The sequence below is a fragment of the Blennius ocellaris genome, assembly GCF_963422515.1.
Source record: "Blennius ocellaris genome assembly, chromosome: 17".
NCBI classification, from domain to species: Eukaryota; Metazoa; Chordata; class Actinopteri; order Blenniiformes; family Blenniidae; genus Blennius; species Blennius ocellaris.
The window spans coordinates 6495828-6617723 of record NC_137666.1 but is presented as its reverse complement, the minus strand read 5'-3'; the positions used below and the strand labels follow the sequence as shown (position 1 = coordinate 6617723).

The following is a 121896-nucleotide window of genomic DNA, read 5'->3' as shown; positions in this document are numbered from 1 at the left end:
AAAAAAAAACATAATGTAGGTCATCTGTCAGAGGAGGTTAAATGAAACGGTGAGTGTTTGGAAATGAAAGAGACCAATGAGACCTGTTTCAAAAGAAAGATGAAAGACACAGCAGCCATCGAGAAAAATAAAAGGATGTCTCTTAAAATTGAGAGGAAAAGTGAATACTGAACAAAAAAAACTGTGGAAAGTCCAACAAAATATCCTCGTATTCAAGAGATGAAATAGAAAGATACCAAAGGGAGTCTGTTTATTAGTAAACACTTCTGAAAACCTTTGTCCTTGAACATCGTTGGAAATTATCGTCCGTGGAGACGATCGCAAATCATTTTGTCGGAAATTTTTGAGCTTTTGTGAAAGCCTTCGTCTGCAGAAAATCCACCCCCCCTAAAAAAAATAAATTGTACATAAGCTCATGGTCTCTGATCAGAGGTAAAAAAAAAAAAAAAAAAAAAAAAAAAAACTTGTCATGCAGAGGGAAAAAACTCCACAACAGATATAAACAAGATGAAGACATGCTGCTGTGTTGTTGTTTTTTCCCCTCTTCTTTGTGGGTCCCACTCCTTTTAGTTTGAATAAATCAAAGAGTGAGATTCTGTTGTGGATAACAGTTCTTCTGGCCTGAGGAGGAGAGAAGCCACATGGTTTTATAAGTACATCTTTCAAAAGACAGCGTGAGTGACTGATGAGGCTCGATTCATATTGAGCGGGATAAAAAAGTACATTTGAACATGTTTTCTCATTTTGATTCCTTCATTTCACATATCTACTTCCAGAAATGAAGCTTCAGCAGCAAGAGGAAGAAACTTCACATCTCCCAACTTTATTTTTGTTAAACCCAGCCAACATGTGGTTGGGTTTAACCCCACCCCCATATTTGTCATTTGACAAATGTCAGCAAACATTTACTCCAACAATCTATGAGCCGAGGTCTGATGAAGCGGGATGGATGGATGGATTTGATCAAACGTTGTTAATGTCAAGCACATTTTAGTTCAGAGGCCACACGCAGCTCAATTTCATCTCGAGTGACCGATAAAATAGTGCCATAATAACCTTTAAATTTAAAGTTTTTCTTTGTTATGGCACAGAGTATTGGTGATGAGAATGTCTGTATTTTTGCAAAAACCAAACAATAATTCCATAAAATTACTTCAAATTCAACCAAAAGGCCATTTTAATTCCCATAATTTTCAGACAATAAGCCGCTACTTTTTCAACAAGCTTCTTGCCCGGTGCTGCATTCAGGTGCATCATGTCACTCTGTACTTTCTTTTTTTTCCTCTTTAAATTTGGTGGGTGTGACTTATATTCAGGCGCAATCAATCGTCCAGAAATTACACCTTCTGGTGCAAAATACATTGAAATATAAAAATAATAATAATAATAATAATAAAAACTTCTCCTATAGCTGTTGCATTATGGGTGTTTATACAAAATCACCCTTCTTTGAGGCGAGTTTGATCTTTCATGGCAGCGTCACCAGCATGACGCCTTATTTTTTGCACTTTTTTGTGTAACGATGATTGTGAATCAAGTGTCGATATTAAAGTTTTATTCAATTATTTTCCCTCCAAAGAGATTTTAAGTGTCATTCAGCAACTGACCTTTAAATCCGCAACACTATAATGAGGTAAAGATCAAAACTAAAGGTCAAGAATGTATAATTTTTTTAGCAACGTTTCGCAAGATAGGGTTGTCTTTTGGTGGAAATGGTTTTGTACGGACAGTTTGTACTTGCGGTACTTTTCATTCTGCATTGAGAGACCAGACGTCGGACGGAGACATCGACCAGGAGCCAAGACATTCCAGGAGTCAAGAGACGACGTTGGTCTCGGACAAATGTCTTTATAAAGCAGGGATTGGAGGCTGCCCTGCATAGAGCCAGCTACCCACCTTAGCAGTTAAGTAAGGCCATTAAAATTTCATGATCAAATGTTCAAGTGCTGCAGTAAGTCTAAAAGAATTAAGACTGAGCAATCTTCCAACTGTGAGCTCTGGGGGTCATCAAAAAAAAAAAAATAAGAGAACTTGCTACAAACGGATTCTCAGTAAAGGTCCTGTCGACCTGCAGTGTGTGCTTAATTCCATTTTCAGACGACACACTGTGTTCCTCAATATTCCACAATGACTCCTGGAGGCAGCAGACGGAGCGGCTCATCTCAAAAGACACAACCAAGGTGCCCACGCCGCTAAAAGGTCAAACCGGAGCTTCCTGGGCCTGAATCACCGGTGTTGATTGTACGTTCATCTCCGTTTCAGGAGGAAGCTGGTCACCCCGGAGGGTTTCCAATGCAAATGTTTCTCCCAGGATGAAATATTTCTCGTCCTTGTTTACATAAATCTGAATACGGCAGGTCACTGAACAAACTGACATATAGCGCGTATATCTGAAGGTCACATCGCGCCCGGAGACACGTCGGAGCGTGGAGGAGTCGAACGAAAAGGAAAGCAAAAGAGGCTGAAAGGAGGTTCAAAGCCCCCCCGACGACGGCTTACGAAGCTGCTTTAGAGTTATGTGAGAGTCGCTGACGTTAGACAACAGAGCCAACCACAGTGCGTCCGTGTGTGCTCCTGCAGGCATGAAGTCAATGCTGGCCAAAACTCGTGTGGCCTGAATCCACAGACTTTATCTCTCGCGGCCAGAGATGAGTCTGACAAGTGCCACAGGAGAGTCTGGTCAGCGGCGCTGACATGGCCGGCCGGCCAGCCTTCAAGGCGATTAAGTTTGATGGGAGAATCCACTGTCTTCAAATTGGTTTCTGAACAATGCTCACCGTGTTTCAGTCCGATGGGGACGGGAATACTTCTACCACGTCTTTTAAATGTCATTAAATGTGATCTGCATGAGTTACAAATATACACACACAGATTATTAATATTTTACGGACTCACCGAACGCAAACATTGAAGATCACACTGGATAAGCCCACAAAATTGATGTCTTGAAACAATATATTTGTATAAAACACATATTTAGGGTGTAATTATACACTGAAAGATGAACTGAAGGGTAAAAAGCAATATAAATCATGTGGAAAAAGCTTCTCGAGTATTGCTCTTCGTCTTTAAAATGCAGCAAAAACCAACGAAAGACAGACTGAAAGAGGCACAAAGGACCAAAGATGCGAGGAGGAAAGCAAGTGTGGAGGTTTCTCCACGTCCGATGGCGGCGAGATTCAGCCGGGCCGGCCAACACAGACGCCACTCCCAAGCGAGGCAAGACTGGTCTATTCTGTGTGGCGGCACTTCACCAGCTTCCCCCCTGAGAATCCCTGACCGAGGCCTCCGCCGGCGGCCACTACTCCACCCGTCGTGCAAAAAAAAGAAAAAAAAGAAACAGCTCTTGCTTTTCAAACCCTCGCAGGCCGCACGGTTACAGTGAATTATTAAATCGAAGTAAAGCCAATGAAGTGGAACACGCAATTAGAAACTCAATCAAAAAAGCAGCTCGAATCTCAATCTGCTCATTTGTATTAAGAGAGTTTAGTTGCCGCACATCATAACGGGGCTCCGAGGCATTCGATTTAATGCACTTCAGTCTTTATTGGCTAAGACGGGCATATCTGTTCTGAAGGGCAGGTTTAGAAGAGGTCTGGAGCATCCCTCCAGCTACCAGGTCTTACCCGTCGTATCCGTCATTAGGCTGATGAGCGCTCTCATCACGGGGCGATGATGTGGGGGGAGAAAAAAAAATTGAAGTGAAAAATATTCCTCCTCCTGAAAAGAAATTCTCCAGATTTGTGGTATAAACGGGGGAACCAGCGGGCAAAACAGGTGAGCAGAGGTACGGGGGGCAAAAAGAGCAATAACGCAAATGGAAATGTAATTAGAACACAATTCTAAAACAGGTGAGAGATGGTTTATGAGCACTGATTGCAACTCATGTCCTTTCTCTGACGACATTTTTACCCTGTTTTTTTAAATAAATAAAAATTTAGGGCAAACACGTGAAACGTGAGCGAGTTTTGTGAGTTTCACCTTTATTGTGTTTAAATGTGACACCTCTACTTTGCTTTTAAATGCATTTATCAGACGCGTTTTGGAAAATTAGAGAGGGTGGGGCATATCTTCATATATAGTATATATATATTAAGTCTATATATCACACACAGCAATTTTTGAAGACACGCATGTGTTTCCTGGACAGTGCATTAATCATCATCAGACCAACTTGAGGTAAAGTATTATGATCATTATTTTACCAGGCTTGAGATCAAGTGATCTCTTTTACAGGCTGGGCCCGTCCAAAATGGCAGCGTTAAAGAAAGAATGATGCCAGAGACTCAAAGGCAGAGAATCTCCCAGAGTCCGGTGACGGTACAGCCGGACGGACATAAAATGTTGGAACAAGACAAAATTCACTTGAGAGTTTCAGAAGCACGAAAATGAGCAAACGTGAGGATTTCAGCGATCCAAGCAAAAAAACAAAACAAAAAACAAACAACAAAAACTTGTTAGGAACCAGCAATATTTAGCAGGAAGTGGTACCGTAACCAAGCAGAAGCAGCGTCGCAAGCATGAAGTACAGTTTGTAATCACCTTCTGCTGTGAACAACAACGCACCACGCTGCTTCGGCTTATTGGATTTTGTTTTTGTTTTTGTCTTCTTGGACGGTGGATCCAGAGGCGTGGTTTCATCCGGCAAGGCCAAAGCAGGACACGGGCCGGACGCTTTAAGCTGCTCGACATCTCAGACCACTGCATGACTTTTTAATATTTCCTAGTCTGTTTCCCTTCCATAATTCAGCAGCAAGGCGCAGTACTATAGGGAAGGTGGTGTGTCATTAAGGAGGAGCTCATCCAGAAGGACCACTGGCTTTTGACTCCATCTACTGGCCATTCACACACACACACACGCACACACGCACACACGCACACACGCACACACACACACACACACACACACACTCGCACACTAGCTCCAGGAAGTGAAGAGAAATAAAAGAAATACACTGGAGCGATATGTAAATTAGAAATCACTTCAAAGGGCAGCGTGTGCAGCGGGCAGAATGAAAATCAAAAATAATGTCCGGCCCAGGCGAGCGAGAAGCAAAGACTTGAGTGTGCGCTCATGCTGAGCCGTCTGGGTTTCCTCAGGTGACTCTGCTGTAATCTCACAGCAAACATCACAGAGGAAAAGCCAGCAGCTCCTCTTCCCCTCTGCTGTGCCACCGTACCCCGCTTCCCCCGCCAACGCGCCATCAAAAATGCAAAAACCATGGCACGGAATCAAAAGTGGAACATGGCTCATGGTGGCGGTGGTGGTGGGGGTCTTACAGTCGGGGAGTGCTGTATTAACAAAGCCCCGCGGTGAGCAAAGGAGGGAAGATTTTCTGACAAACATCAGCAGGGACTAGCAGGAGATGTTCTGAATTACTGAGCAAATCTTGTGAACCTACATATGCACTCATGGACTGACCTAAAAAAAAAAAAAAAGACACGTAGCTCCTGCTGTGAGAAATGAAATGTACAATTGCAGATACAAGGGTTCAGTCAAATAATTAAAGAAAAAAAAACCTGAAGATGCTCCTTGCAAGAAAGAGACGAGGGCAGATGTTTAGGATTGAAGATTAATGTTGCAGTGTAAAAGAGGAATAATCCATCTGGTTCAAACTGGGTTTAATAAAGGTTTTACATTTTTTTCTATTCTCCAAAGTATTTTAAAAGTTTGCGTTGTTTGTAATTATATTGCATTGAATGTCACTGGTAGCAGTGCAATACATATACATATAAATATATGCTGGGTTATTCTAATCTCAAAAACAAAGTTTGAACAACGTCACAAAAAACAAACAGATGTTTTGCAGATGTTTGTCCCTGCAAGCTATTAACAAATTACTGGTACTTTTTTGGGGGGCAAATGAATGAAAAATTTAAAGGGGTCATACCGTGAAAAATTCACTTTCTAATAGTTTTCCAACCGTAATAATGTCTCCCATACCTGGAATGACGCTCCAGAAGGGAATCAAATCTGTCCTCTCTCTCTGGCTTGTTTCAATTTTTAAAAAGTGTGTTGCTCCAACAAGTTAATCAGAAATCAAACTCTATATAGTATCATCAGGGGTTTAGCGAATCCCAAATCAAGGTAGACCCTCCCTTTTACTCCACCCACAATTTGGCAGCTCTGCTCTGGCATATGGCACCACAAGAGGAAGTTCTTCCTCCTCTTCCCAAGATGGGCATGTGTGGGTAGAGCCAGTACCAGCTCACAACAAACACAGCAGATTCTGAATGTAGCTCCTATGATCCAATATTGAAATAGATGAAAATCAAAAGAAAAGCTGGATTTGGGGCAATAAAGTTTGAATTACAATACTTTTGGGCCAAGGAGACCCATGTGGAATTGTTGAAAAGCTGGCTAATATGGCCCCTTTAAATGTAAAAATGATGAAAATAATTTCACGGGGTTCAGAAACTGAAGGTACGAGTTGCATCATTCGTGTCTGTGGTAAAAGAAGCTTGCACATCCGGAAACAAAAAACACCAGTGCTCAAGAGTGTTGAGAATTCGGAACATCCACTCTCCCCTCCAGATCTTTTTCAGGTGTTCGCATCTCAGCAAGACAAACTATAAAGCACGACAACAAGACCTTCACTGTCAAGAGTCTGAACTGACCAACCAACGCTTAACCTGCCGAATTCGGAATTAGCCGGTATGTTTCAGTAAATGATCAACTTTGTTCACATTTTCCAACCCATTTGGGTTTCAGCTTGTGTTTTCTGCTCAAGTTACTCTAAAATTCTTCAGATCTTCTCTTTCCATCTCCCAACACGGTTTCACTGTCGGATGATGTTCAGTAGGCGCTGGAAATGTAACCCAGCGGTTTTCACGGAGCTGCATTCGCGCTAATCTCGGGGGATTTCTGCTCCCACTGCTGGGTTATTCTAATGTCAATGATTATGTAAGTTTTGGAGAAATTTTTTTATATATTTTTTTGGGTTGAAAACCCTTAAATAACCCACATTCCTCATCTGAGCACAATCACTGAATGATCTCTCTGCCTGCACTGCAGTCACGTTGTTTCATAGGCCGCTGATGACTTCACCAGTTGGAGAGTTGTTCGGGGACAAGAAGAGATTTTTTCTTTTCTTTTTCAGTCAAGCAAATTCATGATTCAGTCACACACCATATGGACCAAAAAAACACAACAAAAAAAAAAAAACAGAACATGCCTACACGTCTCGATTTAAAACTGAATGGCAATAGTTTTATTAAGTTAAGAAATCAACACATTTAAGAAATTTACCTATATACACTGGTTCTACTGTGGATTAAAAAAGACAAAAAGAAGCTTGACACACCAAGCTAGTACATTTGATAGACTTTGCATTTCACGTAATCATAAATAATGATGTTGATCAAATTCTAATCGTTTGGGACATCCTGGTGACTGAGTGGATAATGTGCCGTTACCTCCCAGTATCCATTTGTTCACGTCAAAAAAAAAAAACAACAAAAAAAAATTAAAAAAATAAAATAAAAATCAAGAACACTGTCACTGAACTGTTCTTAAACATTGTAAAGCTACAGCTATAAATGACATAAAGCATACCTACCATGTGTTCCATGGGAAACAAAGAAAAGGCAATGGTTTAAGAAATCATTTCTCCTGATTAAGCCATAAAATCACTTTCAAGCGGTTTCAGTAAGGTCATTTACAACAGGTAAAAGAGGCAGGTTTTTTTTTTTTTTTTTTTTTACCTTTTAAAGCAGTCAAACAATACTAGCATGTGCTACTTTTGTTCAAAATATACAGAAAAAAAAAAAGAAGACAAAATTGGTGCAAAACGCTTTAACCACAGCTGCTAGTGGCGAGCAGCACAGGAAAACGACTGATGCCGAGCTTCACAGGGTTTAGCAGGTAGAATGTTTGACAATCGCACTCGAGTGCTTCTTGTGTTTCGTTTTTTGTTCAGTGTTCGTGACCTCCAGTGCTACGAGAGTTTGGGCTTTTCCTCAGTGCTCCTCTTTGTCACGGCCCTTCTTCTCCTTCTCGTCCTGCAGCGCTGTGCCCAGCTTCTTGATGAGCACCGACAGCACCTTGTCCAGCGGGTCCATCACGCCACGCTGCAGCCACTTGGGGATGGTGGTCCTGGCGTGGTGGAAGCCCAGCTTCTGCAGGATGTAGTCCACGCCCACGGGGTCGATCTTCCGCCCCGTCCAGGAGATGAGCCTGGAGGTTGGGTGAAAAGGTCAGGGTGTTTTTTGTTTTTTTTTATTTTTTGAAGGGATCGAGGCGTTTTAACACCTTCAATCTTGCGTTATCTTGCTGCAGCGTAAAAAGGGCTTATTTACATTGTGAGGCTCCGAAAATAACCAGCTTTTTTCTTATTCCCCCCCCCCCCCCCCCAACCAGTCACTGTTTGAAACAATATCTGATCTGATGAGTTTCATGATTTATAAGGTAAAAATGATACGGAAGGATAAATAGAATGCATCAAATATTTTGGTTCATCTGTAATAAATATAGCGTTCCTTCAGATATTTCACAGTTTGAATTAAATTATTTGAACTTTTTCATTACATTCCTGTTTTTCTTCAAGACTTTAAGACTCACAATCACATGCAGAGACGGAGGTTGTCACACAGATTCCTGTTAGTTTATCATCTGTGTTACGAGGCTTGATGAATAATGTGGTTTTTCTTCTCTCTGTGTGGCAGTAAACACCCTCTTCTCTTTTCATTTTTTTTTTGTGATGACAACAGAATATCAGTGGCCTTGATTGTTACCATTTTCATTTTTCAGCCACATTTCTTGATTTTTGCATTTTATAAGCAACCGCCACGCTCTCGGCACACAATTATACACCGATTACAGCCGGCTGTTTCACATCTTGTAGTTGTGTAGGAAAAAAAAACGATGAAACTTTTCAGTCACGGCTGTTTGCGGAAAGGCATTAGTGTAACTTCACGATAAAACTGTTGTCTTTGGCTACACATATGAAGAGGTTCCAGTATTTCAATTCGGATAGGGCGAGGCAATCTCACACTGCGGGATGGAAATGTTGTCGTTAAGCACGTTTGAGTTACTTGGTACCCGTCTTCTCATCCCTACTCTCGTTTGGCACCATCTCACAAAAGCTGCTCTCCTTTCTCCTCTATTGTAAATACTCCACGTACAAATCCATGGCTGTAGGGTAATGTTATGCATGAGTCCACTAACAGCTGCTGTATTATAAAACGATAACGCTAATAACCGAGTCATCAAACGTAAAAAAAATAATGAGCCATGCCTGCATATCTTACTGCGCTCTACTTGCGTTCATTCATGACCGATTCCTACTCTTTTGGTGTGTGGCTTAGTGGTTGTTGCCTCTGCACATGAATGATGAGTGCAAACCAATAAAAAACAAAACAAAAACAACAACAACAACAAAAAAACACTTAACTCAACAATATGCTTTCAGGTTTGAGGTTTCACTGTTGTCTGGGCTGGAAATGTGAGGGCAGGTCTCATCGGCAAGTGCACCGGCGCCAGGAAGTGTAACAATACAGGACGGCAACCGATGCTTCGACGTGGAAAACTCTAAATTTATCTGGAATGCAGCTGCAAATAACAACCTGTGACAGTTTTGTATACGTGGATGTGCTGCTTTTCTATTTTTCTGTTTCATCCTTTGTCTGAAATGTGCATAATGCATGAACACGACTCAGTGCGAGTCCTTCCTGTTTGCTGCTCGCAAACAACAACATTTCCGAAAAAAACAAAAAAACGCACACACGACAACGAGTAAAAGATAAGTGCGTGGCGCCGTGGGGCAGCGCTGACCTGAGGGTGGGCTCCAGGTGCCAGGTGTTGCACATGAACTCCCTCCAGTCCACTGTGGTGTAGTTGATGCCGTCGTCCTTGTCCTTGTCCTTGTCCTTGTCGCCGTTGTTGTCGTCGTGCAGAGCCGTGGGGCTTTTCTGGCCCGGCCGCGCCGCGAACATCCGGGGGGCGAAGAGGGCTGGAGACAAGCGTTGGAAGGAGTGAGCGGGTGGAAAGGGAGGCAATCAGGTCGTGGCAATCAGGTCGTGGCTTGTCTTTTCTTTTTTCAAATGGCCAGAAGCAGAGCGCAGAACAGAACAGAACAGAATAGAACGGTAAAACCTCCCCCGACATCGCCGCGCACACAGCTTTGTGCAGTACATCAATTCACATTCAAATACCCATCTGCCCCGCTTCAATTAAACGGGATTAATCGAACGCTGATGAAAACGTCCGCAGCTCAGCTGCTCCAACCAGCAGAAACGGGGTCGTGGCGCCGTTTTATTGGTATTGAAGAATGCGAGGCTGGTGGCATAAAGAGTGCCAATTTGTTTCTTTGTGAGTATGTGAGAGCCGTTGAAAATGCCGCGCGCGCCGGGCTCCGACCTCCCCGCTCACCTGCCTCCGCTCTTTCTCAAACGCGTTTGACGGCTCACCGACAAAACTTCCAGGTTACAGACGCACTCGCGCGCTCCGCTACGTCTGTCCGGTATGGGGCCTCACCTTTCTCCTTCTCCTTCAGGTACGCCGAGACCATGTCATGCAGGAACATGATGAGCTCGGCGTCCATGGTAACGCAGATGTGGTCGGTGAACTCCGTCACCACGCTGCACTCGACCTTCGGTTTGCTGTTGGTGTCTGGAACAAAATGAAAACGGGATGAATTAAAGATGCGAGGCAGACAACGGCCCGGAGCCACTTGAGACGGAAACGAGAGTGTGTGATTTCAATGACGGAGATGAACGAATGATGGGCCGAACGGGTGCAGGAATAAATACATGCATGGATGAGAAATGGATGCATAACTGGGGGAGAATGCGAGAGAATACAGATGGATGGATGAATGAATGGAGGGACGCATGAATAAATTAAATGATGGCCTCAAACAAGAATAGGTAGCCCTATTGATGAACGCAAGAAATGAATAAAAGATTGGATGGATGACTTGAGGGATGGGTGATTTGGGGGTTTGAAAAGGAATAGCTGGATGCAAGAATACACAAAGTTTGCAAGTTCTACTCCGTGTGTGTGTGTGTGTGCGCGCGCACACGCAGGTCAAAATGATACACGTGAGGTAAATCAAATTCTGTAAATTGCCCGTGGGTGAGAATCTCTGTTTGTCCTCTGATCTGTCCAGGGTGTTCATCTCCAACTATGGGCGACCCTGACCAGGATGAACCATTATAGACGATGGATGGATGGATGACTGGATAGATAGGGGAATGGAGATATTGCTCAGTGCGGGAATGAATGAATGAATAGATAGATAGATGAATGACCGATAGATGCAGTATTACAACATGGAAGAATGGAACGCCAAGGGTGGAAGTTTTTCTTTGAAATAGTTGTTGGCTTGAGAAACTCAGAGACATCGCTTCAGTTAAATCTTTACATTTCACATTTCTCCACTGATACTTTTTTTTTTTTTTTAATCACATATGCAGCAGGTCAGGGTTCTTCTGGACTGTGAGTCCGCTTATCTGTTTAAAAGAAAATCCATTAAGACATGTTGAGACAAGGGCAAACTTCTCTTGAAGGAGAGCTGCAGAAGTACAAAACTGTTAATCGGACACACACACACACACGCATACACGCACACGCACACACACACACACACACACACACACACACACACACACACACACACACACACACACACACACACACACACACACACACACACACACACACACACACACACACACACACACACACGCATACAGGTTGCCTCGGGTGTTTGACCGTTAATTCCTTCCCCTGTTGTTCCGCAGGCTGTTGATTAGGTTGCTGTCTGATGTCCTTTGTTCATTATTCTATACTTTCTTCTCCGACTCTCCCCTGACCCGGCAGACAGCAGCCGCCTCATGTGGGATTCTTTAGTTCTATGCATCTTTATTTTAAAAGGTCCCATATTATATAGTTAACAATTTCATATAGTTGTAAGAGGTCCAACAAAATTGTTTTCCCCAAATACAGCCGTCTTAGCTCCCATCTAAGGCTACGTTTACACTGCAGGTCTTGATGCTCAATTCAGATTTTTTTTTGCACAATCGTTTCAAACGCTGTGTGAACGTGATCGGATCAGATGTTTTTGGGCCCCAGAACGCAGAAGATGACATGAAGTCACGCCGGAGCACGCCATTTATGCATGGCACGTCGGTCAGCACCAGGGTTGCCAGATGTGACTCACTGTTTTCAGCCCAAACAAGGTAAAAACCCACACACCTCAATAAAAACCAGCCCAAATCTCAGCCTGTGTAGGAATCATGTTAAAACGGTTAAAGCAAATTATGTGTGCTTGGCTGCCCAATTGGGGAATACCGCCATATGTGGCAACACTGGTCAACTTAGCGGAGATGCAATTTCAAGTGGTTGTTAAATACGAGCCGAGAAAATCTAGACAACATGAGGGAAAGAAGGAGGAGAATGAGGTCAAACAAGAAGGAAATCTGAATTTGGTCGCTTTTCCCTGCAGTGTGAACGAGGCCTGAAAGTCCCTCGAGTGAACAGGCCGTTTCTGTGCCTGTACCTTTAAATGCTAATGAGCTGTGGAGCAAACAAGTGAGGGAGATTACAGACTTCCTTCACTTGGGGCCTCATTCACAGGCTATACTGACATATATTACCATTAGAAAATCATTCGCAAGTGAACGCTGCATAATATGGGACCTTTAATGTACTGCGAGATGACTATTGATGCTACACAAACACAAAGGACAATCCCACACCTGTCAGCGAAGGCTCATCTGGATCTTGTACGTGAATGGACTTGAAGTCCAGCTGCATTCTGGGAAGAGCAAAGATGGTCTCCGTTTCGTGGTTGTAGCTGGAGGAGCTTCGGAAGCTGCTCAGCAGACTGGAGCTTTTGGCGGCGACTCCGCTCTCTTGGTTGTTGGCTTCCACGTTCCTGAGCAGGTTGAGCTCTGAAACAAGAGATTAGAAACACGTGGAGACTGTGTGGAGTTTGAGGTCACGCTCACACTTTCCCCACTCGTTGGCTCTGTTAAATGCTATCTGCGCCTACTTTACATTTCAGATAAGAGGCAGCGGGTGCACGGAGAGAGAAAAGACGATCTTCGTGGGGGGGAAAAAAAGCCGTCTGTCTGAGCTGTCTCCAGTCAAGAAAAGTTTTTTTTTTTTTCTCTTCACTTTAACTGTGACTTTTCGATTCACTGAGTTAGTGAAGGGAATCATTAAATATTGTGATTTATTTGAAGTTGCATGTATGTATTGTTTGCAAATTTTATTTCCAATATTTGTCGTTACTGTTGAATAAATCTATTATAAACTATCAGCAGCAGTACAAAACAAATTACCACAACTTACTGTGTGCACACTTTGACCTCACACCTCCTGACTTAGCATAGTGCTCCATTTTTGTCTGATATTTGTTAAAATCACAAGATTGTACAATGACTTTCACTGACTCATTGTCAGAAAACCCACAGAGAAGTCTCAGGAGTTCACATACTTAAAAGTTTTCAATTTTCCATGAGTGACAAACACATTTATGAGCAAACTGTGCAAAAATCAAAAATGCAGGTGTTATATCGCCTCTGTAAGTGAAGATATGATGGAACCGCGAGAGACAGAACCGAGACTGCAAGCCATCTTCTTATACGCTGGTTTAAAAAGTAAAAGTGACATTCATCTATATCATTTACATGTCAAAGCCGTGGAGACGAGTGTCACGGACGATCAGCGATAGAAAAGTCTGAGCCGGGTTGAAAGGGGGGAGTCTACAGGAGGACGACACCGACTCATACAGATCTCACACATGAATGCAGCCCCTTTATGCCACTTGAGTACATTTCACATTAACATTTAATACATTGTTAATTTGACATGGTTCACTTTTAAATTGCTCAATATTCCATTATTTAATGAGTCATGCTATGTAACCTAATCCCAACTAATATGTAATGGCTATTTAAAGCTGAAAATTATGTGTTTATGGTTGATTAATGAATAATACCAGGCTTATGAGGCATCTACTGTCCCACTGGTCACATTTATTCTTTTTTTGTTTCATTTTGCAATATATTTGCTATATATAGTGCATTGAGGGTTAATTTGACCCAATAAAAACTGCTAATAGAAGGCATAAAAGACCTATACGGATATACGAAGGAAAAGTTTACCTTCATTCCTCATGGCAGTGACATAACTGAACCACTCTTTGACCGTGGCTACTCCGTGTGGTGGGTTTTCGTGCCGCCGCCGCGTGATTTTGGTTATGGTGGCCATGGGGCTCTCCAGGGCGCCACACGGTTTGGTCACCATTGTGTTGTGACCGAGGTGGAAATCCAGAGTCTGCACGATGTACGTGGAGTCATCTTTGGAGCCTGAATGCAATGGGGACACATGGCCAAACTTTACAGTGTGTGAATGCATCCATTTTTTTCCCCCCAACTTGTAGAAGAAGAAAAAAAAAAAAAAACTTTCAGATTTGAAGAAGTTCTGAAAGCCTGCATCACATGGTGTCCCCCCAAAAAGAACCAAAATCAAAAACATGATGACCAATCATGGCTGGAAAAGTTAAAATAGTTTAATTTTTACATTTCAGCAGTCCCAATGTCCTTTATATGGTGTGCAACTTTCAATCATTCACACCAACAAAGACAGCTGTGACGCACGGAGCTTGCACAGCGTTTAGGAGCAACTTGCACTTCAGTGTTTTACACAGAGCTCACAACCCACTCTACCAAAACTATTTTATTAGAGATAAATACCATGTTTTTGTAAAAATCCCAGTGTGTGTATCGTGCATTCTACAGTGGAAGAAACGAACATCCCGTCTCACCGTCCTCCAGAATCTTTTGTGCCTCCGTCCAGAAAGCGATGTTGGGCTCTTCCAGGTGGAACAGGGCCCACGACTTGGAGCGGAAGTTGGGCCCGTGGAAGCAGGCCAGAGTCATGTGGTTGCCGTGGAGGCTCATAGAGCCGCCCAGCTGCACAGTGTCCTCGGGCAGAGGCATCTGGAAGAGGGAGATGTGGCAGCCGGCGATTACCTTCAGCACCCCGGGCCAGTGGCGGTGATGGGCCGCGTCCATGTCTGTGTGACAAAGATGGTTAGCGGACACGGGATGAGAAGCGGCGTGGACGCAGCAAGATAAATGAACTCTCTCTGGTATATGAGGCATGCTGCTGGCGTTAACACGATCCCATTTTGGGCATCATGTTGCGCTGATCCTTTTTATGCAGCTTTCCATCTTTGAAATTTATGCGGCTTGGTGCTTTTTGTTTCTCGTGAGCATGTCTGATTACGTTCGGCTGCTGAACAACCTTGTCAACAGTTTGAAAAACTGCTCGACAAATTAAGCTCATTAGAATTACAAATCATTTCATTTCCTATAAGCAGCCCCACTGCCTCAATCTCATGCTGTGCGTGCCTTATTATGCCAGAGTGTGTGTTAAATATTTCGCCCAGCAGTATAGAACGAGGCCTGCTTACAAAGCTCTGCCGCTCCTTTTTCCATGTTGATGACGGGGGTTTTGGGGGGCACGTAGGGGCCGGGCCCCCAGGTGGAGAGAGCCCGCTTGCTGGTGTCGAACTGCTGAGTGAAAAACTCCTGTAGCTTCATGCCGATCTTGATGAGGTCTGGCGTGGTGGAGCGTGAAATGATCACCTGGAAAATGTCCCACTGCAGGTCTCCGTGGACAAAGATCTCACTGGAAAAGGATAGGACGGGGGGGGGGAGACCAGGAGAAACATGATTGAAAAAGGTAGCTGCAGGAAACGAGTTCAGCTTGAAATGTCTTGGAGATGAACGAAAAGCGCATATACACTTAACCTAATGGGCTCTAATTCCACTATTGTGCTGTTCGGCGCGGATATAAACACACTTTTTGTTAAGCCTGCTCGCCTAGCATGCCGAAATGTCTGCAATAAATGTCAACACTGTTTTCCCTCATAAGCCCCGACGCCTTGAAATGGTTTTTAATAGGTAGTATGCTTTGTGTTTCCACACTTTAAGTAATTGAATACAGTGCAGGCCTCCAGCAAAGAAACTGCACCTGCATATTAAAGTGTTTTCCATGCAGACGTTTGAAGCCATCTGGTTTTTGATGGCAGCTGCTCTAATGAGCCAAGAGAAGCAGACGAAACAAGAAAAAAACAAGTGAATGCAATCTGAACACCACTTGTGTGAAGAGCCACCACTGTGCAGACATCACCTTTTCTCCGACAGGCTGGTGTCCACGGTACATAGGTTGACCTTCCACTCGTCCTGCAGCTGCAGGTCAGCATTACTGAACACGCCCATGAGGATGCTGGAGCCCATGTAGTCCACCCGGGCCTCCGTGGAGCCCATGGTGATCTGGATTTTGTGGCTGGGCTGCTTGTTCGGGTGCTCGGAAATGTGGGCTTGGACAAAATGAAAGGAAAGTGGTTTAAAATCAAATTGTCATCCAATGAGACAATTTGAGAAAGCCATGTTCAAATGAAGTTACAGGATTGCATCCAGAACATTTTGTAGCTTTTTCATTAAATTCTTCATTTCTTATGAGTTTGGGCTGCACATAAACTGTATAAACAGCAATTTATGATAAAGTAACAGGAAGGAGTTCTGAAATAAATATCCAAGTTAGTATTATTACACTTCTGGTTTCCTGATATTGAAGTTTGTGATCAACTGGCTCAATCTAAAATACATTATGCAACGACTGTCCCATGTATTTTTGGAAACCTTGCGTTTTAAATCTCACAGTGCGATCCTGGAGCAGCTGAAAGGATTTGACATATGTACTACTCCCAGAGTGCAAACAACACTGTTTATATTCATCATGACAGTGGCACCATGACCACTGAATCATTAACAAGTTTCACAATGTGTCACATATTTCAGCACAACATAACAGAGAAATATTTACCACTTGTCAGACACTTTCTAAGAAAGTTGAAGCTATCTTAAAAAAAAATAGAGATATAGAGGAAAAAGTCACTCATGGCACATTTTATTTCCATAATCAGTCATAATCTTATTTTATGGACTCAAACTACTATCCTAAGAGGATTAAATAGCTTAATCGCTAACAAGAGACTTGAAAAGACTGCAGAAGTTATCAGGAGAATTACATCAACACACTGAACATGAAACTGCTTGTATATTATTAATTTTTTTTATATTCTGATAGAGGGCAGACCTTTATGTATGTCAAAGCTGGAAACGTTTTACTTCTTCAAATTTCGGTGATTATAATCAGACTTTCAAAGTCCAAAAAAGGCAGAACAAACTGTATCTTAGTTTCTGCAGTAATCCACAAGTCAGTGGGAGAAATCGAAAAGGCTGTTTCTCAATGAAATAAGAGTAATGTTGAACTCCAGATCGGTCAAGTTAAAATATGTCATCCCTGCTGCTGTTTACAAGCAGAACCATCATGGAACGGTGTGATTACAACGGGGAAATCAACTAATCACCATCCACTTGTACCAAAGTGAAGATGTACTTTCGGTTCTTTACACGCCAAAAAGTAAAAGCAAAATTTAGAGAGTAAGTCGTGAGAGCGGACTGCAAAGGGGTCTGTGTGTTGGTTTTTTTGAGTTTCAGTGATGTGCTAAGACTCCTCACTTGAACTCTAGTTTGGCTCCACTTTGAAACTTCTACAGTCTGTTAGAACCAATAATGAAAAGAGAAGAAAAAAAAAAAAAACATCTTTGTTTACTCACAGACCATCTCCAGGGTGTTCACGTCTATGTTGCCACCCACCACCCCGCCCTTGGAGTCCAGCTTGGAGCGGCCGAGGCCGACGGACATGCTGATCTCACGGTCCCGGTTGCTGCCGACAGACAGGCGGCCCTGACTCTTCAGCCCGCTGGTTGTCCACCTGCAGGTAGAAGTTGAAGAAGAAGGGGGAAAAAAAAAAAAAAAAAAAGGAATCATGATGGCGAGCGCTCCTTGAAAATGCCGCTGCATAATGCATGAGGATGCACTAAATGACTCATGGCAGGGAGAAACACAGGTAACAGAAAGGGAAAAAGCTCAGAAATAACCCAGCAGGTGTGTCATTTGCACAAAGTTTTTTTTTTTTTTTCTTCAAATTTTGTTTCCTGAAAAAGTACAATATGCCGACAACAGCCGTGAGGACACATCTGTCCTCCAACGTCCTCTTAATTCTCAGTTCTGATTTTGCTCAATCTTAGTGCTTCAATAGGACATCCTGCTACATAGATTGGACCATTGGGTGGGAATCTCTGGCTGAGCACTAAACTGGTTTCAATCCTATTTAAAGGACAACAATTTCTATGTGGTAACAGGTAATTTCAAGTGAGAATTGAATTGAAAAGGTTACGTTATGTTAAAAAGTTATATTAAAACAAAAACAAAGACAGCTTGTTGTTATTTGAAGAATATATTGAGGGTTAAAAGGACTGATGTCTCAAAAAGACTTAGAGACATTAATCCATGCATTTGTCTTGAGTTGACAGTTGATTCAGAATGCTGCTGCCCGAGTCCTCACAAACACCAAGGTCAAATCACATCTGTTCAGTTCTCAGTTGTTTGCACTGACTGCCTGACATACAGAGAATACATTTCAGAATCTCACTGCTCCTCTACAAATCTCTGAATGGTTTGGAGTTGGTATACATCTCAGAACTGTTACGCTGCAAGTCATCCAGACCTCTCAGGATCAAACCTGCTTTCTGTTCCTCGAGTCAGAACCAAACTTGCAAAATCTGCTTTTAGGTTTTCGGAACAAATCCGAAAACTGTAGGATGCTTGAAGCAATGAAGCATTTTCTGTTTGCTGCTGCATTTCAGTAAAGACAGGAAATATTTATATCTCTAACTCTTTTCCTTTTATTTGTGTTGCAATTTCTGATTTCATTGCCATTTTATTTTTCATCTTTTCTTGTTTTTATCCAACTTTGTGATTGACAACTGTCCATGTTTGGAATGTAAAGCAACTTTGAATATCATCGTTGCCTTGCCTCGACCTCCCTTATCTGATTGGATTGTGGCTTGTGAAGTCCGCTGCTGCACTCGTACATGCTGATGAAGGAGCAGCTGACGCGAGTGTTGTTTAGGGAGGCCACACATTTCCAGGGAGAAGGCCGTTTTTAAACTTTTTGATGATACGGAGCTCATAAATAGTCCTGTGCGCTGTGTTTATCTCCGACTCAGCAGGATCTGAAGCTGTGACCGTACAGATGAGCAGTTGAAGTGACTGTGCGCTGGTGGTGACTGGTGAAATATAACCCAGCACCTGAGATGAACCACAGTTTGTGTAGATGGGGGACGAGGCGCCATTAGGGCCGCAACATCACTTCCTCCTGTTAAAGTGACGTGTAGCAGGAGAGAAGTATCTACTGACTGCAAGAAAGAGAAAGTTGACAATGTGCAGAAAGTGCAGCGGAAAAGCTGTCTGTGCACTTTTCTTTCTGTTTTTTTTCCCCCCATCCACTGTTGAGAAGTCATACCTGGATTACATTTTTACAAATTCAAATGTTATAAAACGGCACAGAGAGCGGGCACACTGGGAAACTACTAAAGAGCCATCACCCACCTCTGGCTGGCTGAAGTTAAGGTTACCATGGTAACGATTGGCTCAGTGTACCACTTCAACACCTGCTACTTTGGTTCAAATTTTAATTTGGAACTGGTGAAGCATGTGGACACACAAGCAAGTCATGTGAAAGGATTTTGTATTAGTGAGAAACATCGCTAAGGATTCTGAGCTTCATTATTCCCAAAATGTTAGTCTCATGACTCAGAGGCTAATGTGAACGACAGAGCGAACGAGCGAGCGAGAGAAAGAAAAAGAAAGACTTTTTAACCATACTCTGGAGAAAACAATATTCCCACAGATAATGTTCAGTCTCTACTCTGTTCCGGATCACCTCTCTAATTCTGAATCTTTGCTTCCTCATGTCTCTTCGTTGTTGTATTTCTCCATCTCGCTGGACTTATTTTGAGCCTTCCTATCATTGTACTTGCAGATCTGCTGGAGAACACCTTAATTAAATCTGATTTACACTAATCAACTTCATCTCAACCTGTTATTGGCAGTTTCTGCTCACTCAGAGATACCAGTTTGTAAGTGAGCCATCAATAGGATTGAAGTGGTGCAACCCCCCCAAAAATCTAGTCTGAAAACAATGTGATCCTTTTTCATCATTTCATTAGAGTTCTTCGCTAGTCAATAATGATAAATTCCCACTGCGCATTCATTCTTAATTATAGTTTGTTTGCCTAAACTTGTTTACATCGACTTTTTATTTGACTGCCTTTTTTTCTGTGTGTTTCTTCTTTATTTGTAAACTGGGACTTTCAGCAGCCGTCAGGTTTAATTTCTGTTTGTCTTAGTTTGACAAATGCTTCCCAGTATCTATGTTACAGTTGTAACAGCCTTTTAGCTGAATGTTCTTGTATTATTTCAGTGTGTGCCATGGTTCCATAACCTCATTTTGAAAATATTTAATTTTAGTTTCGTGTCAATGAAAGGACGTTCATGCAACCAGGAGGTAGGAAACTTACTAGCCAACTTACAAAAGTAATAGTAGAATTTAAGAAACATGCAATCAACCACATTTGCCAGAAAATGAACAAAACATATTTCTCAGGTTAATATTATCATTGCTCCTTTAAAACTGCTGATATATTAAAATCCCAGGTTCTGCATAGTGCTGCTGCACTGCTGATGTGACCTTGGGTAATTGAGTTAGCAATGGTAGTCAGAGTAAATTAGTAGTGCGACTCCTTACGTGTTGTTTCCCATGACGTTACTCATGTTCATTTGGACGGTGAGCTGTTTCAAGTTGATGGCGAATACCACAAGCGTCTCCCACGGGGCCCCCTGCTGACCGGCTGCTTTTCCGTTTTTACCGAAGGATGGGGTGGATGTTTTTGTCACAGAATCTGCAGAATTTTTTTTTTAAAGGAATTAGGGGGGGGGGGAATGTTTTCCTGACATTGTATGAGTGCTAAACATTGTGTGCAGTTACCTCTTCTCGGGGCGGAGGAATCCGACACACTCCTGGTGCGACCCGGTGCGGGGGATTTAAGGTGACCCACGCTGCTGGGGGACATGTTGCTCCCTGTGGAGTGCTCTGAGAAGACATTGGGCGACTGAGGCATGTGCGTCCCGGTGCTACCGTCCCAGGTTCTCCAGTAGGCTTTGCGGCTGGACTCGGGGGAGAGATGCTGGGTGATGTTCTCGGCCGAGTCGGGGGTGGCTGGCCCAGAGGCTGGAGGGAGTCAAAGAGATGAAAGCAAAGGGCATATTCATAAATGTCGGAATGAAAGCAGCGAGCAATGGGAGGGCGTATTGACTGAATGAGGGTCAGCTTGCTGGGATCTCAAAAATGAACATGGCCTCAGATGAAAGGAGATGGCATGCAAGTTTGAATATTTCTGTGAATTACTTGTTTATTTCTGTATAAAATTAAAGACTTGCTGCAGGATATTTCTGCTGGAGTTGGTGTCAGGTATTACACAAAAGATGAATATTTGCCACAAATGTAAAGTGAGGACACCTATGCATACATTACAATAACTGTGTATGGAGACTCGGAGTATTGGCTGTGCAAACATTTAAAAACCTGCGAAGTGGAATTAAAGTTCTGATGGTATGTATATATTTAATCAAGGTTCGTGAGACATTCACAAAAAGCTAATGTCTCTAAACTGCATAAAAGCTGGTCCACAAGCTTTCTCTCTGCCTTATCTTCTACTTCTTGCAACATGGTGTCTTTTACTTGCAAAAAAATGTCTTGGGTTTTAGTTACTTTGTTGCACGGTTTTGCTTTCTGGCTCACATATTCAGCCAGATTGTCACATTCACAGGCTATAAAAGAGAGTTGTTGATCATTTCAAGGGTATGATCACACAAAGAGGAGGCCACTCAATAATTGCTATTATTTTGACAAAGGTCATTCCTTTATCACAGACTACAGCCACCGGGACGTCACCTGGGAGGTTGATGGTCTGGTCTCCCAGGAAGAGGCGTCTGGCGATGCTTCGGCGGTACCAGGCCCTCGGGAAGGCGAGAATCTCGCTCAGTCGCCTCATGTCGTACTTGAAAGAAGCCGAGCCAATGTCACACACAGCTGTGGAGAGGAAATCACATCGGTTCAAGTGTGAGGAACTTCTTTTAAGGTTTTCATAGCATACACATACACACACAAGCTCTTGTCGAATTAATGTGCTCATCCACTCACTGTCAGCTGCATTTCCAATGCTGCTGTGATTTTGGTGTGTGGGTTTCCACAATGGTTAAATTCCATGTGCAATACTGACTTTTACATCCCCCCCAAAGGTTCAGCTTTGAAATGCTTCAGTAATACTGGAGAAAAAACTATCCTGGCTGTGAATTAAATCACAATAAAAAAATAAACAAGTTCTGCTTGACTCTGGGAGTCATGTAAGAAATGTAACCCAAAATGGTAGTTTCAAACTTTAAGATTGGAACAACCTGACAAGAAGAAAGCGCCCACTCTCCGGGAAACACCACGAAAAATAAATCTCTGGACTTTTAACTCCTTAAAGAAGCACCAGCAGCTTCCTTAAGCTGCTTCTCAAGTTGTTTACTAAATGTCAGCACCAAAGAACAATTTTGATGCTCTACCCTATGAGCACTTAAAGTATCACCAGCTGAGCTGATGCAACTGAGCAATCAGCTGGAACACTTCTCTACACTTTATTAGCTTTAGACCTCTCACTGTTGTTAATTATGGTTTTTAAGAAAAACCCGAAGCCACAAAAGTTCAACTATCTCAGGCAAACCTGAATAGAGAAAAGATATTTGAGTCATCACATGTTCTGAAGCACTCATTTGTTGCTTAATACTTTTAAACATCTGAGAATCTTGACTTCCCGAATGCTTCTGTGTAATAGCGATAAGTCTTTCTTTGTGGATGACGTACCTGAGATGTTGATGAGCGTGGTGTCCATTTTTCCACCTTTGGCAGGAATGAAGCTTTCGATGAAGGTTGGGCCTCCGGTGCGCCTTATCCTGGATAAGCTGACCTTGACAAACTCCAGGTTGATACTCAGAGAGTCTTTTCTTCCCGTCACCGAGGACGGTTCCTCATCTACTGTACCTGCAGGACCAAGTGCAGCAATCAAATAAGATGAATTGCTGTAGTGACACTCGACACATTTATAAGTCAAAACCTCCAGTCCCGTATAATTAAAACTTCAGACTATTACAGGAAACGTTGCATACCTAATGGTCCCGGGCCTGGAGGCAGGCCTGTGACTGCTGATTTCTGCTTCCCAGCGCCATAGGGGTGGAAGACGTAGAGAGAGAAGTCAGACATGCAGGCGGTGAAGCTGAGGCCTGAGGAGTTACTGGGGGGGCCGGTGAGGTCGGACTGGCTGCTGCTGTGGCGGGTCCTGCCGAGGGGGCTCCCCAGCAATGGAGACGCTGGAAGGGGGCACAGAAAAGTGGAAAAAAAACATGGAGGAGAAGCCATTCGTTAATTAACATATTTATTCATTTCTGTGATGAAATTCAGACTCCTAATGTAGAATTGGATATTTGAATCATACAATCATAGGATCTAATGAAATGAATACGTTTTCAGTCTCTCTTTCTTCTTTTTTTTTATTGAGCTGCAAAAACAAAACAAAAAAAATGAATTATTACTGAAGTATTTCCTACAATAAGTTCTAATGACATCCTCGTTAATCATCCGGCATAATAATTGAAATATTTGTGTTGATTTATTCGCTCTCCAACCAGCATTGTGATGCAAAATGTATGTATCCACATCGTATATTTCTACTTCCGTCTTTAGTCACAAAAGTATTTCAATGAGGGCCCTATTAAGGCTTCATAACCATTTCTTTCTAATGTGGCAGACCATAGTAAAAATTACACACATTATAAGACAAAAAAATTAAGTGTGGCACAACTTGCATCATCTGGTATGAAGAGACTGAAGAGCAAAATCATAAACAGGCCACAAGGGGACAACCTGTGCGGCACATTAAATCAGACAGAGCCCAGATACACCCTGTAGTGTCGGATAATACTGCCCGTCTGCTCATGCTGTGCGACACACTGTGGATAAAAGTGTTTTCATCATCAGGCCAAAACAAAACCCCCGGTGGTGAATCTCCTCACCTTTGCTTGGTGGAGGTTTGGGGATGTGCTGGCCGGGTGGAGTGGAGGAGGGCGGATGTGATCCGTCAGCTGGGTGGGTGCCCGTCGGAGTCTCGAGTTCCCCTCGATTCGAGGAGAAGACCAAGTCTAAAGAGGGCAACTTCAGCATACACTCTACTCTGGACATGGGCAGGCAGCTGAAGCGGATCTGAGAAGGCTGCAAACACAAGTGACTGATGTAAACTTGCAAATACACACATAGTTTAAAAAAAATAGCAACAAAGCCAAAAACAGACCACTTTATAGTAATCAAGCAGAGGACTCACAAGTAATTTTAAGTGTTCATAAGTGGGATTTTTTTTGTATTCAAGCAGTTTAGAAACATTTGCCAAGATATGATATGAACAAGCTAACTAACTTGTTCCAGTCAAGCCTGTTGAGACTTGTAATACCAGTTCAATCCATAAGATGGTGGAGTGAGTCACTAGCACCAGCACCAGTCAATCTGACAACCGAACGACAAGCAGTACTTGCTACACTGAATGGTGACAGGTGAAGCTTATAATAACTATTAAAAACATGCTGTCGAACCACAAAGAACCCAAGTGAAGGCAAGCAAGATGCTTTAGTGACTCACTAGCACCCCCAATGCAGAGAAAAGGCATTAATCAACACTTACACGAAGTGGAAATGGGGATAATAACCAATTATATAAGTCTTAAAGAAGACTGGATTCAGGACATTGTGAATGATAGAAGACAATATAACAAATTGATCCAGAAATCTACAAACAGTGAGCTTTAGGAACCACAGTCACATCATCAGTACCTGGACTCTGACGTAAACAACCACGTCCACAGGGAAAGAGGAGTAAGCCGATGTGGAAGAGGAAACCAGGGAAGTGGTGGATTCCTCCAGTGGTTCCACCGCATCAAACTGACCCATGTCCTCCTCCTGCGACGCCACAGCTGATATCAAAAATATAAAAGATCAAAAAGTTTTTCACCAGGTTCTGAGCTGGGTGCTGTTACACGACCCAGACACTCAAGTCTGGGTCCAATTCTGCACACAAAACAGACCTGTGTAGTTCCTGTCCACAGGAGTGATGGGAATGGTCTCCAGTGCTTTTTCCAGAAAGTCCAGCAGACAGGGGCTGATGACCATCTCCTCTGGAAGGGTTTGCAGGGCCACCCAGGCATACAGCTTTGCAGTTTTTACTCCTCCACTGCTCTTACCTTTGGCTGCAAAGACACAAATCAAAGCCATGTCTGGGATGAATGCTACAACGAGAGAACCTTCACACTTTAAATCTACAGAAATTGTATTGACAGATGTCTTTGGTGTAATTCTCTCTGTCAATATGAATGAGCCCTCTAGATCCATGCCTTTAAATAAGGGATGACATCACATGCATTTTACTTCAGTGGGTCCACGTGTGGACATAAATCATCAGATCCAAGAGGCGTGGTGCTCTAGTGTCTGATTAGATGGTGCTCGAGCATGCAATTCAAAATTAGGGAATGCTCAGTACCTGATGGAATAGGTGGGGGCGGGATAGGTAGGAGCGAGTTAGTCTTGCTTTGGACAGCATTGGGAGGGTTGGGAGGGCCGTTATCTTTCATACCATACAGCTTCGACTCTTTGGAGAGAGTGCGGGGGAGGGAGGATCCGCGGGAGGCGTTGGGTGACTCCGTCTTCAGGGTCTTGGAATTGTAATGCAACTGTAAAGAAAAGATGTAGAAAAGAAGTAGTCATTCAAAGTTGAAAACCACCTTGTGCATGTTTGGCTCTGAAAATTTGTCGATTTGCAGTCAAATGAAAATTTTTCTGGGCTTGACTTTTTAAAGTGTGTGTCCAAAAATTACGCAAACATAAGGTAGGACTAATCCCATTAGAACATTATTGAGTGAGCATGAACATTAAAAAAAAGAGATTGAAAGCAGGGAATCTTCCAGATGTTCTCCACATCTTGAGCCAAGAAGACTAAATTGGGTCACAGTGACCTTAACTTGCCAGTTCATCAAATATTTGAGACAAATACCAACTGCTCAGAAAGCACATATGAAACGATTTGACCAAAAATGTAAAAGATGATGTCCAGATTATCTTGTCCAAACGTTTACTTAATTTTAACACCCGTGTGTAATTTGCTGGGAGGGATGAGGAGGATAAACCCCCATCTGGTCATCATAACAGCCCTTCTGTTGAATTTGATTTGTAAAGTCTGTCACTCCCCTAAAAGTGATAAAAGCTATTTGATCCAAATCTCACACAAAAACACAGTTTGAATGAAATTGACATACATTTTTAACTCAATTTAATCCATTTCATTATGATTTCTTTGTAAAAATGATGTAAGCAGGGGAGTTGGCCGACCTTCACGTCCACTCCTGGAATGTAGAAGACTGTGGTCTCCATGTCATTGGATTTGGTCTGCAAAGAGGAGGGACATTTCTTGCCAGCAAGGAGATGAGTGGTGGATGTGTACGTGGGCTGCAGCTTCTTCTTTTTGGGAGGAGACTCCTGGTCCAGGCTCCTCAGGCTGCGATCACAGCTTCTAGAGAAGACAGCAGAGATGTACGTCAGATCACATGAAGGAGGGATTTATTTCGCAAAAAAAAAACTGATCAGTTTAAGAATTTTTCACTTCAGTCTTTACTGGATGGGATTTAAAATTTGACTGCCGGTGAAGAAGAGTGTGGAATGTGAGCCAGACTGGAAGTTAAAATCTGAGAGCTTTCTGGGGGACAAGTGAGATGTTCAGCGCACCTCCTTAAGGAAATGTCCTCGTGCTCCGGCTGCTGAGTGGTTGGGTGAAGGACGCACTTCCCGCTGTCAATTTCCACGCGGATGTCCAGCTCAAAGTCAATGTTTCTTTCGGTGGCTTGGCCGCTGAAGCTGCGGTTGCCTGGTGTGCTGGGCCAGCGCTCGCTAAACAGCTGACTCACGGCAGAAAAGCCTGAGGGCTTCTTGTGAGACGCTTGACTGAAAAGCACAAAACAAAGGGAGGTTTCAGTGATGAGGAAAACTGTCTTGGCTTTATTAATAAAAAAAACAACATAAAAGGGATCCTTTCACATATTTACACAGGAGATAAATGGTGCCTGCTTTGATGTAACATTCATCACAAGAGCGCCTGAGTAAACAAAAACACAAACAAGGAGACAACTCACAAAGGCCTGCGATAGCTCGGCGGTCTCTCTCGCTCGAACTCGTCCTCCTTCTCCGAGTCTTCAGAGGAGGAGGAGGACAGGTCGTCGCGCCTCATGTCGTCGTGCTGGAAGGGAACGGTGGGTGAGAAGACAGCAGGGGTGGAGGGGGCACTGAACACTGAGTGCGGGCCATCGGATGGAGAATGGAGATGGAGGTGATGATGAGGATGGGATGGCTCATCAATGGTGACTGACAACAGGTCCAGATCTGACTCCTCGGGAAACTTCAGACAAGGACAGAGAGTCAAACTCACACAGGTGACAGGTGGTACGTCTCTCATAATGCATTCCTACTTAGAGACATCAAACGAGCATTCTACGGAATGTAGTATGATGCCTATAGTGGAAGTTTAGAAAAGAAATCATACAACTGGAGGAAATGGTGTTCTGTGGATTGGAACAGGTTGGTGACTGGGGATTTCATTCACTACTTGCTTGCCAGGATTAATTGTAGTCCTTAGTTTCTTCTTCACTTTGACGTTGTAAAGTCTGACTCGACTGTAGTGACTCAGCACACCATCTTGTGGTACAAAGTGGTATAACAAGAGATTTTCTGGGTTAAGAAGTCCTTTATAGATCCTTCAAATCAAATAAATACATGCCTTAGATGACCCTCACAACAATTTCGGTTATTTATCTGAACACAAAAATTATTACACAAGTTTGATGTAATTTCGCGACTCTGTCCAATCACAAAACACCAATGCCTGCGATGATCCACCGAGGAGCTGAGAGGTCACATGCTTTCTGTGAGGAGAGCGACAGCGTGGCACTCTGGGGAGAGCGAGGATGACGTGACAGCCCTACAGGAGGAAAATGCGAAACACGAGAGAAAAATTCCCCAGAAAGTGGAACCGTCGGAGTTTGTGAATGGCAGCTGGAAAAGAAGCCTGACTGTCAGGCGTAGCGGCAGATCAGCGAGGCAGTGACAGAGGCTGCTGAACATCACTTTAAGTGTTCACACTGGGAGTCAGCAATCCAAGACGAGCACAGGTTCAAGACTGCTCTGGTGGTCAGACCGACAACACGAGCTGTCCTTGCAGAGCGGCATGCCATCAATCTATTCAGTAAGGCTCGGTTTGATATTAAAGAGTGATGAATAGAGCCACTGTAGAGTGAAGAAAACAGTTATTCATTTACACGAAAGGTAGATGGAAAACAATCACTGAAAATAGATTCATCCTTAAGAGAAATTCAGCTGGCAAAACCTCAGCAGACCGAGTTCAAATAAGTTCTAAGTCTGTTTTAAAGTGTTCAGTAGATTTCCATTAAACTATTTTGGAATTTGAGTTTCCACTGGTTGCCTGGCAACCACAGTATGACAAAATTACTGTTCACGACCAAGGAACATTGGATAACCTAAAAATAAAACAGTTTTTGTACAACTATGTTGGTGGGTGGGGGTGAGTGTGGACTGCCAGCTGAATTTGTTCAGGAAAGCTATCCAGGTGTGAGCGCCTCGGCATTATTTAGCGCACATAAGAAATTAATGAATATCATCACTTAACTAAGAAAAACAAAAACGAGGTTACGCTATGACAAACAAAAGCTTATCCACTGCGGTACAGAGGCTACCCATACCAAGCTGTTAGAAATCAGTCACTCCATGAAGATCAAAGAAAAGCGGATCGATTTTTTTCCCCCATGCAGGTTCAAAACAGGATGAGAGGGTAATGCCTACGTTTTGATTTTGCAAAATCCCAATGCCACAATAATCTCATTTTGCGAGAGACGAACTTTCTGAAAATGCGTTTGTTTTGATTTTATCTGAATGGATACAGGTACAGCATGTCCTGTATTGTTGATGGAACACTATTTGTATGGCATTATTTAACATGTGTAAATATCTAAATCAAATTGTATCAATGCAGGAGAAAGAAATGACAATGTAATCGCCTACTCACAGAGCAGGATCTCGGGAAAGTTATTATGCAAATGTTCAATAATGCTGCTGTGTGCCTGTGCATTTACGTGCTGTATAGTCGCCGGTTCATCCTGTTTTCAGTTTGCATTTTCAAAATCTTTTCAGTGCTGTCAAGGCAATCCCAGAGGAAAAGAGCCAAAAGAGGTACTTGGTCGGAGTTGGTTAGACAGTCTCTTAGTAAGATGTAGTCTTTTGAAGCTTATACCTTGAATACCTCTCCTGGACTGACAGGCGTATATGCGGAGTCCAACGCTTGAGCATTTATCTTCAATTGAACAAATACGTGGTTAAAAATAAATCTGTAAATCCCCCCAGAAAAGACCCCCCCCCCCCTCCTCCGGTAGGCACTACAACATGAACTTTTCTGGTAGAATGCAGCAACTACTGAGTTTTTCCTGGACTATCTTAAAACTACTTTGCATTAAAAACATTACTGTAAACATTTATTTCAAAAGGTATAAATAATGACTTAATGACATGAGAGAAGCTGCCCCTGAAGGTTTTAACAGCCAGAATTCTCCTTCAGAGGCAGGTGGAGACCAAAAATGGACAAGGCAGATTGTGCAAGGACAAAACATCTGTACATGTTTTCTTTCTTAACTGCAACACTACAGTGGCTGTTATCTGCCTTTGTAGGGTAGAATGACATTTAAAAACCATACAAAGTGATGGATAATGAGATGACAATGATCAAACTGCTGACATAAAACAACACAGAAAACACATATTTGCGTTGCCATTGCAATCACATCAGTTTGTGGAATATATAATACACATGCTGATGTGTTTTAGCTACGCATCATAAGTGAATGTGTTTAAATTAAGGTTACCGTGTCCTGAATGTTGAAAGTGACTCGAGGTCCAGGAGATGATGCATCCACACGGACATCAGGCAAGTCATCCATATCTCCAATTCGTGAACTAAGGACACAGTAAAGTTGTGAGATGCACAAATGTTTAAAACACTGGTTGTAGAAGACTGCGTTTTCCCCAAAAGTACTTTTTTTTTTGGTCGTTATATCCTCTTTTCTTGTGTTCGTGTTTTTGGAATTTAGCATATTTTGCCAACAATAAATAATTTAAAGAAAACTAATCTAACTATGATTCCATTTTTCAAGCTACAGAAAGTAATTCGGATTGATGCTGGACATTACAAACCTCTTTAGACCTTAATTGTGCTATTCTATCATGATCTGAGCTGTTCAGCGATGCTCCTTGAACATATTAGTGACACAAAAACTCCTTGTGCGAAAAACATTTGTTAACAGTGTGGTGACTAAAGTCCACTTCATTGTGCTTGACACAGGACTCAGAACAGGTGACAAAAAGCTGTGCTTGTCTGCTGTTATGGGACTCCATTGGACCCGAGTTTACAGTCTCTGCCTGCTATGTCACTGTGAAAATTAGATTTGCACGTCGAAGGAAGCCACCAGACGTAGCCTCGAGCAAACACGGGCCATATTAAGGCCCCATTCTTACTCTTTGAATCCTGTGAGCCAATTTCCAAAACTAAAGACATTATTAGCTTTTATTCTAAAGAACACATTTAAATCTCATTTAACTGTTAAACTATGTAATTACAGTATTAAATATGGAATTATCTTGAAATTTTCATGAAATGAGTCACCATAATTATGTGGATTAGAACTAATCGGTCACAAGCTGGCCCTCTGGTAGTGAGAACATGACATGTCACCGACATGTGACAACATTTAGAAATTCAGCATTTTGCACAAGTCTGAGTCTAGAAGCCTGTCAAATTCTGGAAAAACAAAAAAACCAAAACAAATAAAAAACAAAAACTGGATGTGATCTGTGTTAGATCTCAAGGGATCTGACGTGTAGAAGAAACTTGTGATCACCATTTAATACAACATGGAAACAATCCCACCTGCTACACCTGTTGGGAGGGATGAAATACACAGAAGGATAAAAGAAATAATCAGTCCTTTGTTTTTGGTTTCAGCAAACCTGCACACGATCCCAGGTGATCATCTGGTTCATCTCCACAACTGCCTCCCTACTCGTCACACTCTTCCATCGCCGAAGGTTTTAAAGTCTTGGAATTGTTGATATAATCTGACGAGCTAAATTATGTTGTTTCTGAATAAATGCATTTAAGCACCAAGCACTTATTTTTCTCAAAACTATATTTCTCATTTCTGAGTCACCATAAGAGGGTCAATGGGAACAGGTTTCAAAAATGCATTATGCCAACTGCAGCACAGCGGCGCAGTGAGACAAAGGTGACAGTAAATACCAACATGAAGCACCCTTAATGGTGCCATTTCTATGCTAATATGACACCGGGGAAAGAGGCTTCAATTGCCCTCAAGCGTTACCTTTGTCTGTCCATCCTTTTAAGAGGTGGTCGGCCCGCTGCGGCCGAGATGCTCTTGGAGCGATTGTAGCTTGGTTTGTAGCCAAGACCCCACTTATCCTTGAGAGAGGCCGCCTGAGTAAAAGCACACGTTGTCAGAACAGGCTAATAAAAGCACAAGCAAGGCAAGACTCCGGTATTGTGCTGTAGAGGTTGAGCTCAGAGTTAACCGCGCTGTGGAGGTCTGGAGATGAAGATTTACCCTCATGCTGGAGCGCCGCAGCTTCTTTCTGACGTCTCTCCGGATGTCGTTGACGGCCACTGACTCCAACTGCTGGTAGCGCTGGATTTCCTGGTTGATGGTGCCCTCACTGGCCCCCAGTTTCCTGCAAAGACGGACAGAGGATGTAGTTTGCAGGCTAAAGTCTTTCCACAGAAATAGTCAAATGCTGCATGACGACACGGGATTCTTACTTGAGGTCATCGATGACTTTGGCCTGTTCGTTCAGCTCTCGGATGTCCACCACCCGCTTGGTGAATTTTCTTCCACGGGCATCCATCACCTGGTTCCCCATCACCGTCTGCCTCCTGGGGTCGATGGTCTCCTGTTTGGCCGAAGCAGTGATACACACCCACACACAGACGTCAGGTAAAACTGATAGCTGGGGCCTGATCACACATAAGAGCCATCCACCAACCAGCTGCTGTGCCCGAAATTTGCCTGAGGAAATAATGATTCAGTTAGAACGTGTTAGTCCAATCACCAGGGATCATGTCCTCACACAGCAGACCCCACCGCCACCATCACCACTCAAAGTGAAAGAACGAACAGCCACAGCGAATACAGTCACTGAAGCTTGGTGAGGAAGGGAAGTAAAAGCACATGCTGAGCAACGCTGTTCTGCAATGTTGTGCCATGCAGTTGAAACATGAAACGGCGTTACTCAGCATCATTCCCGAGTCAAAGCCAGAGAGAAGTTCACACTAAGGGGGGGGGGCTACATACACAGGCCCAGGAGACAGGTCTTTGGAACCTAGGAGTGCCTGCTTGTGGGGGGGGTGTTGTACAGTTTAAGTAGTCTGCATCGACAGACACACTCTGTGGCCTGGCTCTCAGGCCCAGGATGCGGTTAACCAGACGCTTCCTTAGGGTCAGCCGAGGACTAAACTGGCTCGTTGGACTCTGTAAACAATGGCATGGACAAACCAAGAAGAATGAACAACTCGGGTGTGTACGTTTCTTTTAAAGGTTGGCCAGGGAGATGTGCAAATGTATTGATGGAATAGAAACAAAACATCTCGAAAGCTTTGGGAATACTCAAGAGGGTGATACCCTGTGATTTAGAGAGAATCAACAAATATCTGCTCAGAAGTTTGAACGGTTTCCCCGACAACGATCTTTTCTCAAAATGTGTTTGAGGCACATTTGTTTGAATTATAACTGCTGACCATTCAAGGTCAGACACATAACAACCAAAGAAATTACTTTACATTTTTCCACTTCTGCTGTTTTCCTAAATAAAATTTCCTTTATAATATTGTGTGTTGTAACATTTTTTTAATGATCAGCAATGCAATATTAATGACTAATAAAGTGCCTGCCTACAGGGTTTAAAAAAACAATCTGATGCAACTGCGTTTAAAAATTAGCTGTTATAGTCAAATCATGCTGCTTTTTAGAGCTTGAAGTAAAAACATTGTGTTTGCTGAAATGATGTACACAGTTTAATTTTGGTCTTTCAAAATTAGATAATTATCAAAGTCTTCCTCATTTTCTAGCTGTACCTGAAACAAGTGCGTATGATGTTTACGATTACAGATTCTGAGCCGCCTCATTCTGTCATTTACCTTCCAAATGATGAGATGTGAAATGGAATTATTTAAAAGACTCATACTTTATGGGTTTATGTGCAGGTCTGCTAAAAGTCTGATGACCTATTTCTCATAGCTGTCTCATTGTGCCTTCAGTTCGACTAAAAAAACAAAACTCCTACCATGATAGTGTGGAGGCTCTCAGTAAATGGAACGGTTTGTAAAAATGTCATATCTAATACAAAACCAATTGAAAAATGTTTGCTGAAATGATTATGTTATACATTTGTTTTGTGAATATATCAAATGCAATAATTGCATCAGTGTTTTCTGCATTTCTGAGAGTGGGGCTTTCACTGTGTAACAAATTGATCCGAGATGTGTGGGAGATGAGGGCAAAGGAAGTGTTGTTCAAGTATTTCTGCAACAGAGACATTAAAGTGTTATGACAGAGCAACAATCACATAATAAATACACCGATTAGGACAAATAAAGATGTCCCTGATGGTTTTGCTCACAAGAGATCAATTTAAATGCCAGAACCACACGCTCAGCAATAATTACAAATTAGGCTTATTTTATATGTAGATAAAGTACTATTTACATTTGTATGTGGGGCAACATGCTAATATGTGGTGATGTATGCTAATAGTCAACAGAAATGGAGTATTTTGGGCCATTTCATGGCACCTTGCTGCAAGAAAATGTTAAACTCTTCCTGAACTTGAGATAAGCAGGTCATTCCTTTCTTCCAATTTCACATCAAAAAACCCTTTTCTATAATTCTTTTCCAGGAACTTCCCAAACTGAAATAATAAAGCACAACATCTGATCCAACAGCAAACAGCTACATCATTTTCATTTCTCTTATGATCATATTAATCTCATTGCAACTGTTCATCAGAACCATACTGCGGAAAAAGTGTAAAAGTGGAGAGCGATCCCCGACCATGTGGATAGTGGGCGACATGGAGTCCGCTTCATCCTCGTCTGAAATGTCGGCCATGTTCACGGAGTTCAGGTCGGCGATGTCGTCCACGTCCTCCTCGCCTGTCAGTGACGTCAGCGTGTTGCCCAGAGCGTTGAGGCGCTTGCCAATGTTGGGGTCCATGTGAACATCGATGCCGCACATTTTCCAAAGCACGTTTAGAGTCCAGGTGCCGGCGCTACTGCTTTCTGTAATGACCGGCAAAGAGCCAGAGGCAGGAAGCGGCGGAAAGCAAGAGGGAAAGGAAATAAATAAATAACTATGACGTTGAAGGACACGGGTGCAATTAATGCAATTAATAATAAAACATTTTCAGGCAGTTGTCTCATTCTTAAGGTGGGACTCGAGGGTGTGATCTATATTTTATGGGTCGGAGCAGTGGAGTTAAAAGAACTTGCCTGCAGAAGGTTGGCCTGTGGTCCGGGAACACACTTCATATGTACCGTCAGGAACAACGCCTGCATACAGAACACACACACTGGGATTCAAACCCTCGTTCTCAAACATCAGGGCTAAACACTTAACACAATTTGACACCCCAAAAAATTGTTTTACTGATTCATCCACCTTCTTGTTTGCCTAGTGTGCGGATGCTAGAAGAAAAGCCTGCTTTTAACTCCTTCACGGAGACTTCTTCTCCGGAGAAAATGGCTGATGATAGGCTACCACACTGCCACCAAGTAAACGTAGCTGAAAGCAGTTATTCTTTAATAAAAGCAGCTGTAGCACCGTTGAATGACAGCGACTTGGGTGCTTATTGGCTGTGTGGTATCTTTCCTTTGTATAATGACTTTGCAAAGATTGGAAAAAAAAATCTCGAGGCTTGCTTGCATATTAAAAATTATTGTGATACATTAACTAATAACTATTGTGTAAAAAAAAAAAAAATAAATAAATATATATATATATATATATATATATAGCATCACCAGATTCAAAAACACACAGTCCAAGTAGACTGTATAAGTTTTGAAGATGTTTCTCATCTCATCAGAAACGTTTCATAAATTTGAAGTAACTATCCCAATAGGTTAATATACCTACTATTGAATAGTTACGCAAGTACGAGCAGAGTTGTGAAAAACAGGTGAAGTACAAGTCTTTTCCATAATCTGCAAGTGTTTTCAAGTTTTCCCTGGTTCTCACATGGTTTCCATTATGAAATGAGTGTCAGTATGTCGGAGTCCTTTTCATGAATGCAAGTGGAAGTTTCTGAGTCAAAACACTTCAGCAGCTACCAGTGGAGAAACATACTCAAAACTCATAAAAGTAAACAGTCATCTTTATTTTTCTTTTCAGAGTAAAACCTTACTATGCGTTGCCGTGCTGACATCTATTAGCAACAGAAGTGACTTCAAAGCCGACATGGAGTGGGCTCGCAGTGACGCCCGTGTTACTCACAGGCATTCATTACGAGGTCTCCCCGGATTTCCGGCTTCCAGTCGTCCCAGGTGGTCTCGAAGCCCTCGGCAAAGCGGATGCAGAAATTCTTGAAGTGCCCTTTGCTCACCAGAGACTCGGAGGAGCAGGCAGTGATCAGCGTGCTCTCAATGGTCAGCACCAGAGCGGAGCCGGTGTCAAAGTCTACGCTGTGATTGGCCTGGTGAAAGGATGGGGACAGAGGGTCAGGAAGGCACCAAGAAGGGGTCAGAAGCAGGGGCGGGCAGTACAGAGAGAGAAAACCCCACGTCCATGGGCTTTGAAAAAGCCACACTCAGCTGGTAACATTTCACTTTAAATATTCACAAAATTTTAATTATTTTTTTTTCTTTTTGTTAATTGTAGAGACCAAATCCAGGATAAAAGTTGCTGTCACAAAATACTTTCAGTGTTGCTGAGTAAAATGTTACCAGGCTGTCTGGTTTGTTAGATTGTGTTTGATTGCAGAATTACAAAAAAAAAAAAAAAAAACACCCAACAACCATCATACAAGAATTTTTAGATTAAATCTGCACCGCTCCCAAAACGACAGTCTCATCATCAACCCAGTTATGATCACACATTTCTATGAGTTGGATAAGAATCAGACTGCAGCTTCGGTGCAATTACTGCAAGAAATTTCCCGGAGTCCACATGGGTTCTGTTCCAAAAGTAGGCAGAGCTCGCCATGTGAACCACTGATCTCTTATGTGTGGAAAAAAAAAAAAAAGAAAGAAAGAAGTGCATTCAATTAAAAAAGTATCTTTCATTTTTAGCAGACACTTCTGGCACCAGCTGGCAGAACCTTTCATTGTGTCATGATGACACAGTTCACAGTGGTTTGCCGGCATAAGAGGAGGAAGTCTTGGTTGGTGCTGTGTGCCGCTAGTTTGAAAGAGCAGAGCACTCATGGCAGATTTTCAAAAAGAGAACCACAGTAAGTCATTGTCCCACAACAAGCCATCACAAGAGATGTAATAAACTGCAGGTTACTTTTTGTGCTTTTTTGGGCCGGCCTACTGATGTGCTGGCCTCAGTTTCAGAGTGGATGCCCTCGGTAGCTGGTGCTTGTCCTCTCTATGGAAATAAGTGCAACATAACAGCTGGTGTATCTTCTAGATCTCCACACACTTGAAGTGTAACACGATATCTGACATTGATTTTTATCAATATCCAGTGTTTCCCCTATAAAATGTCCACTTGTGTGTATGCATAGTCTCCCGTGTGTTTTTTTTTAAACCACCATACGGTTAAAATGACAAACACTTACTGATCGTCTTTGACAAGAGATAACCAAATAACTTTCAGGATTTCAGGCTAGTCTTGTTATAATCATAAATTAATCAAAATGTTCTTGTGATACAAATCAGTACTGAACAGTAGAGCAGTGTAAAATATCAGAATTTTCTAGATATTCAGTTACATTCTGATTCAAATAGAAATGTGTTGGCTTGTCTGTAAGGATCTTGTGATTAATAATCAAATTTCAGCAACTTAAATTAGACAATATGTTGAGTTTTCTATATAGATGGATGAATTATAAAACCCTGTCCTATTCTGTCTGACTGAAACATTTAGCCTTTGTGTTGTACTATCAAAAGAAATACAAAGTACTACAAAGTATACAGCTGTGGTGTTAATTCTGTTACTGCGATGACCTTGTTTGCAGACATATCAAGTCAAACACACAAACAAAAAACATGTCTAAAACAAACAGGGTTACCATGAAACGGTTATAAATAAAACATGTGGGGAACAGCGTCAATATGCTGACCAATGAGGCAAGTTACAGCTGTGGTAGGGGAAACACTGATATCAGAATTGCTCGATTAAGCAGAACAGATCAATAAATTATTGTCAGGCCTGTAAATCACACTGTGAATAAATGTGCATTTATACCAAATGTGGCAATCGTGTTTGTTAATTGTCAGGATAAAGCGGCAAATAATTGTTCCTGTACTTAATGCTGATTACTGTTAATTCAATTTGCTGACAAATGTGATCCATTTTAGTAAATCAAATCTATTGACATCACTGAAAAGGTTTAAACCTGCTGAAGCGAACAGACGGCAGACAACAAAATGCTACAAGCGACTGTAGTAGCTGTGACGTTGGTGACTGCTGCGGCTGGGAGCGAAGTGTCGCCGCACGTTACCTGGGACGCATTGGTTATCGGCAGGCAAATCCCCAGATCGTTCACCGTCAGCTGCAGGAAGAGTGTGCTGAACGCCTGAGCAGAGGTCTGCTGGATGACTGGCAGCTTGTCCACCACCTCCTTGGTGGCCACGTGGATGTCCTTATTGAGTGCCAAGCGCTGTTCATTCCAGTTGTCGTATGCTGCTTTGTAATTCAGCCAGAACAGCACAGCTGCAGGGCGACACGGAGAAGGGGAATAAAAAAAAAAAGAAAAAGAAAAAAAAAAAAAAAATCTTAAAATGTCATCTAAATATTGTGGAGTGAGGGTTTTGAGATGTCAAAAAAATGTTTAGCCTTTCTAGTTTCAGATGCTGAACCTGTGCTTTCTAAGGTGTGTAAATGTCAGGTGGGATTCAATCATAAAGCCTTTCCACTGTAACAACAAATGACTCCATGCAGTGTCTCACAGCAAGACCTCCAGTCCCTGCTGTGCACCTTCAGCATCACGCAACACAATACGGACACCAGAAAACTGCTCTGAAAAGTAAGTACTGGTGGTGAAAGAGACTACTATATTTCTTCTGTAAAAATAGAAGATCGTGTCGGACAACATTGTGACAATAGCAGGTGCAGAAAAGTGAGCTGAACCTCTGTCGAACGCCACCGGCTGAGCAAAAACGATGGGCCTGTTGAGCGTGATGAGGACGGCCTCCTTATCCGAGGAGCCGCTGATTTCCTCCTGCAGAGCGTTTCGCAGACCAATCCGAGTTCGGAAGTACGCCACCTGGTGGAAGTCTGAACCTGCTTCTTCGTACACCTGAAAAACGACGGAGAGGAAGTATAGATGCAAACAACATTGGCATAAACCAAACTTTTACAGTTCTCTAATCTCAAGCAGCGAGAGCTTGATAAGTACCTGGTGCTTGACGATCTGTCCCAGGGCCAGGTGAAGGTCAACTTGGCATTTGCCAAAGAGTTTGAGGTAGCTGCTGCTGCCCCCAGGCTGAGCCTTGCACTGGATCCTGTTGGACAGCTCCAGCTCGATCAGGCCCGTCTCGAATCGCACGGCCCGCATTGAGGGGGTGGTGGCTGTCATCTGGATTCCCTGTGGACACGGAACAGATACTCTGAAAACTTTCCTCTGTGCCCTGCTGAAGCCCCAAAAATAAAACTGGTTTTCGCTGCTTGAAGCGACACAAAAGTTGGACCTGGTTGCCTCTCCCCGAGTGCGTCTGCTTTTGTAATCTTAAAGAAAAACCTGAACATGAGTTACCTTGAACATGAGGCTGACAGAATAAAGCAGGATTTTGGGCTTGTCGGCATCTGTTGAGGTGTCATGCTCGTTCCACAGAGGGATGGGTTGTTCTCCGCCTGCGTCAACAACAAGGACACGAGAGCAGCTCACTGAGGAGCTCCATCAAAAGTGACAGAGGGACAATGAGGACGACACACAGAGTTTTACTGTAAAGCCCAGTCCCCTTTCTACTGGGCAATGATATTGATCAGTCTTGAGCGAGATGAAATTACTCTCAATGCAGCTGTGGAACTGAAAATGGATGAATTTGTGACTGGGCCTTGGGCATTGTTTAGTTCGGGGGGGAGGGGGGGGGGGTCTTTCAGCTGCTGTGGACGACAGAACAGAATACCGAGGAGAACTCTCATCTGTTTAAGATTAGATTAGCTTTATCGATTGAAGAGGAAAACCAGAGCATTAAAAAGAATAGAACGCTGTAGAAAAACGTCCAGGGACGTTTGTGAATATATAAAGCTGAAGAATACTGTACCTGACACCTTCTGAATGACCTCATTGACCTCCTTCATGAAAACCTTCTGCAGAAAGACGAGGTGGTTGAGCAGGTCTGTGGTCAGATTGTGCTCAAATGAACCAATCTGTGCACAAGAGCAGACCGTTATTTACTATTTTAATCAACTTTGAAAGCCTGTAAGGTTTTCTGCAGCAAACTTGAAGTGAGTGAGAGACTTCTTGCCTCAGCCACGCAGCGAAGGTAGTTGCCTTGCAGGTAGTTTCCTTGCTTTGTTGGAAAGTCGTCTGCTGCCCAGCCCTGGTCTGAGTGGCTCTCGTGTTCTTCCATGATGTACTCGCCTGACATCGTGACTGGTGGCAGTGTGAGGCTCGCTGACGGCGACATGGTGGACAAGTCCACAGGGGACACTTTGGACTGGAAGCAAAGCTTGTGGTTGGGCAGCTCGAAGGTGAAACTGGTTTGAGCTCCTAATCACAGGAAGAGAAAATCAACATTATGAGAGTTTAAGCAAGACAATCCAACCACCAATTATTATTATTATTATTATTATTTTATTTTATTTTTTCAATTTGTGGGAGCATAAAGAATTCACTATTAAGCACAAGAAATCTCCACTCAACTTATTACAAAGATGTTTATTTTGCCTTTAAATTATATTTTCATCATCAATGTTTCACTCTACACAAGCTATGTCCAAAAATATTATGTGGTGTCGGCATCCAAGCTTGTTATAATTCTATGAATAACATAGAAATCTGAGCACTACAGCAGCCCATTGCTCCTTGTATGTACATTTAGCAAACTATGAGGTGGTTATAATTACCCAAAATAATCAATAAAGTGTCCAAGAAAAACTATATTAAATTACATAAGAACTGGAGGGACAAAATGATCAATTAATTTATCCATGCTGTTTTGGCTATTTGACCAGCAGACAATACTAAGCAAACTTTGGCTTGATCAACAATAATGTGAGAGAAAGCATTCATGTAGCCACAGATAGTTATTCCCGAAATCCCCACTTTTTTTTCAATTTCTAATCTCGTGTGTCCATTTGTCTAATTCTTCCTCCAAGAAGGACTGAAATTCACCTATTGAGACAACTCTGCAATGAAACAGCAGGAGTCAATCTCTTCCAATTTTCTCACCCTCAAAGCTCAGAGAGGAGGAGAAAAGGAGACTTTAGGCAACTTCGTCACCATTCCAGCCTTCATGACGACTTCCATTCACAGGCGATATAGAGCCTCTTTGTGCCCTGTAACTGCTATTTTTGCCACACTACTGCAACATTTCAGCAAGAAGCAAAAAAAAAAAAAAAAAATGCAATCCTACCAAAATGCCCCCAGGAATTAGAAACGGTATTACTTTCCTATTGAAAATGAACCCTGGCTCTATAGACTTGTTGGCATTAATGTGCTGCATTTGTCCTTTCCCGCTACAATGCATCATTATAACATATAAAATAGTTTTAATTTTTTATATCTTTGCTCTTTCCTCAACTGCAGGCAATGACATTACAAAGTTAAAGAGATCTAAAGAGAGTTATTGCCAAAGCTAGCATATACTTTACCACTCTGTCCCCTGACCGCTGTGTAGAGGTTGAAGCAAGAAAGGTTAACACAGGTGGTAAAATCCTTGTGAATGAATGCAGCTTTCTACAGACCTGTGGCTATGTCCTTGTCACACCAGATCTATACAGGGGAGCCATTATTTTCCTGTCAAAAGTCTAAAGCTAATGACATCTTCGGGGCCAACTCCTCTTAGCATTGACTCAACGGTCAGGAAGCAAAACATGGGAGACTGAATTGCGGCAGCATCTATTTGGTACTAATTTCAACTGGATTTTATGTCACTTTAAATCTTGTGCAGCACTCATTGCTGGCTAATGCCTACCACGCACATGTTTATATTCCCAGCTGTGGAGCGACTAATGGCCTTTACTCTGCTCCTGATATCTGTGAACACTTCACTGTCATCTAACGAAACACTAAATTCAAAACATTTACATTCCTCCTCAATTTGTCCACCAACATCTACTAAACGAAGCAACAAAAAAACCCTCGAAAATTTCAGATGGAATTTTGCATGTAGCCACTGCTCGCTGCGGACCACGATACTCGCTATGAATCCGGCAGAAGAATATAATGAAGAAAAAACTATGCCAAGGATAGTAATCTTTGAGCCTCACCTCTTAAATAACATCTCCATCGTTAGTTAAGCTGGAAAGTAGCTGCCTTAAATTACCAACTCAGAAAGTGCTGTAATGGTATTAAATAGAAGTTAATAAATACATGCACTGTGGGTCCCTGCGACAACCCCCCCCCCACCCCACGAGCGCAACACTATTTGCTTGCCTACTGAAGGGTTGATTTGGTGAAGAAATCCCCCCTTCGGGGACTGATACTTTAAAAAGTGTACTTACTAGACATATTTCATGAAAACTCTAAATATCTATATGCATTCTATTCACAGAGGACAATCACAGCTTTTTAAGTCAGCAGGTTTATTGAGCCATGGTTCTTTTGAAGATCTAGTCACGCTTCAGCTCAGACATTTGCTTAATCCGAGATAAGACGCCGGTTTTTTTTTTTTTTTTTTATAGATTTCAATAATATCTTGTGGAGTTTGGTTGCCAAACGGCAGTAATGTGTTACGAGTTTACACAGTCGCAAAGATCAGTGTCTCCTCTGTTTAGCTACAAACCTGTCATGCCGTGGCTCTTGACTCGTCCCATTTTATACTCCGCTTTGAGCGAGGGCAGCAGGGCCGCGCCGATGGTGATGCCGTCCATCATGGCACTGAACTTGAGGACAATGGGCTTCTTCTCCAGGCCCTCGGGCAGCTGGGGGAACTCGTTGGCTTCCACGGGGGTCTGATTGATGCTGGATGCCTTGTCGGAGGGCTGTGGAGTCGGGGTGTCCTCCCTGTTTGGAGGTTGACTGTGAACACATACACACACTTACGCAGTCAAGACCGTCTTCCGTCAACTTAACCGGTGATTTGAATACGTGAAGAGGGGGTAGCGCCATCAAATGCTAGCTGTTAATGTCTGAACTGGATTCTGTGTGGCACTTCACATTTTCCATTAAAGGACTCCAAAATAAGTGAGGGGGGGGTAAAGTGTGTGTAGGAGGCCTGCACACACTGAATAACTGCTACCACTGCTTTGATTCAGTTAGGTGAGCCTTAATATGCAGAGCTTGGCAGATAGCTCCTTACATTCCAGTGAATATCAAATTATAGACAGGTTCTTTAATATCCCGAGCACACCTACAACTCTATAAATATATTAACATAATTCAGAACATTGCCATGGAAACAGGCCACACACAGGCGCTGAAAGCAGGCAACAGAGTGGCTGTGCTGTACTAACTTTTCACTTTGATAGAGTAAACAATCGCATCCAGAGGTATGAAGGCTTGGAGGATGCATTCATTAAATGAATTTGCACGTGAGGCGGAGACCAGAGACATTGACATCTGACATTTCTGTCAATATCTCAGGCCTCTATTCAACTAATGACTTTGAAACTCGACATAAACTCGTAGCATGTCTGCTGTTTAATAGTGGAGCTGTTAAAACTGCAACACAAAAGAAACATATGGTTCAACACAAGCGCTCAACTGTTACAAGAGACCCCACATTGAGGCTTTGTACAAAACTATCAGGTCAAATGTGAAATATATGATTAGAAAAACACGTGTCTTTGTTGACGTAAAACCCACAATGTATGCCAACTAATCCTAGTCTAAACTTTGTTTTAATAAGCAACCCACTCTTTTGCTAGGTAGAAGTGTTGAAGTGTTACATCATTTAGATGTGCAAATAAAAAAAAAAAGAGACATACGCGTTGGAGGGCTGCCGAATGAGATCAGAGATCTGCTTGGAGAGCTGGTGGGAGCTGCGGACCATCATGCTGTGCAGAGTGGCCGGATGCTGGGGGATGTTAATCATGATGGCTCCCACCTTGAAGACGGCAGCGTTGTTGGTTTTGAGTCCCCGCTGGGCACTGTACAGGGCCTGAGACTTGGCGATGTTGCATTTGACCACAGTTCTGAAACACAACACGACGCCAGATGAGCCACACGAGTGAGATCCGAGCCCGGCGATAAAGTGGACTGATGAATGGATGAGAGAGGAAATCAAGCAGAGGAGCACCATGCAGATTCATGGGAGGGAGAATGAGCAACCACAATGTGGAAGAACGAAAAATGAACCGTACACCATATATGAGCACTACATAGCTTCCCTTCCAAAAAAAAAAAAAGTATAATTCGAGGACAAACATTTCACCTAGGATGACTGATGTACTGTTCAGATGACTTTCTCTAAATGCTGACATGCCAAACAGATATTCCAGTATTTTGTTCGATGATGAGATGCGGAAAGAACATGGATACTGTACACAAATCGGCTCACATATATTCACAGTCCAGCTGCAACAGTTTGCTGTTTGAGGGATTGGCTTATTTTGAGAATCAGCTCGCTTCCGTAATTGTCAGCAAAATTAACATGTAGTTACTTTAAAATATTGACATTTGTTTATTTACCATGTGTCAAACATTCCTCTGGACTGTCGCTTTAAAGCAGTTGCCCACAACCCAATATGTGGCATGTAGTAATGATAATATCACGTCACTGTGACACAATAATCACTTTTTACAAGACAATTCTGTTGCATAACAATATTTATATTTTATGTCCGAGTCAGGATTTGGTGTCAAGTTCTCACACAGATCATCTCATCCCAATCCACTCCAACCCCTCTGTATATATGCAGATTATGTATAATTATATGTACTTTAATTTATAGTTTTAATTGGATTAGTGCAATCGATTCTCTTTTAGAAACCATTTTATTGTAGTGTGGACTTTTCAACACCTAAATATGTTAAGAAACAATACAATACCTCAAAATTCTGCTACCAAAATTAAATGAGTCTTTTTGTCGGGACTTTAGTTAACCCTCAAAACAAAGCATCCGGCCCCTATTATGGCTTCATCTTGATGACAGTCACTTCATCTAAGCCGTTGAGAAACCGACTGTAAATACACATGGTAGACACGTGACCCAGACAAATGAAGGATGTACGACAAAAGGTGGTTGTGTTGTTTAGGTTAACTAATGCAGAACATACAGAAACTCTTGTTTAGCAGTGCTGGTGGGAGATGTTGGGAAATCCTCCAGTCTATGAAAGTAGTTGGAAGAGAAAGCAAGGAAGTGTTAAAAGGCGAAGAAATAAGACAGAACAGAGTGTGAAACAGCTGTCAGGCAGTGTAAATCAAGATCCCCGGTAGAAAGAAGCTGTTTAGTGCATTAGTGTGAGGTTTTTATGTTTGCTTTTGATATTCAAGCGTCTAGGAAAAAAATTCAGGGTTAATAAGGTAAAACAGTAAAATATTCTTGTCATTTCGAGGTTTTTTTTTCTCCATTTTGCAGCTCAAAACAATTCTTAGTCAATGATATGCTGACCATTTCAATCTTTTTTTTCTAATAACTGCTGGCATGTAGCACTCGGTAAGGGTAATTTGACATTAGCTTCACAATCTTACTCACTTCTGCTGTGTCTGGAATGTAGATCGACCCAAAAACTGCTGTGACAGATGGTGGTAATGGTGGACAGGCAATGTACCCATGATAAACAGGGTCAGCGTCATTTGTGCCACCATTCTTAAAAAACATATTCACTTACACATTCTACACACTCGCTTTGTCTTCGAATATTCTTGCCAACAGCAATGCCTAATCGTTGCACTCCGCTGAGACATGCTGCGTCTTGTGCAGCTGACCAGATAAAACAATCGAGAAGCGAAGGTCACATTTGCATGGCCCTCTCAATGTAAATATAGAAATACATTGTTATGAGAGTCACACAGAATCAAGCAAAAACAATAAATCACTACAAAGAGGACTGATTATGCCGATTATCACTTATATCCTTCTACAAGTACCAAAATATGCAATGAAATTGCCAGGTTAAAATGCATGTGTCATACATTGTCTTCCTGTTGTCCAGAGGCTGCAAGTCATAAACCAGTAAACCAAAGGACAGCTCCACCTTTATATCAAACAAAATCCCCCTTCAGTAACAAATGAGTGAAGAGCTACGTTTAAAGATGGGCACAGTTTGCAGTATGCAGTATGAAAACATCATTAAGTCTCACTTTTCCCCTCACAGTGGGAGCCTCTGTTAAATCTGTTTTAGTAACAAACTGAATCCAAACACACGAGGCGCATAACCTGATTACAAAGGCTGGTTTTTGAGGAAGTTGCATGCAGTAAAAGAAAAAGGAAAAAAAAAAAAGAAGAAAGATGTTTGAATTATCTGCAAAGAAATATAAAAATGTGCTCAGTGAGCTGCCGTAAATCAATGTTAATTTAGCAACGTTGTGTATCTCAAGTTAAAGTGTTTTCAGTGCAGCTTAGTCGGGCCTGGGTTGGCCTTGTGTTGCAAATGGCATAGTAGAAATCAAATAATCCTTCACCTTGGATGGAATACAAAATAATAAATCAAGCCTGGTTCAGCATCCAGACAGCTCCAATTAGAAAGCCAAGAGATTGCGATGTATAACAGACAATTTGACGAGAAAACAGTTGAGATCGATAAACTTCAACGCGTTAGCTGGGGCTACAATATTAAGCGTAATTACGCCTTCACCATTGTAGCGGGCTTTTCTTCACATCATCCTTCAAGAGTGAGAAACTTTCTCCTACAGCATTCATCAAATAGCTGAAGTGAAGGAGAAAGCGTACGTACTGGATGTCAGGTGTGATGCCCTCGAGTAGAACAATGTTCACTCCACCAATGTGAGCTGACGCACACGTCTCCGTCATTTTCTGGTGCAGGATATCTGCCGTGCATTGAGGGACAGAAAAAAAAATTAATCAGATCAAAGAATTTTTTTTTTTTTTTTTTACCAAGTAAGAATATCAAGTAACATATCAATCTTCTTGTCAAGTCCATACATTGATCAAGACAAGGGTGTTTTACATAAAAGTTCAACAAGCTGTTGAAAAATTAAAACTAAAGTTTGAGTAAACATCTTCTGGTATTCGAAACATCAAGCAGCATAATGATAGTGAGCACGGATCAATTCTTATAGATGACAGTTTGCTGAATGAATTTCAGATTTGTGAAACATTTTTTGAGAAATCCAAATAGCGTACGATGGACGGAAAACATGAAGTCTCTCATGAGAGAACAGCTTTCATATTGAAAGGTCAATAAGGTATGATTGTGAACATGTGGAGATACTACATTGTACACTTTATTGTGAATATACTTGACTTGAATAATTTGCTTGTACAATATCTGACGATGAAGACTTATAGCAATAACACACTCAACATGCCGTTTGTGTTCCTTTTTGCCATTAAAACCTGTTATAAACTATATGTTTGAATGGTGTGATTCAAAGACTTTATATTCATTTTAAAGAGTCAAGTTTTAAGTTAAGTAGTCCACATAGAGCTGTAAGAAGTGGTCTCAGAGCAGTTGTAGTCCAACTCCGGTGTGATATAAATATACACGAATGCAATCGGCGGACTGTATATCGTGTTTTAAGTTTGAGCTGAGAAGACTCTCAAACTCTAAAGAGCTACACCAAATACTTTTGTAAATGCTCAGCTCCACACAAGGAAAAGTGAAGCACATCCAGTTGAGTAAAGGTCTCATAAAGACTGGCTTTATTTGTTCTGTGAAGAAAAATGTTACACACAAGCTAAAAAAATGTGTCACTTCTAATCATCACAGAAACATGATGCTCCAATTCTTTTATTCCTCTCAGTATTTATTTAAAAAGGTTACGAATGTTAAGCTGTTCAATGTGAATAATTTCAAAGTCAGGAGTGTATACTTCAAGGCCGGTGTCTTTAAATTGTATTGAATTCTTTGCACTGACATTTTCACTGAATATTGTGAGAGCAAAATTTAAAATACTTCATTGAAACAATTCAAGAGAATCCAGGTGCTGTTTTTGTCTATAATGCGTGTTGAGTGTCCTGTTAGAGCTTTAAGAGTACTGGTCTGCTTGAGTCTGATTTGAAGACTTGATTTATGGTATAAAAAGAATGGGAGGTAGGGGTAAGGAAAAGTAGTATTTTATATATATATATATATATATATATATATATATATATTCTTTTTCACTGACTTTTTTGTCATTTAAATATTCTACTTTGGTTATTTATACTCTCAACCTATCTTTAATGCGGCTTTAGTTCTCTAAGATTTAATGATTCTTGATTTTCATCTCGAGTTTTTATTCGTAGTTTTTAATCCCTGCTTTGTTCCTCTCATTCTATCTTATTATTCGTCTGTGATGCACTCTGACCAGCATGAAAAGTGGCCATACAAAGTTGAAGAATTGACACTTAAGCTGCAGTCTGGACTATTTTCAGCACATGGCCTCACCTTTCATCTTCTCCTTCAGGGTGAAGCTTCCGTGGATCTTCTTAAGCTCGGCCTCCATAGTCAGCCCGCCGATGTCTGCCTCCAGGTGCGTGCGGTTCACCATCCCGATCCCGAACACAATGAGCGTGACGTGCTGCGGCTCAGAGCTCACCAGGCTGCGCCGCCTCCCACCGGCGCCCGGTGGCTTGTTGGGCGTGGCTTGCTCCTGCTGCTCGTTCTCGAAGATCACCTTACAGAAAGGTTCAGAGGGGCGACGCCCACCTTCTGCATAAAGAAATGGACGGGTGGGAAGAAAAGCATCAGCGAAGCACGACGTTACTCGATTTCCGAATGGGTGGATTGTTTAAGCAAGTAGCCTGTTCATTGCTCACTAATTGACCTACATTAGTTTGATGACATCTACACCACAGGAAAAAAAAAAGAAAAGTTGAGAGCAGTTTTAGCTTCAGAGGAAGTCTTTCTCTCAGTGAGCCAAGAATGGCGAAACCATTTCCAGCCCTCACAGCCTCCTGTGATACATTTAATGGTCTCCTTGGGGAAATGTGGGGGTCACAACAACCGCAAGATATCCCATCAGGATGAAGTGAAACCAAATTAAGAAATAACACAAACATCAACTGTGACACAGAAGGAAAAGTCCAGCGCCACAGTTATAATTGGGTATTAACTACTCATCCGAGGGTATACATGCCTCCCCTCTGCTCTACTTATTCCTCCTCCTAGTTATTTTCATTAGCAGGAGGTCATAAACACTTGCTCCATTGTAGGATAAAAAAAGGAGGAAGAATCCGGAATGGAACCTCCGTGACCAGCAGTAATAACTAAACATCCTAATTTTTTACTGATTGAAGTCACGATGTACAACAACTGATAACGATGATGCAAGGGTAAAGATAGATTTTATTGTTGCACTTTTTTGACAATTCTACAATGAATCCCCAACAGAAGTTTAGAACTTTGTCATTTTGAAAGAAAAATCATTCGAAGACGAGTTATTATGCAACATCACAATGCGAGTTTCTTCTGACTTATCTGCTGCAATATATAATCCTTTTTTTAACTTGTTAGTTTCGTATAAATATTTGATCCCAAAGTGGTTGAAAAACAAGAACAACAAAGTAAAACCAAAAAGAAATGTTAGTCTGGACACAGTCATTTCTACCCAAATCACATATTTGGCTACAGAAACTAAAAATATGAGCATGAATGCTTCTTGGTGGATGAGTGTCAGAAACTAGCAGCAGACATGTACAACAAGACACTGCCACCAAATATTAGAGAACAATTGTTGTGTCCAGAATACATTTTCAGCTCAGTTTCTCCTTTTGCCTTGAAACATGTCTGTTCTACAACTTTTTTGTTCTTGTTTTTCTGTGACTTTGGACATTTTATAAAAGACCAATTTGCATTTCTTTTATGAAACATTCCTCAGTCTGGACTTTGGGGATACTAGTTTTCCCTGCGAGTGTCACGAATAAAGTGGAAATAAAGTGGTGAGGGGTAACAGACGAACATAGATGGCAGAGTGGAGGAAGCAGATGGGGAAGAAGAAAACTAAAAACGCAGCGGGGGGGACGTGAAAACACGAGGAATGAAGGAAGACAAAGGCAGGAGGGAAGAGTGAGGCAGGACAGCACAGTTAAAGGGAGTGAAACGGAGGAATGGATGGCTACTGAAAGCTGATTTCCACCTGAAAGGCAGTTCTCCGGGGAGCTTTTCTCCAGGATGCCGGTGGGATCGGAGATGAGGGAGTAGAAGTTGAGCAGCTTGTACATGTTCTGCCAACATTCCGCTGATGGCTCGCTCTGCTCTGACACTGTGATGGAGTCCGAGTCGTCCATCTGGATTGCCATGTGGTCGGCGACGTCACGGGAGCCCTTCCTTGACACCTGGAGACGTCACGTTATGACACAAACAGAAATGTCACAATATGCACGACATTGCCGAGGGGTAAATAAACAGGCAGAGCAGATTTGCTCTGTTTTTATTGGCCTGCTGCTTGCTGTCACTGGATGGTTGTGAAGCGGCGGCCTGTGAAGGCCGTCCCACCTAATGAGAACACACACTGTGGTTTACAGGAAGCTTTCTTCAGCAGGCAGAACAGCGGGGAAATAATCCTCCATCCCTCCCCGCAACTTTTGAAAAAAGGCAATTTCAAAGAGCACCGAGCACTTCACAGCATGAGGCTGAGGCTCCGACTGCTCAGACAAAATAACCACGCAGAAGTATTTATACAGCATTTCTTTAAGTCCTGCATGTGATCTCTCTGGCGATCAGACTTTTCTTTTAAAAACATGAGATCAGACCGTGCTTCAAGTTCATGGCACAGATCTGCTGATCTGATGGCTCCCTCTAGAGTATGAAAGGAGAACGTGCCCCTTTCTGATGTGCTGCTAATGTAACCACATTTTTTTTTTTTACACCATGTCTGATAACTTAAGTACTTTTACAATATCTGATGGCATCAATCTGCAGTTTTCATATAATCAAAGTTTAAGGCCTTCAATGGCTCAGCAATATGATGTGACTGAAAACTTCTTTATGATTGTTTTTTTAATTGACTGACAAGCACCCCTCAATGAAGCTGCATATCAGAAGCAGTTATTATTTCAATCTATATTCAGAATGTACATCCATACTACATCCGAATATTACAAATCAGCCTCTAATCAGTAAATCTTCTTTTGATTTGCATGTATCTACATCTTGTATTTAGTTAACTCATGTTAGTGCACGTGTGCCAAAGCTTAAGTTCACTAGATTGAAAAATTAACCATTAGAGCCTGTTCAAAGTTCATGCCTTCACAGTAACAACCTTACTGTGTCAATGCCATGTTTTCTTATTGCATATGCAATTTTGTTCCTTCAATAATGTCAATTTTTGAGCTTCACTGTTTAGATTTGAACTTTGTTCGATCAGAACTAGTGGACGATTAGTTGACTGATGAGTTCCATGAGTTGGCCCCACTAAAGAAAGCAGAAGGTTACATCCATCCTCAATCACACAGACGTGGTTCGCAACTTGTTTTTACCTTGGAGGTGCGTCGCTCTGAGCGTCCCAGGGAGCTGCGTCCTCTGGGCTCCCGCCTGCCCAGAGTGTCCATGCCCGACGGAGGTCCGTTTGGAGGTACACCACCAGACATCCCTGCTCCACCTCCTGCTCCACCTCCTCCTCCTCCACCTCCTGCCCCACGCTTGCTCTTCAGGGTTTGGGTCCCGCTGCGGCCCGCCCCGTTCAGGCTGCCGCGGGAGCTGCGGCTGAAGTCCGAGGACCGAAAGTGGCGGTATGGACGCGCCTTAAAGGTGGGCGTCGGAGAGGCTGAGCCGGCGGTGTAGCGACTCAGCTTGATGTCGGTCTGAGTGGCCTTGATGTCGTCGATCATGGTGCTGAACTGGTGGATGAGGCGCACCAGGGCCATGTCCACACGCTGGCTGATGGCCTGGCAGGCCGTGGTGAAGTCACAGTGGAATGTGTTGTAGTGGCGGCGGTTGAGGTCGTGAAAGGAGAGCGGGACAGCCGAGGGGCCCTGCGGGGTGCTGGTGGACTTCTCCATCACTACCGCGTTCACGCTGAATGTCTCAATGAGGAGCGCTGGCTTGAACTCAAGAGGAGGCAGGTTGATCATGCCTTGTCTGCGCAAAGAAGGAAAACTAAATGTTAAAACAGAAGGAAAAATAAAACACTGCAAGCTACAAGCGGAACTGGTAATTATCAACACTTGGTTTTTCATGGTGTGAAGTAGCTATTCCCACACAGATGTCGTAGATGGGGCACCAGAGAAGATGTGTAGGAGAGGTTTGTCTGCGAGTTTGTAGACTTGCAGAGTGTGGAATCAGTTTTATTCACTATCTAAGATGTAGTTAACCGGGAAAACTGCCCAGGGCTCTTCCTTTTGTGGCCAACACAGTTTCTCTTCACTCTAATTATTTGTAGAATCAGCCACTGGATGGGGCAGGTCTGCTGTCATTCTTAGAGGCAAACTGAGGATAACTATCTCGAGGAAAAAGTTTGGGAAGCACTGGAGTAATGATTATATTTGATTTCACAATCATTTTACCTCTTGGATCGCTTGTTTTTGCGCTCCTTTGATGTGTCCGAGTCCACGATGTCTGCCCGGAGACACTCCAAGTTGCCAGAAAAAGACAGGTGCTCTCCAAAATACATCTTGTAGCTGAGAGGAGTGGTGTCTTGGGCTTGGATGCCGGTGTAGCTCAGCAAAGGCTTGAACACAACCTGAGGGGGTGGGAAAGAGATTATGATGCAGGCTTTTTGGCAGAGACTGCAGACTGAGTTTGTGTGAGTTAGTAGCAAATCATAGTACTGCACTCCATCACAGCACAGTTCATTATTGTCTCATTTACTATTCAGGAAGTCAGTTATGACCACAGTTTGAGCCACAATATTGTTGCCTGCTTTCAAACTAACAGACCTAATAAAAAAATGATCTATGGCGATCACCTGAGCATCCGCCAGCTGAACAGCAGCTGGGCACTGGTTTCCCTCCTCGATGTCAGCTATGTCGTCCTGGCTGGTACTGTGCTGGGAATGCTGGGAGTGGGTCCCATCCAGCGTGTTCTGGTCGCTGGACAGCACAGTATTGAAGTCTGATGCTGAGGGGATGGTGGGTAGGTTACACGTCCCTCCTGACGGTAACAGAGGAACAGAATTGGGATATGTGTGATTAAAAATCTGGAGAAACTGTTTCCCCCCCCCCCCCCCCTCGTGATTTCATAAATATAACAATTTCAGCCAATTTCAGATTAAAACTACAATATCCTGATTTACAGAGGCTTCAAAGTGGAGTAGCTCCTCTGGGCCCGCCCACTCTATCCCTTTCTCATTCAGCCTCCACACCTCAATTGTCGAGCTTTAAAGTCTCAGACCAATCAAAATACTAAAGCAGAAGGAGAATTAAGAATGGGGCAAATCAACTTATCATAGTCTAAAGTGTTTTTTTATTCTATTTAATTTTTTATTTTGAATGTTCACATTTCAAATATGTAAATAAACCAATGAATCGTCCCTCAGAAAATCAACTTCCATTCTTCTTTCACTGTTATTTTCAGAACCTTAGTCCAAACAATATTGATGAATAAAACTTACTCTTGGCTGACGAATCTGTGAAGTAAAGTAAAACAACTTTAAAGACAGGAAAACGACCCAGGACACTAAAAACTCTATAAAAACTGACTTGGACTAAGGCTGGGCCATTTATGAGATGGTAAAAGTATTTCATTTTGAAATGAGGGCCTTTAAAACTGACAGAGAAAGAGGATATTGCAGCATTCATTCCCACAAATCTTGACAATTTTGAACACCTTTATTCCTGCAAGTTCCACAGATAAGTCACAATACTGAATCCAAATGTCCCCCCTGCTAATACTTGAATGAAATGCCACCATAGTAGAGACTTAAATAAAATCAGTGCGATATGTCCGCAAGTGTGAGCCTGCCAACATTACCCGATGGTGGATAGTGCTCACCAGGTGTTTTTCCCAAGTGCGGTAATCACACACAGTTTTAATGATCATTCACATCAGGAATAGCTGTCTGAGATGTTACCGCAGTGTGTCATTAACTTGCAACCCCTTTCATTCAAACATGTGGTGGAGGGCAGGGCGTGACTTGGAGGTTGCATTTTTCTTGCAATCATGTTTTCCTGCGCAGGTGAGTATCAGGCGGCAGCAGCAGACATGTATAACCAGCAGTGAGTAAAGCGGTCGGGTACTAGAGTTCAACACTTCAGCACCTCATTAAGAGCATGGTTGAATGAAATACAATGAAGGCAACAGAAAGTGTTAACAGGGACTTTATGACCATTTAATGCGCAATTTGGAACAGTAAACAGCCACTTTCGCTTCACACTTTCACTTAATTTGTCTGTGAGGAACTGCTGTTGCTAATTTGTTGTGCCGTCGTTGGCTCACACCTGGACGGACAGGTAATGACAAACTTAATCGTCTTGGCCATGTATCCAGTCATTACACACATCGAAAAATGGACCCACAACTGCTCTGCATGATGAAGGCAAGATCGATTTTCTCGGACGAAGAATACACTGCCGTGAGGAGAAATGAATAAATGCAGAGAGCGGCAGATTGTGAGTGAGCGGGCGAGTGGGAGGAGAGGAGAAAGGAGCAGAAGGGGTACGAATAAGTGACATCACTGGATTCTAAACGTCACCCATATATTCTAGCAGGAGGTGAAAGAAACATCTTAACATTCTCCCATCACTCAGCTACAGACCTAGTCACATGGGATTTTATAGAGCAGCCGCCTCATCCCAGTCATATCCCATCACATAGTATACTTTGATATAAGGACAAAACTGGAACCCTGGTTTAGAAATGATCATTCCCAAGCTATTGTGTATTGTGTTAACTGTCGTTGAAGGGAGGAATGAAAAAGTGCTATAAGTGTATCCAGTATATTAAAGGTTTAGCAATAAACAGGAGGAAAAATAAGTATGACTTCATAAAGAAATTGATCTAAGTCAGAAATATAGACATGATGTGCCTAACCTAATACCACTCATACTATTCTAAAATGACAACTATTCATCCATCTCAGGCAATAAAAAGAGGAATGACCCATTACTAATGATTCAAATGATCAGTAAAGCCGGATTTAAAACAGATTTAGAGCTACTTTCACTGAGCGAGGCAACCAAATCAAATCTAAAGACAAATAATAGCCAAATGCATGAAGGGATTGTTTCGTATGGGATAATGTCAGAGTAGCCGTTCTGCTTTGATCAGAAGCCACTGGGTGAGCTTAGGTCAGGTTATTGCTGCCAAAGAAGATTTAGAAGGTTTAAATAGTTATTAAATCCCTTTTTTCCCACATTTTTCCAGTATTGCTGGGAAATGTTCATAGCGGTCTTCAAAAAAAGAAACAAGACATATGATTCGGAATCCAAATTAAGATCCCATAATACAACAAATTCATGGAGAAAAAAATGATATTTTAAAAATATTAGTAAGAAACAAAAGCTCTGACTTTTCTATGTGAGGACCTACAAATTTCCTCACTGGAGGACATTTGGGAAGAAGTTGGAAAATAACACAATTTTTTACTAAAGTTGACTCATAGAAACTTGGAGAAAAAAGACAAAGTAAACTTGTAAAAGGGCACCAATGATTGATTCAACTTTTTACTCAAATAAAAGCTAAAAAGCTCAAGCTCTGAAGTTGAACTAAAGCATAAAGGGTTACTTCTGCTCTTCATGGATGACGAAAGAGATGTGCTCCATCATCAATGTTATTCGATTCATTTTTAGCCTTGTGCTCTCCAATTCAAAAGGAGACTGTTCTTACAGCTGAAGCTGACATCCTTTTTCTGTGCAGTCATTTCAACGGTTACGGTTAATGAAACATAATGATGAGTCCTAAAAGGGATTATGGCAGACTTTCCCTTTTGTTTCAATTCAAATGAGTGTTAATCAGTCAGTTTCAAGCGCTTTGAAATTCATGCAAATTTCAACACAAAGACCTTGATTGTGAAGTGTAGAAAGCACAGCTCTATCGTAGGAAGGAGAAATAAAAAGTTGTCAAAGCACCAAAACTTTGTGAGCAGTACCACATGTAATTCCTTGCACACACCTGCTGTTCCTTTGTTCTGTCTGAATATCTTGTGTCAGCTGTTTACAGGAAATGATCTAAGACGGCCTGGTGTTTACTTGCTGCGACGCATTTATTTGGAACAGCTGTGTGACATGTGCAGAAGTGATGAGAAGCTCGCTGATGATAGGTATCCGTCATCTGTTCCGCACTATGCTCATACTGGGCGTGCGTGTGTGTGTGTGCTAAAAACGACAACATTGCATTTTCTCCCACTGCAAGATGAGGTGAAAATCACTTTCGGCATTGGGTGATGCAATGGGTTACTTTTCTTTCTTTCCCCCCACCCCCCTTAAAAAAAGCAAAAAACATGTTACTAAGCACCAGCTAATTACAGACAGTGGGTTCATTCAGCCTGTAACTGCACATAAACCGTGACTGTCCACTGAACCTGGTGAACCTGGTGAACCTGGTGTTTATAATAATGTAGTGGACGAAGAACTAATGATCAAGTATATTTATAAAGCTAACATACATGTCCATTAACACTTCAAAAACAGATTAAGCTGCATTTTTGGAGTTTATGAAAAAGACTTTGGTGTGGGCCGTTTGTTTATGAATCAAGTTCCATCAACAATTTAAACTCTCACGTATGAATGTATTTAACAGCAGTGCAAACTGCTGCTCAGGACGGCTGCATTTTTCATCCTATTAATTCTCCAATCATGTTGCTTCCACTATAACTGGATGACATTGGCTCTCTCATCAACAGCTCACCAGGTCCAAGGGTTGTTCTAATCTACTAGGGGACTATGAAACTAATGAGGGTCGTACACAGCTGCTGGCTAGACAATTAACTAACACCGTCAGCACAACACTGAACAACAATCCCTGACCTCCTTCGGGGATGTCAACCGATAGTGGTTGGTACTGGTAGTGGTTGACAAGCGAATCCAGCGAGTCTATTAAAACAGTATTAGATGGAAATCACAGAAAAGTCCTCAGGTGGAACGATACTAACGAGCAAAAAGGTGTTAGATATCAGTGTTTACTTCAACAGCACTATAAAGCACCAGCAAATAGACACAGATGAGTTGATGAGAAATCAATTGTTACATTTTGCAAAACTCAGCAAACCCTACACGGACTGACCTGTCTGCAGGCTGTTGTGCTGCGAGCGGCTGACCGGGGACTCCTGGACTCCGGCCCCGGTCCTGTTGCCCACGGCGTTGGACATCCAGTTATAGAAGCTGACCGAGGATGGCTCCGACAGCAGCGGGTGCTCAGTGAGCATGTCGGTCCCTGAGCAACAAGAAGGTGGAGTTCACTTTGGATCATGAAGTGAATAACTCCAGTAAACAAATTTTATTTCTGGCTGTTGTTTCTTTTTTTAATGTTTGTTACCGTGAGAACTAAAAACGAAAACATTATCATGTCTGCTGAAACGCTTTTACCATTTTAATATAGTCGACAGTCGGTGGTTTGAACATTGAGGTTAAAAAAAAAGTGTACTTTGTTGTTCTTCACATCGCTGAACAGTAGAGGTCAGTGTTGGAGCAGAAATGACAAGCACATAATTCCAAGTACACTTTCCAAGTTAAAAAAACAAAACAAAAACATAAACGACATAAACTTGATGTTAGCTTTACCTGAAACTAAAATCTATGAACAATGAGGAAAAGCTGCAACAGTTAAGGTAAACTACAGACACACAGCTCCTCGAATGGAAAAATGAAGTTTATTTGAGGCTGATAATGTATCACGATTGTGGATTGTTCCATTCTAATGTTTTAAAATGTGGCTGAAGTTACAAGCTGAGGGACGTTTCATTAATTGTAGCTGCACTGTCCTTCTGATCAGTGTTTACCAGAACCTTCAGCAACAGCGAGTTGGATGTTAAGATGTGAGCACCTGTGCGCGTGAGGGAGCTGGTCTTGGCTGCGGCAGCGGCAGACGGCTCGTTCCTCTGAGGCGTGCCCTCCAGCAGGTTGTGCAGGCTGCGGAAGCTGCCTGTCAGATTGCTCAGGAGGCTCTCCTTCCTGGGGCTGTCCTTGGCAGGCAGGCCCGCGCGGCTAACATGGGCGGGGGAGTCAGCTGCCGTGTCACCGCTGGTGTAACTCAGGGACTGGTAGGGATGGGAGCCCTGGGTATGACACAGACACAGACACAGACACAGACACAGACACAGACACAGACAGACACATACATACATATATTGCTGAGAGAAGGTGACATCTGCACTTTATGGGTTTTCCTTTGAATTATGACAATGAATGAGATGCAATGGATCTGGCAACATCAGGGAAGAGGTTGAAGCCCAAGTTGAGGTAATACGTTTTGGACGTCCCAGCAGAAGCAGTGATGGTATAAACACAATCCACTTTAATTTGGCAAAGAGAGGAGAATGTCATGTCGCCACTCAGAGGCAACTCTAATCTCTTCTGGCTCTCTAAAGATGGAATCACCTTCACAATGCAGCCAAGTAAACTCAATTAGTCTTTACTTTGAAAAAGTTTTGAAATTTCATTACGGCGGTAACCAGGGGTCTTTAAAATGTCCTGAAAAAATGACGGGACGAAGCTCAAGGACTTCATCGCCTGTTTTATTTTAATTTTTTTCAATGAGCAGCCCATTGATATTCCATTTTCTATCACAGAGGACCAAGAAAAAAAAGAAAATATTTACACTTTTTTGTTTTTGTTTTTTTTTGCTATGCACTGCTTTAAAATGTGTGGGTTTGTGTTAAAACTATGATTATTAGATAATGGGACATAAATAGGTCAACCAGCCCAAATAGCAAACTCGTACCTTTATCCTGAGTGCAGACTCGCTGTGAGTGTGGGACTTGGATAGCTTCCTCATGATCTCCACTCCGCTGACGGGCCCTGGGTTGGCTTCTTTGGGCGGGGGACGGCTGCATGCTCCCTCCAGGAGCATGGTATGTTCACTCACTGTGGCTTCACAATAATGACATCAAATAAAAACTCCTCGATAAACATTGTAATAAATAAATAAATAAATAAATAAAAATACGACTGCCCAAGTTCTGCATCTCCTCGGTACTAAGCAAGTGATAACAGTCTGCGCACACAGTGAGGAAGTAAAGGTTAAGAATTTCACGGCCCATCTGTGCCAACAGATGGGCGGCTCACAATAACATTAGCACGCTGAAAGTTTCCCCACCTGCGTCGAATTCAAATTCGGCACCGTCGGCGCTGGTGTCGCTCTGCAAGGCAGCGCCATTGTCCAGGCCCAGCACTGTGTCACCTGTGCTCTCCTGGGGCTCCTTGGATTTGGTTACCTGGTTGGGCCTCATCAAGCCAATGGCCTTGAAACCCTGAGTCACCACAATGAATTTCATCCACTGCCTGGCCAAAGCTACCAGACCTTTCTTTAGAGTCACCAGGGCTGGGACGCCATCATTCTTGTGAGACAGGAGAATAAAAAAAAAAAAAAAAAAAAAAAAACTGGATTACTGCCACAGTTTCACTCCAATGGATTCATTAAACAAGTGAAGGGGAGCCAACAGCACTTAGGACCGTTTACTCTAATTGCCTGTTCTTTAAACTTTTTTGGCCAATATAGCTTAATTACATTAGCCTTTACACCACACATATAGAAGCGGAGTGCTTTGTAGGATTCAGGAAAGTCGAGGGCTCATCACTCACCATGGTGGCTTCCTCGATGACAGAGTAGTCGGCTTGTTGCAAGTAGCGGTGCAGGATGTTACAGAGCATACAGGAAGGATTCTCGTGCAGGTAGCGGGCTCGTTTGGTCACGCGGTTGTACTTGCTTCTGATTGGGATGTGGATGCTCTTTTTCTGTTGGAAGGATGTCAACGAAGACAGGAGAAACATCAAAGAAACTATACAGGAAATGCTAAAAGGCTGAAACTTTACTGAAGAGATTCGATTGATCAGCTTGTTCATGCTGGATAGAGTGTATATGTGTATGTATATGTGTACGTGTATGTCTTCGTATACTGTTGGCTACTGACCTCGAGGGCTTCTGTCATGATGCAGCCCATAACGGCACACACGCGCAGAGTGCCCTCCATGTCCAGCTTGCGGAGGGAAGATTTGAGCTGGTCGATGGGGACCAACCAGGCCCCGATGGCCGGCGTGGCCGTACTGAGCAGATTCAGCTGCCTACACACACGCACACAAACACACCCAATGTTTACACTTGTATGTTTTTCAAAAACCAGTAAAACAAACACCAAATCATCAATTTGTCGTCTGAACAGTGGTGCCATTTTAGAGCTTGCAGTGTTTGTTGGAGTGAAGAGGCGCCGCCACCTGCCGCCGTACCTTGAGATGGCCTCTGAAGGTGAACGCACGTTAGTGGGTGCGGCGAAACTGAACCAAATCTCTCTGATGGTCAGCTTCATGCTGCTGGAATCAGGTGGCGGAGGCATGAGGGGGAGGTCTTTCTTCAGGTCGTCTGACTCGACCCCTTCGTCCTACATAGCAGGGGAGGGCAGGATTCAACGCTAGGTGATGGGGAAGGTTTTATTGCACTTCCCCACGATGACAGGTTAAAGATACCATCAGGCTGACAGTCAAAGTACTTTCAAAACCCCAGCAGGTCCTTGCAGATGTGAATACTACAATGAGGCCTGATGTGATTATTTAAAATCAGTCTGATGTTGATTACCATACAATGTCGCTGTACAAGTTAATGAGAGAGAGAGAGAAAGAGAGAGAGAGAGAAAGAGACTATACCCGAATGACAACTAGGAGTGGGAACATTTTGGATACATTAGATGCCTCTCTGTTGAGAAGTAGTAGTAATTGTTTCAAAACACCATCAAACTATCGCCTCATTCAGCAGAACTGTTAGGAACTGTTCAGTTATAATATTACTATGGTTTGTTTTTTAAAGGCTATACATTGACTAACAGTCCCAAATTTCCTTCTGCTCCCTTTGCATGTGTCATTGAGTCACTTGACGTTTTTTTTCTTCCCCCCACTCAGATTTCTTCAGGCTGCAGACAGGTGTATCAGAGTCCCACTGGTTTCTGTCGGTTGGGAGCTGACGGCACTGCTGGACTTCTTCTCATTTGAAAAAAGGAAGACAGACTTTGTTCTTCATCTGCTTCACGCCGTCCCTGAGCTTCTGCATAAATTTGAAGGCAGCACATCTGGAAACACCTGTCAGCCACTGAAGTTTCTCCAGGACTGCAGTGTGCGCCATGACGTCAGTCTTGGAGATTCAATGGAACCATGTCCAGAAAATGAAAACCGTCCTCCTACTTTCTGCTTCCTACTTCTTGATTCACATTTCAGTAGCCAATTATACTGAACATTACACACCCGCATCAGCTTATGCTGCTTTCAGAAATTGGCGCCGGGGTAAAGTGTTAAGATTCAAATGCAATTCTATTGGATTTGTATGACACATTATTGAGTGCAAGATAAATCATAAGACATTTTGGAACCTTTTACAGCAAAAGAGAAGGGAATATGATGCAAAAACATGCCACTAAGTTTTTTTTGTCAATCAATTGGCAGAGAGAGGGTTTACCATTAGCCCATAGACAAGATTCAAATTGGATGCATTTCTTATTTATTTTCTTTTTCAAGCTTGTCTTCAAAGATTCCAATAAGAAAGCTAGAAGTTCAATGCCTAAAAATCTTCCCACATTACAAGCAAGTAGCTGACTTTTTGAGACCGTTAAAAGAAAAAGTGAAGCTAAACTCTTCAGCCCTTAAATGCCACGATAACTTTTAAAAAGGCTTTGTCTTGTTAATCACAGGAGAGTTGCAGGCTATTTTAAAGTCGATATTGGTTCAGACTTTTTTTTTTCTCCAAGTTGGCACAAAAAAACTCCTCCTGGAGTGATGCAGAGTCCATATCTCACCTGGTCATCTGAGTCAGAGTGCTCATTGACATCGGAGGCGGGGCTTATGGTGTCATGGGGCAGGTTGTCGTCAGACACGTCTGTGCTGTAACCGCTTCCCGTCTGAGAGCCGGTGGAGCCATTGGATTTTGACATTCCGGTCTTCCCTGCAGCGTCTGAGCGACCCATCACACCGAACGCGTTGTAAAGAATGGCTCCTGACTGTCGGCCTCCTGTTATAGAGAGCATGACGTATTCACCATCACCCCGCAACCATTATCATCCACTCTTTTTAAATTCAGCAGTGATTCGCGCCGGGAGATTTGGATCTCGTTTTACCTTTAACCGTCAGGTTCTCAATGCCACACTCGAACATTATCCAGCCCCACTTCTCCAGAGACGCAGCAGAACGGCCCAGGTCGCCTGCCATGGCCTGAGCGTCGGTCTCGTCCACCATGGAAAACTCCTCCAACTCCTCCAGGCCAAACAGCACTTTGGACTTCTCAAAGGGGATTGCTGTGATCGCGCATGTGCCGATGTCTGAAGGGGGAGGGAGACGAATCAGACTGTCACTGATCTTTCAAACAAAAAAGGCATTTTTAAATGTAAATACAAAATACAGTTGTAACACTGTGTTGCAAGGATCCTGACCAGTGGAGTCCAGGCCTCGGAGCTGGCTGTGGATCCGGTGAATGTTGAGTCTGGCAGCGATCTCTTTGCCTTTCTCGATGCCGGCGTTGGAGCGCAGTGAACCAGAGGACTGAGGCTGCATCTTGGTGGCTGAGGCGTATTTCTCCAGCATGACAGATGGTCGGCCATGCTCTGTGGTGTTGGGAGCCTCTTCTACAATACCCCTGAAAGCAGCACAACAAAAAAACATGTGTTTCATCCATTGAGTGATCCAGACAGAGCTCAGACATGAATCAAACGGAGATGCTGTAGACAAGCTCAGACTGTCTTTTACTGCAGACCTAAGGGCCTGGCTGAATTGAAGCAGCGCTTTATTGAAGCGTGGCCCGAAAACCCTCCTGAACATTGTGCAGCTCTGATCAGCAGCTACAGAAAGAGTTCGGCTGAGGTGACTGCTGCTATGCCACTCAAGCAGTTATTAAAATCCAAGGTTTGGTTCCTTTTTTCAAACAGAACTGTGAATGTTGATTGGCTGTGTATAATAAAGACACATCAGAAATGTTTCTGTGCGTACTTGTGACTAAGATGCTGATCCGATCAAGTTTTATGGCCAATTTAAGCAGTGAAGCAGGAAACTTGAATATGTTTACCAACTATTTTTGCCCTTGCAAAAACTGAGTTGTTTGTTCTTGAGAGCACATAGTTACTCAAAACAAGCTTTGTCAGTGTACACACACAAACACACACAGCAGAGGTGTTACCTGTTCATCCTGAACTGGGTAGCGATCCTGTCGAAGCAAAGCGCCACCAGAGACACATGCGTGACACACTTACTGGAGCACGACGGTGACCCCTCCTCTACAGAGGCCTGCAGGAGGCAGAGGTTCACCTGCAAGCCACACATACACACACAACGAAACAACAGCACTTGAAAATGGCACTTGAAAACACCGTCAAACACTAATCTAACAACTACGACTCTGAGGACATCGTAAAGTACACAAGTAAATCTTCAAAAAGACAAGGTCTTCGCTTTAATGTTGCAACACTCAAGAGAATATCAATTAGCCATGCTGCGCAGTGGGTTGATTTTAATCAATGTGCTCACAAATATTTGATTTCTACAGGGTTGTTTTGGATGTTTTTTGGCAGCAAAGACTACATGCAAGAGATATGCCATCTTTTTTCACATTCTACATAAATACACAAACACAAAGCAAAGACTTCAGAAATTCCTGGTTTAAATGTGGAGTGACGTACAGCCAGTCTCATGATTCGGTGCCTGTTGTTGAGCCTCTGGTGGGGGGGGGGGGAGAACAATTTGAGAAGTGCTGTTGGCCTCTCATTATTCCGGGTCATGGCACTCACCTTGGGGATAGAGACGTTGGCTTGGAGGCCCTTGATTTTCACATTATCCGGTTTGACGGACAGGTCCGTCTGGCCGTGGGAGATGTTGAGGGAGCCAGGGGTGGTGCCCTCTGTCTTGGACAGCTTGTGCTCCTGCTTGCCCGTTTGGCTCTGTGCAGATCCAAACCCAAAGCAAAGAGACATCAGCCACTGGGCGATAAAGCCTGCTCCTCTTCACTGAGCAGCTCGTTCATTGTCCATACATTTGGATTGGAAACTTTTTGCAATTTGCAGCTGCTTTGAATTGTTGGTGTACTTACGGACTCAGTGACGGTGGACTTGCTGATCTGATAGGCTTCGTTGAGAACTTTTTCGTGCAGGTCATCCAGAATGGCTGCTGGGTGTCGGATACTGGCAAAGTGGACCATGGACTCTATGTATCTGAAACACACGACATAATACCACAGAAATAATTAGAATTATGGTGCATTTATAAGTAACTGGAAATTTGAAGTGATACCACTTCAACAAATAATGCTATTAAACTGGAAAAATTGCATAAAATGAAATGTGTCAATGCTAATTGAATATTCATGAAAAAGTTGTATTAAGTAACAAAACAATATTAGGCAGTTTAATAGGACATGATGGCTCCCAAAGCTCCCAACTGGGAAATCGGGCATTCCCAATTTATATCAGTCCCAGTTCCAGTGACATGAACACACCATGATAACTACTTTGTTTTACAAGTGTTTTACAAATATATTGGGAAGTTATGATCAGACCAAGACCACATAAAATCCTGATGCATACATTTATTGGGTTATTACTTAGATGTTGGCAACTTTTTCGACAATCTGGCACCACTCTTGGTTTCTCAAAGTGCATTAGCCGAGACATTAGTTAGTGGAAGAGCATAGTTACATCCTCTGGCAAAACTAAAGATTCATAATGCCAGACAATCAAGAATGAGGCCAGACTCTGGAGCACTGTCAGCAGAATTTTAGATCTACGATGCACTGTGCTTAGGGATTAAATTGGTTTAAGGTCACATCTCAGCCTCAGGCTAAAAATAACCTTCAACTAAGAAAGGACAGCTTGTAGACGACTTTCAGGCAGCTGTTTTCTTAACAGACATTAAGTAAGATTAGTGTCTCATCATATACGTGCTGCTGTCAAGCAGCAATATTGTAGCTGACATCATGTCTGTCTCGATGTATATAATATAAACTTCGTACTGAAGGCTTTGTAGGTGTAGGCTTATATTTGTTAAAACATTCACAAAAAAGTATTTAAAATACTCACTGTCACCTTGAACTCACTCAGAAAGTAAACAAATGAGCCACATATTAAACACATTCAGCTCATGCAAAACACACGATGCCTCTTGCTGAGAGTTAGTTCATGAAGGAGCCATTAAAGTGGAAAACTTGTTCCTACCTGTCCAGAGATTCAGCCACAAGAGGAGTGAGCACGACATTGATGGCCCCTTTAACCTCCACAATGGCAGTGGTCCTGGTCTGTGCTAGAGGCTGCTCCAGAGTCCAGTCATCCGTGGTTGTATCCTCATCTGTGTTCTCCATGGCCCTCTTATCCAGAGGGGTGTATGGTGTACTGTAAAGAGAGACAAAGAACCAATTACATGGAGCATCAACACCAAGCTGTTTGAAGAGATAGGTGATGTATAACTATCGGGGAATTACAATTTATTATTGCAACTTTCTGCAGATAAATTACAACACTGTAATTCGAGTATAGGTAAAATATCTTGACGGCGACGTCATTTTGCTACCACAACAATGACATTATTTTTTATTCGTTTCTTCCAACAGTTTACATTTATTATAAACAGAAATAAACTTTCAGAGTTGGAAAATGTTTGATGACTGCAACGCTCATATTTTTCTCTGCCATTCATTCCATAAACACATGTGACTCTTGTAAAAGAAGACACATTCGACAGTAAAGGATTTTATTTGAACGATATAGAAATGTGAATTTTTTTGACAATATTTATTGAAATGTTTTTGGCAATCTCGAGGATGACCTGTTCAATGGAAATTAAAGCATTTTATTCCTTGCTATAGGATTAAAAACGACATATATAAACATAGGACAAAAACGTAACACTTACATTTAACCTTTTCCTATATATTCTATATGTTGTAAAATTTGACTGTCACAAGATTATGGATTTATTTTTGCAATGTTTTAACTTGAATAATTTGCGACATTAGGCAATGAACATTGAACAATAGAGTTTTTCCACTTTCTGCAGCAAGCAAGAAATGCAGAACAACACTTGGATGGACAAGCTTTTACAGAAGACCTTTTTTGTTTATGTGTGCGGAACAAATGGCTGTAATACCTGTTGTTATCTCCCATCAGCTGAACTCCTCTGTCTAACAGAGAGCTGGCTGATAGGCCCTGCTTGAGCACCTGTAATGGCAGAAAAAAAAAACATAACCAACTTTGTATTAACACATGAAAAGAAGTCTTATTGCATAGCGACACACAGGATTTAATCGTGAACTGCATCAGGATACACACTTTATACAGAAAACGGTGAAATAAAAGACCTTAAAGCTGGGGACGGAGAGCTGGTCAAAAGAAGAGGAGCTCTCTTCACTGGTGGGTGTGTCCAAGTCAAGGGGGCGGTGCAGAGAAGACTTGGACGTCCTCTTATTGGTCGGCTGCTTGACCGACCAATTTGAGACCTGGCAGAGGTAAATTATAATACACAGATGGTTAACACCAGGGTAGCATATTGACACAATTTAGAAGCTATGTAATACAGAACAGGAAAGATGTCATGCTACATGCAAAATTGAATACAATCAGGAAAAACTTCAAAGGTCTAAACAGAGAAAACCAGCTGCCACGAACAAGGAAAAATAAATGTGCTACCCTTTTAGGCCATCAGGTGGCAGTGGTGTAACCTATCCTAAGATAATTCTTGCAGAAAAAAATCTGTGATATAGGAATTCAAACAGCAAAGAAGCGACTAATGACCGAGTCAGGAAACATTACATGACAGAATAAATGGGAATGAATACACAATCAGTAAACGTAATATTGCAATGCTCAAAGGTGACAATCTTAAGTCAGAACCCCCAGGTGACAACATGTCAACTAATCAGACTAAGTCACAGGGTGTTCAGTATAAAGACTGGACCTGGTACTGAGCGAGGTAGTTCTGGTAGCACGCCATCACGTGGGGCTGTCGAGTTACTGGACCCGGTTCAGCAGTCTTTTCAGCCTCCACTGAGCTCTCCTCCTCCATCGCCAGCGCGGAGACAAAGGAGGCCTGCGACGTGTGGCTGGGCAGAGGCACAGGCGGCAGTGGGGGCAGCGTTGGAGGTAGCGGCAGAGGACGTGGCTCAGTTATCAGCTCCCCGTTGAGAACGTAGGTGAGGGGACCTTCAACGCTGTGGTAGATAGAGCTCCGGCTGTAGGAAGGTCAAAATGTTTATCCGTGAGCACTTCAAATCAATCAAAAGGGTTTGGTCATATGCAGAGACATCAAACCCAGCACACACAGCAACTGGAGGAAAAATTATTTTCTACCGCACTCAACTGTGTTTCTTGAGTTCAGCCTTGCATTTCCAAGAGCTTGAACCAGTTGAAAGGTTTCATGAGAGCAAATTGATTATTTTGTGTTTTTGTGCAGGCTGTCGCAATCAGAAAGTGTGCCGAAATCAATGCCAGAACAATTTACGGTAATAGAAAAATGACGAGGTAGTTGGAAAACAAGAGTGGAAACCAATTTATGAAACATAGCAGCAGTAAGTGGCTGCACATGGATCAAACATCTCATTTGCTCGAACCCCTCTCTCCATCAGAGCCATCCGTGCATGCATGATGGAACCACGTAAATTGAAAGCTGGAGCATGTTCGGCTCCGGGGCAAGCTGCTTTACATGATGAAATTCAAAAGTTGTTGGGTGTCACACTTAAAAAACATGACACAACACAGCTAAGGCATTTCTTTGCATTGGTTCATCAAAGCATTTCGCACTCGTTGCAAAGCTATATGGTGCTCTTTTTAACCACCTGATAGATTCTTCACTATCTTTGCTTTTAGAGCAGCTCCATTTCATGAGTTGCTAGTTTTGAAAAGTTGACAGATTTTATGTATTTTTGTCAACAAACCACTAATTTGAATTCTGAGTACCAGTTTCTAGTAACTAAACAGTACAGACACGGAATGAACGCCTTCAGTCGTCATCATCCCCGCCATGTAAATTATGAATCCAGAACGGTTCTTCAACATTATTTATGAGGTTTAACACTTAAAGGAATCGGGCAGGGTCAGAACTCTGCGAGACAGGTTATTCATTCCTCTGCTTGTACACATGAGAAATCAGAGGCTCTTTGATGTTCCTGTGAGCTGTCTTTAATCTAACTTTACCTTAATCCCGTGCTTAACCTTGTACTTGATCGGACCACGCACCCCATCTCCTCTCACTCTTTCAAAAGCTTTGATTCAAAAAAAACTTCTCTTAGCAGCATCTGAAGAGTTTTCCACACTGTGTCATCATCGGGGCTGACCTGTAGTTCTCCATGTGATACGGGGGCTGCTGCGGTTGCTGCATCTGCTGCCGCCTTTTCTTCTTGCGGCCCGGGTACGTCCCCGGACCCTCGTCAGCACTGCTGATGGGCTCAAAGTCCTCGGTGGCGGAGAAGTAGGCCTCGCTGTCGGCCACAGACATGCTGGAGTCGGCCGAGCGGTACTGATGGAACGTGTTGGAGTCGGCTGATGGCGTGAAGGGAAATGAGCCATAGCTTCTGCGCTGGCGAGGAGAATCCAGAACGTTCTCGTCGCTGCGGGACACCTCGCTACTGAACTGGACGCCTCCTGACAGCACCGGCGGGGGTTTGTCGGCGAAGACGGCGGCTGACAGGCTCTTGGTGCTGCCCAGCCGACCAGAGTGCACAGAGGACTGGCGTTTGAGGGGAGAGCAGAGCGGGGAGCGCACTGAGGTGCGGTCCTGGGAGCTGTTCGGTGAGACTGGAGAGACCTCCGGGACCTCCCCCAGGGTGCTGCGACCAAGCAAGAGAAGACAGGTCCAGCATGAATATCATGAGCAATGCCATCTGTACATCTTCTATCAGATCAGATTCACTCTTAAGTAAGTGATCAACCCACTTATGGATAACAATACTACAGCGTCCGTAGTTGGTCAGTGTAAATGTCTCTAAAGGGAGGGACAGATTAATTTAGGATGTGCTCTGCCACCACCACAATGCTGGTCTTTCCTTGCACTCAAATGATCTCGAAAAACCCTGCAATCGTCGCATTGAACTGACACCAAACGAGATGTGTTCGTTTGTTACTCACTCAGCCGGGCTTTTTCCGTTCATGGGAAACATACGCTCCTCCGTGCTCGGCGAAGGGCTGTCCCTCTCTCCGGCTAGCAGAGGCAGGGCGGCACTGGAGGAGCTGTTCTCTTCTGAGGAAGAGGCCGAGCTGTGGGAGCGCTGAGGCACCTGGAGACTGAGATGTTGCTGAGCCCGCCGCTCAGGTAGCTCCGGGGGCAGGCAAGGCGAGTGTGTGTCTGTTTTCAGTCCCACAACCCTCCCTGAGAAAACAGAATAAAGAGCCTTTGCATAAACCTTATGGCCTTGTGCTGTTTTATTTGTGTCAGTAAGCCTCACATGAATATAATGAGAAAATTGTTCGACTTAGATACACTTGGGAGCATTAAGCAAAGGCGAAAAGCTTAAGGTCATAAATACAAAACACTTGTCAGTTAAGAATTTACATTGGTGGCAGAACTCGGTTCTCTTACTCTTAGTATTACATTTAAATTGCATTGATTGGAACTAATCTTTATTTTTCTTAGGATCCTCTTGGAACCCCTGAAGCAACTCCACAGAAGATTTAAGCTTCGAGGGAAAATAAGGACGTGTAGAATAAATCTGAGCAAATCCATACCATCCACTTTGGGGGTTTCCTTGGTAATGATCCATTCCGCAGGCTGCAGCAGAGACTGGCCATAACTCATATCCGACTCTGTGCTGGAGGACGAGAACGCCGTTGAGGAAGACGGCGTCAGCTCCTCCAGTTTAAAAAAGTCCAGGCCCATGTTGGTGCCGCCGAAAAAGCGGCACCCTCCGAGGCAGCCACAGCGGTTCCTGCTCCGCTTGTTGCGAATGCTGGCTTCTTCTGGCCACAGGAACCAGAGTCTAAAGATCAGGAAGACAGATAGGGATACATTGGTCAGGCAAATATACTGTCATTATGCAAATGTATTGCCATGTTTCCTCAAGTCTGACCTATAAATTATTCACATGTCCGTGTAGTACATGGTACTGCACAGTTGCAACAGTAACTGGTGTGAGTTGGATTATGTGATGCATTGATCAGCCATAACATTAAAATCATTCATAGGGGAAGCTAAGAATATTGACTATATCTGTCATGGCTTATGTTTGCTGGTGGGCTACATTAGGCAGTAATTGAACATATTGTACTTAAATACAATGTATTAGAAGCAGAAAAATGGACAAATGTAAGGATTTGGGTGGTTTTGATGAGGAACAAACATGACGGCTAATTGGCTGGGCTGGAGCATCTCCAAAATTGCACTTCTAGAAGAGAGTTCTTCATCTGCAGTGATCAATATTGGTGGTCCAAGGAAGGCAAAATTGGTTCCGTTTTAACTTGTGTATTATTATCGGCTTTGACTTTACAGTGTCTAGAGGAAGTCTGCATGGTCTTCCCTCATAAGGACAAGGTTGTGGATTCAAGTCTGCGTGGAATTGGCCCCAGCATCTCGCAACGGAAGAGAAGGCGTATAGAAGATTGATGGATGTCTCAAAGAAGTACTTGAAAGTATGACAAAACCCTTTGGCATAAAGTCATGGTAAACTACAACTTCAAAATCGAGATTAAAAATTATCTTGAAAGGGGGAGAATCTTTGGTTGAGGTGTGAAATGCCTATATTACTCTGGACTGTACAGGTAGGTGGTGACTGTTAAGTATCTATATTCTGTGTTTATGTTGAGTGTGTAAAACGGTGAGACTGGTTTATATTATTCAACAACAAATCAATTCTGTAATTCCCGAAGATGCCAGCACCTCCTACTTGCTGATCCTACACGTCTAAACCGAAGGCCACATACTGAGCTGTCCTTCAGCTCTCAAAACAGCATGAGCGAGCTGTTTATCCCCTTTACAACACAGCCTTGATTTCTTGAGTAAAAATTAAGAAAAATAGGCTAAAGGCCTCCAACAAAGGCTGCTTTATAAATGTTAACATATCACCATGGTTTACACAAAATGTAAAAAAAAAAAAAGAAAGAAAAGAAAAGATGAGAGCAAGACATTGGATTTGGCATGGACTGGTTGCTGCTGAAGGTAAGAAAAATGATCTCGGAAGTGTTTACAGGTTGCCATTTGTGGCTTCTGCATTGACACACCCACTGCTACTAACAAGGAAATGTGCATCCTGACCATTTCTAAACAGTTTGTAAATAAACTTCGCCTCAACCAAAATAATATTCAATGGTGCGGTCTTCAGTTAGTTGTGACCTGCACATTTTTTTTTATAAGTTGGATTCATTGCCACGCGAAGTGGCCAGTTCTCTGATTTGCAATTACAAAACCAAGCATTTAGAAAGTAATTTAGTTTAAACACCACCACTTCGCACTACAAGCTGATTGCATGGGTGACTCAATTCCACTGGAGTGCGATATGGATGGAGAGTCAGTTCCACTCTGAAAACAGGACTCTGCATTTACACGTCTGTAAGCGGTTTGGATCGTTACCAGTGTGCCGTGGTTCATCTCACGGGTGCTAACAAATGGAATCACATCCACAAATGAAGAGGAACAAAGGTAGCCAGCAGCCTAAACAAGCATATTGGAAGGCGAAGAGGGAGTATTTTTCGATGACAAATGCTTTTGAAAATCAAATATACAAATGAGCTTTGTACCTTTTGGTCTGAGCATCATGCAGTTCCAGAAAATGCCTCTGGACTTCACATTTGGCTGGGTGGTCAGCAGCCAGGGCGATATCAGCTGTGATGAGGTTCAAGTTGACCGAACCTGCCTCTAGCCAGACCGAGCGCCGCAGCAGAGGGGGCTGCCCGAGACCGAGCGGCTGACCGGGACCTTGACCTTGTCCGGCCAGCTGCAGCCTGGTGGCCTCGCTGTGCTGCTGCTGCTCGATGTACTGCCTGATGTTTACGTCCTGCACCACGGCGCTGATACCCTCTCCAACTGCCTGGTTGTGCAGATTGCAGTTGGCCACACGCACAATTCCAGTCTGGGAAAAGGGAGAGAAAAGCTAAATCAGAAATCTGCCACTATAGTTTTTTCTGGTCAGAGGTTAGAATTGAACTAAGAACTGATTTACCTCTTTATTATACCCCAATATGTTTAGAAAGTGATCCAACATATGAGCAGTTTTACATCTGTAGTGAAAAAGCTCACACAATAAAGACACAATGCCTTTATTACTGAAGTCCCCCAGTATGAGGAAAGTTAAATACAGTATAATCAATGATATCTAAATTATGGGAAGAAGTCTTTTGAAAGAAGATCTTTATTGACAACTGGACAAAATAGGTCAAATATGTGAAACCTCTTGGGCAGTGCTTTGCAGAACCTGCATAAATGAACTCTGAGCCCTCAACCTTTTAAGCCCTAAGGTGTCAAGAGGTCGTTTTCACCTAATTAGATATCCCCAAAATAAATCAAGAACAGCTCTACAATTAGTAAGCCTGTAGGCATAACCTTGGTCTCCATGTAAATGCAAGCCCTCAAAGAATGTAACCCCAGTGCCTGTAACATTGTTATTGTTGCTATGCCCGATGAAATTCTGATAAATAGAAGGAAATAATCACATTTTTCCATACCAACACATCATTATTCTGCGAAAAACATCATTACGACAATGTTCTCATGATAAGAGTTGTCACTAAATTCAATCACAAACAACAACTGTGGCAAATTGAAGAGGAAATAAGTTAACCCCATGAATCCTCCAAAGGTTCAAGTCAGACCAGATTTTCAGTCCTTTCACAGGAAATAGTGACCAAATTGCAAAAAATTTCTTTTAGCTCTTGAATGAAAAATCAAAGTCGCTTCTGCCTAATAAATCTCCTACCTCGAAGTCACTCCTCTAACAAATTCTCTACGGCGCTTTTAATATGGTATATCTATGCCACTGTTGCTCCCCAGACATTGTAAAAGTATTTAGAAAATACTTAAAAGTATGGAAAAGTAAACAACCGCAGAGAAATTGGTTGTGCAAAGACCATGGAAGCCAATGAGCCACGTGTAACACATAATAGGTGTTCCTCTCCAAACTCCTTGGCGCATGTATATTATGCCACATAGGAAGACGCCGCATGAAAGGATCACATATTGTTGGAAATCTAATTATAAATAACAATCGGCCCTTTAACTTTGCTTGACCAGTTCTCAGGGGAAATCCAAATTAAATTGACCGTTATCATTGGCTTTTTTTTGTTACATCTGGAATGGTCACATTTTCCACGTTACTGGCCATTATTACATCTTTGGTAGTGTGTTACACCTTGGCAAGCAGAGCTCCCAATATTTACCAAACAGATTTTATGTTTCACAGTGAATTAAGAAAAAAGGTTGATGAAAAGATGTTTTTTATTTACTTGTGTACTGAGCTAGAAATTTTGAAAAAAGCTAATTAAAGTTTCCTGACAGAGAGTGGGAAAGACTGTTGAGTAAAAGTAGCTCATAAAATATTATTTAAAAAATCGTATTAAAAACTTTTTGATAACTTATCTCTCAGCCCTCAATAGTTACATTTACATGTGGCCCTTTGGTAAAATTATTTGCCCACCCCTGGCTTAGATAGTATGATGAACGCAACAGTTTGTTCAGGCTCAGGTGGCCTTATAGACAAATTTCTTCGTCCCCAAGTCCCCAAGCTGCCTAAACCGATAGCAGATAAACCGAGTTCTCTTCGCTTCCCGTATATTTATATGCCGCCACTGCAGCTCCATGCCGTCTCTGTACTTTCCCGCAGAAATCTCTGGCTGTGAAGCTGGAAGTTGATCATTTGAGTCGCCTACTACCTCATTCGGCAGCTGTATATTGTTTAATTCTCTCATTATTGACCCAAGCCCCAACTGTTCCAAGCAGAAAGCTGCCATCTCTTAGAAAAAGTTCGGTCAGAGGTTTCTTCTTGTTAAAAGGACATTTTCCCCATACACTGTTACACAGGTGGCAGCTTAAGGTTTTTTTTTTCTGTAACCGCTATATTTTTTTGGAAAGTGTAATGCCCTGAGATGACAATATTATATGTAATAAATATTTAAACTTTATACATTTAACTTTAGAAAAAGTACAAAATTGAAGAAAAATGACCTTGACACTGGCAGCACACCCATGCTCCACAACGAAGAGGTCAACTCCATCCATCGCCAGCCGTGTCATGGTGTACTTGAGCTCCTCCGATGTGCGGCAATGACCAGGAAGGCAGGTCAACTGAAAGACCAGAAACTTTTCAGTGGTTGATAAAATGCCGAGCTGCTGTGGAGTCTCAGCCGGAGCTTTACATCAAGCTACACTGCCCGTGGCCACAGCTGCTCAGCTGTCACCAACTAATGAGGACTCGCAGGCTGAGTTTCTTTTTTTTTTTTTTCCCTTCAAAAATATCCTTGTTAGCATTCACACATATGCATGACATTCTGTGAAATGCACCTTGTTTCTCTCTGCACACATATTGGCGTGGTGTAAATGTGTTAAGCGAGTTTTCCATAACAGACTTGGGATCAAGCCTATTCTTGTGTTTTTCTACCGTTAAAAAATATATTCATTGTTCTACCAACAGTGAATAAATTATTAGCAGTCCTTGTTAGGGAAGGTAAATAAATAAAAGTACAAATTAAGGAGAGAATGAATCAATGAATAAATAGCGCAAAAAACATACTGAGGAGTGGAGGATAGAGAAGCTGAATATGGGAAGAGCATTTTGGTCCCACATGTCACAGCGTAGGGTTTTATCGTACCTTGGCGTCACAGATGCGCCGGTCGACGCCGTGCTGACAGATGACAGACGGCTTGGGTTGTTCAAGCTGGAATTCTCTGGACACCACATGGAAAAGGAACGTCTCCCCCCACTCGATCATACTGGCCACCTAGCATGCACAAGCACAAAGAACATGAATACTTCAAACAACAAATGCACTGAATAATCAAAGAGAGTAAACAAGGAATCGTAAATATTGACATTGTAAATGGAGTAACTCAATGATGCTACATTCATATGAGGGCTGTTTGTATGAGGCAAACATGAGAAGTGTGATATGATGATAATGACATGATTTGTGATGAATACAAACACCAAAGTACAGATGTTAACTTCTTCTTGCTTTCTTCTTCCAAACAACCATTTTCCTTTGTCTTGCCTCTAATTCACACCAACTGTGTGATTGGTTTTATTATGGAATAAAGATCACTTACATTTCTTGAAATTATTAGCATTTTTCATATTAAACATTGTCCCGATATCAAAAAACGTGCATTATATCATGCAGCCCTATTTCAAATGGCGCTATATTTTCCAGCTATGACATCTTTTTCTTTGTTTTCATGCACTTTGAGATATAAATTTGCACACAGGACAGATGAGAGAGAGAGAGAGAGAGGGAGAGAGGGAGAGAGGAAGAGAGGGAGAGAGGGAGAGAGGGAGAGAGCGAGATCTAAAACACACACTTTGGAGTTGTCTTCTCAAGAGCATTTTATATTGAATGAGAATGGGCATGTCAAATAATAATTGGCTTTACTATAATGTTTTGGCAGATCAAAGATAAAGTCCAATGCCTTTCAATTCATCCTTTCTTCCATATCTCTATACACCTGGATAAGGAGGTAGAGGCAGTTTATAAAAACAAGCTTTTCAAACTTAGAAGAGAAAAACATCACTGTCACACACTAGTGCCCACAAACCTGTGGAACGGTGACCCTGCCAGTGAGGCCCCCCGCCTGCATATCAATGAGCCAGGCGTACTCCAGAGTGTCGCTGCCCAAAGGAAGGCCCTGGGCTGAGAACATGGCGTGGGCCCTCATCTGCAGGCCGGACAGACTCAGGTGGCCATCCCTCAACACGCCGTCCGCTGTAGGACGCTGCATGGTGAAAGGAAGGGATTAACTCAAACTTGTTTTTCAGCTTACACCACAAACCCCCCCCCCCTCACACACTGCAGTGATATGAAAGCGCTCAATGCTTATAGCAATCTTCTCTGGAAGTGCAACCTGTGACTGCTTTTTCTAATATCCCTCCAACATACGGCGAAAAGTGCTGATTATCCGGCTGGAGGAGGGCGGATGAGGACTACACGTACTCTGTCAGGGATTAGAGAAACTTATTCACTCAGCAGCAAACAGGAGCCGACGAGTGGCTAAATATCAGGAATTTTGTATGGCTCTACAGAATGCAGATGCTTATGCAAACATGTGGCTATTGCAAGTGTGTTATGCAACACTGACTGCAGGCTTTATTCTGGGAGTTTTCTGAGGACAGAGCCACTCTCTCAGAAGATTAAAAGACTTTTGTGGGATTTTTTTTTTTTTATTGTTGCATTTTATTATCAAGTGAAGCCAAACAGGTCGAATGTGAAAGTCACTCATCGTCGCCAAACTTAGGACAATCTGGAACGGGTTTATTTCTGTGAGCAGCATGAGGCATCTGTATAGTTGTACTGTGTGCTACCTGGTAGTTGTCACTGACGAAGATGTGAATGGGAGACAGGAGCAGCTGAAGCATCGTCTCCTTGTAACCTTTTTTCATCTCAAAGCACAGCCGCTCCAAGAAGCCTGACGGACCCTCAGGACCCTCGCTGCTGCAATGCTGAAAGCATACAACAAAGTAAGCAAACACGTGCGGTCACGCATCACCTAACTTTCATAAACAAACCACCACTGAGACATTGAGACAAAAATATTTCTTTTCAAAATCAGGAGCTAAGCAAATCTTCACAACGTTGAATAAATGTGCAACAGACAAAAAAATTGATTTACATAACTCTGCTCTGTGCGCGTCACTCCGCTTTATCAGTTGGAGGTTTATCTCCCACCACTACTTTGAAAGGGGGCACTTATTTACAGAGTTGTAGCTGGTTTTAATGTTTTTACCTCATCGATGATGTAATTTCATTTTCTGAACCAAACAGGTATTTCTAGCTTTTTTCTCTTTGACCCTCATCTAAAAACCCAATATCTTCTAAATGGTCTGCTTCCAAGAAGTCTCCCCGTTAACAGAACTGGCTGACAACTAGCAGCATCAGGAATTCATAATTAGACACCAGCTTTGTAAAACATTGTAAAACGAGCAGAGTTCAATACTTGACAGAGAACATGTTCAACTGTATGAATCCCCTTGAAAATCTGTGTTATACAAACATGTCCACATGTTTTTAAATCTCACACTGCTGTAATAAAAATGTTTCATAATCTATTATCACACCCCATCTGCAGTGCTTCTACTCAGCTCCCACGTCTCTCACTTCCTTTAAAACCCAACCGTCAAACTGTTGGCAGCCATCAGTCTTACCATCGGCAGCCGCCCGTGCACTTTGTAAAGGTTTATGAGCACGGTGATATCCCAAGGCCGCAGGTCCAGGGGATGGATGTCTGAGGTTTCCTTACGTTCGCTGTCCTCCATTCCCAGAGGAGACCAGCCAAGGCCTGAGGAAGTAGAGGTTGACAACACAGGGCTGGACACGGCCTCCTCAAAGTCTGTGTACATGTCGTCCTCCCCAAAATAGTTTTCCTGTCAAAACAATCAGAAAGGAGCTCAGGAAGCCGAGTCATGGAGAGCAAACCTTTTAGCTGCTTTCATTGCTTAGTTTTATTTTAAGAAATGGAAACAACAACTGCTTCCAAATAAATACTCAAGTCACCTTGATGGCGATCAGCGCTCGAAGCAACGGCCCATAGAGGATGATCTGAGAGTCTGGGGACATCTCCATCTCCACATGAAGCCTGTCGGGGGGCAGCTCTGAGGGGTCAGTGGGCGCCCGGCCGTGGGCAGCTGAGGCAGATGTGGAGGTGTAGCGTTGCTGGGTGTTGTGAGGTACTGAGGTGTGCTCCGGGGGCCGCAAAGCTGACAGCATGGACTCCTCCATCTCAGACACTGCGAGACAGATCATAATGACATTAGACCATCGTTTGTTTTCATCTTTTTGTATGCGGAACAAAGAGTTGATACATGTCATTGCGCTTACACGACTGCTTGAGCTGCTCATCAGCCTTCTGGGGATAGATGGGATGCCAGGTGTAGTCTATGATGAGCAAGAAGTTGGGCACGCTCCAGCAATCCACCCAGCCAGCTCTGGTGGAGACACGGCAAACATTTACAGTGAGTACACCATCAATGTGCTTTATCGCCCTTTCAACTGGATTTTCCACTTCATTATCTGCTTTATGACCCATGCAGGTGGAGGACGTACAGTAAAGGCAAAACACAGCAAATAGGTCGCGCCAGCTCTCTCGACAGCACAGAGTGTGCTGGTCCAGAAAGGCTTCGATCGGAACCTCCCGGGGGGGGGGGGGGTCAGTCGGTCTCTAACAGTGCTATATCAGTATAGTCTGGCTCAGACTTATACATAATGAATGATCTTGATGTTATAGATGGCGTTATCACTTACAGACACAGAGAGCATGATACATGTGCGACCCAAGCAGCAAAGCTTCAGCTCAGATGAACTTTCATGACCTTCATGTTGCAAAGTGGTAAATGGCAACGTGTTGGAACATTCTTGGAAAGGAGTGCTGTGTAAATGTGGAATAATCAAGATGGAAATAAACTGGAGGCATAGTTCGTCGTGACCCCACTGAAAGGGAGTCTACATCACAGCAGGAGATCGACTGAGTGGAAGTTCAGAAAGCATTTTGACAGAGAAGGAAACTGAAGGTTCGACAGAAGATCTCTGTCCGCATCCTGATTGCATTGAAGAACGACAGAATAGAGGCAACTGGATGGATGGATGGATCTAGACCACAATTGTGCCGAGATCCAAAGAGTCTGCCAAGTTGATATTCTGAGAACAAAGCAATACATTTCAACACCAGGAAACCTCACTTTTACAACAAAATTCAAGTTCACCAATGTTTCAGCGTTCAAAGAAAAAAGCTACAGCAGGTAATATTTATTTTACCACTGTTGTTATGGTGGGACTTTTGCAATTCTGCATAAATTCCTATCTTCTCTGATTCATATAAAAACTCATGAAAAAAATCCATTGAGAAATAATCCATTTACTGAACTGACAAATGTAGGTTGTTCACATAAAAAATAATTAGGTTATTGACAAAGCTATTGACATATGCAAAGGGGCAGGATTAGATAAATGTATAAACACCTTCCTATTTTGTTCTTTTTTACATGTCTGAAATAAAGATCAATCAATCCCAGCTGAGATTACTACCTCTCAGTGTACAAGCAGGCACAGCTGTCAATCAATCTCTGTCTCTAATAAATTAATCCACAGTTTCATCAAATGAATTGAAATATATTTAAAGGAGATCTGCTGAATATTACAAGGCAGCAGCATATAACTGGACCGTCACCACTAAAAATGTCAGAAATAGCCCTGATAAACAAATCTTTTACATCACACCTAAAATCAAGCGCTACCAGAAAGCCAACTGCAGGATGAAAAGTGGAGGCTATTGCTACATTTACTTCATTCCTCTTCGAGCTGTGTGATGGTGTGAGTCAGTGTTACGATGGTGAGTCATCCTGCTCGTTGCTAACGTGTTCACTTTGTGCTCCCAACCAGAGAAATAATTTCTTTTTTTTAAATAAAAACAAAATCCCAGGTGGAACTCACTCGGCGTGGGTGATGTTCCTCCAGCGCGGTTTGCTTGGCTTCGGAGGGGGCGCTCCTTGGTTCTCTCCTGGCATGAACATGTCCGGGGGCAGCTTGACGTTCTGGTAGTCTTTGGCCAGGGTGAGGAGGGGATAGCGGCTCGGGTGGCACTCTGGCAGGGACAGTCGCATATCTGTATCCTCTGCCTGCAGAGGACAAAGAGCTGCAGTCAAACCAAAGACACCTGTGGGCAAAGGTTCTAACAAATGTGGTGATACAATCGCTTACTCGAATGAAAAATGTAATTTTTTTTGCAGTTTACAGTGTTGATTTAAAGCGGGACTCACCTTCAAGCTGAAGCGGGTATGGCAGGTGGCTGGAACGAACTCATTGAAAGGCAAAGTGAAGTCGATATTGAGCGTCTCGCCACAGGCTGCCAGGTACACTATGGAAGATCAATAATGTAATTGATTAGTGCGCCCTGCTCCAGGATTAAGTGGAGTACATACTGTACAATATATCATGACTTAATAGAGTTAAAGTATCCTGTCATGGACGCAGGCTTCCAGTGTTAAGGAGGGATTAGAGTATTGATTGCCTTCATGACCGTGGCTGGATTTCTGCCTTGGTTTTTGCTAATAGTAAAGCTCCAAACAGACAAGGCAGGACATAAATACTTGCTACTCTATAAAAAAAAAAACTACTTCTTATAAATGCTTTTCAACAAATTCTGTGATATATCTTTAATTTCACAAAGAATAAAGATGTATTAACCATAAAGACCCATTGACCTAAACCTGGTCTAGTTTAGTGTCAATGAAAAGGAGAACATAGATACACATGAAGTTTGTGTATATATTAAAGAACCCTCCAATTATAAGGAGTAGATACTTAAGTATCTGAATGAACAAATATATATTCAACTAACATAAACGAAGAAACTTATTCGAAATGTATTTGTCTTCAAGAGGACAAATAATTAGTTATTTTTTCCTCCTTGCAGACACAGCGGATTATTGGCATTCACAATGTACAGTAGCAGTAGGATCTTGGTTTGATATATTGTAATTTACTATTATATATTATACTACTAGTCACCACTATTTGAATTTGTGTGTGTGTGTGTGTGTGTGTGTGTGTGTGTGTGTGTGTGTGTGTGTGTGTGTGTGTGTGTGTGTGTGTGTGTGTGTGTGTGTGTGTGTGTGTGTGTGTGTGTGTGTGTGTGTGTGTGTGTTTAAACGTGTGCCACTTTAAAGTGAGTCAGGCAATCCCCTTTGATTACAATAACAACACAGTGTATTTAAGCAGCTATTCAACTAGCTTATTGTAGCTTCCATATCGACTGCAGGACGACATGTCAGTTCATTCTTGTGGGAACAGAATACAACCACTTCACTCCTGATTATTTGTGGCAGTCCAATCTGCCATGATCAGAGCAAAGTTTTGTTATTTTTGCTGGAAAATCACCTGTCTACCGTCACCTGTCTACCGATGTTTCTCCTGCAATTTTTCACCCAGTATTGTTACCCCTCTATGTTGTGCAAATCATTATTGAAGCGTTTCTTGTATCATTGGTTAATTTTGACAGCAGATAACAACATTTTTTCCAGACCGGAGTACAATTAGAGGGATGTGATTGTGTTGCAAATGACTTACCATGCAAAACAAAATACTGTCAATTATGATAATGAGAACAGAAGGAATACTGAACAATTTGCACCTGTGCAATTTGAATGCAGTACTCATTTTAGGTTTAATCATTTTATTAAGGTCTATTATAAGCATATAAAAAAGTAGGCTAAATGTTCGTTCAGTGTAAATGCAAAAGAAAAACAAATGATGCCAGTGTCCAATTACAAGCTCACATTTGCTATGCAGCATTGTTAAACAGTGCTTCCACTCATACAATCTTAATGTAGTGGGACTTGAGGGAGAAGAAACTAAAGCAGTGCTGTGAGCTGTTGCACTCCAGAAAAGGTTAAGGAGATGATAAATCAGGACCATTCTGATATTACATCATGAATAGCTTCTCCATCGCTGTTCCAAAAGAGTGAAAAGAAGTCAATGAAAATGAGCATAGGTTAACTTTAACAGTCATTACATCTTTAAGTGGGAAATTGGCTTCAATGACTGAATTTGAAGCCATAGGAAACATTTCACTGAAGAGTTTGATGGAAAGCCAACTCAACTCTGATAATACTGAAGGTCACAAAACTTTTACTTCTAACTCAAGGACCAATGAGCTGAATGGTTTTGTTGAATACGAAAAAAAAAAAAAAAAAAAAAAACAACAACATACATCATCAAATTGGATTTAAAATCAGCATGAATTCATTTGACATTTTACCATTTGAAAAGCATTGAGATGTACAGGAATGGTGAGTAATGAAAGTTGATATGTGAAACAAAAGAAACAAAAACAACAAAACAAACAAAATGCTTCCCGAGAAGACATTAAAATCAATCACATCCCTGTGCTTTTGGTGAATCCGTTAATTAGATAAAGCTATTCTTGGTCAATGCATGTCTTTCTCACCATTCTCCTGCTGTTTGGTGGAACAGTCGGTCCAGTTATGTTGGTTTGCAGCCCAGATCATTTCAAACTGGTGGAAAAGAATCTTGAACTTCCAGGAATACGGCACAAAGGAGTAGATATCAGGGGCACTGTCGCTTGCCCAGTCCTGAATTAAATCTAAAAATAGCAAAAGACACAAGTTGAAATGGCTAAAGTATGAGTGTTTCATGTTAGTGTGTTCTTCTGAATAGGAAGACTCCTGTGCAAGTGTACGGGGGTTTGCTTACCCGTGAAAAAGTTTTTCTGAGCATAGATGAAGTGGTATGTAGCTTTGTACACCTCAATCTCACACTGCCATGATTGGGGCATGTTCCACACCCGGGGGTAGCTGGCAATGACATGGAACTGAAACAAAGACGGGAGGAAGAAAACACTTTCGTTTCAGGTAGAACACAAGAGTCCGTGTATCTTCTCTTTCATGTCTTTAAGCGGCAGACAATTTGCCAAATAATATTGCAGAAAACTGTCTTCTCACTTACAGCCAACATCTCAGCCTCCAGGAGAGTCCTGTACTGCATGCTGCTGGTGGTGTCCACATGAAGCAGCTGACCCTTGATAGTGGGGGAGTAGCCTGAAGGCAGAGGCAGAGGTCCACAATAGAGGGCCATCAATTCTCTGAAGTCAAAGCTGCAGCTCGGATACTGCCGATAATGCACTGAATTTGAAGAGCTACTTATGTTAACTCCATTTCTGGGGACAGAGGAGCACACTGACGGATGACAGACAGAATCGCATCTGTTCAGCATGATCAATTATTAAACATATCTCACACGGCATCAGTCCGAACACAGAGATGAAATTCCTGTGGTCGACTTTAAAAGTGTTTCCAAAAGGTTTCACTCCATCCTAAGACTGTTTTACTGTTTCCATGTGGTGTGCAAATGCGACCAGCAGCCCCATGCAGTTTGTTTTGCTTGTGGTTCCACAGTCAAAGAGGACAACAAAGGAAAAAAAAAAAAGACTTTTTCTGGTTTACAGAATGCTTACACTTATTTTGACTTCAGCAAAGACCAAGTACCTGCTGTGAAAAACACGTCTGTAGCACAACTAAAAGGACCCTCTCATGTGAGATTACACAGCCACCTGCATTCCACCGAGTAGAGGTGGTAGCCCTGCTTTCCTTGTGACATACACACAGCCTGTTAGACCTCCCTGTCGGGGTTTCTCAATTTGTGCTTCTTCTTTCTCTTTCTCGCATTTGTTCAAATCATTTCTTGTGACATTTGTTGGAGTTATGCCATCTTTGAACCTCCCAGCTGGAAGACATGTATATACACACACATGTATCTTTTTACAGTTGCTTTCAACAGATTCCTGCATAATCATGGTTCATTTTTTACCCTGGGTGAAGACTGACCGGAGCAGCGTTGTACTTGTGCAATGTGTCGTGTTTGCTCAACATCCTCCACATCTCTAATTAACCCTGTAGGAGAGCTCAGATATAGAACATTACCCGCGAAGGATATTTCCTGATAAAGGTGTGTCTGTGAGACGAGACTGAGGGTGAACCTATTGGTTTGCACAAATTTCCCGTCGTGGCAGGAGAACCAATGTCCAAAGGTACCACTGAAAACAGAGACATTTATTGGTCCTAATCCCTCAAAAAAAATGTCAGTATGCATAAACCAAACCAAATGTGCACCAATACAATTGATTCAGTGTACAGTACATGCATCTGTGTGAGCAAAAATCTTTTTACAGACACAGCTCTCACGACGCATAATCAGCTCGCCACCGTTAGAAAGTCATTGAACTTTTATTTTTGCCCTCATAGATTATCATCAAATGATAGAAAAGCTGTTTGTGTGATCTGCATTCAACTCTGATCTCAAGCTCGAGTGCCATTCACTGTTCAGAGATTTGAATCTGCTGGTCTTGTTTTCTGTGAAGCATGCTCTTACCATTCTCTCCCACAGTCATGGGGATGTTGACTTCCAGGTAAGAGCCTGCACCTACATTTACATGGATGGCATTGGTTTCCTAGTAACAGAGAGAGGGAGAGAAAGAGAACAGACAGGGTGAGATGGCAAACAGAAATATCACACATGCCGTCAAATTATTAGAAAGGACTTTACAGCCTTGAAATGAAAGCGAGTCAACTAATAGGAACAAAAAAGTGTTCAAAAGGGGTAAGAAAGTCACTCAAGGTATTTCACATTTTATTTTCAACAAGCATTCATGTTGAGACTTAAGATGCACTTCACATAGCGCTGTGAACATCCCGCACTACTCCAGGAGGAAAATTTGAAAAAGCATAAAACATGAAGCAATATCAATAGCTAAAACACGGTGAGCAATGAAGACAAAGACGAGCAGCGAGGCAGCCGCGAGAGGAGGAAAGATCAAAGCGGGAGGGAGTGGAGAAGAGGGCAGGGAGTGCAAAAGTCACCCTATTTTTGGTGAAGAGCAGATCGATGGTGGCGTCAGCGATGATGTTCATGCGGAGCTCGAAGGCCTGGATCTGCCGGGGTTTTCCCGGCTGGGCCACCTCGGTCACTTTCATGGCCTGGTAGTCAGCAGGGAGGAAGAACTTCCACAGACAGTCCCTGCAAAAGCACAATTTTGTTGCTTGTCAAATCCCATTCTAAAGCCGCCGATAAAAGTCACAATTTATGAGATTGTCAAGACCACTGGCTTGACAGAAAGTGATCGCTTTCATGAAATGACAAAATAAACTCCATCGCTTTCCATGTGAATTTGAATTCCATATCAAGTTTACACTTCCTACTTCTACTACACTAGTCCTTTGATGGCTATTCTTTCCAGAGCCCCCCCCCCCCCCCCTCGTGCTTCACTGGGCCACTTTTTGGACGTGGACCCTCCAGCACACCTCTGGCCATTACAAAAACAAATACGCCTCCGTATATCTCTTGTTCTTTTCTTTCTTGTTCCACACTTCAGCTCCTCAAAGCCGGTAATCAATCCACTTGATACAAATGCCAACTCCAACTTAAAAGCAGACCGTTTGTCGGCACACAGTGACAAACTGACTTAAGAGTATGGACGGGTAACAATTCAAACTAGACGTGTAACTGACCACTTGCGAGATTGTACTAATTTCAATCACAGCAAAAAGAAACGGAACGTCCGTTCTTTTCTCACCTCTGGCGATCTGCCCACGGCCCGTAGTTGAAGTCCGTTCCTTTTCCACAGACGATGTCCAGCCCCCAACATGGAGGCAGATCCTGCAGCTGGTCTTCCTCATTGCTCGTCGGTGCCTCCTCGCCACCCTCCTGCTGCATGGGAACCAAACCTGCAAACACACATGCAAACGTAAAACACCCATAGAAAAACACCTATTTCCAATGTTTTTTTTTTTTTTTTTTTAAACCAACCATCCCCAAGTGGCATGATGTACATTAGTTATTTCATTTATTTCATCATGGAGTCAGCAACTATGTTTATCTGCTGGTAATGATGTGTACAATATGAGCCAATAATATAGCATTGTGAGGCTGAAAAAAATAAAAAATGGAAAAAAAAAAATATATTTCCCTGTAGATTTATTCCCCATGGTCATATAACCCCAGGCTGCTCACCCTCCACCCAGGAAGGAGATGACAAGTTGTGTTAGTCAGAGGATAGATCATGTTCTGCCACTGAGCACATGTGAAAGACTGCGAGGAGATGCTTGCAGGTCAGTTATGCTAGAACCTTCCAAGCGTAGGTGCGCAATTATGAGCTTACCGGGTTCATCCTGGTAATAGTAGATGTCGACGTCATTGGACTGCATCACCACAAAGCCTTCGCCCATCAATCTGGGAGGCCTAGGTGGAGAAATCCACAAGGTCACAATCGCAGTGCAGAGACCAGATTCGACGGGGAGGTGAGGAACTCTTTGGATTCTTCTTGACGGGGGCACAGCAGGCTGTGGAACAGCTCTGGCTGTTTTGACAGGGGTCCATGCAATCAATAGGTGTCAGAACCTATTCTCCTCAAAACATCAACACAGCGGCAAACCACCCAGTTAAATATTCAACCCGAGTCTGACATGAAGACAGTCTGCATATATTCCTGCTACTTCTCAGTCAACACCCCACTTAAGTTGCAACACACATGATGGCATTTCGGAGACTGAGATCATACAAGGCTTTGAACAATACCTACCGCTGCCAGGTTCCTGATTAGGAGTGATTTTTTTTAATCACCGTGGGTTAATGCATTTACTCTCTCAGTCGTTTCCTTCATTCACATTAAGTGTGAATAATGGTTTCAGGCATTCCTGCCTATTAAGCAGCACAGTTAAAGCTGGCAGGTGAAAATTTATGGGGGAGAAAAGGGGGCGCCTGATTAAAACGTTCTGCCAACATTTTTTTTGTAATAAAATTGTCAACTGCCCAATTTGGGTATAAATAACCTAACCTTTGTAGGAGGACCGCAGCTTCACATGAGTGAACTAAATGAGACTCATCTAGTGAAATGCAAGGCCGTGTCAATAATTATTTTCAAATAAACTCAAATTTTGCACCGATAAGAAGAGAAAGACCCTGAGTCGCTTCTCTGCCAGTGTGTGATTGAAATTCACAATGCAAACACACGCTGATATATATATATATATATATATATATATATATATATATATATATATATATATATATATATATATATATATATATATATATATATATATATATATATATATATATATATATATATATATAGTGTGTGTTTCTTGAGGATGAAAACAAGAAGTAGGAAGAAAGACAGAGTACTGCCACACAGAATACCAAGCTATGTAATGATTTAATTCTTTGTAGTAGGGTTAGGTAGGCTTAAAAAAAATGAGGGTCAAAGGGTATTTTAACAGTCTTTGCTCTTCAGAGCGGTTACTTAAAATGCTTTGAGCTAAATGGTTGCATTACAGTGAATGAGCTTAAACACCATGTGTGCAGGTCTCCACTTACTGTGAATAAATGAGTGCTACCTTTCAAAAGTCTATTATATCTTTGAAATCACTTTTAATTATTTCAACCTTAGAATAATCCAGATCTCTTAAAGCAGGGCTTATATTACATCATTGGCACCAAACCGTATGTAAATCTATAACATTATGCATAACATTACACTGTGGGGGGTTCACATTAAACATGACTGAAAACTAGTTCATGATGGTGTCAATATTAGATTTTCATCAGCTTCATTCATTTACTCGACATAGAGCTCATCAAATGGCGGAGCAGCATCAAGTAAAACAATGAGGATGGTGAGAAATTACATATAATCACGCATGCATTTTGTTTTTTCATGTGGACAAGCACAGTACTGTTAAATGATGAAAAGTAGGCTACAGGAGGCATGAAATGATGGCGACATCTTAGATCATGGCTTCAATCTGTGATCTTTTGTGTGAAAGTGTGATGACTTGACAGGGACATTTAAAGACAGCCTGAGATCTTCTGAGAATTTCAGAAGTCTCACGACTGCGGTCTTGCTACGCCACACACTGCTACAGCTGCTTACAACAACATAAAACGTTTACCTTATTTATTATCCTTTTTATGCCGCCTTTATTGTATTTCAGAATCGCTTTATTGAAACCTTTCGTCATCACAAAATAATTATACACAATATAATATGCGGTGAAATGTGTGGAGCACCTGTTCCAGACCTAAGCAACTATGATACTAAGAATAAAATGTTTGCCTTGCCTAAAGTACAGGACAACAGTGGTACTCTTGTATGCTGAAGTATATCATAGTGGTCATACTCGTCTGAAGAATCAACATCCCTGTGTGGGAAGTGATACATTTATAAGCCTAATTTTTATTTGTTTATAATTCACAAGCTAAAACTGTGCAGTTTGTTGGGGACTTAACAGAAGACCAATCCCAATAAAAACAATGTCTAATAGAGTAGGGATTAAAAGATCTGTAAATTAAAGAACATTACACAGAGCCTACAATACTTAATAAAATGAAAGTAAATGACCATGGTGGAGGGGAAAAAAAAGGTTTCCATCAAAATATGCCAATTGTTTTTCAAGAACTTGTGTGTCACCCCCCCGCCCATCAGGAGGAAACTTACTCATCATTCTGCATGCCCAGATAGCGCGGGCTCGGAACCAGCATGACACGCACATTCTCCAACGAGCCTTTGACAATGTGCATGTACTGGTCCAAGTGACTGGAAGGAGGTTTGGTCGCGTACGTCAGGAAGGCATCTTCAAAGTTCATGCAAAGCGTCTGGGGCAGGTGGTGGTTCCCAAATGCCAAACGACCCTTTGGGAAGGCAAATGTATAAGGAAGTAAATTCATAACAATGTTATTCTCTCGTGCAGTAATCACCTGAGCAAAAAAAAAAATCATTTCAAAAACAACAATCTTTGCTTTCTTTCCAGAGTCAATACAGGGTTGAAGAATTTCAGCCGTACTTACAGTGCTGATGTTCACTTTGATGACAGGGATGAGGGAGCGCCAAGACGATGTTGGATCTGGACTTTCTGCTTTGATGTTCACGCTGCACGAAGACCAGCAGACACTTAGTTTCTCGACAGCTTAGTAGCGCTACATTTCCGGTGGGTACAATTAACCGCGCTGTCAGTGGGGAAGTGACAACATCTGTCTGCACTCCTCATGTATTTTGTGACAACACAGAGGATGAGGAGTGAGACTATGTAGCTTCTGCAATGGCTGTTTTTCGTTTCCCAAAAACACTCCTCTGAAAATACTCAAGTCAATCGTGCTGAACTGAAGACCTGTATTAATAAGACAATACAATACCAAACTCTCGGATGGCACCATTAAGAACTGAGTAATCACTAATGGCACCATCTTTTCTTCCTAGTTTGTCAAGAATTGGCAATTTAACAAGTAATTAACAACTTGTCTGCATTCTGAGAAGCACCAAACGTCAAATCGGTGTTCAGCTTCGATTTCAGCCACAGAAATGAGCTGTTTGTTCAGTCCTCTGTGGTACCTTTCCAACGTCTGGTTTCTGTCTTCTCGTCCCCTCTCCTCATCTTTTTTGGGTGTCAGGAGTGTGGGGTCCAGTCCGAAAGTCTCCTGCAGCCGGGCGTAAAGGTCAGTTCGATTGTAGACGTGGAACTCGAAGCCGTTGACTGTCACGTAAAGCCTGGTCTCTGCCTTGGGGTCTGTTGACACAGGACAGAAACACAACTCTGAGCTCAGTCTGAACTTCGCATGGGTTCAGTTTAATACATTCTAAAACACTTCACTACAAAATAATCTACAACGGCTTGGCTGAATACAAAATCCACAACAAACAAGAGCAAACATTATGTTTTGAAAATCTATCGATTCCTCCTGCCATCTTTTTCCTACTTAATCTACATGAGGTCTGTTGGCAGCTCTCCAACATGGTGATAGGTGGAATTACTTAATCGGCGTTGACAACATGAGGCAAGTGTGCGAAAAGCAAAACACCCAGATATCCAAGATTACTTTCACAGCAACACTCTGAGAATGACAGTAGTACCTTTTATCTGTATATTGAAATCATGGCTCACAAAAGACAAAAAAAAAAAAATACAACCTTTGCCAACAATTTTAACATCAGATAAATAGAAGCCAGAAGCGTGCATCAGTGTCAGTGTGCGTGCTCATGATAGTGCCACTTTGATGAGAAAGAGCCATGGCTTTGACGTCACTCAGATATGAGAACAAATGGGTGCAAAAAGCCCTATGAAATGGATTGAAGCTCTTCAGTGACTTTTCCATATTTTTGGAAAACTTTTAATCAGCAATTTCTCTAAGTTTTTTTCCCTATACATCTCCAAGCATGTTCACTCACCATGCTGTTTCTGTTTGGGGTTATACATTTTCCACCAGCGGAATATGAGGAAGCCATCCTGTATCCTGTAACAGAGTGGGAACAAAAACCATGACCAGGCTTCAGGATGATGAAGGGATAGACAGAGGTGAAGCCAACAATGAAGCCCAGCTCAGATTACCTGATAGACATGTCTTGGTTGATGTAGTAGACATCCCTGAACATGACTTTCCCCGACAGCACTGAGAAAGAGAAGGAGCCTGCGGAGAAGCAATCGCTCACTGAAAACGCAGCGTTATCACAGAACCAGCACATTGCATTCGAGCAATGCACCTTCAAAGTCAAAGCGCTTAAATAAAAGATGGGATTGATATAAGAAGAAAAAAAAAAAATAACAACATGAGAGTTGCACGGCGTTTCAATCGCATATTACTTAAGAATAATCTTATTCAGCAAGTGGGTCAGGGCCAGTCACTGAGGTAGAAGGATGAATATGGACTGGTTTGGTTAAAGGCACGTCTTTCTCTGAGTGAATTCATGCTCACAGAGTGACAGCACACGGCAAGTGTTTTATGTGGTATCCTTCCTGCTGATGCCTCCCCATGTGCTCTGATTGATACGTCGGGCTAAAAGCTACAGCCCACCCACTACACTGGAGGCAGATGCAGCACACATGAGAGACACATATTCATCTTAATAGAATAGATTGTTTGCCTATCAAAAAAAGTAACCAAATCCTGTTTAAAATATGAGTCAGTACATCCTGCTAACTTTGTGAAGACGTGTCGGAGAAGCCAGGGTAACTGAGCTCCACTCAAACATTTACCACTGCCTCGCCAATCATTTTGCACTTCCTCTTCAGGTCACTGCAGCTTTCGGTCAACATGCACTGCCGTGACGTGCTACGAATTCATCACATCAGTGACAGAAGCCTCAGCGAGTCTCCTTTCAGATTTAAAATCTGAATGACATGCTGGGACTCATGTTTGGCTGGCAAGTGTATAGCGGAGCACGTGCGGCTGACAAGAGGTCTTCCTCGGCAGGGAAATTGATGTGCTTTGGAAGAAACTAATCACATGCTATAAAATGCCAGCAGAGAGATGCATGAGGATTTATGGCCTGGAGGTGCTTGGTAAATGATTTCCGACTCAGTCTGATGTTAGGTGCGCTGTGCCGTCGCGGCAGAGTGGAGATAATCACCGAGAGGACGTAGCTCATCATGAAATATTCAGCAAACAGGGCAGAGCGCTTCGACGACGCTCCTCCCTGTTTACGAGTGTGTGGCGGAGTCGACCTGCCCCAGGCTGAACGTACCGATGTGAACGTAGCCATCCTTGTAGAGTCTGTTGATGATGAGGGTGAGGATGAGGCCAATGTTGCGTGAGTTGTAATAAGTTAAGTAGATGATCCATCCACAGGATAGAATGGTGGCTGAAGTGGGGGAAACAAAATGCTTCCGGTCAGTTAACGTCATTTCATTGCACATCATTTGAAATCTTTCCATCAAATACATTAAATGAGGCTCTTAGGTCCTTAAAACGTTTGTTAATAACAGTAATGTGGTTGAGCCTGAAATGAAATTTGCTCTAGGGACACTCCTCTTAGCACCAATGTCCATCTCTACTCCACATTCCCTGTATAAAAGCAAGAGGACAACGCTGGGGTCAAATTACAACCATTATGATGCTGCCGTCAGCAGGTTTCGCACTGTGCAGAGAGCCTCACTGCAAAGTGTCCAATCAGGAGAAAGTGTGTAGAGAAAAAAATAAAATGACCTAATATAAGGCTGTGAGTGATCTAAGAAATGAGTGGTGGGGTCATGAGCAGCCTCCGGGGGAAGTCTGAGCTCTCTGGAGCAACACAAAGCAAAGAAAACCATCCCTGACTAATGTTTTGACGACCGTTCTTAATAATTTGAGTGCCGTTTGGCTTTACTGTTGCCTTTTGGAAACCAAAAGACCATGATTGCTTCGTAGCTAACTGGTGGGTCGAGTTTCGTGAGGGAAAAGAATAAAGATAAAAACATGCGATCTACTGTAAGTAACATGACAAGCAAAGACAGGATGGATTTGAAAAACTGAGCTGTGAGCCATTAGAAGCTTCTCTAACAAGGTTCCAGAAAATGAAACATTGTTATATAATAGGTTCTCTATACATATGCATACATTTCCATATACCTTTAACAATGTAGAGTTTGGAGCAGTATGGCAGTGAATTCGTTAGCACCGTCTTTTCACAGCGAGAAGAGCTTACCTTCGTTCCTGTGTGACGATAACATATGTGTTCGGTAATTGGTGTGAGTTGGAATGTTTTAACCCTTTGATAGACTGGTACCCTGTAGATGATGTAATCTGATATCACTGCTGGGAGCTGCACTCAGACACCGCAGACTGAAACAAATACTAAATTTAAAAAAATAATAATTCATCGGATAATGTGAATATTAGACTTTTATTCTGGTTCAAACCTCAAGACTTCAGTTTCATACAAGCCATAAGAGTTTATTAGAATCTTAGAATCCACATGGGAAAATGACCAATTTTTATGTACAAGTTTCAGTTATTGACGTACATCTCTAATAGGTTGTCAACACCTTGATGACGTAAATTCGTCATTACACTGATACAAATACGTATTTCCATCATTAAAATTTTGCGGAACATCCCCCGGTTTGTTGTCAATCTGGTGGTCATGGAAACTCACAAAGATTCTTGAGGCATTGTGAGCACAAGATCCACGACACTTAATCTCGATTTGCAATAGGACAAATGATCAGTTTCACAACATTTCAGACTATTTCCGTGGCTTCAATACGCTTTAAGAAAATCAGTTTGTTTTTTTTCACGCTAAACCGGTCAAATGTTGATATTTTCGCTTTCAAATCCCAGAAACCCATGTGCGCAGCTTCCTGAAGATGATGTCAGTCAGGGAAACATAAACATGGTTTGATGGGTATAAGCTACAGTTTGTCTGTAAACATTTCAGCTTTGGTGATCGGTTTACGCAACTGCGGGTTCGACATTTTTAGAAATTAGTGGTAATGGTCTTGTTTTCATGTATTGGTTTATTCTCTGCACAGAAGTGATTCCTTTTATGGGAAGTATACTTCAAAGATTTTTTTCTGGTAGAGTACCTTTAACCGTTCACCAAATGGATCTCTATGAAGGAACAGACCGTAAGCATCTCAAACATGAATCACTTTGCATATTGTCAAATGTGTATAGACTAAATGTATGCCAGATGCAAAACAAAAAAATCTGTTAATCTTAAATAAAAAGAGACAAACAGGAATATTATAACTCCAATAAGTGTTGGCCAGACAGCCAAACAGCTCAGCAGAATGCACCTTTACCCAGGGCAGATAGGTCTCTAGAATTACTTTTTCAGAAATGTCTACACAGGTCAGACATGAGGCGCACTTACCTGCAAGGAGCCAGATGAAGTTTGAGTCGTGCTTGTTGAGGAAGTCATCCAGATCCACCAAGCTGGGGAAGGTGCTTTCATTGTTTTTGGCAGCATGGCCATCCATGGCTACAGGCTCTCAGGTCGATGTCTACAACTGAAACAGTCACAGGTCAGATTACTTCAAGAACAAATCCCCGATAGGAATGGCCTTGGGTCTCATAGCACAGAGAAAGACACAATATTGGGGACATGTAAGGTTTAAAAAAAAAAAAACATCAGGGCTGCTGCTTGTGGAGGGTTAATTATGAGGTGAAGGGACATCATTTCTCACTCAAACGACAAATGACTGAGATTTATAAAAGCTCTGTTCCAAATGAAAAAAACCTTTTATCCATACATTGAGCTGGGGCACCGTAGCTGAGGTAAAAAAGCAGATTGATTGCTCCCCAATATAAGCATCAAAGGTTCAACTCTCAGCCTCACCTGTACATGTGTCAGTGTCATTTCGCAAGGCACTAAATCCAAAGTTTCTCTCACTGTTGGCTGAGCCACCTCCATGTTTGCATGAAAGTGTGCGAATAGATTAATGTGCGTTTATCATGACACAACAATTGACCTTTGGCTTTGCCCCGCCCCCCCAAAGCAGACAAACTAATAGAATTCAACTCCCAACTGCCCAGACACAAACAACCTCAGCTCTATAGAGAAGCATTAGAGCTCCCAACACTTATTGTTTCCTGGGCTATTTAAGTCATTTAAAACATGCGGTCAGCTGTGACAGCTTGCCCGAGTTAGTAACAGTATCTAAGGGGGGGCGGGGCTTAGACAAAGGTCAATTGGTTTGGGGTGCCATTTGCAATTTTGTAAAGAGATCAATATTTACAGAGTAACAAAAAAAACAACTTTAGAGCTTGACAATATATTGCAAATGTATCATTATCATGATATTAACGTACAAAATACACATACAACAAAGAATTGACTGAACTGTCATTAAATCTACTTCCTTTAACTATGCATTCATGCTCTGATAATTCAAAGAGGATTTAAAATGAAAGAAAAGTGTAATTTATCATGATTGCGTCCCAAAAATACAGTGACTAATTAATTTATACATTTTGATCAATAACCAACACTAATTACTTCCACACAAAGACAACATTGTAATTCATCACAATTCATATTGTTATCACAATACTCAACATTATTGCATGATGCATGCTGTATAGGCCCCCTCACAAACATTTGCAAGAAATATACAGCAGGGCTATAACAAGGAGGAGTTGTTCTAATAGAAAATGCGTTTAAGCCTTGGTTCAAGCCGTAAAATCTATCGGTATTTATTTACAGCGGGTACAGAAAACACATGACTAGATGTGCATACTTTACATGCGGTGAGGCCATTGGCTGCATTTGCATGTATGAACTTGGCCTGCACAGAAAGGATTATTGTGGTGGTTTGTGAGAGGCAGGGAGTTTGTGCTGTTTGTGGAGTTACAAGTGCATGTTGTGATCATAGGCAGCCTGTGCTTACCAGTCAAATACTCAACTGCTGTTCAGCAACAAAATTCACTCACAAACACAAATCCTGGACTAATCCACCCTAAATGACGTTGGCTGTAAAACCACAAAGATAGAAACAAGCACAACAATAACTTATACAGAATGCATCTGTGCATGTTTAGACTTCTGTACAGAAAGTACACCCCAAAAAAGTATTTCACACTCAAGTTTTGGAGGGGGATAACACAATACTTAAGAGTGTGGTACACAAAAACAACCATGGTACATGTCAACTGCCTCACCAACTCTGCAAGTCTCTATTCCGTTAAGCTATGCACCGTTTGTTGTTTCAGGAACATGTACTTTGTTTGACCAAGTATAAGTCCATTTTGGGCAGGGTGTCCTATTCATGCTGAGTTTGCATAGTTTTCTTGTGCACACACAGGTATTTTCCAGGTATTGTGGACATGGTCCACAAACATGCATTTGAGGTTATTTGAGTACTCTGGAATTGCTCGTAGGTGTGAACCCGAGTATGGGTGACTGCCTCTCAGTGTTCTTCCTGTGATGGACTGGAGATTACTCCATGCCGATACCCTGTCAATTGCTGTGGAAACATTCACACTCTAAAACATGGGAGAAAGTTTCTACCGGATTAACAAAACAAAAAGTGCCAAAAATTACAATACAACCACGAGATTGTATAAAATTTACATTAGGGTCCAATAGAAACATGGATCTTTGTCCCCACTTTAGTTGTGAAAGCATCTTGAGCTATGAACCCTTTAACACTTAATTTTTTTTAAACAATTTAATGTATATAGAAAATATCTCATTGTGTTGATCACTCTATAATGACTAGAATGGTCACTCAGTAGAGCGACGACCTTCGCCAACTCCACATTTGTTTGCAGAACCAAGTTAGCATTGATAGCATGATAGCCATTAGCTTATATCGATGCTAACTAAGTAGGTCAGGTAGAAATCTAGTGTAATGAGATGAAATGAGATGAAAGGAAAGGAGATAAGGAAACAGTTAGCCATTAACGTCTCAAAATCTAATCAACGGGTTCTTGCATGATGCCAAACCATCCCTGAAAATTTCATACAATCCGGGGGTGAGTAGTTTTTGCGAAATGTTGGTGAAATACATACAAACCAATAAATATAGCACCGTGAACGTCAGTCTGTGGCGGAGTGTCTGTGCTTGGTCTGGCCTTTAAGAAATATCGAACAATCACAGCAGCCATATAGATTTCTTCCACTATTGCTCAGGATGAACGTCAGCTTTACACCGTGACAAAGATAGACATGTTGGGTGCTTTGACTCTGTAAACTGCTCACTCAGGACGTCGACTGGAGGGAAGTGATTCAGTCTGTGGAAGCCTGAGACAAATGTTTCACCTGTATACGACCTCGTGAGGATGGCCCAGGTGTGATTCAATCTATAGAGCCGATATTCTTGTGAAGCAGGTTGTCATCTTTAGCATGTTGACTCATTGTTTGTAATCCCACTCTCTTCAGTTTCAGTTTGAGAGGCCAACTTTCACTCAGAAGGATACGTCAGCTGATCACTTATCTACTGTGTTAGTTTCCACAGCTACACCTCATCCTGATCATGGCAGGGACCTTCCCCAACAGACCACACATATTCAACCCATTCCAGCGGTAAACAATGTTACAGATTAGAGGTTCTGTTTAATAGAGAATAAAATGCGTCATTCAGTCTGTGGAAACCGGTTTGACAACAAAACATTACGATGCTGCTGGAGTATTCCAACAATGCTTTGTAAATACATCACTTCTGAAGTTTTGCATGGAGCAGCCCAAGCAGTTCGACTTGAAACTGCTTGGGCTCATCCTCATACCGACATAACCCAGCCGAGCACTTCACAACAACATAGTAAGCCAATCACAGTTAGCCTCCAAGCTAGCATTGGCAAGAACAAACCCATGGGTGATTCGGAAGTTGTACCATGTATACATCTTTATTACTTCTGCCTCTAAAACGGTGGCAGAAACAAACTGGTCACTGTCAACTTCAACTGGCTCGTGAGCAGTCAGGAAGTTCAACAACACTGAACAAATCTTGTGACTGAGTAGAGCATTAATTAATGCTGATTTTTCCATCATCTTCATATTTCAAAGTAAAGAATTAGGTAACATCTAAGTTCAGCTACTTCCTGATGCCAGCAGCACTTCTAATGTAATGGTAACAACATTTTTCCAACCAGAGGTAAAAAAGCATATTAAATTGAAAAAAAATAAATACCCGATATATTTGATGGGTTTTTAGAAGGACAAATGCATTCATTTAATTAAAAACTCCACACTTGTGAAATATTTCGTTTTTGAACCAACCAGTCGTGGACAAACTACTTTATAAGGTGTACACAGCAACTAATGAAGTCAAACAATCCCAGAGAAATTGAAGCATCTCACATAAACAGTTCAAAAATCCAGTACTTATTGAACCTTTTGAGTCGCGCTCTTTTTCTGCAGCCAGAAAGATATACACTTCACATTTTGCACACTCGATGTTAAAATTACAGTGACCAAATCGGAATGAAACAAATCCAAAATCTATTTGGAGACTATTGCTGAGGCGACACGGAAAGCACATTAATTATGATGCAAATGAAACTATAAATATTAAACCTTTAGTGTTTTGACTGTGATGACATGTGGAACAAAAGGACTTATCCAGCAGAGTGTCAAGATAAACTGGTTGTACTAACTGGTAAAACTGTCAAATTGAAATATGTCATATCATAATAATAGCAATTATCAAAAGGATTTAAACACAATTGTTGGATTTCTCTGTTTGACTCTCCGTTGAGTATTGACTCAATTATGTGTAATGTCAAAGTATTGTCTCTTCAAATTGACTACCGTATTTTCCGCCCTATAAGGCGCACCTAAATACCTCTAATTTTCTCAAAAGCTGCCAGTGCGCCTTATAGCCCGGTGCGCCTTATATATGGACGATTGTTCTACTCAAGACTGCTATTTGACAGCTGAACAGCCAGAAGCTTTTATTTTGACAACTCTAATTTTGCAACTAGATCTTCAGAGCGGACGACACTCCGCACAACACCTTAATCACTCATGGTTGCACACCAACATTCTAACAAACCAAAATAAACTAGATGAAATAATTACTCCCTAAACTGGGGAACAAAAACACAGCATAAACACAATCAACACAACACCAAGCCCAACAACGAGCCACAATAACCTCCAACAACACAAAACATGAATTTGTCGCTGCAAGGCATGATGGGACATCATGCCTTGCAGCGACAAATTCAACCTGAGCTCCTCAGTGCAGCCGATAGAAACTCCCATAATTCATTGCAGCTGTTTGTGGTGTTTTAAATGCAATTATTGGGGGTTATATTTGGTTTGTGGTGTCGGTAATAATTGTGTTGTGTTGTGTTTTTGTTGCTTAGTTCATGTAGTTTAGTTTATTATTATTATTATTATTACCGGTAGTTGTAAGTTGTCAACCAGTAGTGAAGAAGGTTTTGTGTGTAGTGTCCTCCTGGCATAGGCTGCAGGTAGACTATCAAAATAATGTGTGTGCACCTCTCTGGGTGTTAGAATCAGTGGAAAATGTAACCTAATGGCTTTGAGCTATAAATGTTGCTGACCACTGGTCTATTCCATGCCCCTTATATATGAATGAAGTTGTAAATTATGTCAATCAATGTAGGTGCGCCTTATAACCCGGGCAGAAAATATGGTACTGTGTAATTTTCTGAAAGCAATGGAAGCAATGATGTCAGACTTATCATTAGCAATAATTTCAAATAAAGTAGTAAACTGGGCTGTGTATGGGTAAGAAAAGGGAAATATATTCCATATTTTGATACTGAAGCTACATAATTTAGCCTTATAAATACTTCAGTGCAAATCGCATCACATTTTCTGACAGTAAAAACTCCATCCTCCAAACACTTTTTACGAGTGTAATAGTCTGCTGCAAAAAGTAGCTGAGATGGTGTCAAACCAAGCCTGTCTCCCAGTATTAGCACATCTGGATTAAGCTCCTATCTCACTGTTCCATGACAAACTACTATAGTAATCACAAAGGCATCTGAAAAATATATAAGGATAATTTGCAATAATAATAATAACAATAATAATAAAAACAAAAAAGACAAAAACAAACAAAAATCTATTTCTTCGCCTGTGTATCACAATTTTGCAAATGTATTGCTTGAAATTTGAATGACTTTTTTCACAGAACATTCCTCTTTTTAGACAGAATATTCCACTTCTTTTTTTAGATATATATTTCAATTGTTTCAAAACATCTCACACCTTTCAGAATACAGTATATCTGAATTAGAAGGTGTGAGAAATGAGTCTTAAACAAGTCAGTCAGCTCCTCATCCTGCAGCTTCTGCACTTCTTTTATGAACACTTTTCCTGACATCTGATCACAGTATGATTGTGAAAGACCCTTCACCCACCTCACTCATTATTTTACTGCCTCTTAAGCAATATATGAGTTTTAACTACATTTTTGCAGGAAATAAGTGCAATATTCATGTGACACATGCAAAGTGCCAAAGGAGTGTACCACATGAAAAGTATACCTTCAATGGTTGCATTTCCTAGATTTCTTTGTTGTTCCAATTAGTTTAGCATTGTCATACAAATGCAATGTGACAGGGGCATTAAAAACAGCCGACAGCGGACAAAATCTAACAAATACCTTGGGTAGTGATGCACACTTGACTAATTGATTATCTACCATAAACTCAATGCTAGTAGATCACAGCGTTTGTTAGATAAACAAAGTAACACTCTTGGTTTCTACTTTTGAAATCAATATTTACTGAAATGTACAATATTTTCGTGTTTGTTAGTATAACACTTGGATAACAACCGAATATGTTTACAGCTGTGTACTGGGTTGTCGTTAACCTAGATTCTCGCCAACAGGTTCAATTGAGAAAACAACACTGATGATAAACACACAGAGTATGTTGCATTGTGATACACTGGCAGTCTGTGAGTTTTCATTAATGGTAAGTTAATTATGAATGTGTCATTACACTCAGCAATATTTACCCATGGTCATTTCATCATGATAACATTCATGATGGCATGGCTCTGTCTTAGAATAAAGCCTATGTTCACCAGGACCTATTGTATGACTAATAATTGTGATCATTATTTATCTGAGGGGAGGTGTAACCTGAAATCCAAACCTGAAAGTAACAACACACCCAGCTAATCCCAGCTCTTGAGTAATGTCCTGTTATCCTCAGTGAATGCGACCAAACTAATGTGTTTTTTACGCAGTGGTCTCATTCCTACAAGAGATCGGTGCCAGAGCACCTGCCCATTTTCTGCTCTCGGACATTTAATCTGACAAAGAACAGAGTTATCAAGCTAACTGCTAAATATCGTTAGCAATGAGCTTAGCCGCAGCTAATGACAGCAGGCCGCACCCTCCAACTTCTCCCGTTTTAAACTCTAAAAACACGTCGGCACGAGTCTGCCATTTACCTTAATGCCGTCGATAAAGCATGTGGTTTCATCTTTGCTCCAGTTGGTCCGGAGTTGGTGCCCTCTTGACGCGTCGGACACGGTTGCAGCTAGCATCCTCTGTTTAATATTTACCTGGCAGGCAGCCAGTACGCAGCGCTTCCTGCTCCGTCGAGAGTAGTCACAAAATCGACCAATAGGAGGAAACTTGCTTGTCAGATTCTGACCAATAGGAAGAAAGGCGGGGTGTATAGCTGACGGACAGGTAGGTCACCCAATCAGCGCCATTGTTTTTATAACAGAGGGATTTGCGCGGCTGCCACAGTTCAAGCACACAGGAGGGAAGAAATACAAAAAGTGTTACATTAAATATAAAATTGCAAGTTTAATTTAGGGTTTCCAGAACTCGAAAAAAACCCAAAACAATAATAACTCCTAGAAATAATTTGCTTCTCTTCACTTGTAGGAATAATAACCACGCATAAAAGTTTCAAATGTGGGTCACATGGAGTGGGTGGCATCAGTAAAAAATGATTGTTGAACCTGGTTCACTCAGAATATCACTCAATTAAACGTATTTTTGATATGCAATTTTGATTTGCAATTTAACTTTCAACATTTAATTTTAATAATAAGTCAGTACTACCTGATGTAAATGAGTAAATGAGGAATAATGACCACAAATTGTGATAAAAATCCATTAATCTTCTACACTACTTTATCCTGTGCAATATCGTGGGTTGCTGGAGCAGATACCAGCTGACTATAGGTGAGAGCAGGATAGACCATGAACAGGTCACCAGCACGTCACAGTGCAAACACACACACACACACACACACACACACACACAGTCCATACAAGGACTTGTAAATATGAAAAGCTGTAATGATCAATCTTTTTCACTTCACAGTTCGTGACCACATATAGTTACTTGTTTATCATTACTATTCTATCAGAAAAGTTTTACTTTTGTTGCTTTGATTCTGAAACATTTTTGCTTTTTGAGTATTTGGGTGAAAATATCCAGTTGTTGTAGTATAATCACTTGAAATCCATGAACGTGTGATCTATATTTGCTGATACTATAAGCTGTAATAGTGAAGCGAGAAGAAAATTGGTTCAAATGGTATATGGCCATTTCTCACTTAAGTGTCATTGATAATCGTTTACTGAAGTGCTCAAGTGAATGTAAATGTAGTGATTTTGGCCCCACAACATTATATAAGAATTAGGTTGCAAGAATATTTTTTTGTATTGTATTTTGTATTGCATGTTTGACTTTCTATTTGATTGATGATCCCTGAGCCATTTAAGTTGGGCCGGCCCACCTTTGTGGAGAGATCAATATAATTGATCAAAGTCCTGAGACAAATGTTTTCACGAAAAATAAATGATGTTCTACCTTACAGAAGTACAATATTTCTCTTATTTTTATTTGTATTTTAAATTTTTCTTTATTATTGCACAATCATGTTGAATACTTTTAAGCACAGTGTGGATGCATGAATTTATTAATTTGGCACAACAGTATTTACACTATTTTTACAGGATGGAACTGATACTATACTAAATCAAAGTTTATACATTACAATGCAGCTGGAATTAATAACTTTTACTCTGGCTTGTGTGTTATGTGGGTCATTTTTTCATTGTGATGAATGGTGGTTGGATCTCCTATCTTAAACGGTTCATGTGTCCTTGGGCAAGACACCGAATCCCACATTGCTCTGTCATCTTTAAAATGACTGGGAGCAATGGGTGATTGTAACTGGTCATGTGACATCTGTTAAACCCACTAACGAGGTAAAAATGTCCTTTGTGCACACGTAGTTTCATTTACTCTGCAGAACAGACTGTTTTACTTGACAAATCTGACCTCACAACATCAATGGTGATAAAGCATCCCGTTCTCAGAGGGAAGGGAGGGTGGATCTCTGATTGCTTAATCCAACATTCCACACAAAACACATCTAAAAATTGAGAGATGGAACATCTGCTACGCGCTGATTAGCCAACGTTAAATTAGTAAAAATTATTACTATTAGCACATATAACTTGCATACATTGATATTTCTATGTATGTTTTGAATCTTGTGTTATATTTGTGCAGACACAAATTAGTATGTGCACACTGAGATTTGCTTGTGCCTATAAGAACCGGTAAATGTATCTTTATGAGCATTTAACAAGCTTCATTTGCATCTACAAAAGGTTTCATTTTCCCTCAATAAAGTCTGGTAGGGTCACACTTGTGCCTGCCTGCCGATGTTTAAACATACAGCATTCATAACACTGAGGAGCACCGTTAATGACATCAGTAATTTCAAACATGGCATTAAAAGACAACCTAAAAAAGGTGAGCCTGTGCATTTAGAGTGAGGGCAAATAATATAGTAGTATTTAAAGCACATACACACACTCCATTAGAGACAAATATGTCAACAAGCACTGAAATGTTGAATAAAATACATAAATTATGATTCACACACATAACTTTTGCTACTATATGACCCCAGTTGTTCAACCTTCTGGATCTCCTTACAAGCAGTGAAACCATGAAATATCGCTGTATTTTTAACCTCCCAAGAGTTGGAGATGCCGAGGTCTTACTCATCAGGGGCCCTCTGGATTTTGTGTTTGCCGGGCAGGTGGATGCACAGACATTTCCAATTGTGAGTCGCATCAATCTTCATTCCTTACGTAGATTACTTTGATTCATATGTGTCACTTCGATCAAGTTTGAAGAAGTTGGAAGACAACGTGAAAGATGTGAGATTTGTCATTTATTATTCATGGGCTTGTCCGGACAAGCTGAGGTACAATCAGGAAAAAACAACAACACATGATTCACGCAGTAAAAAAGCAGCAGAGAATATCTGTAATCAGCACGGTTGGATCTCAAAGTGCAAAAAAGCATTCAGGACCGTAAATACAACACGAATGTCGCCATATTACAATGACCCATAAATAAGATCGCTCGGCTTTAAGACGCCGCAAATTTATGTTTGCTGTAAAGCCGGGTAATCCTTCCTGCAAATAACTTGGCTGTTGCTGAGGGAGGAGGAACAAAATCCATTTTACACACAACTGGGTAAATGGATTTAATGATGGCACTCTGTCAGCTACGTACACGGATCTGCTCCGTCAGGAAATTTCATTTACAGTGCTTTTGTCTTCTCAATGATTACTCCCAACCTTTTGGTCGCATTGGTCGCACACTTTCATTAATTGAATTTAAATTAAAAGTTCAAAAGGTGCAAAGGTCCAGCTGAAGTGGTTGTATGAAACTGGCAGCACAGACACCAACAAGCCACGGATTAATAAATACCTTTTTAAATTAGATTGCAAATGTCCTGGTGGGGACCTCAGCCAATTTTAACACCATAAATTAATACAGATCCTCTATTAACAGAAGGCAAAGAATACATGAATAATTTATCCGGCTGAGAATCAGTCTTCTAAAAACATTACACTCACATGAGGCTTACAGATGACCGAGGAAATATATCAAAAGTTGAAATCTATTGGCTCATAACAGCAGTGAAAATATCATGCTTTGAAATCACAATTCAACAACAGGAAGGCAAACAGACAAACACTCGCATTGGCAGCCAGACTTTCATGTGGAAATTTAAATTGCAGTCGTGCGGGAAAGCGACCATTCAGAAACTCATGAGAGCGTCCCGCTCCTGCATGCTGGTGTAGAACGGCTTCCCGAACACGAAGGAGTGCAGTCCTGCCCTCAGCTTCTCGGCGAAGGCCATGACGATGTTCAGGTCTCCCTCCACCTTCAGGTCCAGGTCTGTCTTCAAGCTGCGCAGCGATTTGAACGGCTTCTTCCCTTTTTGCCTGTCAAAGACCCAGACACGGACACGTTTGTGTTACACTCGCAACCAATAACCGCCTCTAAACCTCCGGGTCAGAGCACATGCATTATTAGCATTTCTTGTGGTTGCAGCTGTGCACAGGAGCACTGTGCCACGATGAATTATGTATGCTGCTACGGGATGGCAACTGAGCATAAACAATCTTGTCGAGGCACCTGTAAAATAGTATGCCCTTTGACCTCAGCCTGTCGGCAGCACCGTAAACAAGACAGCTTTTATGCCTTTCCACGCGTGCGCGAATAATGGCTTCGCTCGTCTAGTTAGAGACGTCACCAGAGTGAGATACGTTTGGACGTTTACTAGGCACCCAGGACTAGGACCTTTGAGTTCTGCATTTGGGATGAGTTTTGATGGGGGGGGGACCAAACAAAGAATCAAGGGAATGATTTGTCGAAGTGACGAAAGGAGGGAAGGTCAGTCTCCTGCCGCCGAGCACAGGAGGAGATGAGTCCAGCCCAGATGGAGCAATGACCTGGTCACCATGGGGACGGCGGCGTGACAAGTTTCAGCAGAGACACGGTGGATCGCAGAGTCTCCCATGAATTGAAGGGAGCTGAGGACAAAGTTTCCTGGAGCTGAGCCAGAAAAGTAGAACCCGTTGGGAGCCAAGTGTGACTGGAGGCACAACTGTCTATTTTGCTTTCTTCTTCTTCTTCTTTTTTTTTTTTTTTTTTTAACAAGGAACTGAACAAATTCTATGCAATTCAATATATAGGGTTAAAAGTAAAGGGACAAGACATGTGCTGCTTGGATTAGAAGCAATTATTGTAAAATGTCATGTGAGGCCATGTTACTCCCTTTTCGACTCAAAGGGCTATAGAAATACAAGTGTTTTCTGCCAGGGATAAAACAGCACACATGGAAACAAAATATAGTGTTTTGATGATGATGATGATGATGAGGAGGGAAACACCATTTCTGGCATCGACTGGGACTGTGGGGATCAAGGAATTCTGTGTGACATACATTTACGTTCTCATGACATGGGGGAGCCATCATTACCATCATAAGATAAAAGATTCATAAATATATAACTGAAAATAAAGGCCCAAAAAAGTTTAATGCTGTACAAAGTTTAATGATGTTTATTAATGCTTGTGAAGCACAGCTTCCAATTGATTGGAACATGTAATGTGTTTAAGCTTCAGCTGAAGTATTTGTCTGCATTAAAAAATGAGGGTCCTTCAGGAGAATTGGTGACCTTTTCTATAGTGAGCCAACTTTGCAAATGTTTGGTTTTTATACATTGAATAAGCATTACATATACAAAGATCTTTGACAGTAGTTTCTACTAACAGGTGCAAAATTGTGGTGGAAAATAAACAGAAATACTCTCAGTATTTCTGACTCATTTTTGAGAACATCGTTTTACAATTGCAGAAAGCAGATGAACTGAACACTAGCAATATGCTGGATAATCTTTGCATTCATCAGGTAAACCGACTGCAGCAGTATCTGCATTACTGTGGACACGAGGCACAAGAGACGGATCGTGCAGGTCACTAAAACAAGTTCTGTCTTATGGATCCGTTGAGAAATGCATCCCAGTCATACTTGTGTGCCTGTTCAGACCAGTGTGAAAGATGACTCATCCGATCAGGAGTTTAGTTTCCTGGTGCCTCGATTGCTTGCACTCCTCCTGTAAAAAGTTAGCGCGCCCGGTCCCCTCGCCTCCTTACTTTCCACTCTAACTGTTCCTTGACGCGCCGCCCTTCATCTTGATTTAGGCATTTGCAGTGAGCTGAATCCCAGCTGTCCCCATTTCTGTGCGGCTCAATTTAACAGTGCATGGGAAGGGATGTGCCACTTCCTTTAGGTGGCTCCATATAGGTGTATACTTATCCTGCACTTCTTTCTAACCTCTATCCATCAGGGATCTGCCTTAGCAACATAATACAGTTATATGTATATACATACACATATAGTATTGCCTTTGAGGCCAATTAACCAGCTGAGATCGGCTACTGCACAATGCAACCTAAAGTGGAATGAAAATATAAAGAATATGGATGAATTGATTTGAATTGAATAGGAATTATTCAACTGACGCTGTGTGACTTTGAGCATGTCGGTGCATGAGGAGCAACAACTGAAGTTATTTGCTTTGGACAATGACGTGTAAATTTACGAGAGAGAAACATTCAGGGCAATAATCAGTCTGGATATATTTTATTGATATTCATTCAGTATTGACCATGATAATCTTCTGTTGCGGTAAATCAAACATCTGTTCACAAAATGTGATCTAAAAGAATTTCCTCTAAATTTGCCGTGATTCCCCTGTTTGGGTAGTTTGTCCCTCTGAGCTCGCTGTACCCTCCCCACCCCTGCACAGTCAAAAATAAAACCCTCGGGTAAACATTTAGAGATGGCGAAAACATTGGCACAGCTATTTTGATTACAAGGTTTCCATTGGACTTACGGCCGCCTCCTGTGGGAGACGGGGCTGTAGGGCGATGTGAGGATCAAAACGAGGTCAGCCGCTAAAGCGTACCGTTACGGTAAAAACAACTGCAGAACACGAGTCAATTAACAGCCTGCACCGTTCGACTGTAGTGGTCCACAGCCACACGTTAGTCCCTTTAGTTACCTGGATTAAAGTGTTATTAGCAACAGTACTTACGTTTCGTCCTCGATGTACTTGAGCAGCGTGAGGGCCTTCCTGTGGAGCAGCAGCAGGAACTGGGCCAGATAGGTGCTCCGCAGGGACAGGCCTGGCTTCAGCGTGAACACCTGGGTAAGACACAGGATGTCAATTAGTAGTCTGGGCTGTGGCTTTACTGGGGGGGGGAGGAAGTGGGAGTGGGGGATAGGTGGAATAATACAACCCCCCCCCCTTCCTCCTTTGTGCTAACCTTGAGAAAAAGAAAAAAAAAACCAACAACATACTGCTCATTGTTGTTGTGAGGAAAACTTGCTCCCTCAACTCTGAGACTTGTTTCATGGAAACCAAAAGCGTGCTGTGCTGTGCCCCTCGGGAATAAATTCTAATGTTCTCTCTGTGGCCTCTGGAGAATACTTCGCTCACATGGGAACATGTATTTGAAGTATTTGCTGTGGAGCCAGAAACAAATCCCTGAGCCCAGTATTCAGCAGCGAGGTACCTCAAACTAAATATGACAAGAAATGGACTTGTTTCACCCTTAAGAATCTTACACAGCGCTGTCAAAAAAAAAATCTAATTTGCTCCGATTATGATAAAAACAACTCCCAATTGGCTCCCTGTTACTATACATTACCAACCAAACCAAGCATTAAATTGAAGTCTATAAATACACACAAACAGAAATGGAAAGGGGCTTTCCTCGACAAACCATCATCAAATATCAGCTTCTGTTGTCATTGTATCTGCTGCTTGAGATTGAAATGTTAAACGACACGCAGCAGTGTGAGAGACAAAACAACACAGAGCGCGCAGAAGCTAGTAATGAACTCGATGACCATCACCTACGTATGTGTGGCCAGCCAGGGGAAAGGTTGCCATGGTAATAGATAGACTTCAGTCAGATCTGGCTGCTCTCACATCTTAAACTGCGAGATCTTCTGGGATGCATGGGAAAGGGATGATTACATCCATGGTACGGACAGAATAGATGATATCAGGGTGGGTGAAAGAGATTGATGGACGGAGTAAATGGACCGGTCGGCAGTCTGTAGTTTGATGGGTATGTGAGTTGAACGGATGAATGTGTGATAAGAATGGATCATCGGGTGCTCGGGTGGATAAATGGATGGTGGTGGTGACAGACGGTGGTGAGTTGGGAAGGGTGGAGGATGGATCTGTGGGGGGGGAGTGATAATTGGCTAGGCTTTGGATCAGTGGTATGAATGGATGGATGATGGGTCAGAAGGGTGAGATGGATAGACAATAGACTTATGGGTGGTTACTGGTTGGATGAGTTGGTGGGATAAAAGAATGGACAGATGAATGGAGGGACAGATAGATGGAAGTGTTTTGTGGGATGGAAGGATGAATTAATTTTTGAGCAGTGTTGGATAAGAGGCTGGTGAAATAAATGAAAGGATGAATGAATGGGTTAGTAGGTTTTGATGGGCAAGTTGTATGCATGGGCAACCTCCACTGGAAGGGTTGGTGAAATAAATTGGTTGTGTGAATGAACATATGGAGGACCAGAAAGAATGAAAGAGTATGCGATTAGATGGGAATGAAGTGGTATATCGTTTGGAATTAACCCAACAGTAATCACAAACTCTAAACAACAAACATTGGAATATAACAGGATTGGGTTTTTATTCTTAAAGCTAGATTTAACATCTCAACTCAGAGATGCAATTTAATTTTCAGCCATAAAATAGCCAGTAATGACTCACAATTAACTATTCATCCATCAATGTCTGCTATGAATGCACAAATATGGTCATACATTAAAATCACAACCATTTTCGACGGACACCTCCCACAAAACTGCTACAAACTAATTTTGAACAATTCATATTTTCCGGCCTTCCAGCTGGGTGGCTGCCAAAGTCTGATCAAACAGAAATTATTCCTGCAATTAATGATATTGGAGCAGAGTGGCATCTCATATATGGTGCATATAGCAAAGTGAGAGCAAAGAGTAGTACTTTAATGGTTATGCAAAGAGCATTTGTAATTTCAAATGAAATAAAAAAGGCAAGATAATAAGAACAGCTTTTTTTTTTATAGAAGCTGGGGAAAAAAGATTCCATCTGAAGTGTTGGCTTAGTCTTACCTCATTAATAAATGACTTCACCAGAGTGTCTTTATGTAGGACATCTTGGAATATATTCCTAAAGAAAAGGATAGTGGTTTATGTTACCAAGTGTGGGAGCTTGAAATAAAACATTTTTTAAAAAGCCAAAAGCCATCACTCAGAAATATGATGGATCCGTGCGTGGCTTACAGGTCCGGTGTGAACGTCTCGTCCGTGTGAATGACCGTGTCCGGCGGGATGTCCTCCTCACAGTCTGTTTTCCAGAGGGCGTTCAGTTCCGACCGCATGTAGCGCCGCTGGTTGAACGTGTGCTCGTGGCAGGGCGGCATTTGCTTGACCGTGTTGATGTCCACGTCGATGTGTGTGGTGGGGTAGGGAGAGTAGAGCACTTGGCGGAAGGGCAGGACGAAGCTGCCCATGGAGTCCTGGGAAAGAGGGCGGGAACAGGGACACCGACAATGACAATTAGCACAACTGTTACAGTCCTCCTTGACCTCGTTGGAAGAGTTTATTTATACACAACATGTGACCTCACTTAATGCTTGTGCTCATCATCCTTTCCAAAAGTGGATTTAGGACATTTATGATTTGTAATAAGCAATAGCGTTTATTTAAATGCAAGACACAAAAGCATTTTATCACCACATACTGTCAAAAACATTCATGAAGCATACTGTTTTTTGTCTCCAAGAAACATTATTTCAACGTGGGTCAGTGGAAGCCAGCATAGTGGAGTTATTGTTGTTGTATGTGACGCAAATATCTATAAGCAGAGCCTCTGATAAGCAACATGTGCCACACTGACCCCTTCAACTGAACTAACAAGCACGACAAAGCTTCCTGCTGGTATTCATGTTGTTTTCAGTCTGTTCTTGTTGTCAAAATGAGCCATCTGCCTTGCAAAACTTGCTTCTGTACTTGACCGCAATGTGCTTCCTGAGTCACATGCACCCGGAGCAAAACTTCTCATAATCAGCACGTCGCACACTCTCGAGGTACTAAGGCTCCAAACTACAGAAGCCCAGTACAAAAAAAGGATTTTGAATTCTGTGATCTTCATCTCCAAACTCCTATTGATGTCTCATGTTTATATCCACCGCTCTGTATCTAAAAGTTCCAAAGTGCACAGGGAAATGCAGTTGCTCTTTGTATGCTCTCTGGAGCTTTTGTACCAAGAAACAACAGTGGGGACAGAAGAATCTGAGACCACATCAAAAAGTCTGAGGTTTTATGTAAACTTGGGAAATGTCACAAACTTTCAAGCTTCAAATACTTTGGCAAAAAAAACAAAGTTCTAACAGAAAATAAAGAAAGATGTTACACATTTTCAGTCAGCAATTACACTGAAGCTTATTAGTGACATCATACAAAGGTTAGGCTTTTTTCAGTTGCATCACTGAACCACCAATCCCATCATATTCAGGTGAATTTGACGGACTCATCGTAGGCTTGTTTAAGTCAATAAACTCACAGAGACACCACATGTAGTGAGCTGGCAGCAAGCAGTACATAGCTCTGCTTTGTCTTTCTGTGTCCCCATTGTCATTGAACCATTACCAATTGAAATTACTTCTCAGATATTTTAAACCCTAATGCACTTTAAGGTAGAAATGGTGAAACACTTTTTCATAGTGACTTGTGGCATCCAAATTTTAACTATGTCGAGCCAACTGAGTATCTGAGGGATGTGCTGGGAAAACAAGCCCAATCCATAAAACCCCAACATTGCAACAAAGAGGATATAAAGGATCAGCCAACAACTCAGGGCCAGATACCACAGTGCACCTCCAGGAGTCTTGTGGAGTCCATACCTTGACAGGTCAGGGCTATTTTGGCAGCAAAAGAAGGCATAATGCAATATTTTGCAGGAGGTCGTAAAGTACCAGTTGATTGGAGTGTGTGTGGTCTGTGTGAGTGTGTGTGTTCTTCAGAGAGACGCTCAACCCACTGGATTGATTTTTCTCAACAGTGACATGACCTCGGCCTTTTTTGGAGCCAAACACTCCAACAAAAACAAGAAACTGCAATTCAAATGCTAAGATACACCCTTCATAAATGTGCAAGCTGATGCTGTAGAATTGTATTTAGAATATTCTCTGCCTGTCCCTGAAATACAGACAAAAGTGGGAAAAACCTGACACTTCAGAAAGTTGTTCAAATTGTTTTTATGTGCGGTGAATGAATTTGTTCACATTTCGTTCCCACAATGACACAAGGTTTTGAAAGTTTCGCTCGTGTGTCTCCTGTGCTTTGGACATCAAACTCGGAAAGCGACTGTCTTACTGGACTTCCCTTAAAGAGCTGCTGCTCCCTTCAGAGGAATCAATCCAGTTAAACATTGTTTCAATTATTCAAGTCAAACAAAATTTTTCACCTACACTTGAATAAATTATTCAAGTGTAGGTGAATGGTCATGAATAGATTGATTAGCATTGATTTCACATACCAGCATAAACTAGCAGGAGTGGAGCTGCAGCAGCTCGTGAACTGTTTCATTGGAGGAATATAAAGTGTCGTAAAGTCGCCGGATTGTGGCTGTCGCTTTGCATTGACAAAATGTGGAGCTCAGACTTGGGCAGCCATCAGTGAATGGAAATAGGGCCAGGCCATAAGTAGTTATGTGAGGACTGTAAGCAAAGCTGCTGGAATGCCAGAGGTGGAGGAGTTATTCTTAATGCTCGTGCCAACATGATGTTTTGTATTTATTTACAAACCATTGAGGGGAAGAAAAAAGGTGCTGAAACGGATGCCAATTTTATTGAATTGCGTATTATAGTAAAATGTAATACATTTGGTTAGGGTGTACAGTTTGTTTTGTATTTTTTCATCTTTTACCTCCATCTTCACTTCATCCACGAATCTCCACTGAAGTCTTCTCCTGCCTGACAAACCTATTTCCAACATCCTTTGCCTCATATATTAACCGTCTCTCCTAAGCAGATCCTCAAACCATCCCGACCTGGCCTCTCTAGCTTTATCTCTATACTGCTCAAACATATGCCTCTGGTCTGTTCATTTTTAAGCCTTTTAATCCATCTGAGTCGTTACCAATGGAAAATCTTCATTACTTCATCACTGTGACCTCCAGCTCAGCTTCCTGAGTAATTCTGTCTTCAAACTATCTTTTAACACACACTGCTGTCTTTCTGTCACATACCAGCCCACACACTCCATCCCGGTTGCACACTCTTCAACTTGGTTTGTTGGCTCCAGGTACTTGGAACTCATCCACCTTCCCTGCCTCGACTTGCATCTTCGTCGTCATACAGCTAGTAATGTACTGATGGCCACAATTAACAAATACTGTATATCTGTACAGTGGTAGTGGCTCACTGCGATTTGGGCCTCACGAAGAGAGAGATATTTTTGTGGCTCTCACAAAGAGAGAGTTTTGGCTGCTCTGGTTTGGCATTGGTAGATCAGAAGAACCGGTGGCTGTTAAAACAGATCTAAATTCAACAGTGCGAAAAACAAACAAAAACCTTCTTGACAACAAAATATCTTGGTCTGAAAAGAGAAATGAGGTCAGACTGGGGGACGTGGTGGAAATTCAAAAAAAAGAGCAGACAAAGCAGCACAAGAAGCAGGCTCGCTCACTCTGGTTTGCGTAATGAGGGAGGAGCTGGCGGTTACCTTGAGCAGGCCCTGAACAAACAGGCCGGTGTCATATTTGAAGGAGGAGTTGGCCCGGCACAGGCGAGAGCACTTTCTCTCAGCTGGAGTGAGGAAGAGACACAGAGTCCGCACGATCTGCAAGAGAGCCACGTTTCATCCATCAGCAACTTGGCGACAATTAGTTCGGCTTTGTTTCCTCCACGCGGAAAAAAGAAAAGCCTCCAAAATCCTATCAGCGACGTTAAAGCCTGTGCAAATGTTGATAATGAGGCCATTTTGAGACTTGATTTTGTTGGTCGGGATTTATCCACACTGTCAGCAGAAAGTTGATTTAACAAGCAGCACTAAACTTACCAAAGAAGCTGCATGTTGGTTAAAGCCCTTAATGTGACATTGAGCTCAGGGCTAGCTGTTAAATACAAAAATGTCTTGATTTAATTGGTGCTCAATTCAGGCCTCCAGCCAATGAAACTCCCAAATTAATGCTGTGTGTGCATTTGATATTCGCTGAGCAAAACTGCAGCCATTTCAGGCTGTAGATCTCAGCTTGTGGAGTGTTTTTTTTTCTTCTTCTTTTTCCTCAGGTATCGAGCCCAACTATTCTTATTTCAACTCGCTTCCCTCTTCTTTCCATATCCCTTCTTTTTGCAGCTGCGACTGCGCTGCCAAGACCAGACTGTCAGTGAAAAATAAAACGAACGTGCAAGCGGGCCTCATTAAACTCAAACAGTACCACCCCGCTTTAAATTTATAATTTTTTAGTACGTGTATACTACAAATGTGTCTGAGGACTTACCTTATTTACTTTCTCCGGGTTGCTTCCGACCACTATTGAACAGCCGCACGTCTGCAGATGAGAGCTGATAGCCCTGAACCACACAGAAGAGGACATGCAAATTAGAGCTAATTAGCTCCATTAGCTCTATTAGCAGTGACAGTTTTTAGGAAGAACGATTGAGACGGAGGAGCCGTGTCTGAGAAACATTTCCGAGGCGTTGCAGTGAAGGTGAATTAGTCCAAGAAACACACATCAGCTCTGTGATCCTTAAGTTTCTAATTGGACTCTGAAGCTTTGGTTAATTCAATACAGCTCACATATATATTTAATACTTGATGAACATGCTATGCTAATCACTGACACTAGTAAACAGAGGTTCTGCTGCTTGTATGTTGTTTTTGTATAACCCCCCCCCCCCCCCCATCAGTCAGTGTACTTGATTGATGCATTCGACTTTAAAATGTTATGAATAAACTATGAAAAACCATGCTTGGGCAAAACATTGCACAAATAAAATTTACTTAGGTTTTCAAGCACATGCCCACCGTTTCAAGTAAGTCATATGTAAGGTTTTGTTTTTACATATGATACATGTTCTAGTGGGCAGTTGGGCTCAATATTTGTTTATTTTTACAGATTTCCAAGAAGATATTTGCTTAATCGAGGGACTTTTCAAGCTTGAAAATGTGTGGTATTGGCTAATATATTGCTTTTCAATATGTATATCATGTGCACATAAAACGGTTTTACACTGACTTTAAAGGATTGTAATATCCAGAGCTCAGGTGTGGCATTTCAGCACTTGAAGTTAAATATGTTATGTTAAATACTGCTGTTTACACCAAACACAATATATTCATTCCAAATGTGTACAAATTAGATGTATACTGTAGTTTCTGAATGATTTGTTTTAGAAAAATCACTTCAGAATTGATAAAGTACAGCGTTATCTTAACAGATCGGGAAGGAAAAGCAAAACCGCCAAATCAATGGAAATAAATAGCACAATGCCTCAAATATAAGGGAGATACGAAAAGGTTTGTCTGCTTGGTGCAGCAAAAAGTTTACTTCTTTTACAGACAGGAAGATCATCCTCAGTCATGTTTCTCTCACAACTCTGGTTAAAAAAAAAATAATAAAAAAAAAAATCAAAATCTGACCACACTGCAGACTCGATTCTCACAGAAGAGAATAATTTATAGAGTGCTGGCCTCCCCCATGTTTTCACTGAGCCAGAACAAACACATGCTGTATACTGCCTTCAGGGGACTGATTTAATCGTTGGCTGAAGCAGGACATCATTTACTGAGGTTTTTCAAAGCACTGCAATCAAACACGGTTTTCATGGTAATTAGAAATAGAAATGGCAGCAGCAGTCGATGAAAGGCAAAATGCTTCATCGGCCCTTTCAATACTTAGAAGGATTGGATTAAAGACAAATATGTACGCAAAATATAAACAACTAGTCTGTTTGTTTATTGGTCATGAGGAGAATAAATGTTACACCCACTGAAATAACTTTGAGTGTTCACATGCTTTATAATATAGTCCGGTAATGCTAAGCTCATCGCTAATGCCGTTCAGTGGCGCAATGCTGGACCTTCCAGACACTCGACGCGAACCAGCAATCCCGCGCTCGTTCTTTCTCTGGAGAAAACTTTGGCCACCTAGAGAGATATTAATCATCGTTTGAAGGTTGATGGGTGTTAAATGGGCATTGCTCGTCATCTGTCTCCATTCGACTGCAGCGGATTGCTGACTTACGTGTGGAGGAAGTCCCCGTGGCAGCTGTCCCCGATGTCATCGTCATTTAGCACCGTGTCTTTTATCTGTTCAGCGGGGGGGAAATAAATGAGGAAGTTTAGAAAAGTGGTATACGACAAAAGAGTTAAAGTGCTGACGGGCACATTCACCAATGAAAAAAGGGTGCAAATAATAGATATGACAATGAAAGATTCTGGGGAGCTTCTTTGTGCTTCCGCATTTGCATATTAGAAGGAAACAAATGTGTTGAATCACACTGGGTGGTAATCTAGGTAGAGACAGAACCTGCTTCTGTAAAACCTCCTGGAAACAGACCATAAATGGAAACTTTCCAAGCAGTTCACAATATAAAGTTGATATGTTCACTGTAATAGAAAATGTCTTTCAGATCCAGCCAATGTGATGCTTAGATAACACGTAATCCACTCAGTCTTTGCTGTGACATTTCGGAAGGCCTTCGGATCAGGAATGGAAATGATAACAAAGACAAACAGGAAGTTTTTGTAATAGTGAATGACAGTATCTTTCACTGCGCCGTTGCTGATATTCACAAAAACACAACTGATGTTCCTCCTTTTCATTTCCTTTCTGATTCGCTGCTGTCGCATGGAACAAAACCTAATTGGGGTGCTGTTTGCATGTTGCTTACATCTACATCTTCAGGCACACTGTGATTCTTCATAGAGGCCAGCAGCTCCATGATGGGGACAATCTCCAGGCTCAGCACTGAAATGATATTGTAGCCCTGAAGGGAAAAGTAACAGAGACACTGTGTCAAGCAAGATGATGGAGGTGAAGAGATTTTGTTGTATACATGAACTGCTTGCTGGTTCTTTATGACAAACAGATCAACATTTATTTCAAAGTCCAGATATGCCATTTGCCTGATGCAAGCTGTGTGTTTAAGCTCCATCTCCCTTTCTCCTGGTCCTGAAGCTGCTGGAAAGCCACATTTTTTCAATGATGAGTCTGCTGACATACATCATTGAATGGGAGTAATTTAACACCAGCCTCAGCTTCTCAGGAGCGACCTGGAATTATACTCTATATAACAATAAACGTCCCAATCTTAACAAATACAAGCTCTTTTAAAGTTATTATGATAAAATAATATCCCAATCAAAACACACAAAATACAGCATAATGAATTAAATGTGAAAAGATATTTGGTATAATTCCACCAGCCCAAAAAAGAAACCTCCACGATTCATTCACATTTCCAAATATTGTTTGAACTGCCTCCAATACAATCTCCCTAATACAGACTAAAAAACATTCAAAACATTAAATATGACAAAGTAAAAGCCAGATCCCAGACTAATCCGTGAAACATTTACCGTTTTGCCCCCCCCCCCACATTGAAACGTTAGTGCCACGCTCCAGGCCACAGCATCATTTTTCACCTGACATAACAGGCCCACTTTAGCTCAGCTCATTTGTGTGCATGTCTGCATCAATGCAGGCTTGCAACTGTTTCAACTCCTGAGCCAAGGAAAGCGTCACTGTCTCCATAGCAACCAGCATGTTTCCGTGACAAAACACGCCTGCAGTGCAACAAACAACGACGTGCCCCTACACGCTGACCCAGACTCAGGTCAACATGCAGAAACAGAAGAGGCGAGAGTTAGCTGCCATACAGAAATGAAAACAAAGAGCTTTTTCATAGTTTAGCCACTTTAGCCAAAGGGTACAGAAAAGATGGTGCAAAGGTGGATAGAATTACCCCTCAACTCATACAGCCTCGTTCCACGCCGTAACGCAGCACATACAGGCTTTTGCCTTTGGTGGTCAAGATATTCCCATCAAATAAAGCAATGATCCAGACATCAAGTTTTCACCCAGAAGCTGGGAGTCTATCGACCGACACATGTGGGGCTTTACAGCCCCAAATGCTTACTGTTAGGATTTCTTCTTAGACAGCTCTCATATTAGTTGACGATATACTTTCAAGGTTTACGAGCCAAAACAAATACCACATTATACATGTCTGACGTGTAGCTAGCATATACGAGACTTTCACGCACGTGTGTGAGACACAAAATCAGCAAGCACGTTGGGCTAAATAAAACCTCTAATTTTGTCACGTGAAAAACAAAAACAGGGATGTGAAACAGAAAAAAAGTCGTATAAACAGCCCTGTACTTTCACAGCGACGTTTGCCGAGGTGATGCTGTTTTTCATCAAGAGTTGTGCGTCACGTTATTCTGCTCTGTTCCAGTTATTGCTCACCGGCTTTCTCTGTCGGAGTCCTCAGACCTAATTAGTCGACTTACTCCTCTGTGCTGGGGAATCGCAACTTTATTATTCTGCTAATGCCGCAGCAATCCCAAACGGGCAAAACAAATGTGATAGATCACTTAATATCCTTTTAAAATCAAGAACTAGGGCTAAATCAGGTTTCAAAGAAGGCTTTATGAGTGCGTGGGGGGAAATGTTTGCCTGCTCTTGTGTGAATATGAAGTCGGGGAGTGAGAGGTCGAGGGATGAGTGCGAATTGCAGGGTACCTTCTGCATCCAAATGCGTCCCCTGCGGATAACGTGCTTCAGCCTCTCCACGCAGATGGTGTGCAGGGGCAAGTAGAAGGCCAACTCTGTCTGAGGTAATATAATTGACAAGGCACACGTGTTCTTGTCCCCCTTCAGCTCGCCGTCAAAGATCAGGGATACGATGATGACGCCTTTTTCTGCCAGGACGAAGAACTTGACGTCCACGGCGCCGCACTCGGCGCTGCGCAGAATCTCCCCGTTGAGGGTGTGATTTGCCAAAAAGGTGACTTCTCCGTCGCTGAGGAACATAGACTGGTCGCCCTTGGGGACCCAGATGTGGCGCACCCGCGGGCCAAGTATGTTGTCCCAGTAAGCGAAGGTGGCCGCCAGCAGCGGGCATTCTCCTTCCACTGCTACCTCAGACTTCGCCACAGCAGGTGACTGGGGGGGGCAGCCTGAAGACATTGGACCGGTGAATTGTGAAAAGCCTGAGGCAGACAAAGACAAAGAAATTAAATATGCTGCTTTGAATGAGAGTATGTTGTTAAATTACAGCAGAATCTACTTGAGAATTTGAAGGTGATAATCTCTTTCCAAAACTATACATCAGACCAATTTGAACTGAATATTACTCACACACAACCACTATAGCATGGGTTTAAAGGGGGACTGCACAATAAATTGCAAATTTACATATAGTAAGATTTAAAAAAAAAAAATAGAACATAAAATCTGTAAAACCACAAAATCAATAAACTAGTTTGCTTCTGAAATGCTGCTTAAGTGATTGAAAAAAAATCATTAATAAGTAAAACATGATCTAAGAGCAGCTGGTGTAAATTAGTGACTGAAGCAGCACTGTGATTTGAACAAATCTCAAAACACAAAAACCTTAACATCAGTGACTTGAGTGTTTGCATTTATCCCAAATCATATTGTTATCCCAATATGACAAGATTATTGGCATATGTTCAACTAAGACTGTGCAGACAAACAACATTGATATGTCACCCACCAAGTGATACATTTTGGTTTAATGTCTGACTTAATGTCTGACTTTCTAATGTTTACTCAGACAATAAAAAGCTTAAAAAGCAGGGCTTGGATTGAGATGCTTCACATTTTAAATAACTGACAAATCTTAATAAATAGTCAGAAATTGTTACAATTCTTACAGTTATGGTCTGACCCTCAAGCCATTTTTCTTAGTTACACTGAGTTCAGTTACAGCAATGCATATTTTAACAAAATAATCTAAAACTACACTTTTTGATCACGGCGCTAATAAATACATTACCTGTATCGTATTAGATTAAAATATATGCCAGCAACAAGTGTTTGATTATAGGCAGATGCTTCTGTGTTTCCAATTAGATCTATCTAGCCACAGCAGGTAGTTTGAATTTAATTTTACATCTTTCTCAAGCGAATTTAGTGTACTTCTGCCCGGTGTTTCGGGTTAAGTGGTTTCCATGTTAATTGGTGACTGCCTTCCTTTAGCGTCTCCTGTTACTGCGCATAAGAGCAGATACTAAAAAAAAAAGACAAACACATTCACAATAATGTTACAAAGTGGCGTGCATTTTGTGGGTCTCTATACGTGTTTTGTTGGTAAAAGGTACCGCGTACGATGCTATTTCAGGCTAGCTTGCTAACGCGCTTGTTACATGTCAAGTACGAGGGCTGGCATCCTGACTTACTTTGCTGGAGATTGATCGCCTCTACACAGCCTTTTTAAAGTAGAAGATGTAAACTCCTACAGAAAAGCCATCCGGGCATACTCATACGTTGCGTCCCCAGCGTGTAATTTAATGATAACGAGTAGCCCGTTGCAGCTTTGTTGTGTTCGATTTACTTCCGTGTACGTCATACGCTAACGTCACTGAGTGGCGAGGGGCGCAAAGCGCCCTCTCGCGACCGCTGAGTGTCAGTGAACAGCACCGAATCAATGATGTCATATTTTATTTCATTTACACGGAGCTCAGTCATACAAACGGATGTATCCACAGGCGACACACGTTGTGTTTGCCTTTTAATTTCCTCTTCTGGGGATAATGTCACTCCAAATTAATGGAACACCGTATGAGACCCAGACATAGCCTTTTCTTCCTCGCCTCTTTACTTCAATTATGCTGCTCTAAATTGCAGCATATCTCCCAGGAGTGGCTCTCTGCACACCTCTTATGGGGGAAATACTTTAATAGATGTTAACATTACTGTGTTTTTATTTTTCTTGAGGATGTCTTTGACATTTTCACACATCCCTGCTTCTGTTCCTCCCGAAGACTGGACAGAAAAATGTCCTTTCTCACTCGTATACATGGACATAAAGTGTACCGGGCAGCCAATCCCTCACCATCACAGGAGTTTGGCTGAGTTACTGAAAAGACTCCACATACCTGCGCTGTGTATTTATCTCCACACTGTATACACAGTAATTCACTAATATTAGTCCTAATGGTCTCAGCACGATACTAATGGGACGGCTGATGCTGTTGGCTCTAAATGGCTCATCAGCGATTCAGAGAGTGGATTACTCCTGCAAACAGCCAGCTCTAATTATGTAACACAATTACAATGAAAGCCCCAAATGGTATATCCACTCACCTAACCACATTTTGGGTACTGTCCTACATCAGCCTGAGTAATAGTGTCTATACACTGGACCACAGGTGGTGTCCATCCTCAGTCTCTTGCCACTATTTTCAATTTCTTCTGAAGCCTCCTGTGGCTGGTTGCAATACAAGGCTGAGACTGTTTTTGAGTAAAGTAGTAATGGACAGGCTATGGATACCAGACAGCGATCTTCTCCAGGCTTTTCAGGTACCCAGGCATAATCCTCGAGTAAACCTCCTCTACATCATACTGTATCTGCCCAGCGCACAGGAAGCTCCCTGCAGTAAACAGTGAGATGAGTTTTGGGCCACAATAGATCGATCGGACAGGAGATCTGCTCTGGTCTGTGTCTCGATTACAAGCATTAGCTTCCCTTATTGCTCTAATTTGTCTTTTGAGTTATTCTGTGCAGAGCTATTCTCTGTACGGCCAAGCTGCTGCCCCTTAAGGCATTTAAAACAGTAGCTTATAGGAACAATAACTGTATGCGGAAGAACATATCTGGTTTGACTCTGGGCTTGAAGACATTTATTTAATAGAGTGCATTTGTTCTCCCGGCACACATATGTGTGTGTGTTTACAGGGGATAGTACTCTGATATGCTTCCACAATGTATTTGAGGTTATTTGTTGACTCTAATTTGCCTGTTAAGACTATGATTCAGTGTTCTCTGTCTCTCTAATTTGTCCTGTGATCAACTGGGGATCTGTTCCGGGTGTCCATTAACTTTGCCCAGAGTCAGCTGGGATCGGCTGGAGCGCCCCGCACCCTGAAGTTGGATAAAGCTGTAAACAGGATGAATGGATGCATGAACTGTAAAAGTACTCTGAAAGAAGATATTGTGAAAAGTCACACACTAAATCTTAATTTTCATGCTTTATTTTGAATTTTTGCACAATTGAAACAAGGACTTTTGTTGGAACCTCTCCCTACAAACCTCCAAAGCTGCCATCTCCAGTTATATCTTATTACAAAGTTACACTGATATTTTTAATTCACAACATCCTCAGAGGCAAATGTTGGCTTTCTTGTGACGGTGTACAGCCAAAAACTTTGAAATGACTTGTCTAAAATGATATTGTTATTTAGGGAATTTTGCCATTTTTAATGACATGTAGAGATCATAAAAATATAAGTGAATGGGGAAAAAATGCACAGTTGCTTCTGAAAATAGTATTCATGGAATATGATGAGCAAGAAAAACCCACTAAAACAATTCTTGGTGGAAACAGATACAACACATAATAACTTCATTGCAGTTTTTTGGGGGGTTTTTTTGTGTCTCTGAGCCAGAACAACATATTCTGGTGCTTCATCCCTTCAGGTTCATTTGCATTCAGAACTTATTAAAATCTGCTATAAATAATTGACTAACAGCATATTCTTTAGCACACACAAAATCTTTCCATCAAATTATCCTCTCCATTGTCCTATCGCAGCTTTTACATGATTCTCTTCTTATCTCGACGAGTTTCTTTGGGCATCCTCTTCTGAGTTCTGCCAGTGTTTGCTCTATTTCTATCCCTCCTCTCTGTTACTGAATACATGAACGACCCACATGGGCGCTGTGGGCCCCTAAAAAAAGAACTTCTAGCGAGCTCAGCAACAGTAAACCTGGGCAGCCAGCATGTGTGGTCCATCAGGCAGCTCGTCGGCTACAGAAAAAAAAAAAAGAAGAAGAACAAAATTGGCTCTGGCTGAAGTTTTCAAGGTCACTGACCATCAACAGCCGCTCCAAAGTGTGTGCACCCCCTGGCTGCCCCACTGATGTGATTGCTCTCAGTGAGCAACACTGCAGGTACAGCTTCACTCATGCAACACAGGCACCGGTCCTGCATTCAACTAAAGATACTTGGTCTGAAACATAAGTATTGGGTGTGGTATATATGCTACCTTCAGATCCGCTTAATGTGATTTGAACTGACCAGCCATTGAGATATGAATTTGGAATAAAATTGGAATAGAATAGAAATAGGTAGTCTTGGTACCTTTTTAATGTCAGGGACAGGCAGTACCTTTCACTTTCTCACTCAAAGTGTCTTCATGGTGCAAGGATTTAATCCCTGGGACGATCAGGTGAAAGTCTCACTCCTCTGGTCTGTACAATGCCACTTCCCAAGAAACAAGACAGTAATGAAACCCA

General features: G+C 42.1%; 2 protein-coding genes across 5 annotated transcripts; both read right to left on the bottom strand.

Moving 5' to 3' along the window:
* Positions 1 to 7184: 7184 nt before the first annotated feature.
* kiaa1109 (KIAA1109) lies at positions 7185 to 100029 on the bottom strand. Of its 4 annotated transcripts, none has more exons than XM_080513184.1 (90): positions 99930 to 100029; positions 92922 to 93057; positions 90813 to 90929; positions 89680 to 89758; positions 89520 to 89584; positions 88686 to 88860; positions 88145 to 88226; positions 87795 to 87988; positions 85458 to 85537; positions 84873 to 85023; positions 84160 to 84316; positions 83672 to 83750; positions 82250 to 82341; positions 81998 to 82115; positions 81732 to 81887; positions 79543 to 79640; positions 79217 to 79401; positions 77609 to 77715; positions 77285 to 77517; positions 76936 to 77154; positions 76096 to 76233; positions 75333 to 75509; positions 74393 to 74521; positions 73749 to 73868; positions 71330 to 71661; positions 69326 to 69576; positions 68729 to 68969; positions 67939 to 68430; positions 66564 to 66837; positions 65968 to 66105; positions 65757 to 65827; positions 64829 to 65002; positions 63709 to 63829; positions 63410 to 63559; positions 62803 to 62930; positions 62063 to 62265; positions 61751 to 61951; positions 61433 to 61644; positions 59880 to 60031; positions 59567 to 59717; positions 59238 to 59390; positions 58753 to 58993; positions 58378 to 58526; positions 57481 to 57712; positions 56722 to 56871; positions 52469 to 52653; positions 52068 to 52243; positions 51042 to 51642; positions 49700 to 49898; positions 48010 to 48273; positions 46354 to 46447; positions 43443 to 43649; positions 42299 to 42534; positions 39818 to 40062; positions 39614 to 39719; positions 39103 to 39200; positions 38746 to 38934; positions 38478 to 38646; positions 37849 to 38060; positions 36687 to 36770; positions 35676 to 35874; positions 34669 to 34732; positions 34236 to 34458; positions 32481 to 32657; positions 31949 to 32079; positions 31737 to 31860; positions 31497 to 31609; positions 29985 to 30075; positions 29360 to 29419; positions 27192 to 27454; positions 26788 to 27003; positions 26395 to 26575; positions 25550 to 25739; positions 25098 to 25259; positions 24847 to 24986; positions 24040 to 24235; positions 23137 to 23337; positions 22835 to 23011; positions 21881 to 22018; positions 20915 to 21157; positions 20675 to 20828; positions 17640 to 17797; positions 16148 to 16337; positions 15426 to 15643; positions 14775 to 15026; positions 14113 to 14316; positions 12700 to 12894; positions 10475 to 10609; positions 9773 to 9950; positions 7185 to 8176 (listed from the first exon to the last, which is right to left on the bottom strand). In XM_080513184.1, exons 2-90 carry the CDS (start codon positions 93025 to 93027, stop codon positions 7960 to 7962), a joined length of 15528 nt encoding a protein of 5175 aa, XP_080369310.1. In that variant the 5' UTR covers positions 93028 to 93057; positions 99930 to 100029; the 3' UTR covers positions 7185 to 7959. The 4 variants fall into 4 exon arrangements, with proteins under 4 accessions (XP_080369310.1, XP_080369311.1, XP_080369313.1 ...); XM_080513185.1 differs by having other exon boundaries at positions 58378 to 58520; XM_080513187.1 differs by lacking the exon at positions 29360 to 29419 and having other exon boundaries at positions 27192 to 27295.
* Positions 100030 to 102675: 2646 nt separating this feature from the next.
* On the bottom strand, positions 102676 to 118973 carry c9orf72 (C9orf72-SMCR8 complex subunit). The gene is made up of 10 exons (XM_080512977.1): positions 118838 to 118973; positions 117156 to 117625; positions 115300 to 115395; positions 114651 to 114715; positions 112905 to 112977; positions 112127 to 112243; positions 108683 to 108918; positions 108512 to 108569; positions 106420 to 106529; positions 102676 to 103758 (listed from the first exon to the last, which is right to left on the bottom strand). Exons 2-10 carry the CDS (start codon positions 117600 to 117602, stop codon positions 103572 to 103574), a joined length of 1389 nt encoding a protein of 462 aa, XP_080369103.1. The 5' UTR covers positions 117603 to 117625; positions 118838 to 118973; the 3' UTR covers positions 102676 to 103571.
* Between the last annotated feature and the right edge of the window lie 2923 nt (positions 118974 to 121896).

What these genes read in the sequence shown, in the direction of transcription:
- c9orf72 (XM_080512977.1), bottom strand. Translation starts at nt 117,602, where the DNA reads ATGTCTTCAGGCTGCCCCCCCCAGTCACCTGCTGTGGCGAAGTCTGAG. An exon ending in CACGGGGACTTCCTCCACAC is followed by an intron (nt 112,978 to 114,650) that starts GTAAGTCAGCAA and finishes TGTGTGGTTCAG; the next exon opens with GGCTATCAGCTCTCATCTGC. An exon ending in ACCCGGAGAAAGTAAATAAG is followed by an intron (nt 112,244 to 112,904) that starts GTAAGTCCTCAG and finishes GCTCTCTTGCAG; the next exon opens with ATCGTGCGGACTCTGTGTCT.
- kiaa1109 (XM_080513184.1), bottom strand. Translation starts at nt 93,027, where the DNA reads ATGGATGGCCATGCTGCCAAAAACAATGAAAGCACCTTCCCCAGCTTG. An exon ending in CCAGACCATCAACCTCCCAG is followed by an intron (nt 21,158 to 21,880) that starts GTGACGTCCCGG and finishes GACTCCCTCCAG; the next exon opens with CCTCTGGGCCAGCCACCCCC. An exon ending in AAAAGGAGCGGCAGAGCTTT is followed by an intron (nt 15,027 to 15,425) that starts GTAAGCAGGCCT and finishes TTTGTCACACAG; the next exon opens with ACATGGACGCGGCCCATCAC.